A 127,131-nucleotide genomic window follows, 5' to 3' on the forward strand; every position below is an offset into this window, starting at 1 on the left:
GAAATCCTTAGGCACTCATGCTGCTTTAATTTTCTTAACCAAAAGATGTCTTGCAAGACAATACGGAATATGCAGTGAAGAATTGTTAATGTGGAATAGAAAAAAAAAAAAAAAAAAACTAAACAAATGCTAGCTAATAAGGTAAGGAAATGAGAAACCATGAATATTGTTAATATTTAATTTCTGTTATACTAGTGAATTCAATTTATGATTATCAATTTATAAAAATAAGTGGTGAGTAATAAATATCTTTTAAGTTACAATGAGACTAAGATACTTAAATCATGCGACTAGTAAAGATATGATCTCCAATTTTTACCTAAAAGTGAGGATCAATGCAGCTCCTACTAAGATTTCATATACTATCTCAAACAAAACCTAAAATATTTCCAAGACTGGTCTCCAAATCTCATAAGTTTCTATTTCTTTTCTTGACTCTTCAACTAAAACTATAGTTCAAGAATTTAGCTTACAGCGTTCAAAGGGACATATTTTATAGATTAAATTAAAATAAACCGCATACAATCATTAGAACATTAATATAACAGCAGTATCTCAACCTGTCCACAAATGTTGTTGAATTCCCACTCTGCCTTGCTGGTTTCTAAATTCCTGTAATGTTACAACTTCTGCAATTAGTTTCTTAAAGATCTACACCAGTACAGTGTGCAAAAATCTCTTCAAGTGCCCCTTCCCACAAATACAGGCAAGGGTTGGAATTAGTCAATTAGCAACTTCTTAACAAAGGTTATCATCATGGGATTATTTCCGAGGGTTGATTTTGAAGCCAAGAAGAGCCTGCATGACCATGGATGATTGCACCTCATTTACCAAATCACAAAATTTGCTTCAATCAATCAAACTTCCTTAATTAAAACCTGGGTATTGTTCGAAGAGCATTTCAAGCATCCTACTAGTAGTTTCATGAGGTAAATTATCTATGGACCAAATATATATTGTTGGGAGCAGCTATTTCTTGAGCAGCAGGTCCTTGAAAGAATGATGCCTGCAGACAATGGTACATGACTACATGTTCTTAGGTAGTGCAATTAATTAGAATAGACAAGCACATGGAACATTACCATCGTATTCATAGAAAAGTTAAACTAAAGAAAATAATAATATAATTGTCATTATTTAGTTTAATCACAATTCACAGCCACTCTGTCCTATGATTTTCTCTGTCTTGTATTATATAAATTGACGGTACATTACGAAGAGAGTGAAAACAAAAAAAATCTCAACCAATTCGTCACCAGAAGAATTGAGAATTAAACTGCTTGAACCTGCATTGAAAATGTAACCATTGATCGAAGGGTTTTGTGAATCGCTTAAAGTTGTTCACGGGCTTTTGCCTTTTCCCCAATGTGCGAGAAACTGAGATTTGACTGTCAATAAAACAGGTTGGACTTTTATGTATCTCTAAGAACTTATGTTTGAGCTCACTCAACAGATTAAAATTGGATTTATAAGATAAAAATTATTTTCACTTATATACTTTAATTTAACTATAATCATATTTAACACTTCTCTCATCTCAAGGATAAAATATCTTCAAACCAACAAAATGATAAAATAGATTCTAATATCACATCTCATATTTAAACTTAAAAAATTTATAGTAACTTCCTATTGAATCGATCTATAATACAAGAGTTGTTTTACTTATATATTTTAATTTGATCATATTTTTATATTAGTTAATGTGAGATGTTAAACAGTATTTTTATTGAGAAAAAATGTAAGGTAAAAAATAAAGAAAAGAGACATATTGAAAAGAAAGAAAGAAAGAAAAAGACGGGGGAGAGAAAAAACTCTTGCTAGAACAAAAATATAAGTAAATAGTAATTAGATTAAATGATGGTAAAAAAAAAATCATGAGAAGCATCAAAGAAGGAAGAATTTCTAGCTCTACGGATTTTCGAATACTCTTAATTTAAAATATCGTTTATTGTTTTATATTTTCAGCCTGGTCGTAAATCGTTGCTTGTGATGGTACAAGAGGTTTGTTGAACACAAAAAAGCGGATTCAAGATTCATTAAAGAACTCTTTTTTTTTTTGTCTTCTTTTCCCTTTTCCTTTTCCAGGTAACTTCGTGCGAAATACAATATGGGCATTCCCTTTTTCAAAATCTTGTTTTGACTTTGACCATACAAAATAAGATAATACGAAGACCATAGCTAGGGTTTTATTTTTTTGGTTAAAAAGTGTATAAACGACTGCCGCCTTTGTTGATATTCAACTTTACTAGGAAAATGACCAAAGAATTAAAACGTGGGAAAAGTTAACAATAATCAATCAGCTCAAAGTTTAGTCCCTCTTCTGAGTCAACAATAATGTAGTATATTATATTATTATTAAATCGACTGTCATAGTGTGCTAGTGGGTATTGATTCCTATATAAAGAAGCCGGAAAGCATTTGCAGAGACAATACATCAAACGACTAAGAAAAATATATACATAACAAGATATGGCATTCAACGGTTATTTCCTTTTGGGCCTCATAGTTCTTGTTCTTGTTAGGTCTTCCAAAGTTACATGCGAATTAGAAACAGATACAGTTTCACCTATTATTGACATTTCACTGAGTCGGAAGAGTTTCCCAGAAGGGTTCATCTTTGGGGCGGGATCTTCCTCGTACCAGTTCGAAGGTGCAGCAAAGGAAGGTGGTAGAGAACCAAGTGTATGGGATACCTTCACCCATAATTATCCAGAAAAGATCATGGATAGAAGCAACGGAGACGTGGCCATTGACTCATATCACCACTACAAGGAAGATGTTGGAATGATGAAGGATATGAATTTGGATTCATATAGATTTTCCATTTCTTGGTCAAGGATTCTCCCAAGTAAGTTGATTGCTTTATAACTTTGGACTAAGTTTTGCCTTGTTGGATATTATTTTTTAACCTTTTTTTTAATTAAATGTATATTTACAGAAGGAAAACTAAGTGGAGGTATAAATCGAGAAGGAATAAACTATTACAACAATCTTATCAATGAGCTAGTGGCTAATGGTAAGAATTCAAACTTCAATCTTTTTTTTTTTTTTTACTTCCAGTTCAGTTTGAACATATTCCCTTGATATCTATAATCATAATTAATTAAACATTAACATTTACAGGTATACAACCACTTGTGACTCTATTTCATTGGGATCTTCCCCAAGCCTTAGAAGATGAGTATGGCGGATTCTTAAGTCCACGCATAGTGTGAGTTTCAATTCTAAAATTAACCTAGCTTATTTGAGTGCTTAGCACATTTAACATCTGGATATGAATATAATTTTTCGAACAAACATATATTGATCTCCAGGAAAGATTTTCGGGACTATGCGGAACTTTGCTTCAAGGAATTTGGTGATAGGGTGAAGCATTGGGTTACTTTGAATGAGCCATGGAGTTACAGCCAAAATGGCTATGCAAATGGACGAATGGCACCAGGACGTTGTTCTGCTTGGATGAATTTGAACTGTACTGGTGGTGATTCTTCAACGGAGCCTTATTTGGTTACACACCATCAACTTCTTGCTCATGCAGCAGTTGTTCGTGTGTACAAGACCAAGTATCAGGTTAGTTAATTTGTTCTTAACCTTTTAGATATGTCATAGGTGGACTTTGTCATATTAAATTTTACATTGAGGTAGGAATTAGAATAAGGAAACTACTCATTAAAAGGTTGTTTAATATTTTTGTTTTATAACTAAATATTTAAATACAATGTATGCAGGCCTTTCAAAAAGGTGTGATAGGCATAACCTTGGTAGCTAATTGGTTTTTGCCGCTCAGAGATACCAAATCTGATCAAAAGGCTACAGAAAGAGCAATTGACTTCATGTATGGATGGTAAGAATTCCTCTTTCCCTTTATGTAACTTTCTTTATTTGGTGTTTAGAATGCATGACTACTGGTTGAACAAAAAGTTAAATTGACGACTAATTAATTTCAGGTTTATGGATCCATTAACATCCGGAGACTATCCAAAAAGCATGCGATCTCTTGTGAGAACAAGATTGCCAAAGTTTACAACAGAGCAATCCAAACTACTTATCGGTTCATTTGATTTTATTGGCTTAAACTATTACTCTACAACATATGCCTCTGATTCACCTCAGCTAAGCAATGCCAGACCTAGCTACTTGACAGATTCTCTTGTCACTCCTGCATGTAAGGACTTCAATCTTCTATCACTCTATCAATTCCCTTAATTGCATGTATACATTATTAAACATGATCGTGGCTGACAATGGTTTGTCTTTTATGTTTTTTATTGATCACAGATGAACGTGATGGGAAACCTATAGGAATAAAGGTGTGTAAGCCCACCTAAACATGCCAATGCAATTATACTTCAACCATTTAATTTTTATAAAATATAAAAACTAACCTCTTTTCGTAATTATGCAGATTGCTTCTGATTGGTTGTATGTTTATCCAAGAGGAATTCGTGACCTTTTATTATATACCAAGGAAAAGTACAACAATCCTTTGATTTACATCACTGAAAATGGTAAATAGTACTTATCTATATATATGTACTTAATTTTCTTTAATGCAATGAGATACATGCTTCTACATGATTTTCAATTTTCCTAACCTATTGACAATGTGTCCTTACTTATATTTTACATTTTTCTCTTAATTTATAGGTATAAATGAGTATAATGAACCAACATTATCACTTGAAGAATCTCTTATGGATACCTTCAGAATTGATTATCATTATCGTCATCTCTTTTATCTTCAATCTGCAATTAAGTAAGTAATATTTTATTTATATAAAAGATTTATGTTATTTTGTCCTATAACTTAATATTTATTGTAATTCATTTTCTTTTAATTTATACATTATATAGGAATGGCGTAAATGTGAAGGGATATTATGTGTGGTCTTTGTTCGACAATTTTGAGTGGTCTTCAGGCTATACATCACGTTTTGGAATGATTTTTGTGGATTACAAAAATAATTTGAAGAGATATGAGAAGCTCTCTGCACAGTGGTTCAAAAATTTTCTCAAGAAAGAAACAAGACTTTATAGCTCTACTAAATAATATTATGAAATTCTTTTATCCAATGGTTATATTTTGTAAATAATTATTTGATTTTTTTATATTCTTTTATTCTAAAGAGGCCCTATTAGACTTAGAGGGTAAATAGTTATTTTATTATTCTTTTATTCTAAAGAGGTCCCATTGGACTTAGAGGTGAAACAAAGATGTAGATCGATCTGTTGACAATTGCTACTACTTTGGTAATAAGAATGAAAAAGTCTTTTAGTTGCGATGAAGATGTCATTTACAATTGTGCAACTTAATTCAAATTATCAATGGAATGTTTTCACCTTTGATTTTATTCTAAATGATTATGATGACTTATAACCAAATTCTCTGTGTTCAAGGTGTGGATGAAAAAAGAGAAATTACAATATTAGAAAAATAAAATAGTAAAGGTTGCAAAAATGTATTAAACAAAAAATATAGAAAACCAAAAAAAAAAAATATACAAAAGATGGAAGGAATGAAGGACCTCTTTGACCACACACTGTTGAATCTCTCTCTCACGCATTCTGGGGGAACTCTCACTTCTCAGTTTGGTCTTTCTTGTTCTTCAAATATCTTCATCGCTACACTTGAAAGCTATAATGCAGGACCATGAATTGCATCACTGAAATGCGCCACTATAACTCTTCCTGCATCAACACTCACTGTCCACCACAAAACCATGCACTATATATCTATAGTAAGGACTAAGAACCGTGAAACCAGACTAATTTTGTTGAGATAAAATGCACATGGGGATTTCTTATGACAGCTGAAAATACATATAAAAGTAACCCTCAAATAAGCTTCTGTCAAGAACAAATCTACATATTATCATGTAAAAGTTGAGGCCAAGAGGAAGAATTTTCTTTAACAGACCTCCATTCATGTAGCTGCTGCATGGCTAAATTAAATTACCACGAAATTGGATTTTGAACATTGTCCCGCACTTTTTCATTTCTTGCGTGCCCAATTGGTCGAAAAACACCATTAACTTTTATCCTTTTCTGCATTATAACTTAAGAAGGACAGCAAATAATTAAAACACGTAATCCCTGAAATTATCTAGTAAAAAATGGGTTTTTTTCCAGTACTACACAGCTTCTCTCTCCATAATGCCTGAACTATACTACTTTGGAAATTTTTTTCCAAAGTATACCGCTTTTTGTTTTGTATTTGGAAGTTGGGTTTGGTCACCCCCCACTTCCGTTCTTCAGCTTTTTTTTATTATTATTATTTATTTATTATTTATTATAAATTAAAATTTAATTAAAGTTAAATATTATATTATATAAAATTATTTTTAATAGATTTTAAAAATATTTATTTAATAAATTAATTTTAGAAGAATTATTTTATAATTTTGTTTATTAAAAAATTATATTATTAAATTTAATTATTTTTGTTATATTATTTATTTTATTTAATTTGTTTTAAAATCTGAATTTTGTATAATAATATATTGATTTTAGTAAAAATTGTAAATTTTAAATTTAATTATTTTACTAAATATAATTACTATATTTATGTCATTAGATTTAATTAAAAATGATAAAACTAAAACTTTCAATAATTTATCTATAGAAGAATATTACACTGCATTATCAATAAAATATTTAAACAATGGTAATTGACTAAGGAAAAATTTAAGAGGATATATTTGGACAATTGTTTCTGCTATGATCATGTTGTCGGCAAAGTCCACATTTTTTCTACTTGGTCATTCATTGTCTTCTTCGTCCATCTCAGTAGGAATCCGAGTTGAAACGGGACGATCCTTTGCAGTCCTCTTTCTCCTTGGATCAGGACCCCACTGATCTCCTTCATATTCTTGCCACATTGATTCGTGTGGTAATAAACCAAAGGAGTTGTCGTAAATGTACAAAATATGTTGTAAAGTGAATAACATCGACACACAGGTCATGGGATCAACATTGACAAATTTACAGGCAGCCATGACGTGAGAACACAGTAAGTGTTTAGCCTGATATTCACCACAATCACACTTTTGGGATCGTAACATTACTCTAAACCTTCTAGGTGGTCTTGGTGTTTCAAGTGGGGATTGAGTCTCTGTTATAATAAAAGTGTGAGTGTGTCTGTTGAATTCATTTACAATGTGTGTATTAGATTCTTGTTGACTGCTTTTCATTGCATCGAAGATAACTTCAGAATACTGTGAGCCTGAGTTTGTCGACCTCTGTTAGCAAAAAGTTGTGCGGTCTTGAAATACGTCTCCTCAACCAACGATGACACTGAAAAATGTCTTTTGTTTTTGAACAAGGAATTAACAGACTCCGACAAATTGGTAGTCATATGTCCCCAATGTTTCCCCTCATCGAAGCATTGTACCTATTTTTGTTTGGGTAATTGATCAAGTCATTCAGCTGCACTTGGCTTATTCGCACGGATATCCCCAAGATGTCGCCAGTGCATCTTCTCCGTGTATGCGTAACCTGTTAATATTCAATGAATGTATTATGTTATAAAATTTGATTGAAAGAAAATTTTAACGAATAAATAAAATAGATTCTCACCAGCCAACATGATGGTTTCTTTAAATGTTTGCAGTTTGAGTTACCGCGAACAAAGTTTTGTACAATATGGCGCAGACAAAAGAAATGGGATGTGTCCTGGACCCATAAGTTATTTGGGTTGTTGTAGGCACTTATAATTGAGGGGTGTCGGTCTGAAATGAGAGAAATGTTAATTTGCGGAGTAACATGTCTTCTCAAATTCTTTAGAAAAAAACCCCAAGCTAAAGTTGTCTCCCCTTCTACAATGGCGTAGGCAATTGGGAAGATATGATTAGCTTCATCTTGTGCGGTAGCTATCAACAGTGTACCAATATACTTTTCGTAAAGTCATGTACCATCTACTTGTACTATGGGTTTGCAATCTGCAAAACCATTAAACAATCTTTTGCCCGGTACTATTTGTCCCCCCATACAAGGATTCTGTTTGAGCAGCGACCACAGTCCCGGGAATACAAGATTGCAAAGTTCTGAAAAGTTTTGGCAGTTTGGCGTATGATTCTTCCCAGTTTCCATGAATCATCTCCAACGCTCTTTGCTTTGCTAACCATGTCTTCTTATAGGATGGGGTATAATTCATGAACGTTTTGATCTCTGCAATCAACGTCTTGATGGAGACGGTTGGGTTTGTTTTGACAATTGGTTGGATGATCTCTGCTATGACGTGTTTATCGAGTTGGCGATGATCTTGTCTGAGCATCAGCACAAGGCAAGTGTGATGACCTCTGATACTCTTGATAATCCATTTGTTATGCCTCTTTGAATTGCATGCGCCCAAGCTCCATGTACAACCATTTTCATGTAACTTGCAGACGAAGTTTAGCCTTCTCTGGTCAGAGTAAATTGTTCTGCAATCAAAATGATTTCTGATGTTGTATTCTTTGATTGCTCGAATACATTGTGCTTTGTCATCGAAGGTCATGCCAACCTCGAGTATACCGACTGGTAGTTGTACATTGTGTTGCTGATGAATAAAATGATGTCGATCAATGTAGTGTGGTAAGTGGTCAAAGTTCAAGTCTACTGGACACCTAGGTTGTTGATATTGCAATGGAGGTGACGGATGTGTTGTTGGTCTGCCAACACCCTCGTCATCGGTTTGGTCATCACTTTGGTCATCACTTTGGTGATTGATGTGATCAAAGAACTGTTGATCCTCATCCTCAGTAAAATCATCCATGTTTTCATCATGAAATCGTATAATGGGATCTTCGTTAGCAATGAGATGTTCATCTCGGTTTGATGTTTGCATTTGTGGTAGTTGTGAAGGTGGCGTAAAGAGGGATGAAGGATGGTTTTATTGGTCAAAGGAGGTTTGTTGGCCATGAAAAAAAAATCATTCTCGGATAATATTTGTGTGTATGAAGTATAAATGTCAAAGAGGTCTTGTGATTCAAGGTTATTGTATGAAGATACTGAATTATTAGGGTCTATGTTGTTGTACGGTAGCTGTTGTGGAGGTGGTAGTTGTAGTTGTGGACATGAGGGTTTTGGAGACAATGGTTGTGGTTGAGGAATAAGCTCAGTAACAACATAAAATTCGGCATAATTCAATTATGGATTCTGGAGAATTGTTTCCATTGTGCCTCTAAGATTATCATTGTCGAATAGTTGAGCTGAAATAAAATGTGTCTGATCGAGATGAAATGAAATAGGGACACGAAATAACAATTGACCAACTTGTTCAGTTGCTCGAGTAGGGAGATGATTGTTAATTTTTCGAATGAATTGTGTAAACGTAATAGAATGATTGACGTAAAAAAAATATTGGGGTCATAGACGTGTACATCGATCCTTGAACTGGATCGTCTACAATGTGACCATTGTGGTAAATGATGGTCGCAATTTCTTTAGATGGAGCCATGGTGGTGCTTATGAGATATGAGTGGAAATGGTGTGAGAGTTACAAATAGAGTTTTGTTTTGTGAGAAAGTTGTTGTGTGTGATATGTTGTTGTCAAATGGTGATATTATATATAGGCTGAAAAAGTTTAGTACCAAAGTTAGATTGAAATGTTAGGTGGGAGGGTTAGGTAGCAAAGTTAGTTACGACGGTCAGGTGAGAGAGTTAGGTAGGACATTAAGTGTATGTGAGTAAATTAGTGTACACATGTGAGTGAACAGTGTGCAACCTCACACATTAATATACATGATAGATTGTTCGTTTAATCATGATTGTTGACCACAGTGTTCCGTATCGCATGCCAATGTTACATGGATTGTTCATAAACATGTTAATGGGATAAACATACGCATGTGAGTGAACAGTGTGCAACACCACACTTTAATGAGGTGTCAGTGCATGTGAGGGTTAGGTCTGACACTGTTCCGCATCTCTGAAATCATGCATATGTAGACTATTATTATTGAAGTAAATTGAAAATAACAACTTCAAAGCATGCAACAACTACAACTAGATAATAAAGATGGAGAAAAACTTCAACGCAATACAACAACAAAATATGTTAAATTATTCATTCTAATTTCAGGGTATTCTCCAGCTTCTGCTCCATGTCGGCCCAACTTAGGTCATTAATTTGAGTAGGTGATAATGAATTATGAACATCAACTTTAAGTTTCATACATATTACACTTGTCATATTGAGAAATGTATGAAACATGCATGAGACACCTTCTTCGTCAATAATTTGAATTGCCCTATATTGAACTTCACCATTGAATTGATATACAGGACAACGATACCAAAGGGCATTAATTATAGGCATAACACCATTATCTGTAATTGATGACTGTATTATAGTGATTATATTTGGCAGCGTCATTGTTGGATTCAAGAGTAACGACTTTGTCTTGTCACCTCTGAAAATTGCATTTGCACTTGAATTTTGAATGATTTCACCATTGATATAAACGTACGCACAAATAGGCTCTGACCTCATTGCTATCCCTCTTTGTTTTCTCTCACAATTTGATTAGACGCAACTGTGCAAAGTATTGGGTGACATGGTAGGTTTATATATGCAATCAATCACGGGTCCATGGTTCACGTGAATTAGAATCTCGATGCGTCACAGTACCACAGTCGTGTTAACGTATTTTGGAATCTCGAGGCCTTACTATGAGACAAATTATAAATGTGGTTTGGAATCTCAAGACATTACAATTACATTAAGTGTAATGTTGAGGCCATGCGAAATGTTGAGAATGAAGCTAATGTAGTTATCGTACGCATTCGGGTGAATAGTGTGCATGAAAATGTCATTGGTTTACGTGCATTAGAATCTCGATGCGTGACAGTACCACAGTTGTTGTTAACGTGCTTTGGAATCTCGAGGCCTTACAGTGAGACAAATTATAAATGTGCTTTGGAATGTCGAGGCATTACAGTTACCTTAAGAGTAATGTTAAGGACATGCGAATTATTGAGAACCAAGTTAATATGGTTAACGTATGCATGAAGGTGAACAGTGTGCACGAAATTTCATTGATTTACGTGAATTAGAATCTCGATGCATCACAATACCACAATCATGTTAATGTGCTTTGAAATCTCGAGGCCTTACAACGAGACAAATTATATATGTGCTTTGGAATCTCGAGGCATTACAGTTACCTTAAGTGTATTTGTGCTTGCAAAACTGAACATAGTTTAAATGATAAATAGATGAGAGGTGCAAGTCAATACCACATTTGCATCACCCAACTTCAAATTTTATATCATTTGTATTCGGTTTACCATTTGACATCATTCTCATGGATGATAAACCTCTATTGCATCATCAACACGTTCATCGTTCATGTACTACGATTAATGAGTTAATCGCTTCCTATTACCATACAATACCTGAACCAGAACCATAAATTATACCATTATTATCGTGTACCAGGTTCCAACATATTGCCTTAATCAAACAGTGTAAAATTGATCCTGCATTGATCACTGCATTGGTTGAACGATGGAAACCTAAAACACATACCTTTCACCTGCCATGGGGAGAGTGCACCATCACACTTGAAGATGTTGCACTTCATCTAGGCATTAGATTCGATGGTTGTGTTGTGGTTAGACCTAGCTTCTTACATTGGTATGAGTTATGTCACGAGTTACTAGGGGAAGTCCCTCTCGAAAATGCACATAAAGGAACCGTACTGAAGTTGACATGGTTACTAAGCATGTTCCGCGTACCATTGCCCGAAGAACCAACAACGCACCAACTACAATGCAGGTTTAGAGCTTACATAATGTACATGATTGGCGGTGCTTTAATTCCTGATAAATCTGGAAATAGAGTTCATTCAATGTATTTGAACCTATTACGTGATTTGAACAACACAAAAAATATAGTTAGGGTTCAGCTTGTTTAGCAAACCTGTATAGAAAATTATGTCGAGCATCATCGGAGGTTGGTAAATCTATGGGAGGTTGTGTCATACTATTGCAGTCATGGACTTGGTACCACATGCCTTTTCTTTCCAGTATGACTGGTTCTCCCACGTCATGACGATGTTTTAGCTGGGCAATGAGTTGAAGGAATAGTGACACATACACCAGTGTACATGGAATGGTATAGGAAAAATACTACTTTGTTCTTGTCTGTTGCACAACAACTACATGATCCACGCACAACAATTACCCATAATGTTGCAGGGTCAGGTGTTGAACAAACACATTTTGAAATTCCACATCCTCAGTCAATGTATTCTACTCCTTCACTTGTTCATCAAACTTTTGGTCACACTAGTGAGTTAGTCACCGTAACCACCCATGAATGGATGATCGATTTATTTGGCGTCAATTTCAATACACCAAATTCAACAGCATCATATTTAGCTACTTTAAAATAGTTCGATGCACCACATTCGTTTGAAGAACAAGGTCAAAGTTCTTCAGCTGCAACAACCAACATTGAAAATATTAACATAGAACAACAACATCATCATGACGTGGGAGAACCAGTCATACTGGAAAGAAGAAATCCACGACGTAATTGGCGTCCACCACCTTGTGGGACTGGTCATCGTCTTGGTCATTGAAGTATAAAATGTTGTGATGTTGAGATCAAATATGTTTAAGTACTCCTGTAACAGCATCATCAAATATGATTTGGACCTTTGGAACTATGCTTAAGTGCTCATGTTCTGCATTTTTTTCAAATTATGTCCAACTCTTTAATGATATTTTTGACTCACTTTTTCTATGGTTTGAACATCAAAGAATTCAAGAAAAATATATATCGTGCACCAGTTCCGTGGAATAACACCTCAAAATACAAGCACAAAATAAAAAACAAAACTATGATTTGGACTTTTGCAACTACGCTTAAGTGCCCATGTTCTGCATTTTTTTCAAATTATGTCCAACTCTTTAATGATATTTTCGACTCGCTTTTTCTATGGCTTGAACGTCAAAGAATAAAAAAAAATTATATTGTGCACTAGTTCCATGGAATAACACCTCCAAATATAAGCACAAAATAAAAAAAAACCTATGATTTGAACCCTAGCAACTATGGTTAAGTACCCATGTTCTGCATTTTTTAAAAATTATGTGGAATACATTAATGATATTTGTGACTCGCTTTTTCTATGGTTTGAACGTCAAAGAATCCAAAAAAAATTATATTGTGCACCAGTTTCGTGAAATAACACCTCAAAATACAAGCAAAAAATCAAAAAAACTATTATTTGAACCCTTGCAACTATGGTTAAGTACCCATGTTCTGCATTTTTTTAAAATTATGTGAAACACATTAATGATATTTGTGACTCGCTTTTTGTTCTGTGGAATAACACCTCAAAATACAAGCACAAAATCAAAAAATTTATGATCTGAACCCTTCCAACTATGGTTAAGTACCCGTGTTCTGCATTTTTTTTAAATTATGTGGAACAAATTAATGATATTTATGACTTGCTTTTTCTATGGTTTGAACGTCAAAGAATAAAAAAAAATTATATCGTGCACTAGTTCCGTGGAATAACACCTCAAAATACAAGCACAAAATAAAAAAATCTATGATTTGAACCCTTGCAACTATGGTTAAGTATCCATGTTCTGCATTTTTTTAAAATTATGTTGAACACATTAATGATATTTGTGACTATCTTTTTCTATGGTTTGAACATCAAAGAATCCAAAAAAAAATATTGTGCACCAGTTCCATGGGATATCACCTCAAAATACAAACACAAAATAAAAAAAAACTATGATTTGGACACTTTTTCTATGATAATAACGTCAAAAAATCCAAAAAAAATTATTCGTAACACACTTTGCAATTTGCACAAATTAGTTTTTTTTTACTCTGAAATTTTAATGGACTTTTGCTGCACGCAGAAATTTGCACACGTCTCTAAAAAAAAAATGTTGCACCAGTAAAACTGACATGACATGGACAACTTAATTTTCTTTTCACTGATAATTATAACGGACTTCTGCTCCATCAATTGTCAGGGATAAATCACAGGTTGAAATTGACAACACTCGGCAATTTGCACACATCTCTAAAAAAATAAATGTCGCACCAGTAAAACTGACATGACATGGATAACTTAATTTTCTTTTCACTGATAATTATAACGGACTTCTGCTCCATCAATTGTCAGGGATAAATCACAGGTTGAAATTGACAACACTCGGCAATTTACACACATCTCTAAAAAAATAAATGTCGCACCAGTAAAACTGACATGACATGGATAACTCAATTTTTTTCACTCTGATAATTATAATGGACTTCTACTCCATCAATTACCAGAGATAAATCACAGTCAAAATTGACAACAATTGGCCATTTGCACACATCCCTAAAAAATAAATGTCGCACCAGTAAAACTGACATGACATGGACAACTCAATTTTTTTCATCCTGATAATTATAATGGATTTCTGCTCCATCAATTACCAGGGATAAACACAGTTGAAATTGACTACACTCGGAAAATTGCACACGTCTCTACAAAAATTAATGTCGCACCAGTAAAACTGACATGACGTGGGCAACTCGATTTTTTTTCACTCATTTGTTTTTTTCACTCTGCAATTTGCACATTATGGACCTTTGTAAATATGCTTAACTATTCATTTACCCGTTCATCTAAATGCACAGTTAACTAGTGACTCATCCAACTATAACCAAATTCTGTAAATACCACTACAACTAAAGACATTCGTAACAATTTCAAATTTTCATCTCAATCCCTACCACAATGTGTCACCTAACTACATATGTCACAGTTTACTACGACGACCAAATTTGCAATACTAATGAGGGCACCACTTTCATTAGTAATAACACAAAAACTTTCATAGTCAACAAGGTCATAACCTTTACACAATTGCTTGAACTTGTTCACCAAAAACTAAACATTGACCCACTAACAACATATCCAACATCTCTACTTTCGGTGCCCTATATTTGAGTCAGCACAACGTTATATGTACACATCTTTTATTCTGCAAGATGATGCTGATGTTCTACAAATGTTCAACATTTTTTACAACAACCCATCACTACCATTTGTGGAGTTATTTGGCATAATCTGTGACAATAATCCATCAGGCAACCAACATGACTCAACCTTTAATCTTGAGGACTTATCAGATGAATACGAGACTTGTTGGGTCAAAAACCATGATAATGATACTGACTCCTCTTTTGGGCCTAAAGGAAGTAACTTGTCTCCATCCCACGAAACAATATTCAAACGGGATAGGTAATCTATAAATCATTCATGTCTAAGTTATTTCTTCTTTGAGATTTTCATGTAATGTCTTATGTCCGTCTTCAGTTATCACTTTACGTATTGAAATAATTTTTCCTTTAAATTTAAATTAGCAATTTTATGCTTCCCACTTTTATTGTAGTAGTTGACGTGGTAACATAACTATCAAAATTCACAATACTTTGCAATTTACACTACACTGTTTCTAAAAATTAAATGTCTCATCGACAAAACTGACATGAAATGGACAACTCATAATCTCCTTGTTCACTCTGAAAATCATCATGGACATTTGCATCTTTAATTACAAGGGAAAAATCACAGTCCAAATTGACAACACTCTGCAATTTAAACACGTCTCTAAAAATTAAATGTCTCACCTGCAAGACTGACATGAAATGGACAGCTCATAGTCTCTTAGTTCACTCTGAAAATCATCATGGACGTCTGCAGCTTTAATTATAAGGAAAAAATCACAGTCCAAATTGACAACACCCTGCAATTTGCATACGTCTCTAAAAATTAAATATCTCACCTGCAAAACTGAAATGAAATGGACAGCTCATAATCTCTTTGTTCACTCTGAAATTATAATAGACGTTTGGTACATCAGTTACTAGGGAAAAAGAAACATTGGATTCCAATACACATCAACGTGGCAAGATACTCATACAACTATAAATAACACAACACACACAATACAAACACACAATTTCACACAACATACTCTTATTAACCAAATTCAATCTTATTAGTATGTCATTTTTGGGAGAAACAAACAGCCAGACCATTGCTAACTCCAGATTAGCCTTCATTTTTCCAAATGGATCAATCACTCACAACCAAACTAGTATTTATTTTCAAAGTCCCACTCCAACACTAATGCGAGTTCCTAACGACTGTTCTTTTGATACACTCAAGTGTAGAATGCACAACACCCTTCAACTAACCAACGCTCAATTAGTGGATGAAGTCTACTACTGACAATCATCCATAGATGCAGGTCAACAATATTTTTTTAAATCTCTACAATTGAAAAATGATGATGTTTACACAATGTTAATGTGTAATGAGCAATACTCGTGTGTTGGCCCTATAGAATTATTATGTATCATTATTAGAACACCTATAGAATTATTATGTATCATTATTAGAACATCGAATGCTATACTCAACCTGCTTCAATCAACTATTACTCCTACTCATGATGCACTTATGTATTACAACAGGAAGTGGAACATACCACGACAAGGTGAGTTTTTGGGGTTACTCCTTTACTGGAACTAATCCAATAAGATTTGACATTCCTTCTAGATGTAGCATAGACAAACTCAAGGATTTAATCAAGCAAGTTACACTTATAGGAGTTCCCCTAATGGAATTCACGAATCATAATTGGTTAGACGATTGTTCTTTCGACAACCAGGTCATGTTAAGTATTCAAAAAATTTGATTGAATATGAGATAACAGAATTGAACAATGACGAAAGTGTGCTAAAGGTATTAGCACAATTCAAATATTGGAAACGATTTTGCACAATAGAAATTTTGGCTATTTTTAGCAAACTAGTAATCCAAATAGAAGAAGACATGTATCATACACAACATATTTCAGATCATCATTAGTTTTGTCATATTTGTATTGTAATTGTAATTTTTAATATGTTGCATTATTGTCGACTATCATCCCAGTTACTACAATTTAAAATTTTGTCTACTTTGTAAGACAAATGTATCAATTATTTTTTTCACGGTGTTTTCTTTAATTTATGTTAATGTTACTAACTAATTTTATTATTTTTTATTTTTAATAACATAATAAAAAAATAACAAAACATAAATTTAACTACAAACTGACATATAACATAAATACAAATTTATACTATATAATTTTATTCAATTTTTATATTTTTCTTCATATTTATATTTCTCTTTTAAAAAATATAAAATAATTTTTCTAAAATTAATTTATTAAATAAATAATTTTAAAATCTATTAAAAATAATTTTATATAATATAATATTTAACTTTAATTAAATTTTAATTTATAATAAATAATAAATAAATAAAAGAAAGAAAAAAAAACTAAAGAATGGAAGTAAGGGTGGCCAAACCCGACTTGCAAAGGCAAAACAAAAAGAGATGTACTTTGGGAAACTTTTTTCAAAGTAGTGTAGTTCAAACATTATGAAGAGAGAAGCTGTGTAGTACAGGAAAAAAAACCGAATGAGACACTGTTAAGCTAATCAAAGCAAGAATGTGGAAGCTCTTAAGCAGGGGCTGAACTACGTTTGTTGGAATAGGGGCAGCCGTCACCCTAAAGTTTTCTAAACTTGTAAATATAGAAGATGATACACACATATATTATATTATATTCTCTCCTAAAATTTCATCTCACCCTCCTTCCCTTATTTGTGCAACCATCTTTTCTTGTATACCCCTCCCCTTTTCTAATGCATCTTACTTTCTTTTAGACTTTACTTCTATGTTCAGAAAAAAGTTGTCAGGTAGTACACAGTTTAAGAGGCCAAAAATAAAAATTAGTTATGAACATTTTTTCATTTTTCTAATTGGTGTTTATTGGAAGTACGTCTTCTTTCAAACTGTTGGATTGCTTATTCGCTTTTAGTTTCTTCTTTTCATTATAGTTATACGTTAGGCAATAGTTTAAACTTTAGCTATAATAAACTAATTAAATTTTATAATGTAGTTCAAGTATGATAATTCAAAGAACTCTTTGTTTATTTTTCAAGAAAAAAAGAAGTAAATGATTTTAATCTATCTCATCTTCTATTCTTATATTAAAAACTTCAGATTTTTTACCAAAAAAAACTTGTAATCGTGATGAATGACCTTTTAAAAAAGTAATTGATTATGATTATTGTTGTATTTGCTTTCATAGAATATCATAAAACATATAATTTGTTTTATTAAACTAAATTTTAGATAACATCATTTGCAATCTCCATCATCTACGCAAGCTAGTCGACAATGTTTAACGTTCAACTGATTGCATGTATATTAGTCAAAATCTCAATTTATTAATTCTCGATTCAAACAAGAATAAATAAATCAATCGACTGTCCTTAATGTTCTTCACATGCACGAGTAATTTTTGGAGTTATTATTAATAGTGTTTTTAGGAGTTTTTCTTCAACAAAAGTGTTATTAGATATTTTATTAATTCCTTATCTCTTTCATTCTATAATTAAATTTAAATATATATTTTCAAAATATCAATAATTAAAATAATCTTGTATCACAATATAAATTTAAAATATAAAATTATGTTAAAAGAATTTATTTTTTATAAATGTTGGTTTTATATATATATATATATATATATATATATATATATATATATATATATAGAGAGAGAGAGAGAGAGAGAGAGAGAGAGAGAGAGAGAGGAAGGAGAGGGAGAGAGACGCAATCAATTTAACCTCCATATATTTCATGTTAATCTCTTTCAGCAATTTTCTTAATTGGTCAAGCCAACTTAGGGATATTGACTAATGAAATTGTTAAAATACTATCACCTTCGTTGTTCAAAGTTGCCGGATTATCAACCAAGCGCACACATATTTTTAATTAATTTCGTTAATTACTTTTAATCAATTTATTAAAATTTTCAATCAATATTAAATATAATAAGTTGCTTATAAATTATTATTGAAATGATAATACATTGATGAAATATTTTTATATGATTTTCAATATAAAAATATTTAAATATATTTTTCTCTCTTAATCTTTAAGTTCATTCCGAGAAGATAATTCTGACTAATATAGTGTTTGATTGAAAGGTAAATAAATATATATATGCTTTATAATATATTTATGTTGTTGATTCACACACACAATACACACAAAAATAATCTATAAACCAAACTAGTTTTAATTTAAAATATTATTTATTATTTAAAAGAGATGTTGGAAAAAAATTGTGGACTGAAATTTCGTCTTCTGTTTGTTTTCCATGTAACTTCGCGTGAAGAACATGCATTATGGGCATTCCCTTTTTTTAAAATATCATTTTGTTGTTGACCACACAAACTAACATGGTTAAACTATAATTTTGATTTTTTTTTTAAATTTTGGATATACAATTTTCATCTCTCTTTATTATTTTTTCCTACAATTAATTTTCATCCTTTGTTTTAAAAATATAATTTTAGTTCAACTCTCAAATTTTTATTTGTTTATTTTTTATATCTTAATTAATTAAGTTAAATAAATATGTTAAATCTAGAGTTTAATTAAATCAAAATAAAATATGTAAAACATGTGAAAAATTGAAGACTAGATCAAAATGACAGATTTTATAAAATAAAAAAATATCAAAATCAGAGGAAAAAAATGATCAAAATTAAGAATTAAAGGAAGCTAAAACTTCATTCAATTCAGATAATATGTTGATTTTCTTGTTAAAAGAAAGATATAGAAAAGACAGCAGCCTATTTTGACAACCAAATTTACTTGGAATCATCAGAATGTGTTAGTGTTTAATTAGTCAGTCTTTATACCAATATCAACAGTAGAATTTACGATATCATTATTAAATCAACGTCATCGTATGGTAGGTAGGAATTCCTTCCTAACCTATATAAAGAGGAAAGCAATCGCAGAGATATAACAATCATAACATCAAACGACTAAGCAAAACATATCACATAATATGGCATTTAAAGGCTATTTCGTTTTGGGCCTCATAGCTCTTGTTGTCGTTGGCACTTCCAAAGTTACATGCGAAATAGAAGCAGATAAAGTTTCACCTATTATTGACTTTTCCCTCAATCGGAACAGTTTCCCTGAAGGCTTCATCTTTGGGGCGGCATCATCCTCCTACCAGGTACGTGTATATAATATAGCCCTTCTTACAATACAAACACATATATTATATAGGGAATGTTCAATATCTAGCTAGCTACTTAATTTATTGTATGGTTTTGATTTTGTTTTATGATTGTGCGTATGAACATATATATAGTTCGAAGGTGCAGCAAAGGAAGGTGGTAGAGGACCAAGTGTATGGGATACCTTCACCCATAAATATCCAGGTAACTAACTTTCTCTTACTTATTCTTATGCACCTACAAACAGATCAACGTATCGGAAAAGGAAGGGAATTAATTGCTTTTCGTGTGCAACCTTTTTTAGTTAACCAAGATAAGAAAAATATATATGATTTACATTTGCTTATTATGAATTATTATTGAAATGCAGATAAGATCAAGGATGGAAGTAACGGTGACGTAGCGATTGACTCCTACCACCACTACAAGGTATATTTCTTATCACAGTAATTTTTTTTTAGTTTCTTTGTGTGTGTGTCTTGTTAAAATGAATTATTTCTTCTTCTTCTTCTTCTTTTTTTTTAAATATCTGTGGTTCTTGGTGTTCATAAACGTGTTTTTTTCTTGCCTATTTTGGTTTGTGTAGGAAGATGTTGCGATCATGAAGGATATGAATTTGGATTCATATAGATTGTCCATATCTTGGTCAAGGATTCTCCCTGGTAAGTTAACTGCTTATAATGACTAATTTAAACTAAATATTTTCCTAGTTGGATTATCTTTTAACCATATATTTATTTAAATTATATATCTATAGAAGGAAAGCTAAGTGGAGGTATAAATCAAGAAGGAATCAACTATTACAACAACCTTATCAATGAGCTAGTGGCTAATGGTAAGAATATAATTAAACTCGATTGATTCAACTTTTATTGTACTTCAACTTTAATTTTATCATATTTCCTTAATTGATAATCATAATTAATTAAATATTTACAATTATAGGTATACAACCACTTGTCACTCTTTTTCACTGGGATCTTCCCCAAGCATTAGAAGATGAATATGGTGGCTTTTTAAGTCCACGCATAGTGTGAGTTTCAATTATAGAACACAACTTATTCGAGTGTTTAGCAGATTAATTGAACACCTACATATGAATGTAATTTGTTGAACAAACATAAATTGAACTACAGGAAAGATTTTGGAGATTATGCGGAACTCTGCTTCAAGGAATTTGGTGATAGGGTGAAGTATTGGATTACTCTGAATGAGCCATGGAGTTATAGTATGCATGGTTATGCAAAGGGGGGAATGGCACCAGGTCGTTGTTCTGCATGGATGAATTTGAATTGCACTGGTGGTGATTCTGCAACAGAGCCTTATTTGGTTGCACATCATCAACTTCTTGCTCATGCAGTAGCTATTCGTGTGTACAAGACGAAGTATCAGGTTAGTTAATTAATTATATGATTTGTTCTCTTAACCTTTTAGATGTGTTATAGGTAGATTTGGCCATATTAAATTTACACTGAGGGAGGAATTAAAAAAAGAAAATTATTTATAAAGGTTGTTTTACACCCTCTTTTTAAAAACTATATATGTACACAGGCATCTCAAAAGGGTTCAATTGGCATAACCTTGATAGCTAATTGGTATATACCGCTCAGAGATACCAAATCTGATCAAGAGGCTGCTGAAAGAGCAATTGACTTCATGTATGGATGGTAAGAGAGTTCCATCCACCCATTTTGTAACTTTGGTTTCTACAAAATGCATTGCATTTATATCAAGAATTTGACAAGTAGAACTTATTATTATCTCTATTTGGTGTTGAGAATGCACGACTTGTTGAACAAAAGGTTGAATTGACAACTAATTGATTTCAGGTTTATGGATCCATTAACGTCCGGAGACTATCCAAAAAGTATGCGATCTCTAGTGAGAAAAAGATTACCAAAATTTACTACAGAGCAAACCAAACTACTTATTGGTTCATTTGATTTTATTGGCCTAAACTATTACTCATCAACATATGTCTCTGATGCACCTCTGCTAAGCAATGCTAGACCTAATTACATGACAGATTCTCTTACCACTCCTGCATGTAAGGACTCCAATCTTTTATCATTCTATCAATTCCCTAAATTGTATGTATACATTATTGCAAAAGGTCATGGTTGACAATGGTTTGTCTTTTTTTTTTCTTTTCTTTTTTATTAATTTCAGTTGAACGCGATGGAAAACCTATAGGTATAAAGGTACGTGTATACCCACCAAAGCATGCTAATGCTCTACTAGTTCAATACTTTTAATTTTGATAAAATATAAAACTACCTCTTTTCATAATCATGCAGATTGCTTCTGATTTGATATATGTTACTCCAAGAGGAATTCGTGACCTTTTATTATATACCAAGGAAAAGTACAATAATCCATTGATTTACATCACTGAAAATGGTAAATAACAATTGTCTATACACATTTAATTTCCATTTATGAAATAACATATGTTATACATGATTTTCAATTTCCCCAATCTATTGAAAAGAATGTGTATTCTAACTTATGGTTTACATATTCTTTACTTAATTTATAGGTATAAATGAGTATAATGAACCAACATATTCACTTGAGGAATCTCTTATGGATATTTTTAGAATTGATTATCATTATCGTCATCTCTTTTATCTTCGATCTGCTATTAGGTATGTAATCTATTATTTATATAAAAAGGTTTATGTTATTTTGTCATAAAATTTAATAGTGTTTAATTTAACTTATACTTGATTTAGGAATGGCGCAAATGTAAAGGGATATCATGTATGGTCTTTGTTCGATAATTTTGAGTGGTCTTCAGGTTATACAGTACGGTTCGGAATGATCTATATAGATTACAAAAATGATATGAAGAGACACAAAAAACTCTCTGTATTGTGGTTCAAGAATTTTCTGAAGAAAGAATCTAGACTTTATGGGACTAGCAAATAATGTTATGAAATTTGTTTATACAATAATTATATTTCCAAATTTTTACTATTTGATTTGTATTTGATTATTTTTTTTATTCTAAAGAGGTCCTATTGGACTTAGAGGGAAAATAGAGATGTAGATCTATCGATAATTGAAACGATTTTTTTATGTTATAATTGAAACTATTGTTACATTAAGGATGAAAGAAATTTATTGTTATGATAAAGTTTTCATTTTTATTAATTATATTTGTTAATTTACTGCATCTTGTATCGGGGGTTTGTAAAAGTTGATGACAGTAAAGCTCACTCTGTTCTCATCATATGGCTGGAAAATAGAAATTGAACGAAGTAATTGAACAAAGCCACGAACTTCTTTTTTTTTTTTTTTTTTTGAAGTACTACATATATCTATATGGATCACTCTTAAGAAAGAAGTTAAGGAAAATGTACAGGATGTATACATATAAGTATTTCCCCAAGAAAATAAGCACGATATATCTATAATTTTTGCATCCTAGTTTTTTTTTTTTGTTATCTACGATTTTTTTTTGAAGTCAGTAACTAATTCATCGAGATATTAAAATTCATTTAAAGAATTACTTATTTTTAATAGATATTTTTCTACACGCATAACATGGATTATACGGATGATTACTTGCTTAAAAGACAAATCAATCGACATATATATTGGTCTGACGTCTTAGTTTATTAATGAAAATTAACTTAATATATAATAATTCAATAAAATTAAAATGTGATAGCTATAACGAACAAGCAGTTTTATAAATCTATTGGCCAAATAATATTTATAATAAAGCTTGCTGTAACAAGTTCAACGACCAAAACAAAAAAACTGGTCCAAATAATTCAATGTGAAGTTTGCATATCCATAGAAGATTTTCTTTGAACTATATCCAGCAAAGGAAAAATTTCAGATGATAACATAAAACACTGCACTCCTTTTTTCTTCAAAGAAAATAAAAAAAAGCAATGTACTCCTTCTGACGAGACTAATATAATAATACAATTTTCAAACCAATCCCTTTATTATCGATTATTTGATTGATTAATCATTTATACTGGAATGAGTAAAAAGTCACATGATTTGATAATTTCTCATCGGAGGCTAAATCAAGATAATTTTGAATCTAAGTTTTCAATTTTTGTTCATCCTTCTTACCATAATAATATATCTCGAGGTTTACAATGATAATTTTTTCTATAAGACATAATTTTGAATTTTTTTTCTTTTATATAATTTCAATTATCTTGTATTTTAATTAAATTTTACTAAAATATCTTAAATTATTTTTTTTCTCTCTCCTAAAAAAAAGATGAACAGATTTTAAATTATTATATTTATAAATAAATTTAATGCTAATAATAAAATCAACTAATTTTTTAATAAATATAAATTAATCAATTATGTTTATGATTAGTGTTAGAGAGAATGTTATATTTATATAGATGGTTCAACCAAGTTGATCGCTTGAACCAATATTGATATAATACCAATTGAGTCAATACGCTAAAGCTAACCAACCATCACCCTCTTCTAAAAATTTAAACAATATGTAAACACTCGCTTATCTCGATAAAATCACCATTGCTCAACTTCTGGTGACAAACCATTAGTTAAATCTAGTCCCTGGAGCCAAAATATTCGCATGCATTTACATCATATCCAAACCAGAACTGAGCTTACACTTCACACCACTGTGCATACCAACACAGCACCACGCATTGACCGCCACTTAATCATTACCTCAACCCACCAACACCACAAAATAACCCATGCAAGGCACCACTGCACGAGTCACCTCCCCATTTTTTTTATATCCGTGTCATGATTTTAAATTGCGGTTTGTAGTGAACCAAAAATTGATACAAATTCTATGTTATCATTTTATTTATTATTTGAATAAATTGATATACTTGTTAAGAGTCTAACAAGGTTATACTTTGTTCGACCATTTTGAATGGTCTTCAAGCTATATATCAGGTTTTGGGATAATTTTCAGTGGATTACAAAAATAGTATGAAAAGATACTAAAAACCCCATACACAATGATTTAAGAATTTTCTCAAGAAAGACACAACAATTTATAGCTCTAATAAATAATATTATGAAATTCATTTATTTAATGGTTATATTTTGTAAATAATCATTTTTTTTATATTCTTTTATTCTAAAGAGGTCCTATTGGACTTATATGATAAATAGTTATTTGATTATTCTTTTATTCTAAAGATGTCCCATTGGACTTAGAGGTGAAACAAAGATGTATATCTGTTGATAATAGCTGCTATTTTTATAATAAGAATGAAATAAACTTTTTGTTCTGATAAACATTTCATTTGTTAATTAACTTACTGCATCTTATATTGGGGGATTTTGTGAAAGTTAATGATAGTAAAGCTCACCTTCATTTTGTTCTCATCGTGTGGCTAGAAAATAGAAATAAAACGAACCTGCAAACTATTAGCACCACACAGTGGACCAATATTTTAAAAAACTAACAGAGAAAAGATGTACTGGATTTAAAGATATAAATATACCCCTAGGAACTCCAGCTCAATATCTCTATAACTTTTGGCGTCCGAGAGTATTTACTATGAAATTTATTTTACGGGTTGATCTTAATGTGATTGTGTAATTTAATTCAAATTCTCAATGGAATGTTTTCACTATTTAATTCTAAATGATAATATGAGAACTTAGAAACAAATTCTCTTACTAAAGAAAACGAAGAAAATAACATCAGTAACTAAATTAATTAAATCAGTGCAGAGACACATTGCCCTCTAAAACCAAGTTCCTTCCCTTCCTATGCATACCAGAATAGTCTTTTAATTTCGAGAACCATACGGTGTGGTGCTATGCTTTTGTGATGTTGCTATAAGTTAGACTTCGCAAATACTAAGAGCGTTTCCGTCTGCAAATGCTTGATAATATATATATATATATATATATATATATATATATATATATATATATATATATATATATATATATATATATATATATATATATATATATATATATATATATATATACATATATATACTCGTACTGTCTTATATATATATATATATATCTCATTACATAATGGGTGCACACGATAAAAAGGACATATAAAATAGTATAGTATAGTATATATATATATGATTATAGTAGACACAGATACAGAGAGAGAGAGAGAGAGACAGAGAGAGAGAGAGAGATATATATATATATATAGATATATATATATATATATATATATATATATATATATATATATATATATATATATATATATAGTTGTTAATTACAAGCATCTGCATGTTTTTTTTATTCTCGTATTGTCTTTTCTTTCTCTTTTAACTATTATGTTTACTTTAATTTGTCTCATTATAGATTGGGTGTATACGATTAAAATGACAAATTAACAGGACACCCGTGCCACGATTTGGTTTGAACGCATTTTCTAAAATGACTTCATATATTAATAAGTTGATATATATTAAACTCACCAATGTAATGTATATTCATATTCCAATTCAGTTATGTTGCAGTCAATTAATATAATAAAACCTGTTAATTGAATTCCTTTATCTTGTTTAACTAAAAAATTAATTTTTAGAAGTTACTTTCTATATTTTCTTAACTTTATATTATTTAACCCTTTTGATGTAATATACGCAGACTTACACTAAAAATATTTATTTCGATTAAAATATTTTTTATAAAATTATTCTTACTAAAAGAGTTAAATGGTCATTATAATTTTATTTAAATATTTATGTCATTTATTAGTAATAAAATAATGTTAAAAATATTTATATTTATAATAAAATATGGTTTAAATAGTATTAAATGTAAAGTTTTTGTACAATTAATATACGTAATATATAAATACATAATATACAAATATGTGACTCTAATGGATGTTCAAAGATAACTTAATTAATATATAAATATGTGGCTTAAGTCTCTACAAATATGATAATATCTAGTTTAAGTGTAAAATATTTGGTTAGTGAGAAATTTTGACACGTCCAGAATATAAAAGTAACAAAGACTAAAACATGAATAAATTAATAAATAATCAATCTTGTGGGAAAATGTTCTTAATGTTCTTCACGTGAGAGTGAGAGTGATTTTCGGGTTATTCTATTCTTTAACAAGGGTGCTTTTAAGGTTTTTGGATACTTTCTTAACTACTTATCTTCATCATTCTATAATTATCACATTTATTTTTAAATTAAATTTTAATATTTTTAAAAATATGAATAATTCAAAATAATCTTATATCTTAATATAAATTATTTATCATAAATTTAAAATAAAATTTATGAATTTATTTATTATGATTTTGAATTATATATTCAACATATTTATTTGTTATAAATTTTAGTCATATAAAAACAACATATATCCTGTGCACATGGCTAACACACACACGTCTGGGTATAATATGTCCAAAATTTTCACGCAATCAAACTTTCATCAAATTCATGTTCATCTCTTTCAACAATATTCGAAATTGGTCAAAGAACCAGCTTAGTGGTATTAACTAATTAAATTATTTGTTGCAATAAAAGAAAAACTATTTAAAATATTATCACCTTCGTCATTCAAAGTTGCCGGATTATTTGTTGCACACATATTTTTAATTTAGTTAATTACTTAAATCAAGTATTAAATTTTTCAATCAATATTAAATATAATAATATACTTATGAATTATTATTGAAACGATATTATATTGATTAGATATTTCTTTATGATTTTTTAAATAAAAAATTAAATGTATATGTTTATAATATATTTATGATTCATTCAAAATAAAAACACACTAACGCGCGCGCATATATATAATATATAAACAAAAAAATCACTATCTATAAACCAACTTTTAATTTAAAATATTATTTATTATTTAGATCAATATATTTTCCTGCTGGTCTTAAATCGAAGCTTGTGATGGTATAAGGGATGTTGGACAGAAGGTTGTGTATTCAAATTTCGTCTAATTTTTGTTATCCGTATGTAACTTGGTGCGAAGAACGTGATGCATGCATAATGGCATTCCCTTTTTCAAAATAGTGTTTTGTCTTTGACCATACAAATTAGGATATAATATGCATGCTTATTTTCTTGTTAAGAGATAGAATGTTATATAAAAGATAGCCGTGAGCCGTCTTTTTTGATAATAAACTTAACTTGGAAAATGGCAAAAGAAAAACGTGGGAAAAGTCAACAGAATATATCAAACAAGGTAGGCATAAGCATGTATTAGTGTATATTCAGTCTACTAGTCAACACTATAGTATATATATTATATTACTATTAAATCACGTAATAGTTTGGTGGGTAGGTATTCCTATTTCCTACCCATATATAAAGAAGCAAGCATTCCCAGATATAACATCAAACGACTAAGCACCTATCTATATAGATAAAGAGGCAATTAAGCATTCTCAGATATAATATAACACTAAACCACTAAGCAAATTAATATATCGATCACACGATATGACATTTAAAGGCTATTATTTCCTTTTGGGACTCATAGCTCTTGTTGTTGTTAGCACTTCCAAAGTTACATGCAAAATAGAAGCAGATACAGTTTCACCTATTATTGACATTTCACTCAATCGGAACAGTTTCCCTGAAGGCTTCATCTTTGGGGCAGGATCTTCCTCGTACCAGTTCGAAGGTGCAGCAAAGGAAGGTGGTAGAGAACCAAGTGTATGGGATACCTTCACCCATAATTATCCAGCTAAGATCAAAGATAGAAGCAATGGAGACGTGGCCATTGACTCATATCATCACTACAAGGTATATTTTTCATGTCATGGCATTTTTAATTATTTTTTTGTATCTTGTAATACGAATTATTTATTTCAAAAAATTATATATAGTTCTTGGTGTTCATTAACGTGAAAATCATTTTTTCTTTGCATGTAGGAAGATGTTAGGATGATGAAGGATATGAATTTGGATTCATATAGATTTTCCATATCTTGGTCAAGGATTCTACCAAGTAAGTTAATTAATTGCTTATGATGACTAATTTAAACTAAATTTTGCCTAGCTGTATGTTATCCTTTGACCATTTATATATATTTTTTATTAAACTATATACGTATACATATCTACAGAAGGAAAGCTAAGTGGAGGTATAAATCAAGAGGGAATCAACTACTACAACAACCTTATCAATGAGCTAATAGCTAATGGTTAGAATTTAATTAAACTCGATTGATTAAACTTTTATTGTACTTGCAGTTTAATTTTACCATATTCGATTGTTGTTGATAATCATAATTAAAATTAAATATTAATAAATACAGGTATACAACCACTCGTCACTCTTTTTCATTGGGATCTTCCCCAAGCATTAGAAGATGAGTACGGAGGCTTCTTAAGTCCACGCATAGTGTGAGTTTCAATTCTAAAACACAGCATATATTTTATGTCTTTAGCACATTTAACATCTAGATATGAATGTAATTTGTTGAAAAAACATATATTAATCTTCAGGAAAGATTTTCGGAACTATGCGGAACTTTGCTTCAACGAATTTGGTGATAGGGTGAAGTATTGGGTTACTTTGAACGAGCCATGGAGTTACAGTCAGCATGGTTATGCAAATGGAGGAATGGCACCAGGTCGTTGTTCTGCTTGGTTAAATTCAAATTGCACTGGAGGTGATTCTGCAACAGAGCCTTATTTGGTTACACATCACCAACTTCTTGCTCATGCAGAAGCTGTTCGCGTGTACAAAACTAAGTATCAGGTTAGTTAATTTGTTCTTGAACTTTTAGATACGTTATAGGTAAACTTTGCCACATTAAATTTACATTGAGCGAGGGATTGGAAAATGGAAATCATTTATAAAGGTTGTTTTACACTTTCTTTCTTATGTACTCAGGCATCTCAAAAGGGTTCAATAGGCATAACCTTAGTAGCTAATTGGTTTTTACCGCTCAAAGATACCAAATCTGATCAAAAGGCTGCTGAAAGAGCAATTGACTTCATGTATGGATGGTAAGAGTTCCTACCACCCTTTATCTAACTTTGGTTTCTACAAAATGCATTGCATTTATATTGCATCAAAAACCAATAAATAAATACAATGCGTAAGTATTATCTAATAGACTATATCTTGATATATTGGGGGTTCATAATCCTTAGCTTTTGCAGGCTTCTACATGTTTCCCAAACCTTAAATGGTGGTCTTCCAAGGGTGTATATATATTAAGGATTTGATTAGGGGATCTTGCTATTTTCTCTATTTGGTGTTGAGAATGTATGACTTGTTGAACAAAAAGTTGAATTGATAGCTAATTGATTTCAGGTTTATGGATCCATTAACAACGGGTGACTATCCCAAAAGCATGCGATCTCTTGTGAGAACAAGATTGCCGAAGTTTACTACAGAGCAATCCAAATTACTTATTGGTTCATTTGATTTTATTGGCCTAAACTATTACTCTACAACATATGCCTCAGATGCACCTCAGCTAAGCAATGCTAGACCCAATTACATAACAGATTCTCTTGTCACTCCTGCATGTAAGGACTCCAATCTTCTATCATTCTATCAATTCCCTAAATTGCATGTATACATTATTGAAAATGATCACGGTTGATAATGGTTTGTCTTTTATATTTGTGATTGATTACAGATGAACGCGATGGAAAACCTATCGGTATAAAGGTACGTATATACCCGCCAAAGCACGCCAATGCTCTACTAGTCGAATCCTTTCATTTTGATAAAATTTAAAACTAAATTGTTTTCATAATTATGCAGATTGCTTCTGAGTGGATATATGTTTATCCAAGAGGAATTCGTGACCTTTTATTATATACCAAGAAAAAGTATAATAATCCTTTGATTTACATCACTGAAAATGGTAAATGACACTTATATATATATATATATATATATATATATATATATATATATATATATATATATATATATATATAATTTTCTTTAATGGAATAGCATATGTTGTTCATGATTTTCATTTTCCGTAACCTATTTAAAGGCATGTGAATTCTAATTTATATTTTCTTCACTTAATTTATAGGTATAAATGAGTACGATGAACCAACACAATCACTTGAGGAATCTCTTATAGATATTTTCAGAATTGATTATCATTATCGTCATCTCTTTTATCTTCGATCTGCTATTAGGTAAGTAATATTATAAATAAAATGTTTATGTTATTTTGTCATAAAATTTAATAGTGTTTAATTTAATTTATATTTGTTATAGGAATGGCGCAAATGTTAAGGGATATTATGTATGGTCTTTGTTCGACAATTTTGAGTGGTCTTCGGGTTTTACATCGCGATTTGGAATGACCTATGTAGATTACAAAAATGATTTGAAGAGATACAAAAAATTCTCGGCATTATGGTTCAGGAATTTTCTCAAGAAAGAAACCAAACTTTATGGGTATAGCAAATAATATTATGAAATTTATTTATAAAATAATTATATATACTTGTAAATAATTATTTGATTTGTATTTATTATTCTTTTATTCTATTGAGGTCCTATTGGACTTAGAGGGGAAATGGAGATGTCAATCTATTGATAATTGCTACTATTTTGTTACATGAAGAATGAAAGAAATTTTTTGTTATGATAAAGTTATCATTTTTTTATTAGTTATATTTGTTAATTTACTGCATCTTGTATCGGGGGATCTGTGAAAGTTGATGACAGTAAAGCTCACTCTGTTCTCATCATATGACTGGAGAAGATAATTTGAACGAAGCAATTGAACAAAACTACGAACTTCATGTATTTCATAAATCATAAGTACATATTTCTATGGATCACTCTTACGAAAGAAAGAAAGAAAAATGTGCTGGATTTATCCATATGAATATATCTCCCACGAAATATAGCACAATATATCTATAACTTTTGGCGTCCTAGTTTATTAATGAAAATTAAGTTCAACCGTGATTGAGTCAATGCGAGAACAGAGTATTGCTAAGTACCGTGATCTTTACATATCTTTAATTGACGAACGTATAATTGACCTTCTCTCACCATGTTTATATATTTAGAAGAAGAAAAAATGTCAATCTTTTTATTTTTGAGAAGAAAAATGCCAATCTTTTAAGTACTAACTTTCGTCACTAGTGTTTGCTCCTATTTTTAATAGTAGACTAATAGTTACCGTGAGTAGGAGTCACACTTGTTTTCAGATTGAATGTCTTTTGGCACAACACAGAATGGAGCCCCCCTTTTCCTTTCTGCCTTAGCCTGATCCACTTTCCATGGAAGCACCAATCGTGGAGTTTTGGTTCAAATAAATTAACCTCATTTAAACAAACTGTTTTTATTGAAGAATTTTAAATGGGTGTATAAATATTTATCAACCACTCTTATACTTTTTATCCCATTTTAACAAAGATTAAACAAAAAAAAATCCATGATTAGCTATTTTTTTAATAAAGATTAACCATTAATAAAATAATAAATAAATAATACTTTGAATTTGATAATAATTTGAAAAAAATTTAGTCTATAAAAATATAAATATTGAGACAAATTAATTTGACGTCAAGTATTTAAGATTAAATCCATAATGCATATCAGATTGTTAATGTGCAAATTCCATGTAAATGTATGGTGTTTTGGACTAAAGATGTAGTGAATTCTTTTTAGGTAAAAAAATTATACCATGATGTAAAACGTCCTCTATGCATATGTATAGAATTGCTACGTCAGTAACAAACATGTTACGTTCGGACTAAATGTTAAAAAAAAGAAAGGAAAAAAATGATGTTTAAATTAATTTATGATAACATTTATACAATTATAAATTAAATTGATCATTTTAAAAATATGGGAGTGAAATTGTCGAAAGAAGGGTTCAAGGTAGTTACCCTAAAATCAATGTGACGGTAAAAAAGAAAAATCAAAGATGGAAAACGATAAGTTGAGAGAGCACAATCACTTGCTTAAACTTCACTCCGAGAGTTACGATTATGGCATTGAATTTGAGCATGTTACCATTGCTCTGCGTTTTGTCTCTTTTTGTTACCTCGGCCATCACAATTACTCTTTCCAAGAGCGTTGCACCCATTCATGACGTTTCTTATCTCAACCGGAGCAGTTTCCCGCAAGGCTTTATTTTCGGGTCAGCATCCTCAGCATATCAGGTACATTATATCATATTAATTTGTCAATCAATTTGAACAATCTTCCAATTTTGTTTATTGCTGTCAATACTGTCAATTACCGTTTATGTATTCTGAATCTAAGATACATAATTTTGCTGTGTAGTATGAAGGTGCTGCAAGGGAAGGTGGAAAAGGACCGAGTATATGGGATACTTTCACTCATAAATACCCAGGTATATGTATATCTCTCCTCCAATAGTGCTTTTTAATATTTTTTTTACTTTTGTTTTCAAATAAGAGTAAATAGTATCAAACGAGTGTAATTCAGTTGACAACAAACAAACACTGAACTTGGGGGAGGGGGAGAACCGAAGTTTGATTTTGGCATAATACACATTCATGGAGACGAAGAGGAACTTTGAGTTTGTCCAAGTCGTGGACCGTAGATTAATTCCATCATCAGGCATAGAAGACTGAAGTTTGTGGTGATACTTCAGAATCTAATCAGAGAGCCAAATACCTCAATTGTAGTGCTCACCAGAAAGAAGAAAAAAAAGTAAATAGTACGTGTTTTTTAATTGCTCCAGCCTTGCAGAATTTTGGGTCTCTGGGTGAAATTTTAGACCATTTTTTCTTTACCAAGCCAAGTAAATCATAACTTGCAATCAGAACTCAGAGGTGGTTGCTAGAATGGGGCTAGAGATCATAGAAATGGAAGTAAAGGAGAGGATTCATAGAGATTCTATAGTTGATTAAATAATGTCTCTGACAGTAGCTATTTAGAGTCTTCTAACTGTCATCTAACTGCTCATTTGACTAACATCTAACTCCTAACTAATGAGTAATTTGCAAGATGTATGAGTTGAGTATGTTCTCTGATACATGCTTTGACTATAAATTGCCCGTTTTAATGTATAATTTCCACTTATGGCATGCAGAAAAAATAAAAGATGGAAGTAATGGAGATGTAGCGGACGACTCATATCATCGGTATAAGGTATATATGGTTTCAATAGTAGTACTACATAAGTAGTTTTCATATGAATAAAGAATGTAACTGATATGTAGACTCATCATAGACTGGTCCACCTGTTTTAGGAGGATATTGGAATCATGAAGTATATGAATTTGGATGCTTATAGATTTTCCATTTCATGGTCTAGGGTACTACCGAGTAAGTGAAGTTTTGTTGACATTCCACCCAAATAATTTTTTTTCTTAGTTTGTGTTCCATAGTAACTTATTAATTTCTTATAAATTATTTGCAGAAGGAAAGCTTAGTGCAGGTGTAAATCATGAAGGAGTAAACTACTACAACAACCTCATCAATGAGCTCATGGCTAATGGTCATAATTCATTAATATTTATTTCTATAACTCTTTACATTGGATTAGTATCTTATCCATATGGTTGTTAATCATATATAATCATCATGAATCATGCAGGTCTGCAACCATATGTGACCCTTTTCCATTGGGACGTTCCCCAAGCCTTAGAGGATGAGTATGGTGGTTTTTTAAGTCCTCACATTGTGTAAGTGAAATCAATTTCCGCCTAGAGCTATATAATTAACTGATAAATGTTGTATGAATGTTGAGAGAAAGTTTTAGTAAATCTAATGATATGATAAACATATATAATTCATATGAACATGCAGAGATGATTTTAGGGACTATGCTGAACTTTGCTTCAAGGAATTTGGCAATAGGGTGAAACATTGGATTACTTTGAATGAACCGAGGAGTGTGAGCAAGAATGGCTATGCAAATGGCAGGTTTGCACCTGGTCGGTGTTCTGATTGGCTAAAACTGAATTGCACAGGTGGTGATTCCGGAACTGAGCCCTATTTGACTTCGCACAACCAACTTCTTGCTCATGCTGCAGCAGCCAAACTGTATAAGACCAAGTATCAGGTCCTCTGTATTCTTGAGCTGCTTTAATTTTAAATCACCAAATGCTTTTTAAACCCGCAATGAATCTTTGTGTCCTGATATTTAATGATACTTGAACTTTTCTAATAAAAGGATCAAAGAGTACAGAAGCCACATGTAATTTCTATTTGGTGAAAGACCATAATTTATTTTCATGTAAATTATTGACTGTTGTTACTAATTAAATTGACAAAATATTTAAAAGTGTGTATGCAGACATCTCAAAAGGGTTTAATAGGGATTACCTTGAATTCTGACTGGTATGTGCCGGTTTCTAAAGAGAAATCTGATCAAGACGCTGCACGTAGGGGCCTTGACTTCATGTTTGGATGGTAAGTTTATACTCAACATTCATAGCTTGAAGGGAAGGAAAATTGACAGAGACAATATTTATTTTTGAAAATATAATCATGTAGTGACTGATGGTATACTACATTTAGTAAGAAAAATGTGGGCCAACAACATTATTGATCGCTATTAGTTAATGATGCCACTTAGATTGATGTGTTAGTACCTGATCTTATTTGTGGGGTGATTTGTGGTTACTCAAAGTATATGTCATCTCATAAACCTGTATAAAATTTAAGGTAAATTATATATGAATTCATATTGACTCCACTTGAGTTTAAAATAAACATTCTTAATTAAGTTTAACCAGCTGGATTCAATTGTAGTGATGTGTAATTTGTGCTGTTAGGAAATTAGAAAAGAGTGTTTCAGTACTTCTTATGGATTGCATTTGCATTTCTGGTTAGGTATATGGACCCACTCACAAAAGGTGAGTATCCAAAAACCATGCGATCTATGTTGGGAAACCGGCTACCAGAGTTCTCCAAAGAAGAAGCCAGGCAACTAAAAGGATCATTTGATTTTCTGGGCCTAAACTACTACTCATCCTTTTATGCTGCCCATGCACCCCACCAACGTGGTGCCAGACCAACCTTACAAACTGATGCTCTTGTTAATGTTACAAGTAATTATCAACTTGTTTATATGCCTGCACTAGTTCTAATGAATGACCAAACAGAACTCAAACCAAACTTATTGTACTTACCGTGAATTATATATGAAAACATGGTTTTTTTATTTTTATTTTTCAATGACAGATCACCATGACGGCAAGCCCCTTGGTCCAATGGTATGTATTTTCATCATTTCATTGGCATCTATGTTGCATATCAATGATTTTTCATTTGTTACTTTTTTCACTCATAATCATTGAATAAAAAAAGGCTAAAACATGTTTTCGATTCCTAATAAATAAATATCTGAATTTTGTGTTTGTTCTTCGATAAAAAATATTCTTTTGTTATTAGTCTTTTTCAAAGAGACTAATAACAAATGAAAAAATTTATTAAAAAATAAACACAAAGTATTAAAGATTAAAAATAAAATTTTTGTTTTATGAGGAAGCAAAAACAAAGAAAAATTTTATTAGGAAACAAATACAAAATTCAAATATTTATTAGAGATTACAAACATATTTTAGTTTATAAAAAGAAATATTTAGAGAGCTATATTTATAATAATTTGCAGGCTGCTTCTAACTGGTTGTGCATTTATCCACGAGGATTCCGGCAACTGTTGCTTTTCATCAAGAAGCAATACAACAACCCCTTAATTTACATTACTGAAAATGGTAATAGATCAGTCATTTTTATTTTTTTTTCTCATAATTCTGTGCGTACTGTAATTGATAAAGCTAATGATTCATCAAAGAAAAAAAAAGGCAAATGAAAATTTAACAAAATTAATTGATAGGTTATGACGAGTTCAACGATCCAACACTATCACTTGAAGAAAGCCTTTTAGATACTTACAGAGTCGATTACTTATATCGTCATCTTTATTATCTTCAAACTGCAATCAAGTAAGTAATGCTTTATCAGAGGAGCCTTTCTCTATTTATGGATCTGTATGTTTTATGCATCACACTTCACATTAGTATTAATTTTATATGGGTTAAATTGTTCACTCGATTCTTGTATTTATCTCCATTTTAAATTTTAGTCCTATATGAAAAAAATGTAAGTTTTAGCCATTACAGATGAGTAAAAGTTAAATGTTCCCTAATCGTCAAACAGTGTTAATACCGCTACAAAAAAAAAATTCGGGTTGAGTAAAATTGCTACAAACTTTTTTGGTGAGTGCGAAAATGCCCAAAAATAGGACATGGAAAACTTTTTGAAGCAATTTACATTGCCAAGAATTTTTATAGCAATTTTGCATTGCTATAAAGTTTCATAGCAGTGTTAAGTGTTAACAGCAACACTGTCAACCACATCCCTAACGATGTTAGCAGCAAAAACCAAAACTTAACATTTATGTGTGTTCAAGGACTAAAACTTGTAGTTTCTTGTTTAGAGACTGAAACATAAAATAGGGACAATTATAGGAATAAAATGAATAGTTTTGTTTTTTCATACTTCCTTTTTACATTTACATTTGATAGGAAAAGAGGAGCGAGAACCGGAAGATGATTTTCTTTCTCCCTTTTTATCATAAAAAGTAATTGTGAAAGAGTAAATAACCAGTGTAGGAGTGACTATTTTGGTTAATTTGTTTTTGTTGACTTTCATGCATGAAGGGATGGCGTGAATGTAAAGGGATATTTTGTATGGTCATTGCTGGATAATTTGGAGTGGAACTCTGGCTATACTGTGCGATTTGGACTCGTCTTCGTGAATTTCAGGGATGGCTTGAAAAGATACCCAAAACTCTCGGCACATTGGTTCAAGAATTTCCTCACTAAATCTTAGTTAGACATTGGTTTCGAAGAAAATGAGATGAAATTCAGGTTAAAAAATAAGTAATATGTACTCATTCGGTTCTCTGGGGAAAAAGATTTGTAACTAACAAAAATTTGGAGCAGATGGTTGAATTATTATTTTTTTGGGTTACAATGCTAAATATCTATTAAGTCTTATTGGAGAACTTGTGGACTATCTTTTAGTAGAGTTTTCTCTTTTAACTACATTATTTTTCATCCAACAGCAAATAAACTTTTTTATATTAATTAAGAAAATTAGTTAATATCATGAATTTAAAGGTTATGAAATACTATCCCTATACAAGGTTGATCTAGTGATAAAAGGAAAAGAAAAAGAAAGAAAGATCCTGAGTTCGAATTTTTATGTTAATAAAAACTAACAAACTGATATTTAATATTTATTACCACTAAGCAAAACCAGTTTTTCAATGAGAACCAATTAAATCTCATAATTTTGCCACATCATGTGACAATGTTTTAATTGAATGAAAAATAATTAAAAGAAACTAATTCAGTATTGATCTATTCACAAAATAAAAAATCTCTATTGATCTTGCAAGGCTCGCTGGGAGAGGAAATCGTGAATGAGTGCAATACACCATCGATGGTAGTAGAAGGAATAGATGAAGGATGGGATAAAAAAATATTAACTTCTTCACATACCTCCACATTCAAATCCTCTTGTTGTAAACTTGTAATGTCTCCCCTCCTGAATCACCCAATAACATTTCATCTCATATATCACATCCAAATTCAAATCAATACAATTTATTCTCTTAAAAGTAGTTCCGCCGTCGAAAGACACACACCATTCAAATTAAAATCCTTGTTGAGATTAAGTTTAGTATTCATATTAAGCCCAGCATTCAAACTATCTTCAAAACAATTTCCTCCCCTAGAGTTTCTATGAAGTCAATAGTCATCTGATGTGGCACGATTACCATTAACAAAAATAATTAGGTTGTTTTCTTATTCATCTGTCAAAAAAATATTTTTTATTCAATTAAAATAATGTTATCTGATGTGAAAATTTTATGATTTAAATGGTTATGTAAAACTGATTTATAATAAAAGTGCAAAGCCTTTCAATCTCTAACATCAATGATTTTAATTACATTTAGAAAATTAACTTTTTCCTAAATTATTCTTTATTAAAACTCAATATCCAAAATAAAATAAATAATTATTAAAAATTAAATTTCAATTAAATGAAAGAAATTTTAGAAATAATTTCATTAAATAATGTAAAATTAATTAAATTTATTTATATTTTAAAGAGCATACATAATTTTTTTTCTTATATTTAATACCGAAAATAGTACTATTTGACAGCAATAATTGTTACCACTTTTCAGAAAGTGTGCAATGCAATGATGTATGCAAATCAAATAATTGATACAAATAAGTGGTACCACTTGACTCACTTGTCACGAGAACTCGTCATAATTTTAGAATGAAAAACAAAACAGTGAAGTAAAGAAAATTCGACCTTCCAGTAAGAAGTTCGACCTTTTGGTACGTGTCGATGCAGAAACGACCTTCACTTTATCCATGTTTTCGGAACTAAACAAAAGTGAACCAATATTTTGTAATAAAATTTCCTTAACCTACTTCTGGTAAGAGAGAAAATAGAAGGATAACAAATTATTTTCTTTTGTTTGATTTGAGAAAAAAAAATATAAGAAATAATTTAACTTCTAGAAAAAAATTAAATTTTTTTTCCAATTTTAAACTTTTTTTTCTCTTGTTTTAACCTAGCGGACCATAAATAAAAGAACTTAAAGTTTTATTTTTATTATTCCAACAGAAAATAAAACTATATAAAGGTTAGAGTGATAGAGCAGAATCACTCAACATGTTCACTTTCTGAATTATGGTAATGGCATTGAAGATGTTTCCGCTGCTCTGCGTTCTGTCTCTTTTTGCTACCTCGTCTATTATCACCATCACTCATTCCAAGACTGTTCCACCCATTCTTGACGTTACTAATTTCAACCGAACCAGTTTCCCGCAAGGCTTTGTTTTCGGGACAGCGTCAGCTGCATACCAGGTATATATATATATATATATTGATGACAGATACCATGAGTTTATATAATAACTTGCCTATGTTGTCCAATCAAATGTGCTACACTTCCTTAATATATAATATTTTAATGTTTAAAATTTAATTGGTTTAGTTACTCTTATTCCTGTGCAATCTTTCTGTTTTAGTAGATGCACTTAATTACTGTTATGCTTACAATTTTTAATCGTTTTAGCTCTTACCATCGAAAATCGTAGGGACCAAAATAGATTAAAAGTATATGTATTTGAGACTAAAATAAGTTAAAAAGTGTACATGCATGTAAGTACTCTAACAAATTATTTTGAGGTGTAGAAACTAAAACATTAAATTGTGCGAGTGTAAGAATCAAATAAGTAGTAATTAAATCAGTTTAATTTCTATATATTGTCAAATGGGAAAATCAATCATGTACTTCTTTTAAGATAATTATGTTAAAAAGTTAATAAACTTATCAAACATGTCTATGTAATTGTGCTTGAATGACAGTTTAAAAGCTTATATGTTGTTAGTGCATGTATTGTTTACTCTAATTTTTTATTATTATCAATTTGCCAATTAATTTGAACCATCTTCGGATTTGGTCATCGTGATCAATTACCGTTATTATGCATTCAGAAGGTAAGAGGCATAATTTTGTGATGTAGTATGAAGGTGCTGCAAGGGAAGGTGGAAAAGGACCGAGTATATGGGATACTTTCACTCATAAATACCCAGGTATATGTATATCTCCCCTCCACTAGTGCTTTTTAATATTGGTATTTATTTTTGTTTTCAAATACACAGTGTGTTTTTTTAAGGTTCATTTGGAAAGTAAAAAAGATTCATCATACCTTGAATATAATATGGAACTCGTAGTGGATTTGGAAGAGGAACTCTCTTAATTTCTTTATGTGAGATAATGCAAGTTCCGTTCACTTTTGTGCAACCTGCTAGCTCTTCTCCATTGATATAATATAATATACTTGGTGCTAAATCATGTTTAAGGGTCACTTTCAGAATAAAGTGTAGAATTTTAGGTAGAGAGGGTGCAACTTTGGACCCTGTTACACCAAGCCAATAGCCAAGTTATTGCTTGCTATCAGAACTCAGAAGAGGTTGAATCATGGAGATGAAAGTAAAGGAGAGGATTGGTACAGTATTCTGTAAACTGTAGTTGATTGAATAATATGATAGTACCTATTTATAAAACAAGAGTGATAGTCTTCTAATTGCTCACCTAACTAACATCTAAGTTCTAACTAACTCTTCTAAAAGAATGACAGCTGCATGAGTTGAGTATGTTCTCTGATACTATATATAACTATAAATTGCCTAATTACATGTATAATTTCCACTTATTTATCAATGAAACGGCATGCAGAAAAAATAAAAGACCACAGTAATGCAGATGTAACGGTAGACGAATATCATCGGTATAAGGTATAGGGTATATATATATATATATATATATACATGGTTTCAATAATAGTAATCCAATTGTTTTTATATGAATACAAAATAGAACTAATATGTAGAGTCATGATAGACTGGTTCACATGTTTTAGGAGGATATTGGAATCATGAAGTACATGAATTTGGATGCTTATAGATTCTCCATTGCTTGGTCTAGGGTACTACCAAGTAAGTCGAGTTTATAAGCTCTTTTTTTCTTAGTTCATGTTCCATAATAACTATCATTAATTTCTTATAAATTATTTGCAGAAGGAAAGCTTAGTGCAGGTGTAAACAAAGAAGGAATAAACTACTACAACAACCTCATCAATGAGCTACTGGCTAATGGTCATAATTCACTAATATTCTAACTCTTTACATTGCACAAGTATCATATCTATATGGTTGTTTATCATCAATAATGATGGTGAATAAAGCAGGTCTGCAACCATATGTGACCCTTTTTCATTGGGACGTTCCCCAAGCCTTAGAGGATGAGTATGGTGGTCTTTTAAGCCCTCACATTGTGTGAGTGACACTATCTTCCACTTAGAGCTATATAATTAACTGATAAACATTGTATTACTATTGAGGGAAAGTTTTTAGCAAACCTAATAAACTGATAAAGTTATATAATTCATATGAGCATGCAGAGATGATTTTAGGGACTATGCTGAACTTTGCTTCAAGGAATTTGGTGATAGGGTGAAACATTGGATTACTTTGAACGAACCGAGCACTGTAAGCATGAATGGCTATGCAGTGGGAAGCCATGCACCAGGTCGGTGTTCTGATTGGTTAAAAATGAATTGCACAGGTGGTGATTCAGGAACTGAGCCTTATTTGAGTTCACACTATCAACTTCTTTCTCATGCTGCTGCTGCCAATCTGTATAAGACCAAGTATCAGGTCCTCTGTATTCTTGACCTGTTTTGTATAACCAAATGCTTTTTAAGGGTTAAAGAGTACTAACAACATATTTAAGTTTTTGGTGAAGGATCATGCTTTATTTTCATGTGAAATTATTTAATGCTGTTACTAACTAAATAGCCAAAATATTTGAAAATGTGTATGCAGACATCTCAAAAAGGTATAATAGGGATTACCTTGAATACTGACTGGTTTTTGCCGGCCTCAGAAAAGATAACAGATCGAGACGCTGCGCGTCGAGCCCTTGACTTCAGGTTTGGATGGTAAGGTTTTTCTCATCTATTAATAGCTTGAAGGGAAGAAATACCGACAGAGACAATATTTATTTTTGAAAATATGATCATGGCATGATTGATGGTACACTACTCCATTTAGTATGTGGACCACTAACATTATATATCTGTGCAATTATGTGATCTAACTGTAACTGTTAAGCATTCGGCATTATTAATCACAACTAGTTGATCTTGCTACCACTTATATTGATTTGTTGGAACTCCTCTGTGGGGTGATTTGTGCTGCTTACACAAATGATGTCTTCTCAGAAACCTGTATAAAATTGAAGGTAAATGACATATATATGAATTCAATTGAATTCAATCGAATTTAAAAAGAAACATACTTAAGTTTAACCAGCTGGATCCAAATGTAGTGATGTGTCATTTGTACTGTAAGGAAATTATAAAAGTGTTTCAGTACTCGTTGATTGCATCTGCATTTTGCATTTCTTGTTAGGTATATGGATCCAATCACCTTTGGTGACTATCCAAAAAGCATGCGATCTTTGGTGGGAAACCGGCTACCAAAGTTCTCCAAAGAAGAAACCAGGCAACTTAAGGGGTCATTTGATTTTCTGGGCCTAAACCATTACGCAACCGTTTATGCTGGCCATGCGCCTCACCTACGTGGTCCCAGACCAACCCTACTAACTGATCCTCTAATTTATGTTACAAGTAATTATCAAGTTGTTTATATTCCTTCATTAGTTGCTTCAGTATAATTGAATTTTCAAACGAGAAATTATTACATGATTTAACCATATAATCCTAACCAATCTCTATATGACATAATATAGTTGTGTTATCTAGAAATTGGTCGAAACTCGAAACCACATAATCTTTGACTGTGTAATAATTTCCCCATACAGAACTACTAAAAGCAAACATTGTACTTATTGTGAATTATACATTAAAACATGTTTTTTTTTTTATGACAGATCAGCGTGACGGCAGGGTCCTTTGTCCATACGTATGTATTTCATCATTTCATTAGTTCAATGTTTTTCACTTGTTAGTTTTTTTACTCCAAAATATGATATACATGGAAAATATTAAAAGAACTCTAATAATTTGCAGGCTGCTTCTAACTGGTTATGCGTTTATCCACGAGGACTCCGACAACTGCTGCTTTACATCAAGAAGCAATACAACAGCCCCGTAATTTACATTACTGAAAGTGGTAACAGATCTGTCATATTTTATTTTCTCGGATAATTCTCTGCATACTGTAACAATATTGATAAAGCTAATGTTTCATAACAAACAAATATAAAAAGAGCTAATGAAAATATAAAACAAAATTAATTGATAGGTTATGATGAGCTCAACGATCCAACACTATCACTTGAAGAAAGCATGATAGATACTTACAGAGTTGATTACTTTTATCGTTATCTTTATTATCTTCAAATGGCAATCAGGTAAGTAATGCTTTTATCAGAGGAGCCTCTGAAGCTCTCTCTATTAATTGATTTGTTTGTTTTATGCATTTTAATTCAGAGTAATATTAATCCTATTTTGTTTCATAGTTCTTTTTTACATTTACAGAAAAAGGAAAGTGTAGAAAACCAGTATAGGAGTGTGACTTTTTTGGTTAATTCTTTTGTTTTTGTTGACTTTTATGCACACAAGGGATGGTGTAAATGTCAAGGGATACTTTGTATGGTCATTGCTGGATAACATGGAGTGGAGTGCTGGCTATACTGTGCGATTTGGATTGGTCTTTGTGGATTACAAAGATGGCTTGAAAAGATACCTCAAACTCTCGGCACAATGGTTCAAGAATTTTCTCAACAAATCTTAGTAGTTACACATATATGTTCAGCATGGTTCCAAGTAAAATAAGATATGAAGTTGATGTTTTAAAATAAAGTGATTGTTTGAACATATCCAGTGGATTCAAGTTCAAATCTTGAGTAAGTGGGCGCCTTAAATATTCAAAAGAGTTTTATCATCTAAAATGATTCTATCTAACTCAGTAAAATTATGTCTAGAGAAGTAAAGGAAATTTTGGATTTTTTTTTTGGTTGATGTTGTTGTTCTAAGTTTTGGTGAGAGAAGGTTTTTGAGACAATGAATAGTAGCAATTAAGGATTCTATCTGTCAAAAAAAAAAGTAGTTGCGGCTGTTAAAAGGATATTATGGATTTGTAATAAAAAAATAGGGGTATTAATGGGTATGGATTATTTGTGAACCAGAATTGATTCAAACTAACTCAAATAATTTAGGTTGGTTATTTTTTGTATTTGGGTCAAACTCCATCTGATCCATTCAAACCCATTGAATTTTGGGTTTAGTCACGAATTTTAATATCTGGACCAATTGACTGGCTAACCTAACCGTTAATTTTGTATTATTATTATTGTTATCATTATTATTATTATTAAATTTACAAAAATTAATTACTATTATTATTAGACTTGGTAACTAAGAGTAAGATAGTCTCTCCTTTGAAAAATTAACTTAAATCAATCTATTTAAATTTGACTAGATTGAATCACAAGTCTTATAAAATTCAACCTGATTCACGGACACCCTAAAAAAATATGATATGGATTTGGTTTATTTAGATCTAAGAAATAAAAGTGTTGTATCTAATCAAATTCAACACAAATGATAGATGGTTGGATTTTCTTAACATATTGATAAATATTCAATTTCTGACATATATATAAGTTTTTGCTGTGAAATAAAATTATTTATATATTTTAAAATATTAATCTTTAACTATTTATTAATTGATAGAGTTAGTTTTTATGCATTATCTCTATTAAAAAATTACACTATTATCTGATCAGGAAATATATAACCAAGAATATATGAAGAATGTCTAATTTAATTGATTGAATTAGATATATAAATGTTATAAATTCTCCTGGTATTATCTTCAACTCATACTAATAAAAAGAATATAACCAAGAATGTGCGAGATAATTCACAGTGATCGATCACTCACATGGCCACACTACAAAAATGCTATATTTTAGTTCCTTTGGCTTTGAGACATTTTAGTTGATGAAACGGTCGAACATGTAAGATTGTAAAGAAGCTTTTGTTTATATTATAGCCCTTTCCCTTCCTAATTCGAATTCTCAATAAGGTCTCTTTTAATAGTAAGCCCTCTCTTTAATCCAAAAAGGGTTATTCTCTGTTTACAACTTCTAAATTTCTCTTGTATTATATGGATATTTTTAAATTCATGTAAATTTCTTAAACAAAAGTAAATTAAATGAATAGTAAATATTTTGCAAGTAACTGTCAAAAAAAATATTTTTACAATTAATAGTATATATTTATATTATTAATTATGCATAGAGACAAAACTTTGAAATTAAAGAGAAAATTACGGAAATGAACTATTAGAATTGAAATACACTAATATTTTGAAATAAATCTTATCATGTTTAATTTTTTAAGTAAATACATTGATTAACCTTTACATACAATAAAAAAGGCAGAAACCAGCTGGAAGTGCGAAACAATTAGAACCGGCCACATATAACGCTGTTTGAAACGGTAGGTGGAAAGAAAACGGCCACTTAAAACACTGCACAAAGAAAATTAAAACCAAAAAAAACTATTATTCTTTAAAATATCATTATCAATAGTGCAAACTAAGCCAAGGAAATTTATTATACTCTGAAGGAGATTAATTCAATAATGCACCTTTCTTGTCAATTTATATAAATTTTATATAAAAGACTGATAAGAGCGAATTAAACCTAAAACTTAGTGTACACACACGCTTTGGAGTCCTATGTTTTCTATCTTCTTTGTTACAAAATCATCCCCACCAACAAATTCTCCCTAACTTTGTTTTTGCATTTTAAAATTTTTTTTACCATCTTTGTAACTGCATACATGTACAACTGCACTTTATATAAACAATCCTCACATCAATGAGTTCAGTTACACTTCTGAAGTTTTGTTCAGTCAAATAAATTATCTGTTTTTTTTAGTGCGGACTAAAATATTCTCTATATGAAGCAATCCTGCTCAAAATGACAGTTTGTTATGTACTTATGTTTACATAGCATCAACTTTTGAAAATGTAATTAAACAGACAAGTTGCCTATCAGTTTTTTTTTTCTCTTTGAAGTTATTTAATGCTAGCTTGCAAGTTGCAACAAACAGATGTTGATGCCATTCTCCTAATACACAAGTAATTTATTTTTTAGAAGGATATATTTAACCAATGAAAGTAGTAAGCACACAAGGAAACTTTATTAAACATCAATAAGGGTATGGCATTCAACCGCTATCTATACCTTCTCCTAGTTGGTGTCTTCACTCTTGTTATAAGCTCCTCCGTTACAATCACACATGCTGTTGCGCCTATTCTTGATGTTTCTTCTCTAAATTGAAGCCGTTTTCCCTCAGGTTTCATCTTTGGCACCGCCTCCTCCGCATACCAGGTGTGTATCAGTACTCATACTATAAACATGTATATGTGTACGTGCGTGTGTGCATGTGTGAAAGAGAGATTGTGCTTCACATTTTCATAATTTAGATTATGTGTCAATGGCCTAAGCTTATAGGAGTTAGATTTGTATAGTATAATTAATGACTAATTTGTGTCTATGATGTAGTACGAAGGTGCTGCAAATGAAGGAGGCAGAGGACCAAGTACATGGGATACCTATTCTCATAAATATCCAGGCATCTCTGTTCAATCCTTTAATATCTTTAATCGGTGAATAATTTGAAAGAGAGATGAAAAAGATGCTTGATTTACCTGATCTGGTTTTATACATTAGTGTAATAGGTGAAAACTAAAAAATTAGTTTAAAATTATCCCTAGTGTGAAAACCAGATAAACTCAAGGTCTCTGGACCGGATTGCTTGAACCTCTCACAGTATAAAAATATTGTATTAGCTGAAGATAAGGAACATACAGAGTGGAGTTCCTCTCTTTTTCTGTGTAAAATTTGATTAGTTGTGTTGTTTTGTCACATTATGGTATGCAAAAGTCGTTCTTAAGACACTGTTAAAAGTGAAGAATCAGAACAGATTTTAAGAAAACAGAGATAATTAATTAGGTATTTAAGAAGACAAAAGCTGAGGCTAAATCAGTATATTGATTTGATAACCGTTGTTCCACTCCCTCTGGCCAACGGCAGTTGTCCTGTATCTGTTTTCTTCATTCTTCATGTAGTAATTGGTGTATTTGCAAACAGAAAAAATATCGGATAGAAGCAATGGAGATGTAGCAGTTGATCAATATCATCACTATAAGGTACCATCCAAACCGATATTGAAATTTGTTCTGCACTATGTCTATCTTGTCAATTTTATATTATTCTAGTTTTTTTACAGCAAATTAATCCTAGTGACACACTCTCTCTTATTAGATCAAATTTACTAAATATTAAGAGTTTCGTTTTTTATATTTAGTGAATCTCATTCTAAACTAGTGAAATTTATATGAATTTCAATCAATATAAGAAGAGTGTATTGGAAAGAGAATGTGTTACTAACACTCCTTTATTTATATATGGGTTGTTTCGGCTTAATTTCTGTTCATAAAATAACTTTTTGGCTAGCCAATTATCAATATAAGTTATACATTTGAGCTTGTTATCCTAACAATGGCATTCACGAACTTCTATTTAACAACTTAAGTATTCAAGAGTTTTAGTCCTTTGCATAGTATCGAAGCTTATCATACGAATGTAAAATATCTACATTACAGGCACCAAAACATAAAAAATAAAAAAATAAAAAAGCTACACTCTTGCATTAAGCAGCTTGTTAGAGGTAATATTTAAGTGTCTTTATTTTGTGAGATATGGTACTGTCATTCATAAACTTTCACTTGACCGCGTAATCAAGGGTGGTTATTGATAATAGGATAGCGAGATCAACAAGTATAACGAAAAATTGTTCTTGAGTCCAAATTCATGACATGATTTAAATAGAAGGGCAATCTAATATGAATATTCAGTAGTGTCTATTAGGCACAATCAATAAAAAATTTAGGATACATCAAAATAGCATTCATAAAGCTGACAAAGTTCATGCTAAAATTATTTTATGTCATTTTGAGTATTGATTGGTTGTGTCTTGTAAGCACATACTCACATCGCATTAGTACATATTGCTTTTATATAATTGTTTTGTTCACTATCTTTTTACCAAATGTGTTAACCATTTTACATGTTCATAGGAAGATGTTGGGATCATGAAGTATATGAACACTGATGCTTACAGATTCTCCATCTCTTGGTCAAGGATATTGCCAAGTAATCAAATCGGATTTAGTTTCATCCTTACCAGTTTCAGTTAGTAGAATCTTTCCTTTACACTAACCTCTCTGATAAATATGCAAAAGAAAAAATTAGCGCCGGTATAAACCAAGAAGGAAAAATTAATGACTTCAAATCTCAAAATATGGTCGTATATAATCCATCCTGAATTCATATATCATCACACATTCATGATGTTCATAATCTTAATATATTGATGGGAATTAATCCAGATCTTCTACCATTTGACCCTTTTTCATTGGGATCTTCCCCAAGCCTTACAAGATGACTACGGTAGCTTCTTAAGCCCTCGTACTATGTGACAGAACACAAGTTTTCATTCAAGCTAGATAGAATATTAGCGATTAATTACAAATCAATGCCTGCTTAGATAAATTGAATTTTCACCAGTGTTTAACACACATTTCTATGTGCAGAAATGACTTCCAAGACTACACAGAGCTATGCTTCAAGGAATTTGGAGATAGAGTGAAGCATTGAATTACTTTTAATGAGACATGGAGTTACAGTATGAGTTCAGAACCCTGCATGAGCTCTCACTACCAACTACTTGCTCATGCAGCTGCTGTCAAAATTTATAAAACCTATGTAAGTGTGTTTGGTGAGTATTGATAAAATGGGTTTTAAATGAAATTGAATTTATAAAACTGATTTTAAAGTAGTATAACTTATGCTTGGATGTTGTTATTCTAAAAAAGAAGTTAGTATTAAAACACAGTATACAAATTTTATTCAATTCAAAATCAATTTCTCAAGGTGAAACTAAACATAAGAAAATTTACCTAAAATCACGTTATTTCAACATGATTCTAGGCAGTTCAACATGTAACCAAACACACTAGAGTCTTTCCTATTCAAGATCAAACTTGTTAGTAGTACACATCTTTTTCTGCTGTTCATTATGAATTTACGAAAATTAACTTGAATGTGAGCAGGCGTCTCAAAATGGTTTGATAGGCATCACCTTAAATTGTCACTGGTTTGTTCCGTTCTCAAATGACACATTAGATCATCAAGCTTCCCAACGAGCTCTTGATTTCATGTTTGGATGGTAAAGGCTAATTAATTCTATTCAAATATCTCTCTTTGCCTGTGTTAGTGTGATGCTTCTAATCTGATTTGATTTCAGGTTTATGCAACCACTTACAACAGGAAATTATCCAGAAACCATGCAGTCTTTGCTGGGAAGTCGATTACCAAACTTCACAGGAGCAATCCAAGCTACTTATTGGATACTTACAGAATTGACTACTTCTATCGCCATCTTTATTATATTCTAATTGCAATCAAGTAAGTGTGACACTCTCTTCACTTATTCCATAATTTAATTTTATGATTTTTTGTTGGCTTTTGGTGCGAAGGGATGGGGTGAATGTACAAGGATATTTTGCATGGTCGCTTATGGACAACTTTGAATGGAGTGCTGGCTACACCTTGCGTTTTGGAATTAACTTCGTTGATTACAAGGATAATTTGAAAAGACACCAAAAAGCTCTCTGCCCATTTGGTTTAGGAATTTTCTTCAAAAATACTAGACTCATTGTATGATGACCTCTATAATTAATAAAATAAAATGAAAACTTGGCAATTAATCAAGAGCAACACCTTGAGTTTTCGCAGTGTTCTGTTCTTGAATGAGATTCTGGTTAAGCAGTAGTGTTGTTTAGTACTAATTCTGTTAATTTCGAAAAAGAAAATAAGCTAAAAAAAATTATCTCATTGGTTCAAGAACATCCTAAAGAAACACTAGTAATATGTGTTTATGGAAATTCTGGTGGTTTAGGCACCAGTTTATGTGACTATGTGTCTATCTTATGTTTAAATTAAAAACCCATACCGGTTTAGGATCATACTTCACACATAATATCAGTTTGACTTTGTCAACTTAAATAGATATACTACAGGGAACCCCCATTCCAGTCACACCTGGCTTTGAGAAAGGTTTCAAAAGCTCGTACGGTACAATGCCAGCTCCATTTCTGTTCTTCAACTTTGTGTTTCCATTCCTCTCATCAATCAGTGTTTCTAGTTTCTTCAGTCTCTCTCTAAATCTTTCAAAGGAAGCCTTTATGACAGGATCTTCACCCCATGATGGTTCCATCTTTTCTCCTATGTATTCCTCATCTGGTGAATGAGTTGAGAGTATGTCCAAGACAGCCATGACTCTAGTTGCTTGAAGTTGTGAAGGAAAGCACTTCAGAAGTGCTCTTTCAGGCTTTTCAATGAACTTTTTCCACTCTTCTTCTGTAGGGTCCTCTGAGGGCATTTTAGTCCTGGCAATTGTAGGCCTATTTGGGAAATATCCCCCATAAACATATTGCCCAAAGTTCACAGCTGCATGGTGACCAGAAGTTACCCATATGATTGTGTTGAGGATTCCAATGAGGTTTTTTGGGGTTTTAAGATGTGGCCACCATGGCTCATCTTTTTTGTCAGCATGACCAAGGGTTCTAATCTCTGTCCACCATGCCTGCAGCTCTTCATCTGACTCTACAAGACTTGGTTCAGGGTAGTAGTGGTTGACATAGTCAGTGACCCATAGCTTTATAGCATCCCACAGAAGGAGTCCATCATTGGCAAAAGGATAGTCTTGAATGGTAAGCTTTAAGCCATGTGGAGAAAATGGATCTTCAACAGCAATTCCCCTAATAATTATGGAAAATATGTCAAACTGTGGTAAGTTGTACTAAAAATTATTCATCAGACTCCACTTAACATACAAGGGATATTTTAGTTACAATTATTCAGGTATGGTCAAATTAAAAAGAAAAATGTTACTAACACACTCTTCCAAAGGAGAGATTATTGTATGGCAGGAGACTACTCCGTGTTCATGGTCTCAATCAATTTTTATGTGTAGCCAAGTTTTTCAATTTGCTATAAGGAATTCATAAAACTTAGATACATGTCACATAATCAACACATCATGATGATGTCCCTGGACAATATAAAAATTTTCCCTCTCAAACATATTTTTTGTCGTTAACTAACCCTTATTGTGGCAACCATTAAATATGTCATGATTCTTTAGACTGTACAATAATTTCTCCTTTCAAACACATTTTTTTTTATCATCATGCAAATATGCATGCTGTGTGTGTATTTGAAGTTTGATTATAAAACTACCTTCTAATTAGATCTGCTGGTAGTGCCTGCTTGTCAAACCGCCATTCGAGAGCATAAGCAGCGGAGCTAATCTCTAAGGCATACTTTCCTGGTGCAAATGAGCTCTCAATTGTGCCATCAGCATTAATAAGTGCTTCCCGTGCAAGAGCGTTAATCTCCATTGTGTAACGGAAATGAGGGTGTAGCAATTTGTTTATGGGGTGCATCTCACTAAGTTGTCTGTTGGTTGCAATAACATACGGCTCTGTCGCACAGTGAGTTCTTAACCTACCAAACAAGACAAAAATTAAACGTTAATTTGGACCTTCTTCGCAAAGATCAGAGAAAATATGGATTGAATACAATTCTAAATAAATATAACTGAGAAGGAATGAGTCAATGAGGAGAAATAATTAGATAGTCTATGATCACTATATGCCTATTGATGCAATCAATCTCTACATGACACATACTCAAGTTTTTCAATTTATGACAAAGAATTAATAAAACTCTATGTACCATGTAGTGACAAGATAGTCCTAAACTATCTAATAATTTCTAATCAATGTGACAAGTAACATAAGCAAATAGAATAATCTAAGCTAGCCTTCACAAACTTTCCGTTGATACACGCTAAGGACAGAACTTAGATACAGTTCCTTAATTAAGTACTACTGATATTATTTTTTGATTGAAATTAATGTTTCATGTGCTGAATAATCTGCCTAAGCCTTAAATACATACATTTATTATGCACATTATCGAAGTAAAACTTAAATTCTGTCCTTATATCATTTGGTTGAGTAAAAGGCAGTTGGTGAAGCATTATATATTGCGTACCAATGACTAACAAGTTGGTGATAGCCAGAGTCATGTGCAAGAACATGAGCCTTGGCTAACCTCCAGAGCCAAACACTGGTTGAGTGCCAAGAAGGCGTGAAAACTTGCTTCCATTGGCCTGTTTTATTTGACAATGATGGTGGTCGAGTAAGCTCAATGGCTAGAGGCCTCAGTGTCCCCTCTGGGTTTAGAAAGAACAAAGTTCGTGAACCATACAGTGTTTTCCCCTTGAGTTTGCGTACTTTGTTGACGTAGGGTAAAAGTACGTCATGGTAGTCTAACATGAACAGCTTCTTTTCTTCAATCGCCTGCATGTTAGAACTATATTATATTTGTAATTTATAATCTAAATCCCCAATAAAGAAATGAGTATGTAACATCACTGAATTAATAAACCATGTAACATCATTGAATTAATTAATACTTTAGGAAAATTTAATCAAGAAGAACTAAACCTTTTCTACAGACATTATGCCTCCAATCTCTTTGTTGATAATTTCTGAGGTGATTGCTGATTCTGGTGGACCATATTTTTCTGGGTCAAGTTTACTTTTCAATGGCCATTCCTGCCCAAGAAAGTAAACTAATGATTTTTTTCAATGGGTTAATTTTTTATTGAAAAAATGAAATCAGTGTGTTTAAAATAATGCATACTGTGACCAATCGTATGCTATATGGGTTGAGACCAGCAACAGTCTGTCTAGCAAATTCCTCATCCCTAAACCAGAAAAATCTGTCCCCTGCAAACCAACACAAAACAAATATTTATGCAATATAATAAGAGTTTAATTTTGATCATTCATTTAATAATCAGATTAAAGTTTCTTTTTTGTCTAGACCACAAGTATCCTCCAACCGAATTTAAATATACATATAGTATAAATAAATAAATGAACAAAATGAATTTGAGAATTGAAATCTGACTGCTCATAGTCTCTGGGGTCTCGAAGCGAAGCACGTGTGCCCTGTCACCAGAAATGGATTTGACTAGCCTAGGCATGATTTTTCCTAGGAATCCCTTCTCGGTTTCTTCAGGAGGCAAGTCAAGTCCATGGCTGAAGAGTGAATCTATGTCGTCGAAGTAGGAAAATGCAAGGTCCTTTTCTTTGATAATTTTCCCCAGAGATGGAAGCAATATAAGTAACACCGAGTGTAATGTCTTGGTTGAGAACGTCAACTGCTTCACCTCTGAGAAGCACTCGTCCCTTGGAACGTAAAACTTTCTACTTCTTTTCTCTGACAATGGATCTGCATCACAACAAATCGCATTTACACTATCTCATATCCTTAATTAATTCTGACAAATCACTCTAGAATGTTTTGTGGATGAAAAATACTTATGCAGCATAAATTACATACCTGCTTCACTATGTGGACGACCAGTTCGACAACGTCTAGGATAAGGTCTCTCGTTACCTCCTAAAGGAGGTCTCTGAAGTTCAAGGCTTTTATCAGGATCTCCAATGTCATTGTATATGTCGTAATCGTATATTCTTTCAAAGCTCTTGCGTTCTCCTTCTCCATTGCCTCGCAGATTACTCAATTCTTTTGCTCTTAGTCTTCTTAAACCACCCGGTGTCTCTTGCGGTAAGTAACACTATGCCAATAAGATCATATCACACTTGTGTAAATTAGACCACATATTCTTGTATGAGAAATGTTAGGAATCTCTTACACCATCTTTTGAATAATTTTTTTTATTGATTGAAATTTATTGAAAACGACAAAATTTTGTGTATTCAACATCATATTTAATGATTCTTTTTATTGATTTGTAGAGAGAGATAGTAACACACTAACCCTATACTACTACTACTATGTACCTTGTTGGAGAAGAAGACCCTATTGGTGGGATTATCGAACTTGGAGTGAACCCAAGAGGCACAATGAAAATGAATAGGACCCTCAGGGAAGCCATCGAGGTGGATGGTTTCAAGGAACATCTCCTTGTGATGCTCATTCTCAACAAGAACAGCACCAACCTCTCCAAAATCATTTGGAACTTCAAATTTAGCTTCGTACTTAACCGACTCCTCACCATTTCCTGCTTTGTGTGCATACGCTTTCAGTGTTTCCTTCTCTAGTCCCGTCACTAAACCCACAATTAACCAATTAATTATATATTATTTATCAATATCATTTAAGAAAACGTGTATGTGAGAGATATAAGGTGAATTGAATGATTAGCAGACAAGGAAAGAAGGAAAAGGTGGCAGATTTGATCTCTGCTGCCAACAAAAACTAACATTTGTCATAAAAAAAAAAAAAACCGTAGGTGTACAAAGGCTCGTTTAAGTGAATAAGTTAATTAAACACTTGTCACATGAAAGATTATTCCATAACATAAGCACTTAAGTTCAATCAGGTGTTTGCATTTGAATATTCATCTTAATATGTAGCACATAAAGTTTATTTTCACCCTCAATTGTCAAAGTTAAGATGATAGTTATAAGAATTGGACCAATCAGTTCCTATTCCATGCCGGTGATATGTACCAGTGGTAGGGGCTGTGTGTATGTTTTTTGTCTGTTACAATTTGTAGGACTTGATGCTATCGACTGGTCCCTCTGCTTCGACATAGCACCTTTTGATTTTGTGTTTAATCAGTTTCTCTTTTCTGTTATGCCAGTTTTTGGTAGTGGGATTGTGGGGTTTTTGGAAGGTGTTAGAATGCTCAACGGTTCCTTTCTAACAGGAATTTAAATCCTACATTCCCATGTGTCATGTACTCTTTGTTTGAAAATATAAAATTATCATTTTATAGAATACTTATTACGGAAGTTTTTTTTAGTGGTATGAAATGTTTATTTTGAAAGTTATTTTTTTATTGTTATAAAACATCTATTTCAGAAGGTAAAATTATTTTTTATTGTTATGGTATATTTATTTTAGAGGGTATTTTTTATATTATTATGAAACGCATATTCCATAAGTTATTTTTTATTGTTATAGAATATTTATTTTGAAAGATAAAATTATCTTTTACTGTTATGTGGAATATTTATTCTGAAAGATAAAATTATTTTTTTATTAATATGAAATACATATTTTAAAAAATATTTTTTATAGTTATAAAACGTCTAATTCAAAAATTATTTTTTACTGTTATGGAAAACATATTTCAGAAGATATAATTATGAAAAACATATTTGAGAAGATATAATTATCTTTATTGTTATGAAATATCTGATTCTAAAAATATTTTTTACTATTATCAAACACATTCCAAAATGATATAATATGAAAAGGATAAATTGGAATTTTTAAAAATTTGGAAGTTGTCGGATTTAATATGGGAGGTACAAAATTCAAACTTTACTGTAATATCTTTGTTTTTTTTTATCTTGTACCGCTTGTACCATTTTAATAATATTTACTTATTTTGGCTGATAATAAAAAAAGTCAATAGAGCAAAATATCCATAAAAATTGTTAAAATTAATAATGAAAATATTTTAGCAATTAGCATATCTATATCTTTTTAAATTTTTTCACTCTCTCCCTAGATATCAAAAGGTTTACAATCTTCATCGAAGATTAACCATTATTTTTTATGGATTACTTCATATTAATATCCTAATAAAAAACCATTGTCTAAAAATATTTTTTTCAAGATTTTATTATACTCCACTAGTTAACTCAGCTAAAAACATTTGGGTGTCTACAAGGTGTAACAAGATTACAAAAAGATACAGGTAGTACGTTTCCGATAGGCTGTACAATTGTTGAAGTGAGTTTTGTGGTGGCAGACCGTAGACATATAAGTTTTGCTAACTTACGTGATTATTTGGGCCCCGCGCATGATACATGTCACTTAAAATTCGACTTTTCAAAGGTAACAAGAGTATTTTGTCTTTCGCATTGTAATTGTGGCTGTTGCTATTATAAAAAGATAAAAATATGTTTTTAAATTAATCTTTATAAATTCTTAAAAATAGTTTCTGCCATCTTTTTATGATAAAAGGACATTATTAAATATATCATTTAAAATAATTGTTAAAAGAACATATTGAGATGTATAAGTCCCGTCCTTATTAATTATTAAAAGAATTCTTTTAAAAGCTTTAATAGAATCAAAATTAAAAATTAAAAGTAAATTTAATAATATATAATTAAAGTGGAATCCAACTCTTACACATAATATAGATCACTGACTTTTCCCCCAAAAAACGTCAAATTAAAATTCTTTTTCTCGGTACTGTGCATGTAAAAAACAGAATACATCTCAACCTTGGTGGGTAGTGTAATATTTTTAACTTGGTGGGTTTAAATATATCTCAATCTTCTTGATCTGTGTTTTTCTTTTGTTGGTTCTGCAGTAATATTTAGTACCCCTGGTCCGTTTAATCAATGAAATTTGCATTTTGCCGATTCTAAAAACAAAAAACTGTGCATGTAAAAAACGAAGTTCGTCGTGAATAGTTATTACTTTTATTAATTAATTTGTTGTTTTTTCTGTAAAATTTGTTTCATTTTAAAAAAAAATGCCTTCTTTTACCTATTCCGGAAAGAAGTTAGAGTCCGAGTTAGATTTTAGAATAGTTGCGAATGTTATTATATATATGAGAATTTATATGTCTATAATTAATTTCTATAATTAAGAGAGAAAAAAACTAATGAGAAAAGAAAAGAATTTAAAAAATAAATAATATCCTAAAATATATAACCAAATAATATATAAAAAATTTATATGAATCAAAATACAACCTCTATTGTAAAAAATTAAATTAAAAATAAAAATTAGTATAAAATTTATTGTCGAACTCAAAAATTTCCTAAAATTGTTTCAAGTGAAAATCAATTTTTTAATGTAAATTGAAACAAGTGAGCATTCATTATCCAACTCAAAAATATTTTTAATAGAATGCATAAAATTATATTACTCATGATTTTTTTGTGTGTTGTTCTATGATTTTGTCATTAAATATTTTTTTTAATTTCTTAAGGACACTAGTTATAAAACTTTTTTAAATAATGCAACACGAATTCAAACACTCCTAAAATCATTAATTAGCAAAATAGGACTTTGTTTATTTTTTGGGTTAAGAAATAAAAAGCTGTTTTATATTTTATTTTCTCGTGAAACCAAAAAAAAAAAGTTAATTAGAAAACTATCATATCAAGAACATATAAATAATAAATAAATGAACAAATAAAGAAGCATATGTATACATACCGGGGTCAAGCTCAGAGCTAACAAGCTCTAAGAGGAGAGATTTACCGAGCAAATCTGTTATATCATCGATTCCTCTGTCTAACCTCAGACTTGAAAAGAAACCACCCGCAGTTACTTTCACCTTAACTATGGCCTTAACCTTCACTCTACTCTCATCTGTATGAGTATCTGTTGTTGTTGTTGTTGTTGTTGTTGAAGAAGTAGTAGAATTAGTTTCAACGTTGCGAGAAACCAGAACGAGGTGGTTAAGTTTTTTTTGCCTCTGCACTTTGTTCCCCAACCATAGTGGAATACTACTCCTAATACTGTGAAGGGATGGCCTCTGCAGAAACAAGAGGATTTGGTTGGTGTTCTGTGATTGATACACTTGAGGCTTTATCATCTTTCTCGTTTATGTTTTATGGTCCAAATTAAAATATATGCGAAATAAGCCATCTTGTTTTATACTTGGTATTTGCTAGCTACATGTCTTTGGCTCTTTAGCTCTCGGCCTTATCACATATCTTCATAACAAAATAAATAAATAAATTATTACATGCATGGAGATATATAATTAAAAAAAATTGTCTCATTCAAAATGTCAAATCTATCAACTTTAGCGCGTTATATAATTTCACATAAATAATCACAATTAAAAATTAATAGTTAATAAATTAAAAATGCTGTGTATTTATCTTTTTTAAATAACTATTGTTAGTTGATCAATTCGTCTTAAGTAGTAAAGTAAAAATAGAAATTTAAATGTTGAATTTACAAGGATTTTATTTGTACTTAAATAAATGAATATATAATTTTCAAGTAATAAATAAATTGATTTAAAATATTATAAAAAAACAATAAATTAAATTGACATAAAATTAATTTATAATAAATGAGAGAGACAAATATAAAAAGAAATTAATTAATTAAAATAGAAAAGAAGAGAAAATTCAATAGAAGTTAAATTTAGAAGATGAGAAAGTTGGGAACTTAGCCTACCAAAATTATTCTTGATGTAATATTAATGATTTTTCTCTATGAGTAATTAATTCAATTCTCACATGCATCTACTCATATGCTCTAACTAAGATCCCTCGAGTGATTGAACCTAATTTATCTATTTTTTTGATCAAATCCCTTTAAGAGTTAAAATACTTAAATTGCATTAACAATAAAGATGTATAAGAAGCTAAACAAATCTATCCATAGTGATGACTTTATTTAGATACATTTCTCAGTTCTACGGCTAAGTTCCCAACAAAGGGATTTAGTCTCTCATTGCCATAGGAGGCTTTACAATTACAAGATGATAATATTTAGTAAATGGGATAATTGAGAAAGGGAAAAGAAGGAAGGAATGATTTATAATGTTTGTTTCTCCTTCTTTTTAGTCTTTGTTTTTTATAAGGAATTGTATTCTCTTGGAATTCCTGACGCTAAACATGTGTTGTCCGCTGAGCTTGTGCATCACGCTGAGCGATTGAGACACACGAAGCGAGCAGCTTCAGATCTTCAATTTGTTTCTTGGGCTTAACTTTTTTTTTCGTGCCAATTATTCACTAAGCATAAAAAATTCATCAACTTTTAATATTTTCTGCACAAAAACATAAATGATGTTAAAATTCTAATTATTTACACAAAAAGAAAGAATTAAGAGAGAAAAATTATCAATTCTTATATAATTTAATCCCAAAAATATACCTAAACATAACAGTTATCATAGGATAATCAAAAGACCTTTAACTTTCCCACCAGAAGATAATTATCCTATCATCACAAAGAAGATAATTGCATTATCTCAACTTATCCTATCAATCCTATACAAAAAAAAAAAAACTAGGGCATATAAAGGCAACAAGCTAGACTCCACATATTATGTACGACTTCTACCCTAACCATTGTTAATTGTTATTCGTGAGTAGTAAATGCATTAAAAATAGGAGAAAAAGTAGCAATGTACTTCTAATTTATGGTTTCTTTTGTGAGATTTGTGAATAAATTATTCTTATGTGAATTTATACAGTGGAAACTCCATTTTTTATGACTAATGTTGAACTTAATTGGATTTTTAGGCTAAAGAAGAGAAGATTTTGAAATGTTACTGAAGGACTCGCTCAACGAGCCAGATTGACTAAGCGAGACTCATCCGCTTAGAGAGGAAGTCAGCTCGCTAAGCGAGTACAAAATCCTAAAGAATGTTAAGTTAGAGAGCAGCGCGCTTAGCACGCAGCCAGCCCAACGAGGATATTATCTCTTCTTGCGCTTAGCGCGTCCAAGCCCGCTTAGCGCAAAAACACTAATTTTCGCTCAACGAGACATGCTCGTTGAGCGCGTCTTCGTAAGCTGAGAAGCCCAAAAGTCTTTAAAACACTGAGAAAGGAAAGAAAATAGAGATAGAAGCAACGTGGGAAAGAAGAAAGAAGGCACCAAGGTTGAAGAGAAGACATTTTCTTCACATATTTACTATTTCATTTCATTCCTACATCATTTTCACCCTTGTATTAAGTCCTCCTTGCTAATGGAGAGTTAAACACTTCATTGTTGGGGAGTTTTTCCACTAAACACTCTTGATGTAAAACTTCTAACTATCTATTTAATGTTATTGTTAGTGTTCTCTGCTTCTATCTGTGTTTATTTTACATATTTGTGGCTTGATCACCCATTTATATGCTTTGTTAGGTATTAAGTATTGGAAAATACTTAAAGTCCTTAGAACTTGATAGAACAACTAGAAGTCTGCATTTCTAGGAATATTGTGCAATTATCTAGTACATATTGCATCTTTTGCGTAGTGCAGTTAGCTTAGAATGAGTTTGTTGAGGAATCAAGAACGAAACTATGAGGACTAGGCTCTTTCATGAAAGGAATTACAGTTAGAGTAATTTAACGGTGCAAGAACATTAGGATAATATTAAATATAAAAAAACTTATCTAGTTATGTCAAGAGAAAGTTCAATAGAATACTCCTCGACGTTTTCATTTGATATTTGTTCTATTATATAGTTTTGCGTTTGTCTTGTCATGCATTTTTAAGTTTAAAGAAATTAATTCAAGAATTTGAATCATAAATGAATTCCTCTAATTTATTTTACTGCAATTAAAAGTGTTTACAAATTGAATATGCGGCATCTAAGTATAACAAATTTTCTATGGACATGATACTCAGACTTATCGTTTTAATTACTACTTGAGCGAATTGGTACACTTGTGAATTAAGTTGAACAACCACCTTGTATTTATAACTCAAATTGACTAAACATTAATGGGAGTCCCTGTAAGTGACATCCCCTTCTAATTAGAGGCCCTCGTAGTATAATTTGATTTTATTTTTAAGCAAAAAATCATCTTAATCAAATATTAAATAAACATATGTAGTTTGATTTAATTCGATTTAAATATAATATTAAATACGAATTAAATCAAATCAATTTTTTACATTTTAATTTAGTTCAATTTGGTGATTTTTTATTTTTTTTAATTCTATTATCATAATTTAAAATCTATCAATTAAATTTTCATATATAGTTATTATGCTATATTATTGTAAAAATGAATTTTTTATTAAATTTTGTTTAACATATTTTAGTTAAATTTTATTATTTTCACCACTATTTAATATTATTATAAAATGATATTACCAACTTATTTTGTAACATAATAATATCACTTGATATTTAATATTATTTTTAACATATTGATGCACCATTTTTTAATATATGATAGTAAAATATGTATCTTGATTATAAAATAAAGAAAATATAATAAATTATTCAATATTTATTATTAATTATCACAACAAAAATTACATATTACAAACTTGGTTGTACAAAAAAAACATATTACAAACTTGTTATGAAAAAAGTACACTATAAATTACATACTATAGCCATTTTAAATTTAAAATAATTAATATGGACTATATTAATGTTAAACATCTATTAAATAAATTTAATATAATTATAATATACAATTTGATTCAATTTTGATAACCAAATCAAAAAAATCAAATCAAACCATAAAAAATGTACCATTTTTAAAAAAAATTGTTAGTGACACAGCCAGGAAAACTTGAGGTACAGTTAAATCAGGATCCGTCACTAATATCAGTTAGTGACACAACCAGGAAAACTTGATTCATTTTTTTTTTTTTATGGAGTTATGGTTTGGTTATGTTTTGAACATCCTTACATCCAAGAAAAAATGAGTGTAATTTCCCCTATGTTTTATACATGAGCCAACAATGAATCACCCATGTGCAGGATATGCTGTTACAACGTTCCCAAATCCGTTCTTGCCAAACCTTCACCAACTTAACAACGAGTCTCCATCACATCCCTCTTAACTGCGACATTCCGATCTTTCATCGCCATTAGATCAACCTCTGCCCATGCAAAAAGGTGGGTGTGGAGTTTCGGGTTGCTAACTTTGAAATATATATGTTTCTAAAAATTTGAAATATATAGTTATATTAAAAATAAATTGCAATTATTTATTGAATAGAATATATTTTAATTATTCCTTTCAAAATTAACTTTAATCCCTGTATGCTAAAAACAGTTGCTTTGATCCTTGAATATTTTGTTGTATGGTGAAGTTTTTTTTTTATCAAGTTAAAAAGAAGTACAAGATAGGAACTAATTTCAAATTTCTTCAGAAATATGAAGACCAAACTCGTTATTTTTGAAATGTAAGGACTAAAATCAGCTTTAACCAATTGAACATATATAAATCCCAATTTACTCTATCATCTTGGTAATAATTCAAGCTTCATATTTTGGTATCATGAAATGAAATATACGTGAAATAAATAATACCCATTTGGAAATCATTACTAAAAATATGAAAACAATAAAATCGGACAATAATGTATTTCTCATTTGAGCAACATCTTTTATCATCTTTGACATTGCGTCCTTTTTCATTTTTGGTTCCACCCAGTTAGCATTTAGGTATGAGTGCATGACCCTGAGCAAATACACAATATAGTTATTGATAATTACTAGCAAATATCATCACAAACAAGTTTCTTTCGATCTCAATTTCTCCCTGGAATCCAAAGACATTATCTGAACAAACCATTTTATTTGACAATAAAAGAAATCACTAAAAAAATCATACCTTAGCTACTGCTAAAACCCAGTAGTCAAACGCTAAATAGATATTAGTGTAATTAAGCTTTACATCCTCTTGTATCTTGATGCTCCAAAGCCGGAAGCGGTGCAATTGCGTCCATGTTTTTGGCCTATACTAATTACCATTGACAAAAATCAGACTCTAACGCAGACATCGCAAGGGAAAAAAAAAAGTTTGACATTACATTAGCCTCCACCTAACACTACTAGAAAAATGCTTATTACCTGAGGATTTTTCTGCAAATTTTGCAAAAAAAGAATCCGTAGAAAACACATTTTGTACGAGCCACAAGCTTATTTTTTCACCCTAAAAATCCGTAGAAAAATCAGTCTCTGGATTAGATTAGTCCACTTGTTCACCCTAACATTCATAAAAAAAAAAAACAAAAAACTTTCATATAAAACTTTCTTAAATTGTCTCTTTCATTAACTCTCATGAAGGAGATGTATTAAATTAGAAAACTTGTTTGTTGTAAGAAATATAAATTATAAATTTATATACAAACGTATCATACTAATTAACGTACTATATACAAAACTATCAATCATTTATCTGACTAGTTTAATTATTTGTAATAATAAACATCATTAAATTAATCAGTTTAACTATATTTTATGTTTCTTCACTTTAAATAAATTAAAAACTCCTTAAGCTTAATTTGAAATCTATCAATTACTGGACCACAATTACTGAAAGAGAATTCCTTCAGAATCACAAATTAATTGTCTAGGACCATAAATATCTTGTTTGTTTGTATATTGTGTTGCATCCTTTTCTTCACATGAATCGTGTACGGTACATTATTCACTTTAACTTTCTAATTATATCAAGCATATCTTTGGTTAAGCTTCTCCCAGTGTCACGAGAGTACTAGCTAGGAGAATTAAATATTGGTTATTATACTATTAAAAAAAATATTGTACGGTTAAGATAATTTTTTCACAAATTTTCATAAAATAATAAATATTTTTTGTTGCAACTGGAAACAATTCTATGTTTATGTTTATATATATTTTTGAGAAATGTGTTCACATTAATATTTTAAACAAATATATAAAACAAATAAAACTGAGGTTGTCAAATACCATTTTTCAATATTTATTTTTTCGCATTTACATATGCTATATATATAATTAGCCGAGGGATAACATTTTAATATCATTTTAATGAAATTGTATGTCATAAATACAAGTATATGATATTTGTGAATGTCTTATATTTTTAAAATTGACTTGTATTCAAAAATTGGTTTAGTTACTTTTATTTATTTTCAAAATAGATAATTTTTATAACTTACCTATGTGGTTTTATTTTATGAGTATGTCATAAAAACAAAAGAAATTATGTATAAAGATTAGATTTAAGTTTTTCTTTTTTATATTTTTTCCTTACTACGCAAATATATATTAACCACTAATTATAAAATTATTTAAAGGAAAAATTTAAAAACAATAATAATAACAAAATATTTAAAGAAAAAATCATTAAATTTTAAAAAAATAATGTTAAGAACTCTTTTAAAGATACTTTTAAAACGAGTTGATCCACTTGATCCGGTATATTATTTACTTTGTTTAATCTGTTTTCATCTTAACTTTTTAAATCTTCTTTTCTTATAAATATATACACTTTTCTACAGTCCGAAATGATTATTTTTCAAATGAAAAAAATATAAAAGAAACGTGTTTGTCGTATCTCATTTATTTGGAAGGAGGGAAATAAACAAGTGTGAGAGATATTTGCATAGACAAAAATAAGGAAAAATAATTTGGTTTTAATTTTTTCTTCTTTAGTTATTTTTTCTTTAATTGAATAAAAAATCAAATTTTAAACCATCCTTTTCCTTAATTTTTTTTCACCCTCCAATCAAATCACAGAGTTTAAAAACACAATGAGTTGACGTAGTGACGACGATAGTCATGTGATAAGCAGCGTGGGACAGACTTACAGTAGTATTTTTGTTTTTTTTTTTTTTTACAAGAGGGACCATCTTAAACATTAACACGTGTTTAGACCCAGTCAGATTCTTCAAGAATCACGACCCTTTTCATTTTGACTCACACTCTCACAGAAACTTCTTTAATTAGCTTCAGATATTTATATTTCCAAAACGTGGGTTTTTTTTGGCTTTAATTAAAACGCTCAGCAAAATTGGGGTGTTGTGATTTCATTGACTAGCTAGTAAAATTAAATTAAATTGAATTAAATTTTAATTTTTGTAGATGATATCAGCCAAACAAATCGAACCAATCTAATTAACACAAGATTGATTTAGTTCATATATCATTGAGTTATGATAAATAAGTAAATAAATTATTATACTTTTCACTACAATCTTAAGAAAAAAGCTAATTACTAACGGATATGTACCTACGGATAAAAATCCATCAGTAAATTATAATTTTCAGCAAATGATTCGCCGGTAACTTTTGGTTTCTGATGAATTTACAAACGGATTTAAGCTCGTATTTAATTTGATTAGTTATTGCCCAATTTTACTGACCAATAATATTCATGAGTAGTTACAGACCGATTTTACTCAGATATTTACCGACAAATTTTACCTATACATTATATTTATAGGTATTTATTGACGAATTTTATCTACGGATTATATTCATATGTATTTCCTAACGGATTTTTCTGACAAATTGTATTAACAAATAGTTACCGACAAATTAAATTGGCAAGTATTAACCGATAGATTTTATGGACGATTACATTGTCAAGTATTTACCGATAAAATCTACCAACCAATTTTCTATTGGTAAACTAAAAATCCATAGGTAACAGTGAAGATAAAAAAAAAAAAAGAGAGAAATAGAATAAAACAATTATCTAATTGGGTGATATCAACACATATAAAAGACCACTTGATCATTATTAAAGTTGTTAAATATTATCATCCATTTTTTCACACCATGAAATTCAAAACATATATATGTACATGGCACACAATCGATCACAAATTAATTAATTAATTAAAACATTTCTAATTAATACTGAAGTTGTGGTACTCTCTCCAAGATCATTGTACGCATCGTATTCGTAGATTCTCTCCAACCTCTTGCGTTCACCTTGACCTTTGTCCCGTAAGTGTTCTAGCTGCTCTTCTCTTAACCTCTTCACTTCTTCTGGTGTTTCAGACGGCAAATATGACTGTTTCAAATTTATTCACGGTCAAATCTAATACCTTAAATGGATGCACAGAAATATTAACGACACTTGCCACATACCTTGCTCTCAAGGATTAGACTATTAGGTTATCTATGGAACTATTGCTTACAGGGTTGTGTTATAAAATAATATTGATTAATAAATATTTGACTTATATATATTTAAGGTCACTAATAAAATGTTATCATTTTCTTTATTTCAGTTTATCTTTTAAATTTTTAAAAAATATATTTTAATTTATTCTATTAAAGTGTTTAGATCAATTTAGTATCAGTTTATCATACTAATTGGATTAATTTAGTGGCATGTGATAAAATATAAGAGATATTATCATTTTATGTTAGAAAAGTGTTTGTCACACGAGTTAAAATTAATTAGTAATTTGGTGTAAAAAAAGAATCAATTTAATCTAGCATAAATATTTAAATTATTAAAATGTTTTTTTCAACTTAAGGAATCAAACTACATCTAAAAAATAAAGTAAATTTTATATTTGTTGCTATATTTAATTATTTATAATTTCAAATAACCAAAAATTATTGAAATATAATTAATAGAGGTGGTGATGAAACCTTGTTGGAGAAAAACACCCTCTTAACAGGGTTATCATACTTGGAGTGAATCCAGGATTCGCAGGTAAATTTAACAGGACGCAAGAGGAAACCATCAAGCACAATGTCCTTGATGAACATTTCTCTGTGATGCTCATTCTCCACAGAAATGGCCCCAACCTCACCAAAGCTATCTGGTACTTCAAATTCAGCCTTGTATTTAATCTCTTGTGCTGATCGATGCGTACTGTGGGCATAATCTTTGATAGTTTCTTTCTCTAATTTCGTCTCTTTTTGTCAAAACAAAGAAGAAAAAAGATCGCAAATAATAATGTTAACACATACTTCTACGAAATTAAACAAACGTTTAAATTGTAAGGTTATGTTTAGATTGATAGTAGAAAATAAAATGAAATTAATCAAAATATAATATAATAGAATAAGAAGGATCGAAATGAAATGTAATAAAAATGTCATGCCATATTGTTTAAATTTTTTTTAATGGGATAGAACGAAGATTTCATCCTATTGTTTTTTTTTTAGATACGGCATGACCTAAATTATAAGTTTTTAATTCTCGTATATTATTCTTATTTTAAATATATTACTTTTATGAGGTTGATGATTATGATGAAATTTACAAAGATAAAACAATAGTCATTATATACCAAACAATGAAGCTCTATTTCATCAAATGTATCTGAAATTTAGGGTAGAAAATTTAAGTTAAACATTGGAATAAAATATATAATGATTCATCTTCTTTCATTACGTTCTATTTCTATTTTTATGAATCAAATAATAAAACAAATTTTCCTTTCAATCTAATCTAAACATACGCAGGCCAGACCCTGAGCATTGTTCAGGAGTGCGATCGCACTGGATCCAGGTTGGGAAGGGGTCCATTTTTTTTTTTACCAATGATATTTCAAAAGAGAATTCTACTGTGATGGTTTGTCTTTCTGCCTCTTCCGATTCAACTCCCAATTACTTTACCCCAAATTCTAACTTCCGAATGATTTGAATTTTGAGCATTTAATTTTTATTAAAACATTAAAGAAACCCTACTGTTTTCTAGGTTTGTGCCTTTGATAGAAATTTTAAAAGACTTGAAAACTGAAAAGTATGGAACCCAATAGAAAATGATGATACACATACAAATACACTTATACTGTTTACTGGATTACGGATATATCAAACAAGAATTTCTTACAATCATTCTACTTCAACAACTGCAACTTCGAGTTTGTGAACAAGGGTACCGCACCGCACAATCAAACGTCCACACGGCACATATAACACAGAACAGACAAATCATCAAATCTGCTGTGCTGTATGTGCTTGAGAAATAAAGGACACTTGCAAAGTGAAAGATTTAAAGTTTAATTATTACTATCTGCTATAAACCCATTATCTTTATTTTGATTTATGATAGAAAAAGTTAGTTTTGTGCTAGGAAAATTGGATTCATGTATGTGCGTAGGTTGACAGTTTTATGTTTCTAAATCAAGTAATCATGTTTTTTGGTAGTTTGGTTTAATGAAAAATTAGTAATCTCATATCACGAGTCATTTTGGAACTAATATTCTCATTGGATCTTTATTTAGTCATGTTCTCACTCTTTTTATTTTGCTAGCTTGTGTGTGCCTGAATGAATTTTGAGCATGAAGTCCTTGTTCTGATTGTTGTTGCATGGTACTAATAATCTCTGAAAGAATTTTTGTTTTTTAGGATAGTTTTGTTTAATTACCTATTTGTTACTGCATCAACTAATATTGTAGCTATTCTTTATATATAAAAAGAAGCTAGTTTAATTAGCAGCTACTAGATAATTATAACATTTCGCCTTTAGGAGATAAATTATAAGCCTTGTTTTCATTGGAAAATAGAAAATTTTATAACTTAACTTAAAATCATGACATAATGATGGTTGTAATACTATAATAAAAACAAGTTAAAATTAATTAAAAATTCAAAGACTAAAAAGAATAAAAAAGAAAAAGAGGATTTTACATATTAAAATTTTCATAAATGCTCATATATTTAAAAAATAATTTTTTATATATGAACTTTGAAGGATATTTAAAATTAGTAATCACGCTTGATAGTTTACAACTTTTCATTGTAATTTAAAAATATTTAAATTGTAAAATTTATGTTTCTTGAAAATAAAATCACACTTGGTAGTTTACAACTTTTCAGTAATGTATGATAGATTAAAATTTCTATTAAAAAATTTAAGGATCCATATCTATTGTTTCATCATTCATCCCAGATCCCTAAAATATCATGACCAGCCCTTGACATAAGTAAGTGTTTTCCAAAATAAAAATTGTAATATATGGTGGTGAGATGAGAAAGCTAGCACGAGACAAAGTACACCGATTAATTTCACATTCAAAACACGGCGCGCAAACTATATTGCACACCCGATTTTTAGCAAAAGAAACTATTAGTACGAATAAATATTTAAAAAAATATCACACTTTTTTTTCAACTCAGAAAGCTATCAAATGAAGTCGAATTTTGAAGTATTTTGTCTAAAGTCACTTTATTCTCATGTTTGAGTGGAGTTGATTAGATTCACTATAAAGGAAAAAAAAAACCCTTTTTTCAAGAATAAAATTCGACTTGAATTTTTTATTTTTATTATTTCGTATACAAATCTTCAAAAAAATGAAGAAAAATAAAGTCGAAATTTTATAATTATTTGTGAAAATAAAATTTGTTAATTTATTAGGATTAGGAAAAAAATATTAAAAGGACTAAAAAATAACAAGGATCAAAAATTAAAAATTTATTTTATTAAGGACTCAACATAAAAAAAATATTAAAAATTTAAATGAAATTTATTAATGTATCGGAAACACAAAATACATTTAAGCCTTTATATATTTTTACGTGTTTATATTTGAAAAAAAATAAAGAAATTGATATGGATAAGAATTAATTGAGTATGCAATGTGACTAAAAACTTTTGCATTATCGGTGTAAACTAATCAATGAAAAATCATGATAATTATTTTAAGAGTTTAATTATTTTAAAATAATTTTACATTATCATTCAATCATAAAATATTTTTTATATAACTTTTTAAATAATTATTATAAAATTCAATAAACTTAATAATATTTTATGATGAGATAATAATGTCAAACTATTTTTTATTTGTAGCAACCAAAAGTGATACCAAGAAATTTACAATAATCCACATACACAATTCAATCAACTAAGTTAGATTCCTTAATATTACAAAACAGTTTTACACTATCATAAACAATTTTTTTTCTTATTATAAAAATTGACAAATTTATTACACTTAATAATTTGTAATTATTCCCTCCATTCCAAATTGAATGATTTTTAGCTTTGAAAAATTCATATTGATTGATACTTTCAATTTTCAATAAAATATGAAAACATATTTTTCAATTTTTTTCTCAAAGAAAGAGAGTAAAGATATTTTAGTAAAGTTAATAAATATTGTTTATTTTGAAATACTTATTTTTCTTAATTTGTACAGAAAAAAAATCTTAAACATCAATTATTATAAAATAAAGGAAGTAAATAACAGTAAAGATACTTTACAGTATCTATATCAAACCTATTGTCTCTCAATAACTTATCTTGATAGTTTTAAAAGTGTAAATATAATACATTTATTGAAATAAAAAAAAAGTTATTTTAGTAAAATTATTCCCTAGTAAATATTACCATCTTGAAATATTTTGGTTTTTTTAAATCTTTATAAAAAAATTTAAACACCAATCATTTTGAAATGAAAAAAATAAATATCAGTGGAAAAATAATCAACATTATTATTGCGCGCATAACCTATTTATTTTCTCTCAAGAACTAATCTTGATGGAATATGTGGTTGTTATTTACTTACTGGGATCAAGCTCAGTGCGAGCAAGCTCCAAGAGAATTGATTGACCTAGCAACGGTTGGCTGAACAGTGATTACGGCTTTAACTTTCACTGATTTGCTTTCAGCTTCACTCACAGCCACAGCTTTGATTTTGGTGCCATTCCTCCTGCACCCATAAGTGACCCTTTTTTGCTTCCTTTGGTTTTGAGGCATGGTTTGTGAAGCTTAATGAGATAAGATGGACTTGAATTTGATATATATGAACTTGTTGCATCAGGATTTTTGCTGATTCTGTGTATATGTTATAACTCACCCTTAGTTTTTCTTCTTTGTTTAGTGTGAGCTGAGTGAGAAAGATTGTGATATAAATAAATAAAGAAGCTGATGAGGGAAAACCGGGAAGTTATACTTACTGATTATGGGTTCCCACACGTTCGGATTATAATAGGTTTTTTCTCTGACAATAGCTTGTTTCGTAAATCTTATTCAAGTTTGAATTAGATATCGTGTAAAGATATACTATATTAGTAAAAGATAATTACTCTCCTATTATCTGGCTTCCATTATTTCCTGGTCCATTGGTAGAGGCTACTAATCTATTCTACTAAAAAGGATAAATTTCTTGTCTATTTCATTGATTGTTATGATATTTATAGGCTGATACATGTGTGCAGACAGAAAGGAAAAGATATTCAGCCTGTTACATAAGCGACAAAAGCAGGTATAGCAGCAAACCTCAGGCGTAATCCTCAAGGTAGGTGGGACTCCAGGTAGGGCTCTTGGACCTGATGTTCCCCTGATTGGAATTGCTATCAACATCCTCCACACCAAACACGACCTAGTCCTCGAGGTCGTATGCTGACTTTTCCCAATGGATCAAGACCATGCTCGAGGGTGGAGTTTTGGTACTATCCCATTTCCAATCCAAAAAGGAGAGGGAAGGAGGTGGGCCCTTATGTGGTTTGGGTGTTGTAGGTGACTTGGCTACACACTCTTTGTGACATACTGTTTCATTGCTGCTATAGTTCTCTATGTTACTCCCTTCTCATTGGCTTCTTTATGCTAAGGCACCCCAGATTCCGCCACAAACTTCCATCAGTTCCACTCAACTTCTTTAGGAGGTTGCCTGCTAGATCAGACATTATGTTGTAAGCTAGCACGGATGATATATTCAACTTGTTCCTTTTGTCATGCACTTGGTTTAGACAAATCTTCATAAAGTGGTAATATTCATGAATCATGATGTTGCTGTTATGTTCATTTGCATTCAGTTATTAATAATGAAACTTCATTAATTAGTACCAACTTTCATTTTTTTTATTAGTGTATAACTGGCACTAGTGTAAGATACTTGTAGTAGCTACATTTCCCTTTGCAAACCAAGGAAAGTTTTTCAGGATTAGCTTTGTCTTCTTTCTTTTTTATTCTTTTAACGATTGTTGTTGCAAAACCATAGACAAATTGAATTTGTGATCACTATCTAAATCTTTTTCCATCCCAAACACTCGGCAAATATAACTATACTTTTTTTTTCACAGTTTTTGTTGAATATATATTCAATACTGGAACGTGTGTTGTTTGATGACAATTGACAAACATAATGTAATGAGAGTCATGGACTTGGTCATATGTATGCATGCTCCTTTTAATTCATGAAATCATAAAGCATGAGAAACCATGGTGTGAATGCAATGAATATAGCGGGCCAACTTGTGTCAAGTGCCGACACCGAATCTTTGCAAAATGACATGACACATTATTTTGTTGTGAGTAAACTAACGTGAAATTGTAGAAATGTCATTTTCATGAAAAAGGTAAAAATAAGGTAGATCTATTTCATTACACGCGCGATATTAGAATTGAGTCACACCGAAAAGGAAGCCACAAGTTCACCCTAACTGCTCAAAATTTTGGGACCCTAGTGTGTTTAGTAAGAAGCTTGTAAGTTAGTTTCATCAAATAATTTTATTTGGTTTACAATTTTATTTTACTAGTTTTTAGCTTATTTTTGTAAGTTATTTCAAATAACTTAATAAACATAAATTAGCTCATATAACTAGGGGTGTGAAAAACTAGTTTGGTAAAAAAACCAAATCGAATTGGTAAAAAAACTTTGCTGTAACACTGAAGTATTGGCAATCAGGAGGAACTCTGATGGTGTTACCGTTAATGTCAAGAGCTTAAATCAAGTTGAAACTTTGGAATTTGATAAGATAATAATTTCTGGTTCATTTCCATTAAAATATGGAAGAACTTACAGATCATTGACTTCAACTTGCATAGGTATGTAGAATTCTTACTGCTCCATATTTATGTAAGGTATTTTTTTATCCAGCTTGAAACCTGATTAAACAAGTCTTGTGGCAGACTGTGAAACAGAAGTAATGGATGCAAGTGACCTTGAAAAGGATTTGTTCAGCAAAGTAGAGACAAATGACTACTACACCACTGTTTTAAAGATTAAAGGGCTAGAACATTTGCCTGTTGGATTCTATTATTTTAGTGAATATATGGAAGATCCTAGCACAATGGGACATCCAGTTGCAATGCAGAGATTTTATTCTGACACTAATATATTCTTATTATGGTCCTACGGCAACTCTGTTGATATTAAGGAACCGACAGTCATGGAGCTTGTAATCAAGACAATAGAAGCCATTGGGGGAGAGGTTGAGCATGTCATTCTTCAGCGTGCTTTATGTATTTTCCTCATGTTGGCAGCCAAGGTATTTCATTTAAAAAAAAAAATATTTTACTCTTTGCCAAGTAATGACTCTAAATGTTGAAGCTTTAATGCAGATATGAAAGATGGTTTTTATGAAAAGTTGGAATCTGAGCTTCAAGGTTCAAGGAATACTTATTATGTAGGCGGACTTATGGCATTTGAGCTCACAGAGAGAAATTCATCTTATGCCATGGCTTTGATCTGCAAGAACTTTGCATATAGGAATGATTTTCCAATATTTCCTTACACCAAGGTAATTTGTCATCCGTGTATATTTTGACATCTCATTGATTTGAAAAGCCTAGCTTTTATCGATTTTAGATAGTCATGTTTCCCAAATAGACCTACACTTAATAGAAGCATGTTTTATGCAGAATTTGTTTCCCTTGCAAGCTTTGTGCCAGAAAAAGAATCGTAGAGAATTAGGTGAATTGCCAGAAGTGCAATTTCCTAATTTGCCTACTTTGAATAGCTACTTAACGCACTGGGGAACTCATCCAATCACTCAAAACAGGGCTCTTTATACTTGGATTAATGAAGAAGGGACTCCAGTATGCCAAAGGACCTATGGAGAACTATATTTTAATTCTTCTTGCATTGCTCATAAGCTCCTAACAAGCCAAAAGCCAGTTATCAAGCCCGGTGACAAGGTTCTCCTGATCTATGTCCCTGGTTTGGATTTTATTGATGCCTTCTTTGGATGCCTAAGAGCTAAAGTCATACCAGTCCCCATTCTTCCTCCAGATCCCATGCAAAGAAATGGACAAGCACTAATTCGAATTGAAAACGTTGCCAAGTCATGTAACATTGTGGCAATTTTATCAACTGTAGCTTATCACTCAGCAGTCCGTGCAGGTTCGTTGAAAAATTTAATCTCATTAACTGAAAAAAATGGGAAATCCTCAGCTCGGTGGCCGAATCTTCCATGGTTGCACACTGGTACATGGGTCAAGAACTCCAAAAGTATGATTCTGGAACATCTTGACAAACAATGTGAACCTCAGCCAGGTGATATATGTTTCTTGCAATTTACCTCAGGTTCAACTAGTGATGCCAAAGGAGTCATGATTACTCATGGTGGGCTAATTCACAATGTAAAGTTCATGCGAACAAGATACAAGAGCACCTCAAGGACAACGCTAGTAAGCTGGCTCCCTCAGTATCATGACATGGGGCTGATTGGGGGACTTTTTACATCTCTTGTTAGTGGTGGATCTGCAGTTTTATTTTCACCGATGACATTTATCAAGAAACCACTCTTATGGCTTGAAACTATTAGCAAGTATCAAGCAACTCATAGCGCTGGACCCAACTTTGCCTTTGAGTTACTGATTCAAAGATTGGAGTCTGACAAGGATAAGCTTCAGAATTTAGACCTCTCATCCTTGACTTTTCTTATGGTTGCTGCTGAACCAGTGAGACAGAAGACCATGAAAAGATTTATTGAGCTAACCAGTCCTTTTGGCTTATCTGAAAAGGTGATGGCTCCTGGATATGGCTTAGCAGAAAATTGTGTGTTTGTCAGCTGTGCATTTGGAGAAGGTAAGCCAATCATTGTTGATTGGCAGGGAAGAATTTGTTGTGGATATGTTAATCACAAGGATGCGGATGTTGACATTAGAATAGTTGATCCAGAGACTTGTGAAGAGCTTCAAGAAGATGGAAAGGAGGGAGAGATCTGGATTAGTAGTCCAAGTGCAGGCATAGGATACTGGGGAAGGGAAGAATTGAGTCAAAAAACTTTCAGGAATGAACTTCATAATCATCCTGGACGTAGCTACACAAGAACTGGAGACTTGGGACGAATAATAGATCAGAAGTTATTCATCACTGGAAGGATCAAGGATCTTATCATTGTTGCTGGAAGAAATATTTACTCGGCAGATGTTGAAAAGACAGTTGAGACTTCATCAGAATTTCTTCGTCCTGGTTGCTGTGCTGTCATTGGAGTCCCTGAGGAAATTTTATCAGCAAAGGGGATTTCCACTCCAGATGGCTCTGATCAGGTTGGCTTGGTTGTGATTGCAGAAGTAAGGGATGGAAAGCCAGTCAGCAAAGATTTGATTGAGAAAATTAAGACTCGTGTGGTAGAAGAACATGGAGTCAATGTTGCTTCTGTCAAGTTGATCAAGCCTAGAACCATCAGCAAAACAACATCAGGAAAAATCAAGAGATTTGAATGTGTCAAACAGTTCACAGATGAAACACTGAACTTGGTACCACAAGGTTCAAAAACTATTTTGACAAAGAAGTCTTTGTTAAGGCCATTCACTACAGGAGCATGGGGAGAAGAAAAAAGACCAGGGACACAGCAAGTAAGAAGTATACTTGCACCTAGGAAAAGGATCAGTAAGAATGAAATTGTAGAGTTCTTGAAAGGGCTTATTTCTGAGCAGACGGGAATCCCAATCAACGACATCTCAGTCACAGACAACCTGACATCCTATGGAATTGACTCAATTGGTGTGGTTAAAGCAACTCAAAAACTGTCAGATTTCTTAGGAACTCCAGTTGCAGCTATAGATGTTTTCACTGCATCCTGAATTCTAGAATTGGCTAACTTCTCTAAGGATCTCCTATCAAAGTCTCAGCCTCAACTTTCAAGCAATCTGCCCAACATTCCAGAAGCTGAGAGTGATTCTACTGAATTCATTGTGGAGGTATCCAAGTCTCGCCAATTTGGTATCCATGTACTTCAACTCCTGGCACTCATTTATGTTTCTATCATGCTGATATCTCCTGCATACCTATCTATTACTAGTTATCTAAATTTCATCCTAAGTGCCAGTAAATGGATAGATGGATTTCCCTGGTTAAATTACTTAATTTCCCTGACTTTTGCACCTCTTGCTTGGATTCTTTGTATTGCTTCTACTTGCATTTGCATTTCATTATTTGGAAGCTCTTTCTTGGGGCCAAACTATGCCCTTACCTCTGAAATCTCCATCTACTCAATGGATTTTGTTAAGTGGTGGGCACTATATAAGGCCCAAGAAATTTCTTCTAAAATTCTGGCTATACACCTCAGAGGAACAGTGCTTCTAAATTACTGGTTTGAGATGCTGGGTGCAAGGATTGGATCCTCAGTTTTACTTGATACAGTTGACATCACTGACCCATCTATGGTGTCAATTGGAGATGAAGTTGTCATTTCTGAAGGTGTTTTGGTTCAAAGCCACGAGGTAAAGAATGGAATTTTAAGTTTCCATCCTATTAGGATTGGCAAATGTTCTTCCATTGGACCTTATGCTGTTATCCAAAAAGGAAGTGTTATTGGAGAAGGTGTTGAGGTACAGGCCCTGCGGAAGGTTGGACAAGACCAACATGTGTTCAAACCTGCAAAGCTTAATAATGATAACAAGAAATGTTATGTACAAGTAAGGCAATGCTTACAAAAATATTTTATATATTATGAACATATATTTTTAGGTTTTTTTTTATACCTGACATTCTGACTGTCTTTCTCTCTCCACACACACACACAAACCATGGAGTTTGTTTGATTTTTGAGGTTCCATTATACTGCTATTACTATTGAGGCATTTTCGTCCTTTGTTGCTCTATATTTCATCATTTCACATAAATAACTCCTGTAGTCACTTTGTCTTTCTGCTCAAACATTGTCTGAGCATCTGATTTTGAAGTTTAGGAATTTATAATATATTTCTCTAATTTTTAGGGGGAACTGAAAGTCATGGTCATGCATGTCTACATCTACAATATAAATTAAATACATACAACAATCGAAGCTAGAACTATTAACTAATACCTTTCCATTTTATCTCAGAATGCAGAACTACTCATTACCAGCAAAACTCAATATGATATTATCTACCACTTTATGGGAATCTATCTTGTTGGCTTTCTCAGCTCCCTTGCTGCAGTCATTGCCTACTTCTTATATATTTGGTTCTCCAAGCAACCTCCATCACCCCAACACTTCACCTTTGTTTGCATATGTGGGGCCTTCCATTGGATACCCTTTACAATCTTTACATATGCTACCATGTTTTCTGAAGTCTCATCAAACCCCATCATCTTTGCCATTTCATTTACCAGCGCCTACTTGCTTCATGGTTTCATACTCATCATTCTCACCACTGCTTTTACTCGTCTCCTCAAAACTTGTCAAAAGAAAACCCAATTTAAAACCCAGCTTCAATGCCAAATGATAACTTCCTGCCACCTTAGATGTGCAAAACTTCTCTCAGGAACAGAAGCCTTCTGCATATATCTACGCCTTTTGGGTGCAAAAATTGGCAAGCATTGTTCCATTAGAGCCATCAACCGAGTTTCAAATCCAGAGTTAATGTCTATTGGTGATGGTGTCCATCTTGGAGATTTTAGCTGTGTAATTACAGGCTTTCATTCTTCAAGTGGATATGTTAGTGGAGAAGTTGAGGTTCAGGACAATTCGGTTATTGGTAGTCAAAGTCTAATCCTCCCTGGTTCTCTAGTCCAAAAGAATGTGATTCTTGGTGCACTTTCAGTTGCTCCAATGAATTCTACACTTCAAGAGGGTGGTGTCTACATTGGATCACAGTCCCAAGTTGTCATAAGGAACTCAGTGAAGAATGCTTATGATGAAGGGATAGAAGAGATGGACATGGTAAGCAAGAAAAGAGTTGGTAATTTGGCTGCAGCACTGCACAAAAATGACTCACAGAAAGTGACCTTGACCAGAACATGGTATCAGACCTTCTCCGCACTCTTCACTCAGCCACTGCTACAAACAGTGTTACCTCATATGGTGTTAGGTTTAGCAGTTTTTGCTCCCTTGAACTGTGTTGTTTACCTAAAGAGTGCCAAGAATCTTCCAATATACTGGTTGCTTCCCTTGTTTTGGATTCACTCGGGAGCCTTAGCCGCATTGGCGTGTGTGATAGCAAAATGGATTCTTGCAGGAAAGAAAAAGGCAGGTGAAGCAGTGCCTATATGGAGTCAAAGGATCACATTGGACAGCACATGGCAGGCCATTAGAACCTTAGTTGGAGACTATTTTATGGACATGACAAGTGGATCATTTTGGTTTGTGCTGTGGATGAAGTTGATGGGTGCAAAAGTGGATATGGAACATGCAGTTTATGTAGATAGCATGGGGGCCTTATTGAACCCTGAAATGGTGAAGATTGAGAGAGGGGGTTGTGTGGGGAGAGAAGCCTTGCTCTTTGGACATGTATATGAAGGGGAAGGAGGAATGGTGAAGTTTGGAGAGATCAAAATTGGAGAATATGGGTTTGCAGGGAGTAGAGCTGTGGCGATGCCAGGTGTGCAAATAGAGAGTGAGGGCAATCTTAGTGCTTTGTCACTTGCCATGAAGGAAGAAATCATTAGATCAAGGTGACAAATATTAGTAGTGCTAGCTTGTCATTTGTGCAATGACAAATGCACTCTTTCTAGGTCTTGCAATGAACAACTAGCTAGCTTTTTTACTAGAAGCTGAGTCATTATGAGTTACATTTAGGATCTTGTATAATTAAATAATATGCATCATGCAGTGAAATTCCTCTAGAATTTCACGTGTATTTCTCACTGTATACTCATAAAAGAATAAATATTTAACAAGCATGCTGAAGAAAGCATTATGTACATCAGAGAATAAATGAAAATAAAAACAGAAAACCAGTAGGCATAATATTTGAGCATGCATTGCAAAATAATTCTTGCCTAAACTAACAAATCAACTTAACCTACCTTACATTTGCATGAGAATCAACATCTGCGGGTATATATAATTCTTGCAGGGTGTTCTGCAAACAATCTATATTTTTTGGGAAGGTAGGGGCAGGGATTGCCTAAAAGCTCCACCACTATCCTGGGGCGCACTATGATAATCAATATTTATAATTTTGAAGAGAAAAAAGTCAGAAAACTTACAAATTACAATTGATTTTGTGTGATCCCATGAAAATAAACAAGTGAAAAATAGTGACTCATGACTTTCCTTTACAAGCTTACAATATGAATAGGAATGTTCAGAGATAGGCCTTCAATAAGGGCATTCACTGCCAGGAATTTCCATTGTATAAGAAAAACATATTGCAGCAAAGAGTAAGTCCATATTACATTAAATATTGGATAACTGTAAAAAAAATTAGAAAATGTCACTGTATAATCATTTTTCTCCACGTTAAAACTGTAAGCGTTGATATCTGATGATTCATTTGATAGATAAATTGGATGTGGCTGTCCCGGATACAATGGATAAATAGATCCAATCATGGGCCCAATTTTCAGTCAAATTGGTTTGAATGGATCGCTCAAGAGTGTTTGTAGCTGTTGTGGACATGAATAAGAGGCAAAGGGTGGGAGATAACTAGCCGCAGACTCCTTTTAGAGTAGGAGAATTTTGGCTGAAATGATTCCTATCATTACAGTCCTACAAACGTGGATCAAACGTCAGGTGTACACATAAACACCCTTATTGCAAAACAGATAGAAATATCCTAACTGAATTTAAAAGATTTTACTCTAGAGAATAAAACGTGACTTAATAGGATATCCATACAAAGCCAATCAGCCAAGTAGGAAATCTCCCATGTAATAAAAAAAATGATTTTCTAATTCTTTTCAATCTGTCTGATTTTCAATTTATTCAGTTATTGAATTTTTGGATCGATTTTTTTATTGACATTAAATTGAATTGTTTTATGAACACCATTGGTTAAGGTACAAGCATGGCATGGCAGGAGTGTGACGAAGTGGCCCACCCTAAATGATTGGAGGTGAACCATCTTTACGGGGTTTTGCTTCCAATAATGAAAGGCCACGTGTCTGGTCATAGACGCCGCCAACATCCCTACGAGGATGTCTGCCTGACACGTGCCAGACTGTCAAACCTCGGAATAGTAGTGTCCATCTTCGTGACATTGTCACTGTGCCTTCATCCCAATTTTGCCCTCTCTTGTCTTTTGCTCTTTAACACTTATCTTAAATATCTTCCTTGTAGTTCTTACAATAACAAGAGGTTCACGTTGTCAACTTCATTTCAAATTTCAGTGCAAAAACACAGTAATTTTGCCATTTCTTACCCTGTCTCACTCCTACCAGTCAATCTGCTTCGAGGGGTTTTCCAAAATGCTTAGGAAGCTTCAACAGAGATAGTGACAAAAAAAAAACACATTAAAGTAAAGGGTTCTTTTGTCATTAATTCCTCTCTTCTTTTCTATTCTACTGCTCTAATACAATGGCCATTAAGAAAGCTCTAATCCTTGTGATCTTCATTTTCCTTGTTTCATTGCCATTTCTTCAATCCTCTACTTCAAGTGAGCTCAACAAAATCACTCTTCATTTCTTCTTCCGCTTGTATTAATTGTAGTAAAAACCATTGCTTGATACATACCTACTTACAGGTCGTATATATCAAACAAACATGGCAGGAACCGGGTCCATAGCAACAAACAAAGAGGTATATATATGATATAATACATAAAATCGTTAAATTTTATTTGGGTCTTTTTTTTTTATCTTTTGGTAATATGGTGTTGATTTACCCACTTACATATGGGGTTTTACTTTTAGGTTGCAAGATTTGGGAATGAAGCTGCTTCTGCTGGCATAGTAGAAGACTCGGCAAGAGAAGTCCCTACGGGACCTGACCCCCTTCATCACAACAACCACCCTATAGGCCATTGAATTTCCTTCCTTAAAAAACTCTCTCTCTCTCTCTCTCTCTCTCTCTCTCTCACTCTATATATATATATATATATTTCAATTAATGGTTCAATGTCATATCATGTATTCAGTGCTTACGGTTTTGTAATTCACGGGTCATATCTTCTGCAATGTGCTTACTTTTGTACATAATCAGAAACGATTATACCTGGGATCGGTATATTTGTTTTTAATATTATTGTTTGCAATTCATTTTGTTTTCCATTCTGTTCATCGTTTATGTTTATGAAAGAAAAGAATATGAAGCATCTATTGCCTCTTTATCTTTTTAGCTATTGTATGATAGACTCAAATAGTACTCCAAAGAAGACAAAAACGACCATTTTTTGCCGTTTGCAAACAATGCAAAGGACTCCTGCAAATTGGTACAGTTGCGGTTCCTTTTTTTTCGCTTTAGTATTTCAAGTTTAGCCATTAGTCAAGTTGTTACAATTTCCATTGGATATGAATGGGAAATCGAGTATATTGAATTGGGGCAATTTTATTTGATACTACAAAATAAGTGTTGCTTGAAAAAGATTTTGCTAGCTACTTCTGAAGTGAAAAAATCTTAGACTCTTTTCAACTAACATAAAAGTCGTCGTTTTCATCCTATTAATATCAAGATCCATATATTACGTAAACCATCCGATATATTCACAAGAATATCATGAAACTAGCTTTCTTAATATGACATGCTTTTATATAAAAAAATCAAATTCAAAAAGGAAAAGCAAGTGTGTATTACTTGGACTAACCATTAATTATGAATATTGAATTTTGATATAAAAATTACATCTAATTCTAATAACAGGTTATATTATTTAACAAAATTTTCTGTGATAATAATTACAATTAAGCTTTTTAAATGGCATAAGCATGCTTGGTAGGTATAATTAAATTGTTTAGACATTTTTTCACCCTATTTCGGGGTGGGCAGAGAAAAGAAGAAAGAGATAGAGAAAAGAAGAAAAAAGATAGAGAGAGAAAGTGATAGATATAATAAGTGATATGATCAAAAGAAGATGAGGAGGAAGTGAAATGGAAGAGAAAATAGATAGCTGATAAGTTTTTTCATTTTTTTTCCATTTAGATAACCTGATTTTATGAGCATAACTCTCTGTAGTACCAGGTTTTTGGCACAACATACATCAATTTGACTTGAAAATTAGCCAAAAGACCCTTGAGGGCATGTAGTGAGGTCTTTTGTCCCGATTTAGACTCTAACACACCCCATGTGAGCATGTATTAATATGATGGTAATCTAATTGCATTTAAGAAAATAATATCCTCTTAAAAAGTTTTAAATAGTACTCAACTTATCATATCCTTTTTGCTTATCAAATTAAATACACTAACAAGATATCAATAGGACTGCTGATGATCATTGATCTTAGATATAACAATAGATATATTATGACTTTACATCTCACGTTGAGATGCAATTATTAATTAGGAATGATAATGATCATTGACCTTGGATATAACAATTGATATATTATGATTCTAGATCTCACGTTGAGATACAATTACTAATTAGGACGAATAATAATCATTGATCTTGGATATAACAATAGATTTTTTTATGATTTTATATCTCACGTTGAGATGTAAATTAACACTAACCAACTTAAGTTGGTAATTGCTGCAAACCGTATGGTTAGCAACTCCTCATCTATAAATACCAAGACTCTCTTCACAAGCAACAATTTTCTTCTACTCACATATATTGTTACTTTGTCAAAATCTGATATGATTATATTTAAGTATTAAGAGTGTGTACATATTTCCCCCACCATTTTTTATCATACTCCATTATATCCAACAATCACTAGGGGTGTGTTTGAATTATAGTTACTTCCAACTGAAATATATCAAAATTATAAGCCACTGGAAAATTAAGTGTAGGTCAACATTTTTTTACTACAATTAACCAAACTGTACAATAACTTCCAAGGGGGACACAATATAGAGAAAGTTCGATCAACATATTAATTCTCTCAGTTGTGTGCTTTTGACACTAACTAGTGAAAGGGTATGAAGGGATGCTTTGGGGTAAGTACTAAAAATCTCAAGACCCTACTTTCAACACAAACTACTGATCAAAGGGTTCGATTGGGGACAAGAACTAAACAAAATCTCAGAACCTTGTAACCAGCTAAACCATGTATTTTAGTTGTTGATATTTTAATATGCCCTAAGTGATTGACAGTAATAATCAATTTTTAATCTGTACTAAGTGTTTCTCACAGTAATAATCAATTTATTTTAACCGTTCCTTACAACACTTCTACTCATCTCTCTATAAGGGATAAATGGATACAGTAAACAGTCAGCGCATAGACTATAGCATTGCTGTGAAAGACAATAATATGAACTACAACTGGTAGGACATATAATAGTGCAAATAGTGTTTAACTGCTTTGTATCATGTTAAATTCTAAGTTAAAGCTTTCAAAAAGAGTAATTATAACTATTTCCGGGAGGAGCTCTTGATTGTATTTAGTAACTTAGATACCTCTGTCCAATTTTATTTTATTTTAAATAGCCTCTATCCAATTGTTGCTCTCACAAAATTAAGTACTTATGAACAATAGATGAAAACCAATAAATATTTATATTAAAATTCTAAACTTATAAGCGGAGAGCTAAGAGTTGGAGATAAATATTTTTGGAGATATTTAAATTAGCTTTTTGGGCCACCTATATATCACTTCATGAACATGTAATATCTAGTTTGCATAACATCATATCAACGAAGATCTTTATTCGAATGACTAAAAATGATTCATTTGCAAAATAGTAACGAATAAATGATAGTGCAACACCTGTTTCCTATTCTCTATCCAGCGCGGCACTCAAGCACTCAACACACCAGTCGTTAAATCCCATCAATCCACACAATAAGAAAGTGAAAGAAGATAAAATAATCTCTTTGTGATATTCAAATATCCGTAGTTCTAGATCCAAACTATCTTTTACTATCAGTAATCAATTTATCATTGTACAGCAACTCCTCATAGAATAAAAACTACAATACCCATTACAATGAAAGCTAATTTGTCGTTTACATAAAAATATTTACTGTGAAAAGTGTGATTCTTTTTTTTTTATTGACACAATTAACAAATTATGACATATATCAAGATATTTTTTTAATGCTTGAACTCTTTTTTATGCTTATATCACGATATATAACCTTGTAAACATCCATACCCTTGTGGAAATGTTTTTTTTTTGTCATTTTCACTTTATTTAAAAGCATTTATCAACTATTAACGAAAATAATTTTTCATCAAATTCTAAATTAATCAAATCTCTTTATTCTCATGAGTTGGAGGATTAAAAAAAATATGATTTTCAATTTTTTGTGACATTTTGCTAATAGACGTGGCTTTACCTCATTCAAAAGAAAAATTTCCAAAATTGTGACTTTTACTAAAAATGCGTGGCTTCATACGAACCTGTGTACGTGGAATCAAATCAAACAGTCTCACATCGCAAGTAAGCAACTTCAAAAAACATAGAGGTGTATGAGAAAAAATAAAATAAAAGCAAAAACACGAAAACGCCATAATGTGGAGACAAAAAAATATCATAAAAATAAAAAGACAAAAATATCTGAATATCCCGTGTGCAAAGGGAAAGAGAAAAATATCTTTCCACTACCTAATAATAAATACCCATTGATTAGCAATGATTATTTACCTTTGGGTCCTAAGATACTTTAGAAATATCTCCAAGACTCCAACCGTGCTTCAAATATCAAGCACTTTTTTGTAGTACTTTCACTTTCACTTTTTTTTTCCAGTTTTTAGTTGAGTAGCCGGAGTTCTCCCCTTGCGCCGCCGCACCAATGTCGACCACAACTGTATCCGGCGGCGACCCTCCTTCTCGCGGTTTTGATACGCCGACGCTGGACCGGGAGGCGGCGGCGCTGCTCCACGCGATCTCCGAGCATGGCGGGTACGCGTACGTGAGCATGGCGGTGCTGGCTTCCGGCGGCGACATTCGCGCGGCGGAGGCGGCTCGGGAGATGGCGTGGGAGCAGCTGCACTCGGGTCCGTGGCACTCGGTGCTGCCGGTGTGGCGCGACGCCTACTCCATGGCGTGCCTCCACGTGGCGCGCCACCACTACGGCAACGGTGAGTTCTTGGACGCACTTAGGGTTTTGGATTTGGGAATCATCATGGGAGGCACGCTCCTCCGCAAGGATTTGGACTCCGCCATCGAGAAAGTGTCGGAACAAACACGGAGGAGCGTTAGGGTTTCTGATTTGGGGAACTCCGAACACCGACTCGTCGATCGCGAATTTGATATGGCAGAGGTGAGGTCCTTTCCTCTTTGTTCTCTTCTATCGTCCTTTTTATTCAGCATTTACGAAATCTCAATCGCGAAGTTTCATTAAGTAACTAAATATCCATGCCAGTGTTAGTACTAATGTTGGAATATGTTGATTTGTGTAATGGCTGCATTTGATTTTGTTGTATATATGGCTGTTCTGCTCTGACGTTTATGTTATAGCTTTTTACACTGTAGGTGCTCCAACTTTTACCTGTGAAGTCTCTTTCTACGAAACTTGTGGTGAAGAAATCGGCGCTGTCCTTGGAGAAATTCCTGAAGGATCATTACCTGTCTGGCTGCCCGGTTATTATCAGTGATTGTATGTCTCACTGGCCAGCCAAGATGAAATGGAATGACGAAGATTACTTGCTGAGAGTTGCCGGAGACCGTACAGTTCCAGTTGAGGTAATATGTCTGATTGATCGATATTTCTATGATTGTAAAGGAAGGAAGGCACGAGATGAAGGTTTTGAGATTGGATGTTTGTTTGATTTTCTTCCTTCTACAGAGAAAAAGTTGATGGCTGGTTGAAGACTTTTTAATCATTATTTGTGATTAACTTATCTCACATTAATTAACAATTACCAAACCGTGACTTAACTCACTCCTGGGGAATATATGTGTAGTAGCTTCTGGATTCAAAGCTAAATTATGAAATTTAAGATGTTTGCTAGTAACAACTTTCTTACAGGAGTTTGGGAAGCTTATTGGGCAGTGTCAGTGGGAAGAAAGGTCGAGATGTATGAATGAATGAAGAGAAGAATTTTGAGATTTTGAGAATTTGAGAGTAAAATTTAAGCAAAACGGAAAGGGGTCCACCTTGGGTAGTTATTGGCAAACACAATCTTGATGCACTTAAGTTATACTGATGATGGAATTGTCTTTTAATTGCAACTTATATCTTGTCCTCTCTTTGTAAACTATATTTCCTGAATTTATATCTACAGGCAACCAAAGTTGGTCATCAACTCATCAGCTAGGAAATCATTCACCTGGAATAAAGTTTAGTGCAGTTTATTTGCATTGATAGTAATCTTTTCAAATCTGTTTTGTTTTATAGGCCTAAAAATGCCCTATGTAGAAATCCTAGAACCTTTTACCTGTCATGCATCTAACAAGTGAGTAAATTTTATTTTGGTTGCAACAGTTTGTGAGTGAAGACTTCTCCCTCCCTCCCTTCCTCCTTTTACTCTGATGTTCTGTGGTAGATTCTTTTTTTTCCACTAAGTCATTAAAACTGAAAAATAGGTCATGAGACAAAAGTTGAATAAATTTATGATTTGGGTGAAGTGAATGTCCATTGCAGTTCCTCATGTCTTTACATTGTGACATGTATGTTACATCTAGTACCATTTGTATTTATGTTGCATTTACCTCATGTAGCCTTTTTCTGTCATGGCAAGGCTGTTGGAAGTTGTTTAGCAGTATACAGAAAATCCCTTCACACACACTCACAGGGAAAACAGGGTGGAGTGGAACTTTGTATGTATTATATATATTTTTTAATTTTTCCAGGTTGGGAAAAACTATTTATGTACTGAGTGGAAGCAAGAGCTAATTACTTTTTCAGAGTTTCTTCAGCGGATAAAGTCTGATAGCTGTTCTCCTGGTGGTCCTACATATCTTGCTCAGCATCCATTATTTGATCAGGTATTTACAATTTAGATTTATGTTGTCTCCAAATCAACTTTTTTCATTTTTAGTGTGCAAGTGCAGGACTTGTACTGCTTTCAGTTTCTGATATTATTGAGATGGCAGATAAATGAGCTTCGGAAAGATATCTTTATTCCTGACTATTGTTTTACTGGTGGAGGGGAGCTACGATCTCTCAATGCTTGGTTTGGTCCAGCAGGAACAGTAACACCGTTACACCATGATCCACATCATAACATACTAGCTCAGGTAACTCAGCTGTACAGAACAGGGCTGTCTTTTACAACCTCAATCAACTCCCCTCCCCCACCACAAACACAAAGAATTCATTTTATGTACCACTAGCTGTTAGTTATTGCCCTCATCTTTTGAGTACTGTGACTCCAACATTTTGCAGTCCTATTACCGAGCCAATAGCTGGCATGGCACTGTTGGTGGTATTCGAGTAATAGACAAAATATGAAGTTCAAATGTACTTATGGTTTATTTTAAGATTAATATATGAGGATGACATTGTTGTTTATATTATATCCTTTGTTATTTTAAATTGTCTAGAAGATGTTGCGTATCTTACACTATTGTTTCAGAAAACTGTCTATATTATGTCATACTAATAGCCTTAGCTGTATCATGCAAAGGATTATTGTGCACCATGGAATAATCTATTTGACTGTGAGACCATTTTCATACTTCCAGGTTGTTGGAAAGAAATACATTAGGCTATACTCTTCGTCTTTATCTGAGGAACTTTCCCCCCACTCTGGTACCATGCTCCACAACTCCAGCCAGGTAATTAGTTTTTTGTACTGTTTGATGGAAGAACTTGTGCTGTCTACTTGTGTCTTTGCTTGGAAGCATAATGCTGACACTGCATCCCATCTAAGTGGCCAATGAGCTCTAGAAGTGTTTCATTAATGTAGCATTTTTTCTGTCTTAATGTTATGCCCTCTGTTACTTAGTGTATGTCTAGGCTTTTTTATCCTTTTGCGAGCTACAGATTGCCCAGGCAGCCAAGTGAACTAGTATTCAAACTTCTATAACTAATCTAAAAGATTCCATCTTAGATCTGTTATGACTCGAGAATAAGTTAGTTGTGATGAAAATGATTCTTGGTGCAATGCTTGTTATTGTCGAGACTAGCTGCCAACAGAATGTAGAATTCAGAAAAATATAATTGTTGTATAAATAATAAAATACAATTTTTTTGCGGTTTACATACAGTGTGTGATAGGTTTATGGATTTGCAATGTTGCAAAGTGGAAACATACATTATAGGGGGTGTTGATTCTGGGTTTTAGCATTCCTACAATTTCATTCGGACGGCACAAATTGTGCCATCCATTCTCTTATTTGTTTGATATATATTTATTATTGCTTTTGATGTTTTGAAATCTGTCTCCATGTTGATTAGAAATTTCTTTTGTCTGAAGGTTGATTTAGATGATATGGATGAAAAGAAGTTTCCGAAGGTGCAAGACTTGGAATTTGTAGACTGTATTTTAGAGGAAGGCGAAATGTTATATATCCCGCCAAAATGGTGGCACTATGTGCGGTCTTTGACTACCAGTTTTTCGGTTAGCTTTTGGTGGAGTGAGGGTGAAAGTTCGGATGCATCCTAATGTTATAGTATCATATCATCTTGATGTCTACATTTCATTCTTTCTTAATGGAGAACTGAGCGTGTTCTAAGTAACATTGCTAATATCTATGTGAAAGTTCATTTTACGACCCAGTGACAGTATAATTCTCGTGCATAAACATCATTTTTGGCACTCGTTGTCATTACACATGCGCACTTCCTTTAATTACTTACTGATCATATGGGTTTGTGAAAGTGAAACGCAGTACCAAACAGTAAACTAATTTTATACTCTTTTTTGGAATTAAATAATTAAACAATACTATACATTTCAGTTAATCATACTAAAATATTCAAGCTTCCACATGCGTAGCTACGTTTCATCTGACTAGGTTGTTTTCTTTACCACTAGAGTTCTTCCTCGTTTTGATAAACATCACACTGCAAATATGACGGATTCTAGGGTGGGAAAGTGAAACATCTTTCCCACCGTGGGAAAGAATTTTACACTGTTGGATCTTATTTTTAAAGTAAGTTCTAAGATTTTTTTCTACATTCTTCTTTTTCCTTTTCTCTTTTTCTGAAATTACCCTTCAACATCAATAATTGTTATTAGCTACTAAATCATCGGGTTTCTTTTCACATTGCCTGGTTATAGTAATTAGAAAAAATATTTCAATATTAAGCCTTGGTCTTTATCAACAAGGCAGTTATTAAGCACTCATCTGTATCCGTATGGTTAGATCGAGTGAAATTGAGAGCCTTGGTCTTTATCCAAAATGATTCTTAATACGTTTTTTTTGTTCTGAACTACATGAAATTGAGAGCATTCATAATGTCAGATCGAGTGACAAGTATAATTTTATTTAACAACAATTCTTTGCACTTCTGAATCTTTATCTATTCAAGCACTTAAAATTGAAGATGCAATAGATTAAATCACTTTGAACTATTATTAATTATCACATACATTTGGCTAGTTACAGACTTAAAATGAGTGAGTCTAAAGTAAAAGAAAATGTGCATATAAAACTTATTCCAACTCTTACTTAGGCTGCAGACTTGTACCTGCAAAGAACCTTACACCTCAAGACCCTATCCTGAACATAAAACCCCGGCATCACCATGATCTTAACTCTGCTTGGACCTTGTGACCTCGGACACATATCTTCCATGTACTGAGGGTCAAAGGTTTTATTCTCTTCGACCCTTAAAATTCCCAATGGTGGATTGAAAGAAAAGGCAAGCAAATGTAGCAGCCACATGCACTTAGCTGCCACAAAGAAAGCTTGAAGGAGCTGTTCAGGCCAAGGCCTTGTCCATTTTAGACTAGTGTTGATACAACTCATTTTCTGATCACAGAACTTGCTAAACTCTTCACTGTAATATTTTGTTCCCTTTCTCAGTACCTCACTCCAGCTCAAATTCCTGAGGGCAACGAATGAGGAGAATTGTGCTTGACGATCCTGCTGTGGGTCTAGGAATTTTGAGCAACCGTTCTTTTGGAAAACACAATTCTCAAAGTCTTGGTAGAGAAACTGGTTTATAAAAGCTTCAAAATGGTATAGAACTGCCTTTGAGTACTTGGAATTCAGAGACAACTTATATGGTTGGAGAAGCAAGTTCAAGTTTTCTGTCAAAGAATGATCAGTTTCTTCAATGTGGTTTATAAGGGTCTTACAGAACTGCTTCACTGATAATCTGGACTCTGACACTATCTGCAAGAATCCTTCTACCATTACTTCCTCACTCACAGGCATCAAATTTTCTCCATTCCCTTCAAATGATTTCCCTCTCTGAGGAAGACTACTTAGTTGGTCACAAGGTTGAGAATCCCTTGTCTGCATGGCTTGCTTCAAAGCTTTCTTCAGCTCTTCGCAGTAACTCTCCAAGTACTCCAGCTTCTGTTTAAGCTCCCCCAATGAACTCCTCATTTCAGAAACTTCCATTAAGGCCACATCTCGGTTCTCGTTTGCTTCCACCAGCTCTTTCTTTAGTGTCTCAATTGACATTATACCCAAGTCCTTAAGAACCTGAGAAACATCCTCAGATTCTGCTCTATTAGGGGAATTCTCATTCTTATGTTTCTTCTTTAACCTAGGAAACAACCAAGAAATCACTCCCTTGCTTTTGGGTTGGGATTGGAGAGACGAGTGGGAATCCGTGACAGGGACAACAATGTTGGAGCTCTTGCTGTTTCTTGCATTCTCAAATTCACTGGTTAAGGTGGCAGGGTTACATTTGTTGCAGGACGATGCGGACTTGAAATCCTCCATACTGTTTCTCCTCCTACACTTGAAGAAGTCGTCATTTGCAGGCGATGTTTGAAGAACAGTAATTTGATTTGCACTAGAGCCAGTCACAGATTTCGTATCTTCAGTGGGGCATATGTGAGATTCAAGGTTAGCAAAACCAGCATATAGTCCCTTTCTTGAACTTGATTTTCCCTTGTAATATGCTACAATGTTTTCTACGCTGTTTCCTCCTTCTAGCACACTCCCATCCCAACTTTCTGATACTGTTAAGCTTTTCATGGAATTTTGAGTGTACCCCACCATAGAGTCATCTTCATAGCTCTGTCAATATTTCTCAAATTTAGAAACTTATTATCAATCAAATTTGAAAAAGAAAAAAATAATAATAAAAGGAGAGGGGGGAACTTGCAGTTGCAGCCACAAAATTGGAGGAAACTGAAAATGATAAAGTGATAAAAAAAAAACATTAAATTGTTCTTCAAATTAAAGAATTAGTCAGATAATAAATGTCATAGTTGCAGGATTCAGTTCAGTTGACTTAATGAACCTTAAGAGTTCCATGATGCAGAATTTAAAGCAAAAATCCTAAAATGTTCAAAAAAGTCAAAACTCTCCTTCACGGTCGGTTTTTCCTCAAGATTTTAAAAAAAAAAATGAGGAGTAACGTTTAAGGATGTAACAGCGATAATAATGACATCTACCCATCTACCTAACCACCTATAAAGAAAGGAGCAGTTTCATAATTCCTTTCAATTGTAGTAATAAATAGAAGCGTTCAAGGGAAAGGGGAACAACACAATCACTTGCATATTCCACAAATTCAAGTGTCTTAAATTTGGTCCTTATCATGATCAACAGGAACAGTAAATTCAAACATAATCCAGCAACAGTACTCTGTTTCTTCGAACAAAATAGCTGCTTTGATACGAATTGGACATATTTTAGGATATCCAATTCATCAAAATAACTAAAAAACAAAAATTTCAATCCAAAATTCATGGAAAAATTGCAATACTCACAGGTGTGAAAACAGGGTAATCTTGAGCAGAGAAGTGTGAAACAGGGCCCGAAGCAGGGGAAGGGGATGGGAATCTAGCATTGGCTGGGCTATTTCCTCGCATTAAAGCCGCATGAAGAGCTCTTAGCTCCACAGCTTTGGCTATGGCGGCTTGAATTTCCTGCCTCGTAATTTCAGGGTTGCCATTGTTGCTATCCTTGTAGTCTTTGGAAACCTGTGCTGAAGTTGCTGTTGTTGCAGCCATGAAACAGAACAGAGTGGAACATGTAAATTTTGAGAAGATAAATATATAGGCACTAGATGAAATAAGAAACTTATTTTTTTTTATATGGGCGAGAAGAACAAAGGGGGTGACCAAGTGGTATTTTAATGGTTGGATTTGATTTGAAGGCTATATCTAAAGTAGAACCTTGGAGAGCCAGAAATAGAAACAGGGATAGAGAGGGGCACCCTTAGTCCAACTAATTTTGTTTTTATTCTCATAGGAAAAATTTAATGGGGTGAGGACATGTGATGATGTGAAAAAGAAGAGAGAAAGAGAGAAGGAATTTTAACTCTTACATGGTTGTAACACAGCAGTTTGTTGCTAATTTACCAATTTGCCCACATATTCCAAAAATTACCAAAAATTCAGCATTAGGTGGTGGTACCACTGTTTCACATGATTGCTTTAGTACGAACATGAGAAGTTCCATGCCACTATCTTCCACTTTCATATATGTGGTCAACCATTTCTGCTTTCAACTTAGAGATATTTTGAACTAGATGTTGCTTTAATGCTAATTCATACTTCGTGTGTAATCATCACAGTTAATGACACGAGTATGGAACTTCGTTCACAAAGGCATCAATTGACCTTGGTGGCTTTTTCTTTTCCATGATGAGAAGTGTTCTTATGTGATAAGGTAATGTTAGATCCCACTTGTTACTTTCATCTACCCATTTTATTACATGTGTATATGTCCTTGTTTATCAATTTCTTCCTTAAATGGTTGGCCATACTTTGTTTGGAGTATAAGACCTATTAGAGAAAGTTCCTTCTCTTGAATCAAATGCCTAATGCACAAAACTGTAGCTTTAACCGTTGATGGAAGTTTAAGAGCTAAACCTGTTCTGCTAAGTAAGGTCGTTGGGAAAATTCATATGAGGAAGCCCACTTGTTAAATTTATTGGTTTAAGCGCAAATTGGACATTTTGAAAGCTTATTACTTACTCCAACTGGAAAAGTAAACTTCTTTTTTTTTTCTTTTGCAAATCCCTAACGTGCAATTATGTTGGTTGAGGTCCATATTCTTCAAACAAAATAAAAAAAATTGAAGATCAATTATATTGAGGCGTGAAAGGTGCAGTTTCTTTTGGGAAAAAGGGGAAAGCAAAATAACCAAAACGTTCTAAAAGCTTGACACTTCACAGACATTGAATCATAAATTTGAGACAGAGTGTCACAGTGGGGATCAAGTGATCAAGTGGGCATTGGGAAACATTTTTTAAATGACAAAAAAGCCCGTCTCATGCCATATATGAATATTAGTCCCCAAAGGGTATTTTTGAAAACGGGGAATCTTTATTTATTATTCAGTCTAGTATCCTTTACATAAGTGCAACTATAATTTCATATAGGACAGTGGAATCTTTGGGGGATATTGACCCTAATATTATATGGTTTGAAAAGATAATAATTAAATATAGTATGTAAACATAGTTAATTATGCTGTGTTTATCGTTTTTATTTTTAGTTTTACTTTTGGTATCGTCAATTTTTATATTGATGCAAGTTACAACAGTTCAGGGGTTGCTTCAAGAGTAAATTAAGTGTCCGTGGTAACAGGACAATGCACTTATAACTTTATAAGTGCATCAACTAAATGAAGGTGGATAACCAATTTCATGAAATAAGATCTAATTTATGTCAGGTTATTATTAAGTTCAGAACCTACGAATTTTTTTTATAAGGAGTTCAGTCTTATTCATGTATAAGTCACAATTTTGTGGAAAGGACTCACCTACAAAATTTAGTAAGATTAGTTAGAGCACCACATGAAAAAATGTCTCTTCTCATTTAACTGATTGCGTTGGCACACGATGCCTGAATTAAATTATGATATTATCATCTATATTGGGAGCATAAATTTAAGCTCAAGCATGTCAAAAGAATATAACTAAATCATATTAGGTAGTTTAGCCAACTCATTATGACATGTGATTGGTTTTGACAACAGAAGAAAATTTAATAAGATGAAAAGAGAAAAGAGGATAAGAAAGAATCGTCTTAAACAAAAGAATAAAACAGAAAATAGCCAAAAAAAAAGAGAGAAAGAAATTTAATTAAACAATTGAACAAAGCTATGTAATCCTTTAACATATAGTGCCTTACACTATCTAGAGGCCAAATGCTTATTCTTTCAATATCATTACCTTTTCTTTCTTTTAGTACTCAAAGTGCTCATTTCATTATTTGTCTAGTTATATCTGTGAACCATTCGTTAAATGCTTTTTAGTCACTACTTAGTACTTACACAGGTTAGAAGTCTCCCTCATACTCAGTGCTCATTTCATTAAGAAATTTCATTGCTAATACAGACATACCAGCAAAGGAGCATATATAGCAAATATTAAGAAATTGCGCATTTCTTTCTCTATCAAATGGGACCCCATAAGGATATATCAGAGTAAATAGGGATTAATCATGGTGTAAGATTTTGCTTAGGAAAGGTATCTTTCTGTCTGTTCTGTCAATAATTGACTTCATTGGCAAGGAGGTAGGGAACAACAAAGGTCTCCAAAAAGGACTTAAGTTAAGGGAAGCCCTAAGATCCACGCTAATGAATTTAAAAACCCTTTAACTTCTCTTGATAATTTAAATCATGCAGACAACTTTGTCATGCCATCATACTCCTTACATGTTTTGGTTATAAAAGGACATTACCCTTACCATTTAACTTAAGTGCGAGACTGTTCAAACTTAACGAATGATCTTAAATTAGAACTATAAATATGAAATTACATTAAATATTTAAAATAAAAAATTTATCTTTTATAATAATCTTATCGTAAAAGATAATTACATATCTGTTGTTGGTAACAAAAAAGAAAAAAGAAACCATGCCACCATTTGGAAAATCTCAGACAAGGAAAAGTGGGACCGCTAAGGTGGTCTCATGTGCCACGGGCTCACATAACCATTAGACAAATGTCGCATTGCACTAGGAAAAGGCCATTTAGCACTACAGTAGAACAATTCTTCTCAAAATTTTGTTGCAAAACCTCTTTTGTTTCTTTTCCATAGAGAACATGGGCATGTACCTTGTTTCTAGATTGGTGTGCATGAGGATTACTTCTCTTTCATTTTCACTCAGTCACAGCCTAGCCTGAAAGATACAAGTGATATGAATTTCGCGTCTCTTCCGGGGAACAAAAGAGGAAATTGTAAAGAAATAAACTAAACCAAGTACTAGCATTAGTGTGGTCCTGTTTGTTTAGTATAATATAATATAATATAACAATACCACCTCACCTCACCTTTTTATACGTGGTATATATGCTTTACATTTGTCCATCTTGTCTTAGTTGTTTAATTTGATTGTTTATATATACTTTATTTTTCGTGGCTTGAGTGTGGAGAATTGTATGGTGTTATATTGTTGATGAATGACCAAATGTAATATATAATACACGACTAAGAAAAAAGCCAACCCAAAGGAATCAACCGTTTAGAAGCATTTATAATATCCAAGGTTCGACTTTGCATAAAAGTACTTGACAGTTGTAGAGAGATTGATAAAGTTATTGACACTCTCGATCGTAGTCTCGTTGCAACGAGTAACAACCAATCTCGCACACAAAAATGTATAAAATGCTCTTAAGACTCCAAAATAAATAAGTATTTGGCTTGATTGATGCAATTAATGCTCGGAGGAAATTAACATTGGCATGGGACAGTCAAAGGTGACGATTAGAGGCATGATGATATAATGTGGTAAAGGACTTCTTGACAAATTTAGGATAAATTTTAAATTATTTATCAAAAAATGAAAGAAAAAATAACTATTATTTTGGAGTGATTTTAGTCATGTGACATGTCACAGTATTACTTTATTATTATCTATCACGTGTATCTCACTTAGTAAAAAATGTAAAACACGCTAAAATTTAAAGGAAAAAAGATTATTCGCTACCCATGTTTCGCTTTTGTAAGAGGCCAAACATGCATGGCAAGGCAACTCGATCACATGTCCAGCAGCAGTTGATGTTTAATATAAAAGGGGCATCAATTGCTGGCACACAGTGAAAACATGTTTCATCTTCGTATCAACTTCTGGAAACACATTATCAGTAACGAGTTTGGTTGCATGCTATAAATGTAGTTTTCAAAGTTTTAAATGAGATTTTTAGAAGTCAAGAAGACGTTCATTTCAAGATATCACCCTAATGAAAGTGAGTTTGAGAATATCACATTTCTATGTTTGATAAAAGTTTTAAAAAAACATTCTCAAAATTGTTGGTTCTCATTCAAAACATCCATATTTACTTTGCTTCTCATTTTCATAACGAAAGTGGGTATCTTACATTCTAATGGGAATAGAAGTTACTTTCTAAAGTAATTACCTCCTCCCACTTCAATTCATTATTTCACATTTTTTCTACTTCTATTTTTTCAATTAAATGAAATTTATATTTTTTAAAAAAATTACTTAATTATTAACTCAAACATATCCAAGGAAATAATATTTTTAAGAATGTAATGTCTAAGAATGCAATGTAAGATTATTTATTCCTTAAAAATAAGTATTCCTTAATAGTTATAGCTTTTAAATTCTAAACGTGATTCCTTTATCATCAACGAATTTTCAAACCCATTGTAAGAGTATTAACAAGTTGAGTTGAGATGAACATTTGAAGTTTAAGTTTGATTTATGAAGAAAATAGATTGCTCAAACTTATTTACGTTGAGTCTAATTATAAGTTTGAGTTTACCTAATTAAAATGATAAAGTTTGAGTTTCACTTATTTAAATCTTTTATAACATAACTCTACTTGCATTTTTTTTTACAATACTTGCATTAAAGTTTAAACTTATGATCCCATGCACATTGCCTCAATCTCCTACCACTAAATTGACCCCACTGAGTAACTCTACTTACATTATTGATATTAATTTTTAGGTTAAATTATAATTTTAGTTTCTTTTTAATTCTTAATCCATGATTTTTATATTTATTTTTTTTAATTTTAGTATTCATATTTTAAAACATTCACAATTTTGATTTATTCTCAAACGCATTAATACTTTTTATTTGAAACAATCATGTTTAAAATAGATATAATTATTATGTATAACATAATTTTTTTGACTATTTAATTATATATTTTGGACTTAAAGCTAAAATTATTAATTAAATTAAAATAATTTTATGTGGATTGATTCACTCCTCAGTAATACATACATTACGCTAATTATGAGTTTTACATCAAATTTCTGTTAATATCATGTGACCTAATAGATTTTTATAAAGTTTAAAATCCAATACATAAGCGAGTTTACGTCTGCTTGCATCTAAAATTGGGCTGAGTTAGTACGAATGGCTCACACGAGACAGGAAGCACGGGCACAGCACAAGTGATGGGTCAGCCCATTAGTAGTGGCTTTCCGATTTGACTAGAGGTAAAAAATTTGTAGGGAATCATGTGTAAAAATAAAGTAGGTGCACTATATTCAATAAAATTTCTTACCGAACCCGTCGTTTTCTTAAATATGATATGTCAGCGGGAATATAGGAATCGTTTCTAACAAAAATGAAAACAGTAAACAAAATTAGACGTAGTTTAGTTTGAAAAGCCATTTCACAAATATCAACAAAGCGATTCTAAATGAAAATTGATAAACTTACAATCAAAATGGGGGTGGGCAATGAATATGCGTAACTTGAAAATTATTAGTATCCAAAACGCCTGACCTACATGAAAACATTAAAAGAAAAAAATTACCACAACAGATTATCAAATGTAGGGGGCAGTTTTTTTCTTGACATGTAAAATTCAATAAATAACAGACAACTACATTTGATGTAGATAACCCCTACCAACATCAAATGGCACTGATTAAAGGAAGATAATAACTACAACTAATCATTTCCAGATCCAACGTTGAAGCATCTGTTTAAAAAAATGTTATAAAACTTCTAATTTTTTGGTTGGTACAAACTGCCACATTAATTCAAATGCTGCCTCTGTTTAAGTTTAAGTATATTTGAATGTGATGCTTTTCTTGTTTTAGTACATTACACATGAACTATTTACTTTTGAAACATCACAATTACATTTGCCTAAACAGTTTCTCATTTCAACTAAAGCCTTTCATTATCAACTTATATTTACCTTGTTGTCAAAATCTACTGCAGAGATGCCTTGCCTGTTAACAAACATATGTAAGCTATTTGTAGAGAGAAATCACTAATGTCATGAAAAGCAACACACCACATATGGAACATTACATTTCTAGCAGTTCATGCCATTGCTAAACTACTAATTCAATTCTTTTTCCAAGAAAGCATAAACAAATTTCAAATACACCAATTGTAACAAGAATTACCTAGAAAAAAATAATTATATAAATCAAAAATCAAAATCTCTTATGCTCATAAAAAATCTTAATATGGAGATAAACTTAAGATAACATGATCATGACAAGTTGTCCAAACTGAAATGTCATAAGTATTTGACACGATTATATGTTTTGCATTCATCATAATAACCATTCAAGATTTCCAGCCATGATGAACATACCTTAAAATAATTCAGAATTAGAAAGAATCAGTAGAGCTTCATGAAGAGAAGCAGGAGCCTCAAAAAAATTGATCCAATTAGATATAGGTGCCGAGGAGTTTACCAAAATTTGGGATGGATCATAAATGTGGTTAACACTTAACAGTACTATCATATACTGGTTCATCTAATCCTTAGACAAATTGTCTGGTTGATTAAAACCAGAATCCTTGTGTAGCTGATTCCGTTTTATATGGTGGATATTAACTTAAAACTACAAGTGTGGCTGCAGCATTTAATAACTCACTACAAATTTTACATATATAATACTTTTTGCATGGGCTACTGTAAATTAATTTACATGCTAGGCACAAACTGGCGTATAAACAGGAAGGGAAGAAGAAAAACAGCCGCATTTGATTACACAAACACTACAGGAATATTAATATTTGCATTTTTTTAATCTTGGTTCATGCCATCAAACACAAAGTCAGAATACTAACTTTCTAAATGGAAGATGGCCATCACCATTTGCCTCGCCAATCAATTGATTTGTCTGTACAACATGCCCAAAAAAATCATTAAATTAAATTAATGCATCAAGAGATTCATTTAGCAGAGTTATCAACTCATACATGAGATTGGCATGGCGCCCCATCCACTTGATACAAATGCGGAAACGCTGCAACCTTACACAAATTAAGCATAGCATAAGAAAGACAGCCAGAATAAAACCACACACAAAAAAAAAAAAAAAAAAACAATCGATTTAGCCAGAAACCTAATAACCAAAAAGGCCAAACACACCTCTGAATATGATCGAATTAGCAGATCCAGCATCTCATGACGATAGTTATACTAAATCTCCCATTTAGTTCAACGGAGCTCCTCTTCCAATGCAACCTCCAATTGAAAGTTTATAGCATAACAAATCTCAAGACCTATGTCAACAAACAGAAATCGAACACACGAAGAACAAATTTACCTTCGAAGGGGCTGAACCTCTCCAATTGGTTGTTTATGTGAAACCCAAGTATTTTTTTCCATTTTCTCGAGCTTTAAGTTCACATCTTAGTTTTTGCATCACAATAGCAAAAACAAAAGGGAAAATATACTATCCTCTCTGCTAAAACCTCTTTCCCGCCAATAGAATGAGCTCCGCTACAAGTAATTGCATAAATCGGCCCACAAAAATAAGCCCAGTCCATATAGGTACGTTATTAACTTTCATATTCTCTCAATTAATAATCAATGATTAAATCCTTCCAAAGCATAATCATCAAATTTTACCTGCTTTGAGAATCAAAGCCTCACACTATATTTTAGGAAAGAAAAAAAAATTATTATCTGTTAATTGCTTTCAAAATCCCAATTAATCTTACTAGAAGGGATATTATATTACCAGATTAAAGACCAAAGACGATGTAATTCTCAAGATTCACCACTGACACTTTCCATACTACAAATGATTTTCCAATCCAGTCACAGTGAAAATAGAAGTTTCATAATCGATTACAAAACAATAACACTAAGAAAGTACTACAGCTTTGTACATCACACGAACAAACCCTAAGCCCTCTCGCCCCTAATCCTACGAGCAAGCTGAATGTCCTTGGGCATAATGGTAACTCTCTTGGCGTGAATGGCGCAGAGGTTGGTGTCCTCGAACAGCCCAACAAGGTAGGCCTCCGCGGCTTCCTGCAGAGCGGAGACAGCGCTGCTCTGGAAGCGGAGATCGGTCTTGAAGTCCTGAGCGATTTCCCTTACGAGTCTCTGGAAAGGAAGCTTCCTTATGAGAAGCTCGGTGCTCTTCTGGTATTTTCGGATCTCCCTCAGCGCCACCGTACCCGGCCTGAAACGGTGTGGCTTCTTCACGCCGCCGGTCGCCGGAGCGGACTTGCGTGCTGCTTTCGTGGCGAGTTGCTTCCTCGGAGCTTTTCCTCCGGTGGACTTCCTTGCGGTTTGCTTCGTACGAGCCATTTCGAACACAGAGATTGCTTCACGTTGGAAGAAGAAGACGAATGATATGAACTCAAATGGTGAGGGTGGAAGTATTGTGTGTTGCGTGAGTGAGATGGAGTGTATTTATATAAGGTGGAGATGGAGAAAAAAGGTTGAGCGGGAATTTTTGAAATGCTGTTTTGGTTTGCAAAATTTTGATTCAGCCTCGGAAATAGGACCGTTAATGCGGTGTGGGAATCAACGGATGCCGTGTTTCCTCGGTTGAAGCTACGGATCGCAATCCGTGACACTCACAAAGACACCAGTAGGAACAAGCCACGTCTTGCTTGGTACTTGTTGAGGTTTTTTATTATTATTATTCTTGGATTCAATTTCTTTGTTAGTTTCTTTAGAGTTTAGTTTTAGGAAAGATAAAAATTATAAATTATTTTTATTGAAAATAATAAATTAATGTGTCAATATTTTATTTATTTTTACAATTTTATATAAGCCATTTAATTTAAAGTATAGGATTTACCATTTTCCCTTTAAAATCTCGTAATAAAAATAAGAATGGAAAAAATGAAGAAAAAAATTACTTATTCAAATAAGTGGAAGAGTAAGTAAAAAAAATTATAAATTTAATTTTGTTATAAATTGGAATGTGTAGTATTACTGCTATACACATGTTATTTCTATAATTACTGGAAAAAATTATTTCACATTCATTTCAAATTATTATTTTTTTATTTGTAAATTTGATGTAAATTTGACTTATCTTTATCATTGTTAACCCTTAGATCGAGTTAAGGAGGAGGATCATGTTAGATCATTGACAACCAACACAAAACTCATTTTTATACCAAACATAGATTACTCACCATAAATTTTCTACTAATGTTAGGTGATTACTAGAAAGCAACATGTTATATCATCAATTATAATGTTAAATGAGTAACTTTACTACATTGACACCCCAATGAGGTGTTAAATAAGTAAAGATCTTCATATTTTTCTAGATGGGTGAGCATAAAGAAGTTAGTTCACAAGTGATTAACTTGGCAAATTGATACTTTGATAGGCAAGTCTATAAAGGTGGTAGACATCATGATGCAGGGGAGGATTAACATTATCTATCTATATATAAGAGACTAAACAGGTTGGAGAAAAAGTCAAGGAGATGGATACTACGAGCTTTGAGCTTTGGTATGCATTTCAAGTCAAAGTGAAAAAATGGGATAAATATTATTGTGGACAAGGATTGAAAATAAGTGTGGTGAGCTTCAAGAGAAATATAACCAAAATTTTAACCTTAAAATCATCTATGGCACAATAAACTATCAATATCATCTGTGTTTATGCACCTCAAGTAGAAACAAAGGTATTTGTGAAGGAAAAACAAGGGAAGACTTAGAGGGATTGATCAAGGCATTCCTCGAGAGATTTTTTTTAGGCATGGATCTACATTGACAGGTTAGTAATCAAGAAGACAATTTACAAGTGCTTATGATTGTTTTGGTTTTGGAGATCTAACTACACAACATAGTATTGATTTGTGGTGTTCATTTCAAAAGGCAAACAAGTTACAAAATCCAAGGATCAAGTAGTGACAACTCAAAAAAGACAAACTCTTATGTGATTCTTGGGGGCTAGAAACAATGTCTCGTGAGCATTGTCGCGACAAATTATTACATACAATGTAGCAAAAATGTGACTTTTAAGTATAAATTGTTGGAGGAAGGTGTTTGGGATTATTTACAAGGTAGTGCTAACCTCATGGGATGAGATGCTTACGAATATAAGGAAAGTTGTTAAAGCTGACTCAAGTGAATGTATTTTGAGCTCAGAGATAAGGAACCTTGGTGGTGATGTGAAAAGGTTTAAAACAAAATAGAATGCTTTAAAGTCTTACAGGGCAAAAATGTTAAAAATTGGATAAGGTATCGAAATATTAGGAATGAGACAAGAAAAATTGTGAGTAAAACACACTCTAAAGTTGTTAAAGATTTTTTGCAAGGACCCAGGGACAAATAATGGAGAACATAAGCTACATAAGCTCACCAAAAAATAAAGGAAAGAAAACAATACATTTGAATGCTAGAATTATTGACATGAAATAGTTTTTTGCTAATTTAACTAAAAAGTTAACCATTAAAAATAATCTCACTTTGATAATATATTTCAAAATAATTATTTTTTTCATGAATAGTTTGTAAAGGTATCTTACATCAATCAATCAAATTCTATTTACCAATTTTTAAAATGCTAGAATCAATATTAAAAAGTGTTCCATTTGATCTTGATTATATGCAAAAAGAGAAATACTTTATACTTATTAAAAAAATTAGTTAATTTTATTAAATTATCATTTTTAATTAAAAAATAAATATTTTTCCTACACTATCATTTATTAAAACTTGATATCAAACATAATTTTTTTTATATTATTAAATGAATGGTATATTAGAGAGAATCTTATTAAATAAAACATAAATAATTATCATTTATTTGCATTTAAGATAAAAAAATAAGAGAATTTTATTATTTATATTTAAGACCGAAAGAACTATACATTAAAAATCAGAGTGTGATATACTTATTTTTTTATCAACTTTTTTACTGTTAATTCATTAGATAATACTTTTATGACACTTGTTGGTATTTGTCATGATAATAATGATAAGCCGCTAAGGAAAATATTGGCAGACTAGGAATATGACAATTAACAACAAGAAACTCACAAATAGATATTCTTATTGGCCACTAGCCACTAGCCAGGATATATGATTCACATTAATGAGTACAGCGTATTTTTTCATTGTAGGCGCCGTCAGACCAACCCTTTTTTTCATAATTTATTGTTTGTTTCGAAAATTACTTGGTTTGGTATTTTATGTGGTAGTCACTAGTAAGTAGCTAGAGAGGAGAAAATTCCTTGGTTTGGTATTTATGTGGTACTAGTCTGCAGTCACATTCAAATGAAAGACAACCAGAACAAAGTGCATGATTTCAACTAGCAATTCTAGAAGCTTTATTCTGCTATTCTGTGAACAAGCTAATGAAGCAAAAACAAGCTCTCAACTCTTGGAAAAGACCCGAAGATGGAAGCAATAATATATATTATTCTTTATGTACAAGGAGAAAACAAGGCTCAAAAAAGAAACATGGAAAAAAGTTCCTATAATGTATTATGTATATATAATACTATATCATAACCAGCAGTTGGACACTGAGAAGTTGTGGAATCTGAATGAGAGATCCCCAGCTGTGTCTCTCTCGAGCTGCATTGGCTGAGAACCAACACTGCTGACACCACCACCTGCATCAGACCCTTCATGGGGCAATGGCTGTATTTGGTTCTCATTTGGATGGGGTGCCAATTGAACTTCTTGTGATAATGGTAATGGCAACACTGAAGGAGATAATGAACTCAATCTTGTACTTTCTAAACTTGAAGCCAATGTTCTATCCCAAAGGAAGACATGAAGGAGAATAGGAACTTTGGTGTGTCTATGCAAGGAGAGTTTCTGGCTCAATGAAACAGTGTCATAACACCTAATGGCTCCTGTTGAAGAGACCATCCATGGGAGGACTCTCTGATTTGAAAGCCTAGATACTACCAACAACTTTGAAGTATCTTTTGCTGCTTTATACAGATTGCTGAGTCCTGAACGTGTGGCTGGTACATTTTCTTGGTTATCCTCAATAACTGTTTGGATGAAAATAAAACCCTGTTGATCACATACAAAACTATTAGCTTAAAGCCTAAAACCAACAATGAATCAATCTGTTTTAACTATATAAGTGATTGCTAGATTCACAGAGAGAGAGAGAGAGAGAGACCTCTTCTGTACGACTAATGGCAAAGCCAAGCTTTGCGTCGTCCTCTTTTAGTTTTATCTCAATTGAGATCTCTCCTCCGATTGGAGCATACCAGAGCCGAACTGCTCTAACAACACCAATGTCTACTCCATGGTAATCCTCAAAGCCATAAAGGCTTGCATTTGCAAGGTTAGATAAGTCGGATAATGATCCTGCATTTACAGTGGAAGAAGCTGTCTCTCCAGAGATCTGCCACTCAAAAGAAACACCAGTTACCACATAGTGCAACAAAAACCATTATTAATCTCTCAAACTATTAATATTGTAACATTCTAAACAGTGCCTCTCCTACTGCCAGACAAATAGTATGCTGTAATTCCAATTTCAAAATTTAAACATGATGTTACACAAATTAAGAGTGTTCTATAATGTCCTTCCTCTGAACTGGGAATTTGATTTTTTTTTTTTTTTTGTGTGTGTGTGACTCGTGGAATTTACAAAAGTTCATGTGAATCATGAATTAGTACCCTTCAAAAAATTTAGTGTGACAATAAGAGAGGCCTAACAACAGTTTGTGTACATCAAGTGACATGTTGGAAAACAACATTATAGTAGTAAATTAACATTGTGCTACTAGCATGCCACAACTGAATGTGCCTCAATGCAATTAGGGAATTGATCATGATCATTATTTACCTTAGTAAGTAGGGACTCGGTTTGGACATTCATAAAGACAATAGGGACACCTGAAGCTTGAGCTGCATTCAGCCACGTATTTGCCCTGGCTAGTGTATCCTCCACATCATTGTAGCGAGCAGCTATCCTATCTGAAACTTTGGGAAGAAGTAATATTGAAAGAAAATTGCTAGAATTGGGAACTGATAGCAACTCCTGCATCCTCCTCTCCCATGGATACGAGACATATCCATCTTGTAACCGCGTCCTAGTTAGTGCATTTACCATCCTAGTGGTCCTTGAAGCTGCAAAGTGCAGTTATTGTTTACAAATTAGATCAAGACATATATTATAAAGTGAAAATTAACAACTCCATTTCCATTGCTGACAAAACATAATAAGAGAATAAAACTAGACCTCTACGCTTAAAACAAATCCAGGAAATTTTAAAACAAAAGCCAAAACAGACTACTATCAAGGTATCTAATACTACATTGTATTAGAGTAACTAGACTCTTTCTAGTTAATGCTAATGACTATCAGTCTATCATGTATGTATCAATAATTCGATATCTATTATTCCATATTAATTACTGCCATAAGCAACACCAAACACAACTTTTTGACTTTTCTTGTCTTTAGACTAACTCTAGATGTGAAAAATCCTGGTTTTTAAATGATGTATAATTAAAATACAAAAGTGCACTATGACAATGGAAATTAGGGGAATTGAATGTCGAGATCATTGACAGAAGGAAGTCACGAGGGTCACGCAACTTGATGCCTAAATCTAGCAAAAGTTGTAGCTTTCAGATGAGAAGAAGTTAATGCCTCAACTATCTTTTAATGGATATTCATTCCACCCAAACATATAGTGCCAAATATCAGTTAACACAAAATCCAAAAGGCTTAAATCTGTGTAACAAAAGCGGGAAGAGGTGCCACTCACGTTAGTGCGAAGTTGTAAACACTAATAACTAATCAACCATAAAAAGAACAAAAGCAATGGGGTTGAGTGAAATCAGAGAGACGACGCAGAGACTCAAATCACGTATTTTCACTTCTCGTTTCCTTATTTGTCTCTTAAAAAAAAAACAGTTTAGCCAAAAAAAATCTAACAACCAGAACCGAAATTTTTTTACAATAATAACTTGTCATTTTTCAATAGCCACAGACAATTAACTATAAACGGTAACAAGTCACTAACAGCCTAACCAGAATAAGACAATACGCCATCCTATCTCCTATCAATTTATTTATATTTAATAAAATAAATAATAAATTAAAAATTTAAGAAAAAAGCACAAAAATAAATGAACTTATCTACCTATTCATCAATTCAATTAAACCTGGGAACGAAGAACTGAGTCTTGAAAATATATTTCAATAGTTGTTTTTTTTTTTGAAACTGACCTTTTAGGTTAAATCTTAGTTACAAGTATGGGTTGGGAAGTAATCAATCATAATTTTAAACTCATTTTTTTCTTAAACATACTTTTAGAACTTTTCACCGGAAATCCAAACACATCCTAGATGGTTAATTCTACACAAGCGTGTGTTGAACTTGTTTTAATTAATTAAATAATTGAAATCCGAAATCCAAGGGGAACAAACAACTTAGAATTAATAGGGATAAGGACTAACAAATAATTATAATAACGATAAAATTAATTAAATCTTTTTATAATTTACATTAAGAAAAATATGATTTTTTCTTAGATTGGGCATGGGAGGAGATAAAGAAACAAAAAATGTAAACGAAAACGGAAGAATCGAAGAAGAGTACCTTGGAGTTGGAAGCACTCGGTTTCAGTTCGATCCAGGAAGGCAACGACGTAGTTAGGATCAGTGATGGAGCGGAGGACATAGTGCTTCTTCCCGGAGGAATCGTTGGGGACAATACACGCCTGCAGCTCGGCGAACTCGTGGGGTCCTCGGCGAACCAGAACAAGGATAGAGGTGTCTTTCTTCTTGTAGGAGTCTTGCAGGATTCTATTAACGCCACTCTTGCCGTTTTTAAAAGGCGATCTGAAGCTGATAAGCGCGTTAGGAGAAGCTCCGATTCGAAGCTCTTCGACGATGTCTCCGGTTTGAAGCATGTCTCCGGTCCACTCGTGGGCTTTGGAACTTCCCTTGAGACACTCTATGGATAACACTTTGGGGTCTCCTCGTGTGGGTGAGTCCGAACTGCTTTGTGATAACCGGTCCATGGTCATGTTTGTACTTTGAAAATTATTCACTTCATGTGCTTGGTTAATTCACACGACTCAGTTTGAGAGAAACTGCTTGTGTTTTAGCAGAGAGGGTTTGAGATTTTGGTGTTTGATGATTAATAGTTATATGACCATGGTGCGTATGGTTTTGTGGAAACTAAATGTTGAATAAGAGATGTAGAATTACAGAAACGTGGAATGGTAAAAAAAAGTTCCTTTTTTAAAGACGGAAATGTTGAAGCTAGAGAGGATGGATTCAGTCGGTAAGAAACTGCAGAAAATAGAAAGATATTGGTGCGCTTGCGATTAACGAGCCAAAAAGTCAATGAACCTCTCCGGGTTACTAAATGTCAACACTAGTTCTGGGATTATTATTTTATATTTGCTTTTGGTAAATGTAAATGGTTAATTTTGTTAAAATGTTAATAAGAGAAATTAGAATATATATATATATATGATGGCTTCTTTTTTTCTTCTTCCTTCGTTCAGTAAGACAATCTTATAATTCATTTTAAACACTGTCAATAGTAGTGTTGATTAACCTGTGTCTTATTTCGAGTTGCTAGGGATGGATGCAAGAAACATATAAAGAAAAAAGATAAGCACATTAAAGGAAGTGGTAAATTTGATAAATAAGAATAAAATGATTGTAATTTTCTTTTAATAGGTATGTTTTTTAAAAGTTGTTTGGTGAAAATCACTTTAAAAAGAAGAGTAAAATGGTGGATGAATAATTTCTTTCCAATTTATTATTAATTTATTAAGATTTTGAGTTATTTTTTAAAATATAATATATTTTGTAAAGATAAATATTACAAGAATGAGATTGAATTGTGATTTTTACTAAATTTAAATCCTTTTCATAAACACCAAAGTTATCGTAAGATAAAGTAGGACTTAAAAAAATAGATATGACTTTTGCAAAATGGATTAGACCATAGTTTTAAATTTTTGTAAAACAAATAATGTTTTTCAAAAGCAAATATTAATTTCAAATCCTAAGTTACTTCAAATGGCAGAAGAAACAATAAATAAGAATATCACACAGAAAATTTATATTAGTTCGTCTCAACCATCGAGACTATGTTCATTTCTTGACAAATCAAGTTTTACTAACTTCAACAAGTTATAAGGATTTGGTACTGTCTCATTAACTCAAGCTTTATTCCAAGCTTGTTACAATCAATATTCTTTCTCCTACCAAGTAATTATGGCCTCTAACACACATCAGAATATTTGTTGGTTTTATTGCACAATGACTAACACTTTATCGTCCTACAGAAGGATAAACAAATTCAATACTTAATCTTTTCTCTCAAGATGAATAAAGTGTTTTGAGAATTTTTCTAAACTTTACGAGGATTGACACAAAGAGCTTTCTACTAAAATAATTTGAATAATGAGCGCTTCAAATTATACTTCATGTCTTCACAGTTTTTGGTATTTATAAGTCTCCTTCAATCAAGTATTAATTGTCTATAAACAAACATATTCTCTCTCTTAAGCTTGCATTTGAAGAATGTAATCGTTGGAGCCTTAAATGCATGCACGTACTTCTTCATGCTAAGGAACCATCCTTTTGTTGCTGGCATGTTAAACACAACAACAAAAAATCACTTCCTTTTGAGTTACAAGTTTATACAACAAAGCTCTTCTAATGGTGATTGAGGAATTTTAGAACATGATCTCATTTATTCTTCATAGGATTCGACAAATCTCAAAAGAATACTTCTACAAAATAAATCTCATACAAAGAATATCGAATAAAGTCGTAAATGTTATTTTTGATGTCATGCCAAATCATGATTCCATATTGTTAGTGTCTGAAACATCATACATGATCTTAACGAACCATGATATAATAACACATTAAATTTTGACTTTATTTATATATAATCAAAATAAGTAAGATTTCTGATTCATCTTAAGACATAAATGTCTTTTGATTTAACATTTTTTTTATTTACAGATAGACAAGATATTTTTTATGCAAGCATGTTTGATTTTTTTTATAAGCAAATTAATCTTTATTAAAAACAATTGTCCCAATAACACATAATGTGTTGCATATTCAGTTGCAAAAGGTACTTGAGAAACCAGAACCGGCTACACAATGCGCATGATTTGAATACATATTATCCTCGTGATGCAAAATACAATCTCTATTTTTTTTGTACCAACATACAAACCCTATTAATAGCTATTTTAAATATGCTTTTGCAATGTGCACTTCAATTCTTATAAATTCAACTTTTTATTTTCGCAGTTGTTGCGCCCTACTTCAGTTGCCACCTTGAACCAATTCTTATTTCCAGTTGTAAATTTGAATTTCTTTACTTAATTAATCTAACGCTATGCTTTTTTTGTCATTGGAATAAAACCAACAATTTCTATATGTTAAAAAAAACCAACAATCTCTATGTATATTTCATAAAAAAATTAAATTGATTTAAATATTATTTGTACTTTAAATATTGCTTTGAATAAAATAGATAATTTCATTTACTAAGTACTTAAAAAAAGTTATAAACAAAATAGATAACTGTTAATTGATTTATTACACTGAAGTGAACCTGTGTTTATGAGCATTTAAATTTCACAATTGTTTATAGGATGGTTTAATAATGTTTATTTTAGACAATTCATAATTGACACTAATATAGATTTGACACTAATCGTTGTTGCGCCCTACTTCAGTTGCCACCTTGAACCAATTCTTATTTCCAGGTGTAAATTTGAATTTCTTTACTTAATTAATCTAATGCTATGCTTTTTTTGTCATTGGAATAAAACCAACAATTTCTATACGTTAAAAAAAACCAACAATCTCTATATATATTTCATAAAAAAATTAAATTGATTTAAATATTATTTGTACTTTAAATATTGCTTTGAATAAAATAGATAATTTCATTTACTAAGTACTTAAAAGAAGTTATAAACAAAATATATAACTAGAAATTGATTTATTACACTCTGTGTTTATGAGCATTTATAAATTTCACAATTATTTGTAAGATGGTTTAATAATATTTATTTTAGACAATTCATAATTGACACTAATATAGATTTGACACTAATCAATGTTTTTTTTAGACAATTCACAATTATTTTGAAAATGGGTTAAATTTTTAGAGTTGTAAAATTTAATTTTTTTTATTTTGTGTGAACGCAGGTTAGTTAAGCCCACTTGCTATACACGGCGTCCTTCCAAGTCATGTGTTGTTCGAGAACATTATGATAAGTGTTTTAATAAGCAAAGATTAGACATAACAAATGAGAGATCTTCTCTTTTTTGTACATTGTTCAACATTTCTTTTAATTAAAAACAATTTGTGTCTTGATCACCTCCCATCAATTGTGTCATCAAACTTCCCGGCATTTCCAAAGTTATAAAAAACAGAAAACAGGTTGAATAATTTAATGTACATATCCATATCATAAAATTAAAGTATTTTAACAAGAATACCATGGATACATGCAACTTTTTTTCATAGGATGAATTTTAAAATATCTACTTGTGAGCTCCTGTTTGACACGATGTCATTATGCCACACCCTTAACCTACCTTCTTCCACCAACAGTAAGGCGTGTCACACACACATGCATATAGCGTACAATCTATCTCTAGCATGTGGATTAATACAAGAAAGTAAACTCTCCATTAGAAGGGATTCCTTACTAACCATAGTAACAATGTATTCAAGAAAAGTATAAATCTACAATTTCACAATGCATGTTAAGGTAAAAATTACACTTTAGTAGTATAGTTTCTTAATATAAATTTGTATTGTATGTAGTTTACTCACATTTCTTCGTTTAGTTATAACAAACTTAGAAAAATAGTTAATAAAAATGATTTTTTAACATTAATTTTAATTTTAGACTTTTTAAAATTACTTAATACATGTTTTTTCTTATTGGTAGATTATAAGGGGATAAAACATTACATAATTATACTATAGAGACAAATGTTTATATGAAAGTGTATTAATATTTAAGTGATTTCATTTGGTGAATATTTATATATATCTCATGAAAATACAAACTATACAAGAAAGCTTATTAAAATATAGCTTAATTACAAGATTAAATGTACTTTACATAAATTAAAATGTTTACATGAAAACATATATTAAGATTTAGAGGTAAATGCTTACATAATATAAAAATAAAATTTTTACGTGAATATTTAGGTCATGACAATATGTATGAATAAAATATAAGCTAGAGTGAAAATATACTAAACAAGCATGAATATTTTACACAAAAGGATATTAATATCCATATACGTATTCATTAATATTTGAATGATAAAGTAAAAAATACTATAAAGTTATTGAATATTCTATATAAAGGCATGCGACTAACTATATTATTGTATAAAAAGTACACTTTAGTTTAATACTTTTTAATATAAATATATTTTGATTATAATATTTTACTTATTTTGTTTTGTTTTTAGTTATATATACCAATTCTAGAAAAAGTTAATAAAAAAATAGATGATTTAAATTAAATTTGACTTCATTAAGTATTATATTTCATGTGTTAAACAATACATGATTTTTTTGTCTTAATCCTTCAGTTCATTTGGCTGAAAGATAAATAAAATTTGATTAAAAATTATTTTAGTAATGATCAATTGAATAATACATGAGTATACTAACCATTTATAAGATTAAAAAGTTACTAAACTGCAAATTAAATGTCAAATGTGATCATCTTATTTTTCTACGTTTCATTTCATTATAATTTCATAAAAAATACTATATGATTAAGCGTATCAAACACTAATTAAATAGGTGCATGAATATTAATTTCTTTTTTATGACGAATATCAAATCTTTTACTATTAACTAAATTATCGAAGTCAACAATGAAATATGCTTGTCAAGAAAATTAGCAAGCCCCAAAATGAATTGTGTTTTGGAATTCAAAATAAATTTAAATAAAACAACTCTTGATCATAGAAAAATTCGTGTGAAAGCCTTCATCTCCCCGTTAAAGTGATAAAGTAAAAGTACTACCTACCTTGTCAAACCATCTTTCTGAAGAGCAACTCAAGCGGTTATCTAAACCTTCCAACAATTTTCTGGGAATAGCTTGAGCATTGGTTCAATGATATCAGCACGCATTAAGACTAAAAATAAAATTATTTTACTATCGGCATAGTTGGGTTCATTGGCATTAGTTAGAATGTGTCGGATACTTGACATTAACCAAAATAACTAATAAAGACTTATCTAAGTCAGCAATGCAACCTGTTGCTGTGCTATGGCTCTAGTGCAAACTCGTGATTATGCTATAGCCACCTTTTGAGGATTATTCTTAATTGATTAAAAAGATATCTATGTGTTATAAATTTTGTTGATATTATTTTCAATTCCTATTTATGAAAAACCTTCATCCTAAGGGACTTTAGCATGACATTTGATATGTCAACAAACATGTAAGTCTATGACTCTGAGATAAGCTTATAGGGGGAATCTGAGCAACTTTCTAGTTCCAATTTGTTTCTGAGGTCATCTTTTTACCCAATAATAATTCTGATATTTTTTTTTATCGCATATATATATAGTCTATCTAGTGCCTTTTTTCTGTGTTGCACATTCAGTATCTAGAAGTCACTTTGGAGCTTGGACCTTGACTCATCTAAGATCCACTGGGTGGACTCGCTATAAAATCCTCCTAGCGGCTAGCACCCATTTCTTTCTTATACAAAATTCAAATTTAAAATTTTATTTAAGAAAAAACAAATTCCATAATATTTAGACTAATAGACATTGGTATATCTATCCAATTTCTTCAAAGCTTTGATTGATCATTTATAGTCTTTAAATAATAAAATTATTTTTAAAATTTCTCCAAAAGTAGATTGATCAATTTAACTTATAATAATGATTAAATTGAAACTGTTAAAGGCCGCTTGAGCCGACTTCTAGTTATTTATTGTTAATTACATCATTTTGTTTGTTACTTTTCTTCATATTTCTATGTCAATATTTAATATAATCTTCATCTGCAGGGGAAAGCTAGGATACTTTATTGGTTATATAATTCAGTGTGCAAAAAGATATTGACAAATACTACTTTGTTAAGTTTAGACCCCTTTTTAGAAAGTTAGGCCCAGACATAGGAAAATAAGCCAATGTGTTGGTCCAATAATTGGACCTTGCACACACAAAAAGCTTCAAGAATACATGAGAAATCACTGTGCACTGGGCAGATGCAAATTGGCTCTTTGAGACACTCTTTTAAGAAAAGAAAAGAAAAAGTGTAAATTTCACGTGTTTTCTTGATATTTAAGAAAATTATATATATATATATATATATATATATATATATATATATATAATGCGGAAATCCCATTATCCAGATTCACATAAAATGCGTTGTTCTGTAAGTCACAAATTAAAAAAAATAATTTGATAAAAATATAGTATTTAATACATTAAAAAAATATCTTGTCTAACATAAGAAGGCATTTTACATAACAACACACGTGGACTGATTTGGTCGATTTTGATCAAATTCAGGATTCAATTCAATCAAATTTGATTGGTTCCATTCGGGTTTCATAATTTTATTTTTGAAACCCAATACAACCTCATCCATTGATAAATGATTTGATTTGATTCAGATTAACGGATTATTCATTTAAATTTGGTTTTTTCCTTAAAACTATTATTTTATATCAAGATTCATCCAAATATATAATACAATTAACACAATATTATCACATGTCTAAAAGTAATAAAATTGATTCATTCAATATCATTAATGTAATATTCTAAAATAGATAAATACGAATTAAAACAAAATATTCTTCAACGAGATTTATTATGATAGTATAAATCACAATTATTTCCTACAAACTAATTCCTAACAACAAGCTTTGCTGCAATCAAATTTCCTACAATCAATTTTGTTACAACCAGATTTGCTGAAACAAATGAACAAAATATGATTCATTAATATTATAAACATGTCAGAACAAATAAATATGAAAAAAGGTTAAACAAAAAAAATTATACCTAAAAGTAATATATTGAGAAGTTTCAATACTAATAGTATCAATACTCAGAATCCGAGTATTAGCCATATTTAAAGTTAAAACAAATAATTCTAAAAAAAATTGATTGGTTTTGATCGACTCAGTTCTGTTTTGATTAGATCTATAAATTTAAACTCATGATCCAATCTATATATGAATGATTTTGATTGGTTTGATTCGATTTTGATCATTAAATACATAACCTAACTCAAACTGTTCAGATCGATTTAAGTCAATTCATATTCGTTGTCCTGTATCAAAAAATACCCGTACTCTTGTTTGTTGTTTTCCTGAAGGGAAGGGAGCATCAACCCCGTTGATCTCTCCAATCTAAGGAAAAAATGATGAGAAAAGAAACGATTTGCCTTACCAAGTATTATTTATTTTAATTTTATGTTACTATATCATAAAGATAAAAAAAAACATTTAATACAATTATATTTTTTATTCTCCCGTTCATCCAATTAAATAAGTAGAGGAATAACTTGACTTTTCTTTATCTTCATTCTCCTTTTTATTTTTTTCAATTTAGATAATTTAAAATCTACGTTTATTTTTCTTTCTTCTAATTATTTCTCCTCTATTTATTTTCACTACAAAACAAAAAGTTGAAAGAGACGAACAACAATGCACGTAGCTATAGCTGCTAGTAACAGGTCCCCACAGAGACGAAAAGTTGATGCAAATCCCTCCAGCAGCAGATTGTAATTGTATTGTGTTGTCCCTTCCTCGCTCCGTGAGCCTCGCTTGCTGCCAATGCCATTTGTTTTTCTCCTTTCTATTTCTAGCAAGTAGCAACACTGTTTATTTGGCAGCTCACGATTTTAACCTAACTCAAACCTAGCTGATATTATAATTCATTCAATATTTTATCACACTTAACCCACCCAACTAATAAATGAGCCACAACCGGACCAATCCTTATTTAAACAAAATACACAAATATTTATGTCATATTTTTAAAATAAATTAAATCATTAAAATAACACGTTTTAATTTAAATCAAAAGATCTTATAAAGCAGGCTAATTACTTAACTTAATCATGAAATATAACCCAATCTTATAAAGCACAGGCTTATTATTTTCAAGACATGCCAATCTTGGGGATCGTAATTTCTAGGGTAGTGATTGTCTAAATGATAGTTTGTGTCTAGTGGTCCTGTGAATAGTGTGAGTACTCTTTGTTCTTCTGGTCATTGTTGACAACTAACCATATTGCAGCGTGTACCATCCAAAACAATCCACACATATCCTTAGCGTTTAGGGCAACATTTGCTTTGTGACATCATTTATGACATGGGCTTCACTAAAATGGATTTGGATCCACACAATTGGCCCATTATAGGGATAGTGACTCATCCATTGCCTATACAGCTGTGTCATACATGTGCTCTTTCTCTCTCAAAAGCAGATCAACTCCCAAAGGCCGAAACCAAATTATTTTCTTCAAAATGTTCATTATTATTATTATTGTGATGGCGATGAAGGGAGAGAGAGGACGAGGTAGCTGAAGGAGTAAATGATTAAAGACAAAGAAGATGAATGGAAAAACAAATTAGTTTTATTAGTCTTTTAGAGATTAAACAGACAAAGAATCCTCGTCATATTGAATTGCAAAACCAAAATAGTCGAATCCAAATTGGTGATACATTGATAGCTAGCGTCCCTGGAAAGAGGAACACAAAGCAAAGCCACCATTTAGACAAGGGTACGGAGTAAGATAACCACCACCAAATTGGCTCTATGAGACACTCTTTTAAGATTCATATCATTCATATGCTTAACACAACTAATAATTTTTATATCTTTTAATCAAGTAATTTAAGATTTAAATTTAATTGACTCTTGAATATAAAATAAATTTTATAAAAAAAAATACTCATATGTATTCAAATGTGTCATACTTTTAATGACAACTACTTCGCATTAAAATCATAACAAAAATAAAAAAAAAGAAAAAAAATAAAAGTACAAACACACACTACTCAATAGGCATCCAAGTATATATATAACCAACAAAACTATGTTGGCTTCGGTCCCCCCATGTTTCCCATGTCCTTGAATGTGAAACCAAACCCATACATAACATTCTCTCTCTCTCTCTCTCTTTTTTTTAACGTTATGGCTGAACCTTGAAGATGCAAAAATGAAAATTTCAATTTTCCAACTCACCCCATCCTCCATCATCCCCGTAAATGGGGGCCCCTAAGAGTAAAGGCAAATAGACTTACATATCAGAAAATTTTGTACACCATGCCTTGAATATGTGGGCATCAAATATTGATCGATCATATATAAACTCAACTTTTGCCACCACACTCCCAAACAAGCGCAGAAGAAGTGATGTAGCTAGATAATTATCGGAAAGGTGCGCTAGTTTCTAGACCAAATTATTACTAAGCTGTACAGGGAATGACGCGGGTACCCTCCTCCTTTTCCGTTATTGCTGCTTCTTGTGTAAACACGTACACTTTGCCCGATTGTCCGAAAGTGCCTGTAACCAATTATATACAAACATATGTAGTAAGAAAATGAGTCTATAATTCATTATGGCATCATGGCATATACTATTAGGACAGAACTTAGATTCATTTATAAGATTCTTTTTTTTTTTTTTATAATTCTCCTATCAAAATTAGTGTTTCACCTTATTAATCTATGATCTCATGTTTAATGCAATCTTTATTATATAAATAAGTGAAGCGCCTAACTGTTTTTTCATATTTTTTAAATAAAAAGAAAGATAATAAAAATTATTAAATGGTTTGTGAAGATAATTATAGGAATAAAATACTAAGTCATGAATGTAGTTATAAGAATTAAATAAATATAAAAATATACATACCAAAATATCTTATTTTCTTTATATATAATAATTAATTACTAATGTGAAACATCAATTTTAATTAGAGAACTAAGTATTTAAGGAACTGTATCTAGGTTTTGTCTGCGTTATTAACTTCCATCTCCCAATATTATGCAGGAGGTGCTAAAATAAAAGTAATAAATGATTTTTCTGTTTTGTTTTCTAACAAAATCTTTTTTTTTTGAAACTTGTGCACCTGGTGTAAGACAGAGGAGTGAGTGAGAGAGGTCAGTTTGTAACATACCTCAACTTGGTTTTGAAGGTCTTTAATGTACTCAACAGCCAAGTCCAACATGTCTGCTGTGTTTGTTTGCTGCAAAGAGAGGAAAACAACGTTGGTGTGTCAAGGCCTCCTCCACAATTTTTCTCACATAAAAGGTGACGTATGTGTGTGCTAGTGTGCAACAAGTCAAAAACGTAATTACCTTATCCATGTTGGGGACCAGATCTTGTAGCTTCCTCATTCGCTCACTAATTTTAGTTCTTCTAACCTGAAGGGAAGTTGACACAAAGATAACTATTAAACAACCCAGTTTCACCTTATTAGATGCCAATAATTTGCAATTTGCCCAATTATGCCAAGGCGTGGATTAAATACTCAACAATGTAAAATATTTGGTCCTTTCCAAGTCATGAAAAAATTATCAAGAAAAATTCGGCTGCCTATTTTAGAATCAAGAAACCAAGTACAAGTGAAAAATAAAAGGAAATAATTTCAGTAACAGGACAATGTCTTGTTACATGAGAGAGAGAAAGTATTGATGGAGCCTAGACAAATTACGGTGGGTCCTATTATAACGTCTTTGTATCTTTCTTTCTTATAACATGACAAAAATTAGGTGTGTGTCTTTGAATTCAACTTATTTTAGAGAAATAATAGTTTTTTTTTTTAAATAAGCAATACTATCTCCAAAAACAATCCCAATCAAACACGCATAACATGAGAGAACAAACCATACCCTCTCTGCAATGCTTCTAGGGTGAGTGGCACAGCCCCGCTTGGCACGAATTTTGCAAGGAACAGAATCCGAGAGCTGAAGAAACTTCTCAATGGCTGCCATTTCTGCAGAAGTGTTTGGCAAACTCAATTGATGAGCCAAAGCAGAAGAAGAAGGTTGTTGGCCTCCAGTTTCATTCTGAACAATGCAACAAAAGCAAGCATGTCACTGACATTGCAGTTCAAAATTACACACCAAATATATCACCTTGGTCCAGTGGTACTCTACCTGACTTTCAGGTGCATTTAAACCAGAAAATGGTTTCACATCTTCATCTCTAAATCTCTTCAGACCTGTCATATTGTCAGACATGATTGCAGAATCATCCCACGGACCAACGGGGAAACCTGCAGGGATAAATTCATTGCCCTGGCTTTCAGCAAACCCTTCATTTTCTGCATTGTTCTGTGTGTTGCTCTTGTTTCCAATTCCAGGCCTTGATGACATTAGTCCTGAAGAGAAGTTTGTTGCATTCTTCATCCTTGTTGCGGGTGAAAAGTTTGCTTCCTCGGTGGTGTTATTAGCAGCAGCAGCTCCCATAGTTCCCATGCCTCTAACAGCAGCATAGCCTGCCAATCAAGCTTGCATAGCGTCATTATGACAACCTATTCATGCAGTAAGAAAAATGAAGATTCGCATAAATATGAAGTCTAAACCAGGAAATATCGATCACTGTTCCCGTGTTGTTTAGTGGAGAGATATAAGGTTGGTTGGGTGATAAAGAAAGAATGGAAGGGAAAAGATTACGGGTTCTATCGCGAATTCGATCCTCGCTAACAATTAACATTTGTCTGATTAAAAAAAAAAAAACTGTTCCCATGTTTAGTTCAACCAACCAACCTCTTCATATGATAAGGATTCCCACCAAATTCTACAAAAGACCATAGCCATATTGTTGTAGTAGGATTTAACTCCTTTTAAGTAATTCACTCTAGAGAATAAAATAAGAAGTTATAATTATTAATAGAAAACCAGTAGATAAAATGAGTTAGAGAAATATGGAGATTCATTATGTTCTTACATACAAAAAAAATGACAGTTTATTATACACTTGCATGCACTTTTTTTTTTTACATTTTTAACGATGGATTCTTTAATAGCTATAATTCCTTAGTGTGCTCTATAACGAAAATCCATCAATTTAGAAAAATCAAATCCTGATATTTTTTTTCTTGTCCTTTTTTATCCACCAGTTGCTCCTCTAACAGCAAAATTTCTCTAGAATACTAACAAATTTGAAGATATTTTATGTTTATGCTACCTGAACAGGCAAGAATTAATGTTGTTATTTTTCCGAGAAGATTTTTTTTTTCCTTTGCGTGTGCGCGTAGGGGTTTAAAAAGAAGAAAATACAAGAAAATCGGGATGGAAACAATAAAATCTCCCTGAAAATTAAAAAGGTGACATTTTTTTAATGGAAAGAGGGAAAAAGTGAAATTAAAAAAAAAATACCAAAAAAGGAAAAGAAAAGAAATTAGACATACCAGTATCAATGTTAATGTTTGAAAACAATCCAGCAGGTGAGCTACCATGTCTGATAAGACTGGAACTACTTCCACGACCAGTTTTCATCTGGTTTGGCAAAGGTGGTCGTCCAGTGCTTTGGTAAAAATTCTGAGTACCAGAAGAGCCATAATTATTCATATTATTACTTTGTTGCTGCTGTTGTTGTTGGAGAACAAGTGGTTCATTATTCATGGATGTCACATCCTGAGGTTGATGATTAACCTCTTCCTTAACCGCAACAACAGTTGTTGGGGGATTCTGAGTATTAGCAAGTGAGTCCTCTGCATCAGCATCAGCAGCATCACCTCCACCAAGACTATCCACAAAGCGTGTCAACATTCGCTCTGTTTCGGGGCTAGAGGGTCGATTGAAAACGTGTTCGTAGAACTCACGGTCAATGATGCTCGAAAAATACGAACTTGGCGCCGATCGGTACCGTGTCAACCCAGAATTCATCTGCTGCTGGTGGTGGTGGTGATCCAAAAACATGGGAGGGTGCTGCCGAAGATCTGACTCCATTGGAAAAAGAAAACAATCAAACTTTTTTCTCTTTTTGTTCTTCTCAGATTATCTTCGAAACACTAGCATCAGATCACACCAACTTCTCGGAATCCTGAAAAAAATAAAATTCTTTGTCCAAGCCTTCAGCATATCAATTCCAGAGATCTAAGACTAAACAAGCACACCCCAAATCTAGATGATTAATAATTTAACTTGCAACTGTGAATTGGGTTGCCTCAGAATCAGGAAGAGATCAAATTAACTAGCTAGGAAGAAGAAGAAAAACATACCAAATAAAAAGGTTTAAAAGAAAAACATGAGTTGTTGTAGTTTCTAACTTTCTATCACACTCACACATACATAACATCGAAAGTCATAGAAACTAACGGCAACCCATCTTTCTGCTACTGAAAGGGAATCAATCATCACTCAGCTCAAAGGACAAGACAAGCAACAAAAGCAACATGTGAAGAAGATAACAAAGCAAAGGATGTGAAGTACTAAGTTGTGACAGAACAGAACAGAGAAAAGAAAAGAAAAGAAAAAAAAACAAGTACCTTCTCTTGGTGTTTCTGAGTGTGTGTGTTTCTTTTGGTTTTGGGTTGGATTTAAGGTTGTGTGAAGTGGTGGAGAAGATTGGTGTGGGAAGGAAGGCTCAAGAGAAAAGATGGAGAAGGATTATAAAATAACATTCCATCTAGTTTGTGAAGAGGTGCAGCCAATGAGAAGTAAACAGAGACATAAATCCAGCTCTCAGATTTGGTGTGTGTGTTGTGTTAGAGTTTTACTAGAATGCCCTCAATTTTTGGAAGGAACCACCAAATGGGAGATGAACGTGGCAGAGGGGGGCTTCCGAAGGGAGAAAGAACACAAGTTAATCCTATATTTTTAGAAGTAAAGGTAGGTTCTGATAAAATGGCAAGTATACGAGGTGAAATGACTTCATTGCCTGCCTCACTCTTCCACCACTGCACAACACCTCTCTCTCTCTCTCTCATTCACATCATCATCATCAAATTCAATTGCCCTACAAAAATGAAATCATTAAACTATCATTTCATTTTCCAGCGCTAAAAGGATGGGTGTTTATTTTGCCTTTTTTTAGTAATAAATAAACAAATTATGCTAATTCAATTCTTAATTCCGTCTTTTGACCTTTATATAAATAATTTTAATTTTAATGAATATCACTTATTCTTCAAACATTATAATAATTTCTTCCTTATCCCTCAGGTTGAAATCAACATTTTTTTTTTGAGTTTGGATAGCAGTATCATACACTCGGGTCAGGTGCAGCAGTTTTGCTCTAGAATTTGCACAAGTTAGATGTGGCTAAATATATTATTTTTAAGGATAAAACTTAAATTATATATTTAGTTTAAGGTCATGTTTATGTTTATGATCCAACACTCTGAAGCACATTAATTTAAATAATTAAGGGATTTAATAAATTGTAAATATATATTTTCCAATATTACTTTTAAAAAATTAAATTATTAATTGGTAAAGTTTTTTATTTATAATATTGGTATCAAATAATCTACATAAAAAACATGATTAATTTTCATTAGGAGCTGCAAGCATACATCATCTGCTAACATAATTTATTTGATGTTTTAGAATTTGAACGTTAAATTAGTTGATTAAGGACCATAAATTATCACTCAAATCTACTTTTGTTGATAAATTGGTAAAGTTAATTTTGATACAACTTTTCATCTTTTTCTATTTATAGAAAACATATCTTTTTCTAATTATGTGTCTTGCTTTTTTTGTCAACGCCTTCCCACCACCTTTAAGTATTATTTGTGGGCACAAGTTTTTATTAATCACATTCGTCAAAATAGAATTGTTATGTGAGTATTTTTTTTTATTTTTTTAAAAGAAACTACAAAATTTATAACAAATTCATTTTTTGACAGATCGTTATAAACTATTTATTTTAACTTTAGGAAATACTAGGATGGTAGTGATAAGGAGGCATTTTCACTCTTTGTTCTATGTTAGAAAAAATGCTCTGGTTTATTGTGGATTCTAAAAAAAATATCATTAATAGATTAACTATGAAAAATACCCCACGTGCTAGTAAAAGAGTGAATATGAATTGCTTCATTTCATGCACATGATAAATTTTTATGAGAAAATTGAGCTTCATAAGTTAAGCAAGCAAGAGCATCAGCACACATGTTTGTTTCAGAAGTTAAGCTATACTTCCCAGGTCTCAGCAATAAGACATCTAATAGCCTGTATAAGGCTCCAAGCCACGGCAATAAACACCCCTACAATTTTGCTATATAGGCAGAAGATGCATTGCAGACTGTTTGGATTAAAACATCCAAAATTATGTTGTAATACTAACTAATATGATTTTAAATAAATGTTGATATTTATATTTCATGTAGATATATCCATTATGAGTTCAAACTCGATTTTAGGTTAAAATAACACTAGATATATTTTTAAAATAAAAATATCTAAACATAAATTCCATGAATTTAAAATTAATTTTACAAATTAATGTAATTTATAATTAATTTTACAAACATTAACCCAACCACAAGTATACTCACAAGTAACACATGTTAGACGTCACGACTTACGTAATTGGGTGGAGTCGTGTGATTCTTCTATTCTGTATTACTATTTTTTTTTTTATCTATAACAATGGATGATACTATTAAATTCTATAACAATGGATGATACTATTAAGAAATTTATAATATTTTGTGTATTTTTATCAATCAATTGAATTAAGTCCCATTGACAGGGTCTTATTATCTTTGGATATGCCTACTAAATAAAGTTGATTATTTTTCTCCTAAAAAGAAAATAATATCTATAGCCATTAACGCTAATTAATTAATACCGCACTGTATATATATAACTGAAAGAAAATGAAGTCACATGTTTGAGTATTTTTCCCTTTTATGTTTTCGTTAATACTAGTACCAGTTCAATGCCCAACCTTTCAGAGGACAGGGGAAAAAAATCCAAGGGAGAAATTTCCAGTAGAATGCAATCCAAAAATTGCTCTCCCAACATTTGAAATGACACTGAAATGTATAAAATGCAAGATTTCAGTTGAGTCATTTACACTTCTGAGACAGATGCAACTAAAAAGAAAATAGAAAATAGAGTTTTTTTACGTGTAAAAAAAAAACTAATAGATTGGTCAATATAGAACTAGATTTGTTTATCTTACACAAAGTGTTGGATTCAAGTTTTGCTGAATGAAAAAAAAAAACCTAATTCAAAAATGAGTTAAATATAATTTTAATTCTTTTAAAATTAAATCATATTTTTTAGTCTTTTAAATTTAAAAATATTTTTTCTATCCTTTAATTTTTTTAAAAAAATATTCTTTATAATCCTTTTTCCAAATGTTATTAACACATGTCAAACAGGATCTTAAATATTTTTAGTTAAAATTTAGAAATGTGATTTCTGACAATTCAAAATTGTCAGAATCATTTAAATCAAAATTAAAAAAATAAAAAGATGAATTTTTCTGGTTAGTGTGAGAAATCTCAAAACTTTAAATCAATCCGTAACTGTAACCTGAAAAACCTCTTCATCTTCTATTTAGAATCTCTGACCCCTGCTCCCAATCCACGCACAGGGAGGAAGGTCCAATGATGATGTCGAAGGTGTCGAGCAAAATGGGGATTTCTTCTTTGGGTCATGAATCTTGGCGGTGTAGCATCCCATGGTGTTTCCTGAAACCTTTGTGGTAGATCTATTGGTCGGTGGAGTGTTCCTTTGTCTCCGACAACCACACCACCTTTGTCGATTTCAGCGTCTCCAATATAGGTTTCCTATCATCCTCACCTGCGCCGCCATGCGTTTGCAGTTCTGCTGGTGTGCCCTGACGCCACCTCCGTCGGTGCTGCTATCACCATGTTTGTCAACAAACAACAACATAAAGTGCACTTCCTTTGATGCATATCATACTGCCAACCAAAGCCTTTTTTGTGCTGTGAGATTATCAAATTGGTCCTTCATTTGTATAGTATAAGAAAATAATATACCAAGACACAAATTTTCATGCTTTTATTTTTCATTTTTGTTTTAAATGATTACGAAGGTTTAGAATCGTTAGAAAATGCCCAAAATTATTCCTTATTTGACACATGCTATTAGCGTTCTGGAAAAGAATTTAAAAAAAGTATTTTTTATGTTTGAAGAATTAAAAAAAAATAATTTTAAATTTAAAGGACTAAATTTATTTTACCTAAATTTAAAAGATTAAAAATATATTTAAACCTTTAAAAAATTGATTAATATTTCTGCCAATAAAATAAAACTGATAGTTGATAGATATTTGATAGTTTTTACCTCTTTAACACACTAATTAAGAAAATCTCCCATGTGAAGTCCACGTATTAATTTATTTTTTTTGTTCCCTCTCGTCACTAACCACACCAGAACCGATTCAAGTCCATAAACTGACACAAAATGTCAATCATTAAAAATAAAATAAAAAAATAAAAAAGAAGAAGAAAACCACTACATGTACTTCGAATATTGGCGTTGGTGGAAGTGGAAGAAAAAGGGGAAATATTTCTATGTTGTGCATGGGGAGCCATTGGTTCCACGCGGACTTTCGTGCGCGGAGATGCGTTCAAAAATGATTTCCATGGACCCCTAATAAGTGGTATTTTTCATTTTTTTTAACATGATAATTTTTTTTTAAATTAAAAAAAAGTTTTAGGAGATAGAGAAAGTTGACCCAACTAACAATCCCGTCACACTATGAGATTTTTTTTGTGTGTACAAATATTGAGTTCGGATAAAGTTAATGTATTTTTTATTTAATTTAAAAAAACACTATATCCATTTTTAACAAGAATATCGAAACTACTTTTTAGGATTTATACTTTTATTGAAAAAAATTATTCAATAACTATAAATTAGTAGAAATATATTTTTAACAAAATCACTCTAATAGCTTTTAAATGTATGGCCCTAAATTCCATAAATATGTAGGAAAATTTATTTTTGTAATTTAATTGTTAAATTTTTTTATTTTCATTTTTCATAAATTTTAAAAATACTGTAAAATGGTAAATTGTAAATAAACATATTATTAAATCTATATAAATTAATATATCCCTAATCGATATAATTTTTTTTCCTAAAAGTATAATAACATTTCTTAAAACGCTCGCTTTATATTCTTTAATTTTTTTACAGCCTTCTTTAAATTAAATAGAATAGATCACATATATTATATTTCATTTTATTTTTATTTTTTGACAAAATTATATTTCATTTTATACTAATTAAGTCTTATTCCAATACACCTGTCACTCTGTCAGTCAAACATTAGATATGCTCTTAGAAATTTTTTAGTCGATTACATAATTTAAATTTAGTTAGATGTTTAATTTCTTTATCATGATTGAAATATAATTTTGATCTTTAATAGCATTTCTTTATCATAATCAAGTGTTTGTATCAGTTTTTATTTAAAAAAATGAATTCAAACTCTTATTTTCTTTTTAAAATTCCTACGAAATGAATTTATTAAATTATTATAAACTTGCTATCACCCAAAATCTGTCAACTGGAAATCATACTAAATTTTTTTAAAATTCCTACGAAATGAATTTATTAAATTATTATAAACTTGCTATCACCCAAAATCTGTCAACTGGAAATCATACTAAATTTTTTTAAAAAACAAAAATAACTTTTTGAATTATTTCTATAAAAGATAGAAAAAAAGGCTTCATTTTTTCTTCTTCAAAATTATAAGCCCAAAACATCCTATAATTCTTTTTACAACTGTTATACTTTACGAATTATTCACTATATCCCTCATAAAACACCAAATTTCTTAGTAGAAAATAAGAATTTTAGTATTTATATAAACAAAAAATGATAGAAAGACTTGATTAAAACAAACTTTAAAACTAAGTTAAAAGTTAAAAACATAATTTGTACTTAAATACAGTTAGCTCCATTATTATGATTAATATATGTGCTGTTTTCATCTTCAATAATATATATGCTCCATTCGAGTGAGACCCACTTTTATATTATTAAGTATCCAAACCCACCTGTCATGCTTTTCCTTTAAATAGTCATGTAACGAGACTTGAGAATATAGCTTTAAATACAATTAATAAACCTCACAATTAATTATAACAAGTTTCTATATAATAAATTTTGTATTTAAATTTTCTTGAACAACATATATGGTTTAAGAAATAAAGCAATCCTATTATGGTTTGATATATGCTTATTTAAGTTACACACACACACAAAAAAAACCCCTCTTTTTGGGTACATCTGAAAAAACTCTCTATATACTTAATGGTAAAAACGAGAGAACAATTTAAAGAATAAAACATACATGCATATAAAAAAAATACTAATGCGAGTCTTAAATATTTATTAAAAATAAAAAGTACCATAAAATTATTTAAATGTTCAATATACGTACTAAATATTACATCTTTCATTAATCATTTTTTATTTTAATATCTTAGTTGTAAGATAAAATTAAATATAAGAGACTAAGGAAATAATTTATCATTTTAAAATTTGACACAATTATCTATGACCCAACTTGACCTCATTATATCATATTGAATTTTTAAATTGTTGTTTGAATTAAATTCGACTCAACTTAATTAAAATTTGATCATGAATGAATTGAGTAATGAGATCTAATTTGTTAAATCCAACCTAACTCATTTCATATAATTTATTTTATTATATATAAATTAATTATTAAATATAAATACATTAATAATTTTTAGATCATATAATTTATTAAATTAAATTATCTATGATTGTTTTTTATTTTTGTTTTGATTTTGCTTATATTTTCACATATTAACATTATATTTAATCGTATGCTGGCAGGAAT

General features: G+C 31.7%; 14 protein-coding genes and 1 long non-coding RNA gene across 23 annotated transcripts; 10 read left to right on the forward strand and 5 right to left on the reverse strand.

The window, feature by feature from the left end:
• Positions 1-2,425: 2,425 nt before the first annotated feature.
• LOC100802250 (cyanogenic beta-glucosidase) lies at positions 2,426-5,283 on the forward strand. Its single transcript, XM_003540657.4, has 10 exons — positions 2,426-2,851; positions 2,942-3,019; positions 3,127-3,214; positions 3,318-3,573; positions 3,732-3,847; positions 3,951-4,168; positions 4,282-4,313; positions 4,409-4,511; positions 4,651-4,759; positions 4,858-5,283. The coding sequence occupies exons 1-10, from the start codon at positions 2,473-2,475 to the stop codon at positions 5,051-5,053; spliced, it is 1,575 nt and encodes a 524-aa protein (XP_003540705.1). The 5' UTR covers positions 2,426-2,472; the 3' UTR covers positions 5,054-5,283.
• Positions 5,284-19,892: 14,609 nt separating this feature from the next.
• LOC100799731 (cyanogenic beta-glucosidase) lies at positions 19,893-23,211 on the forward strand. Its single transcript, XM_003539330.5, has 13 exons — positions 19,893-20,112; positions 20,251-20,320; positions 20,487-20,545; positions 20,703-20,778; positions 20,874-20,951; positions 21,062-21,149; positions 21,253-21,508; positions 21,668-21,783; positions 21,946-22,163; positions 22,286-22,317; positions 22,414-22,516; positions 22,656-22,764; positions 22,852-23,211. The coding sequence occupies exons 1-13, from the start codon at positions 19,939-19,941 to the stop codon at positions 23,045-23,047; spliced, it is 1,575 nt and encodes a 524-aa protein (XP_003539378.1). The 5' UTR covers positions 19,893-19,938; the 3' UTR covers positions 23,048-23,211.
• Positions 23,212-28,442: 5,231 nt separating this feature from the next.
• Positions 28,443-31,685, forward strand: LOC100802780 (cyanogenic beta-glucosidase). 2 transcript variants are annotated; one of them, XM_006592102.3, is made up of 11 exons: positions 28,443-28,857; positions 28,987-29,062; positions 29,181-29,258; positions 29,373-29,460; positions 29,563-29,818; positions 29,954-30,069; positions 30,380-30,597; positions 30,711-30,742; positions 30,839-30,941; positions 31,122-31,230; positions 31,313-31,685. In XM_006592102.3, exons 1-11 carry the CDS (start codon positions 28,552-28,554, stop codon positions 31,506-31,508), a joined length of 1,578 nt encoding a protein of 525 aa, XP_006592165.2. In that variant the 5' UTR covers positions 28,443-28,551; the 3' UTR covers positions 31,509-31,685. The 2 variants fall into 2 exon arrangements, with proteins under 2 accessions (XP_006592165.2, XP_040863317.1); XM_041007383.1 differs by having other exon boundaries at positions 28,767-28,857; positions 28,991-29,062.
• A 1,293-nt stretch (positions 31,686-32,978) lies between these two features.
• On the forward strand, positions 32,979-38,037 carry LOC100801874 (cyanogenic beta-glucosidase). The gene is made up of 13 exons (XM_003539333.5): positions 32,979-33,219; positions 33,344-33,413; positions 34,119-34,177; positions 34,279-34,354; positions 34,449-34,526; positions 34,626-34,713; positions 34,838-35,093; positions 35,328-35,443; positions 35,867-36,084; positions 36,218-36,249; positions 36,648-36,750; positions 36,873-36,981; positions 37,699-38,037. Exons 1-13 carry the CDS (start codon positions 33,046-33,048, stop codon positions 37,868-37,870), a joined length of 1,551 nt encoding a protein of 516 aa, XP_003539381.1. The 5' UTR covers positions 32,979-33,045; the 3' UTR covers positions 37,871-38,037.
• Positions 38,038-39,709: 1,672 nt separating this feature from the next.
• On the forward strand, positions 39,710-44,613 carry LOC100806123 (cyanogenic beta-glucosidase). Of its 2 annotated transcripts, XM_003539339.5 has the most exons (13): positions 39,710-39,931; positions 40,594-40,663; positions 41,310-41,368; positions 41,494-41,569; positions 41,651-41,728; positions 41,821-41,908; positions 42,034-42,289; positions 42,458-42,573; positions 43,046-43,263; positions 43,527-43,558; positions 43,666-43,768; positions 43,901-44,009; positions 44,221-44,613. In XM_003539339.5, the coding sequence occupies exons 1-13, from the start codon at positions 39,755-39,757 to the stop codon at positions 44,390-44,392; spliced, it is 1,554 nt and encodes a 517-aa protein (XP_003539387.1). In that variant the 5' UTR covers positions 39,710-39,754; the 3' UTR covers positions 44,393-44,613. The 2 variants fall into 2 exon arrangements, with proteins under 2 accessions (XP_003539387.1, XP_014620004.1); XM_014764518.3 differs by lacking the exon at positions 41,310-41,368 and having other exon boundaries at positions 39,856-39,931.
• Positions 44,614-46,310: 1,697 nt separating this feature from the next.
• LOC102666798 (uncharacterized) lies at positions 46,311-50,564 on the forward strand. 5 transcript variants are annotated; one of them, XR_001383728.3, is made up of 6 exons: positions 46,316-47,003; positions 47,178-47,824; positions 48,755-48,869; positions 49,271-49,442; positions 49,790-49,905; positions 49,984-50,520. It is a non-coding gene; the product is annotated as an uncharacterized lncRNA (long non-coding RNA). The 5 variants fall into 5 exon arrangements; XR_001383729.3 differs by having other exon boundaries at positions 48,755-48,830; positions 49,984-50,516; XR_005887556.1 differs by having other exon boundaries at positions 46,311-47,003; positions 47,178-49,442; positions 49,984-50,144; positions 50,216-50,563.
• Positions 50,552-58,459, reverse strand: LOC100797626 (linoleate 13S-lipoxygenase 2-1, chloroplastic). The gene is made up of 9 exons (XM_003539327.2): positions 57,975-58,459; positions 54,623-54,891; positions 54,159-54,396; positions 53,724-54,047; positions 53,454-53,539; positions 53,255-53,365; positions 52,800-53,107; positions 51,981-52,247; positions 50,552-51,499 (listed from the first exon to the last, which is right to left on the reverse strand). Exons 1-9 carry the CDS (start codon positions 58,354-58,356, stop codon positions 50,740-50,742), a joined length of 2,745 nt encoding a protein of 914 aa, XP_003539375.1. The 5' UTR covers positions 58,357-58,459; the 3' UTR covers positions 50,552-50,739.
• A 14,804-nt stretch (positions 58,460-73,263) lies between these two features.
• LOC102664475 (long-chain-fatty-acid--AMP ligase FadD28) lies at positions 73,264-75,956 on the forward strand. The gene is made up of 3 exons (XM_026124557.2): positions 73,264-73,411; positions 73,485-73,663; positions 73,785-75,956. The coding sequence occupies exons 1-3, from the start codon at positions 73,384-73,386 to the stop codon at positions 75,951-75,953; spliced, it is 2,376 nt and encodes a 791-aa protein (XP_025980342.1). The 5' UTR covers positions 73,264-73,383; the 3' UTR covers positions 75,954-75,956.
• LOC112997640 (uncharacterized) lies at positions 75,956-78,994 on the forward strand. The gene is made up of 2 exons (XM_026124558.2): positions 75,956-76,787; positions 77,198-78,994. The coding sequence occupies exons 1-2, from the start codon at positions 76,137-76,139 to the stop codon at positions 78,752-78,754; spliced, it is 2,208 nt and encodes a 735-aa protein (XP_025980343.1). The 5' UTR covers positions 75,956-76,136; the 3' UTR covers positions 78,755-78,994.
• Positions 78,995-80,574: 1,580 nt separating this feature from the next.
• On the forward strand, positions 80,575-81,286 carry LOC100809315 (CLE13 protein). The gene is made up of 3 exons (NM_001369340.1): positions 80,575-80,675; positions 80,763-80,818; positions 80,932-81,286. The coding sequence occupies exons 1-3, from the start codon at positions 80,597-80,599 to the stop codon at positions 81,043-81,045; spliced, it is 249 nt and encodes an 82-aa protein (NP_001356269.1). The 5' UTR covers positions 80,575-80,596; the 3' UTR covers positions 81,046-81,286.
• Positions 81,287-84,762: 3,476 nt separating this feature from the next.
• LOC100813075 (lysine-specific demethylase JMJ30) lies at positions 84,763-88,792 on the forward strand. Its single transcript, XM_003539346.3, has 6 exons — positions 84,763-85,390; positions 85,603-85,812; positions 86,923-87,057; positions 87,166-87,309; positions 87,757-87,849; positions 88,491-88,792. The coding sequence occupies exons 1-6, from the start codon at positions 84,920-84,922 to the stop codon at positions 88,677-88,679; spliced, it is 1,242 nt and encodes a 413-aa protein (XP_003539394.1). The 5' UTR covers positions 84,763-84,919; the 3' UTR covers positions 88,680-88,792.
• A 777-nt stretch (positions 88,793-89,569) lies between these two features.
• On the reverse strand, positions 89,570-92,431 carry LOC100814681 (IRK-interacting protein). The gene is made up of 2 exons (XM_003539349.5): positions 91,914-92,431; positions 89,570-91,215 (listed from the first exon to the last, which is right to left on the reverse strand). Exons 1-2 carry the CDS (start codon positions 92,154-92,156, stop codon positions 89,689-89,691), a joined length of 1,770 nt encoding a protein of 589 aa, XP_003539397.1. The 5' UTR covers positions 92,157-92,431; the 3' UTR covers positions 89,570-89,688.
• A 7,649-nt stretch (positions 92,432-100,080) lies between these two features.
• On the reverse strand, positions 100,081-100,743 carry LOC100818932 (histone H3.2). The gene has a single exon (XM_003539356.5). The coding sequence runs from the start codon at positions 100,652-100,654 to the stop codon at positions 100,244-100,246; it is 411 nt and encodes a 136-aa protein (XP_003539404.1). The 5' UTR covers positions 100,655-100,743; the 3' UTR covers positions 100,081-100,243.
• A 2,934-nt stretch (positions 100,744-103,677) lies between these two features.
• On the reverse strand, positions 103,678-107,641 carry LOC100815203 (uncharacterized). The gene is made up of 4 exons (XM_003539350.5): positions 106,899-107,641; positions 105,134-105,417; positions 104,459-104,686; positions 103,678-104,346 (listed from the first exon to the last, which is right to left on the reverse strand). The coding sequence occupies exons 1-4, from the start codon at positions 107,326-107,328 to the stop codon at positions 103,825-103,827; spliced, it is 1,464 nt and encodes a 487-aa protein (XP_003539398.1). The 5' UTR covers positions 107,329-107,641; the 3' UTR covers positions 103,678-103,824.
• Positions 107,642-116,365: 8,724 nt separating this feature from the next.
• LOC100803833 (transcription factor bHLH122) lies at positions 116,366-121,300 on the reverse strand. Of its 3 annotated transcripts, none has more exons than XM_006592104.4 (7): positions 120,812-121,300; positions 119,732-120,383; positions 118,476-118,816; positions 118,209-118,385; positions 117,675-117,740; positions 117,494-117,562; positions 116,366-116,877 (listed from the first exon to the last, which is right to left on the reverse strand). In XM_006592104.4, the coding sequence occupies exons 2-7, from the start codon at positions 120,270-120,272 to the stop codon at positions 116,824-116,826; spliced, it is 1,248 nt and encodes a 415-aa protein (XP_006592167.1). In that variant the 5' UTR covers positions 120,273-120,383; positions 120,812-121,300; the 3' UTR covers positions 116,366-116,823. The 3 variants fall into 3 exon arrangements, with proteins under 3 accessions (XP_006592167.1, XP_003540708.1, XP_040863324.1); XM_003540660.5 differs by having other exon boundaries at positions 119,732-120,366; positions 120,812-121,295; XM_041007390.1 differs by having other exon boundaries at positions 119,732-120,661; positions 120,812-121,267.
• Between the last annotated feature and the right edge of the window lie 5,831 nt (positions 121,301-127,131).

Source organism: Glycine max, chromosome 12 (genome assembly GCF_000004515.6).
Source record: "Glycine max cultivar Williams 82 chromosome 12, Glycine_max_v4.0, whole genome shotgun sequence".
NCBI classification, from domain to species: domain Eukaryota; kingdom Viridiplantae; phylum Streptophyta; class Magnoliopsida; order Fabales; family Fabaceae; genus Glycine; species Glycine max.

Excerpts from the sequence above, each read along its gene's own strand:
- LOC100802250 (XM_003540657.4), top strand. The coding sequence starts at position 2,473 with ATGGCATTCAACGGTTATTTCCTTTTGGGCCTCATAGTTCTTGTTCTT. Across the intron at positions 2,852-2,941 it reads TTGGTCAAGGATTCTCCCAA|AAGGAAAACTAAGTGGAGGT; the intron begins GTAAGTTGATTG and ends GTATATTTACAG. Across the intron at positions 4,169-4,281 it reads TTCTCTTGTCACTCCTGCAT|ATGAACGTGATGGGAAACCT; the intron begins GTAAGGACTTCA and ends TATTGATCACAG.
- LOC100799731 (XM_003539330.5), top strand. The coding sequence starts at position 19,939 with ATGGCATTTAAAGGCTATTTCGTTTTGGGCCTCATAGCTCTTGTTGTC. Across the intron at positions 22,164-22,285 it reads TTCTCTTACCACTCCTGCAT|TTGAACGCGATGGAAAACCT; the intron begins GTAAGGACTCCA and ends TATTAATTTCAG. Across the intron at positions 22,765-22,851 it reads TATCTTCGATCTGCTATTAG|GAATGGCGCAAATGTAAAGG; the intron begins GTATGTAATCTA and ends TACTTGATTTAG.
- LOC100802780 (XM_006592102.3), top strand. The coding sequence starts at position 28,552 with ATGACATTTAAAGGCTATTATTTCCTTTTGGGACTCATAGCTCTTGTT. Across the intron at positions 29,063-29,180 it reads TTGGTCAAGGATTCTACCAA|AAGGAAAGCTAAGTGGAGGT; the intron begins GTAAGTTAATTA and ends ACATATCTACAG. Across the intron at positions 29,461-29,562 it reads TTCTTAAGTCCACGCATAGT|GAAAGATTTTCGGAACTATG; the intron begins GTGAGTTTCAAT and ends ATTAATCTTCAG.
- LOC100801874 (XM_003539333.5), top strand. The coding sequence starts at position 33,046 with ATGGCATTGAATTTGAGCATGTTACCATTGCTCTGCGTTTTGTCTCTT. Across the intron at positions 35,444-35,866 it reads CTTGACTTCATGTTTGGATG|GTATATGGACCCACTCACAA; the intron begins GTAAGTTTATAC and ends ATTTCTGGTTAG. Across the intron at positions 36,085-36,217 it reads TGCTCTTGTTAATGTTACAA|ATCACCATGACGGCAAGCCC; the intron begins GTAATTATCAAC and ends TTTCAATGACAG.
- LOC100806123 (XM_003539339.5), top strand. The coding sequence starts at position 39,755 with ATGGTAATGGCATTGAAGATGTTTCCGCTGCTCTGCGTTCTGTCTCTT. Across the intron at positions 39,932-40,593 it reads CAGCGTCAGCTGCATACCAG|TATGAAGGTGCTGCAAGGGA; the intron begins GTATATATATAT and ends TTTGTGATGTAG. Across the intron at positions 42,290-42,457 it reads TGTATAAGACCAAGTATCAG|ACATCTCAAAAAGGTATAAT; the intron begins GTCCTCTGTATT and ends ATGTGTATGCAG.
- LOC100797626 (XM_003539327.2), bottom strand. The coding sequence starts at position 58,356 with ATGATAAAGCCTCAAGTGTATCAATCACAGAACACCAACCAAATCCTC. Across the intron at positions 54,397-54,622 it reads GGGTCTTCTTCTCCAACAAG|TGTTACTTACCGCAAGAGAC; the intron begins GTACATAGTAGT and ends TTATTGGCATAG. Across the intron at positions 51,500-51,980 it reads CCAGCAGATCTAATTAGAAG|GGGAATTGCTGTTGAAGATC; the intron begins GTAGTTTTATAA and ends CATAATTATTAG.
- LOC102664475 (XM_026124557.2), top strand. The coding sequence starts at position 73,384 with ATGTATTTTCCTCATGTTGGCAGCCAAG. Across the intron at positions 73,412-73,484 it reads TCCTCATGTTGGCAGCCAAG|ATATGAAAGATGGTTTTTAT; the intron begins GTATTTCATTTA and ends GCTTTAATGCAG. Across the intron at positions 73,664-73,784 it reads CAATATTTCCTTACACCAAG|AATTTGTTTCCCTTGCAAGC; the intron begins GTAATTTGTCAT and ends TGTTTTATGCAG.
- LOC112997640 (XM_026124558.2), top strand. The coding sequence starts at position 76,137 with ATGCTGATATCTCCTGCATACCTATCTATTACTAGTTATCTAAATTTC. Across the intron at positions 76,788-77,197 it reads ACAAGAAATGTTATGTACAA|AATGCAGAACTACTCATTAC; the intron begins GTAAGGCAATGC and ends ATTTTATCTCAG.
- LOC100809315 (NM_001369340.1), top strand. The coding sequence starts at position 80,597 with ATGGCCATTAAGAAAGCTCTAATCCTTGTGATCTTCATTTTCCTTGTT. Across the intron at positions 80,676-80,762 it reads TCTTCAATCCTCTACTTCAA|GTCGTATATATCAAACAAAC; the intron begins GTGAGCTCAACA and ends ACCTACTTACAG. Across the intron at positions 80,819-80,931 it reads CCATAGCAACAAACAAAGAG|GTTGCAAGATTTGGGAATGA; the intron begins GTATATATATGA and ends TTTTACTTTTAG.
- LOC100813075 (XM_003539346.3), top strand. The coding sequence starts at position 84,920 with ATGTCGACCACAACTGTATCCGGCGGCGACCCTCCTTCTCGCGGTTTT. Across the intron at positions 85,391-85,602 it reads GCGAATTTGATATGGCAGAG|GTGCTCCAACTTTTACCTGT; the intron begins GTGAGGTCCTTT and ends TTTACACTGTAG. Across the intron at positions 87,058-87,165 it reads AGCATCCATTATTTGATCAG|ATAAATGAGCTTCGGAAAGA; the intron begins GTATTTACAATT and ends TTGAGATGGCAG.
- LOC100814681 (XM_003539349.5), bottom strand. The coding sequence starts at position 92,156 with ATGGCTGCAACAACAGCAACTTCAGCACAGGTTTCCAAAGACTACAAG. Across the intron at positions 91,216-91,913 it reads ATTACCCTGTTTTCACACCT|AGCTATGAAGATGACTCTAT; the intron begins GTGAGTATTGCA and ends AAATATTGACAG.
- LOC100818932 (XM_003539356.5), bottom strand. The coding sequence starts at position 100,654 with ATGGCTCGTACGAAGCAAACCGCAAGGAAGTCCACCGGAGGAAAAGCT.
- LOC100815203 (XM_003539350.5), bottom strand. The coding sequence starts at position 107,328 with ATGACCATGGACCGGTTATCACAAAGCAGTTCGGACTCACCCACACGA. Across the intron at positions 104,687-105,133 it reads CCGAGTCCCTACTTACTAAG|ATCTCTGGAGAGACAGCTTC; the intron begins GTAAATAATGAT and ends TTTGAGTGGCAG. Across the intron at positions 104,347-104,458 it reads CCATTAGTCGTACAGAAGAG|GGTTTTATTTTCATCCAAAC; the intron begins GTCTCTCTCTCT and ends TGTGATCAACAG.
- LOC100803833 (XM_006592104.4), bottom strand. The coding sequence starts at position 120,272 with ATGGAGTCAGATCTTCGGCAGCACCCTCCCATGTTTTTGGATCACCAC. Across the intron at positions 118,817-119,731 it reads AAACATTAACATTGATACTG|GCTATGCTGCTGTTAGAGGC; the intron begins GTATGTCTAATT and ends CTTGATTGGCAG. Across the intron at positions 117,563-117,674 it reads TGGTCCCCAACATGGATAAG|CAAACAAACACAGCAGACAT; the intron begins GTAATTACGTTT and ends CTCTCTTTGCAG.